General features: G+C 44.0%; 1 protein-coding gene across 2 annotated transcripts; it reads left to right on the plus strand.

Annotated features, from left to right (window-relative positions):
- Positions 1-9,230: 9,230 nt before the first annotated feature.
- On the plus strand, positions 9,231-101,792 carry LOC121570009 (neuropilin-1a). 2 transcript variants are annotated; one of them, XM_041881450.1, is made up of 19 exons: positions 9,231-9,813; positions 11,093-11,549; positions 13,841-14,015; positions 41,575-41,756; positions 51,099-51,329; positions 53,701-53,856; positions 56,840-57,006; positions 79,091-79,246; positions 81,459-81,603; positions 91,347-91,522; positions 91,840-91,995; positions 93,410-93,554; positions 96,378-96,485; positions 97,430-97,477; positions 98,956-99,099; positions 99,294-99,571; positions 99,853-99,949; positions 100,258-100,311; positions 100,652-101,792. In XM_041881450.1, the coding sequence occupies exons 2-19, from the start codon at positions 11,483-11,485 to the stop codon at positions 100,951-100,953; spliced, it is 2,787 nt and encodes a 928-aa protein (XP_041737384.1). In that variant the 5' UTR covers positions 9,231-9,813; positions 11,093-11,482; the 3' UTR covers positions 100,954-101,792. The 2 variants fall into 2 exon arrangements, with proteins under 2 accessions (XP_041737384.1, XP_041737386.1); XM_041881452.1 differs by having other exon boundaries at positions 96,378-96,464.
- Positions 101,793-131,705: the final 29,913 nt, after the last annotated feature.

Below are 131,705 nucleotides of genomic sequence, written 5' to 3' on the forward strand. Positions count from 1 at the left end.
TTCTTTATAGGGCTATGGCATATCAAAACAATACACAAAGAGAACATCTCTATTTAATATTTGCAATTTATTTGAAGAAGAGTTGTATCTATAAACTTCAATATTTTTTATATGTATTGTTTTTAAAATCATTTTTAGGCCTATACAGTCCTCATATAGGCTATAGGCCTATTATTCTGTATTCTTCAGCAGGCTGATGTGAACAACAGCGATCCAAGTTCTAATGTCTTGTTTTATGTAATGAATTGATAATATGCAGTATAAAAATAAAACCCTTTTTAATTTTGATAACCTTCACTGTATCAGAGCAATTTTTTCTGCATTGTGAGTTGATTGAATGAAGACCCAAGAGTCTATTCATAATTATAAACTGGGTGGTTCCAGCCCTGAATGCTGATTGGCTGAAAGCCATGGTACCAAGGGTACATTTATTTGTACTGTTCTAATTACATTGGTAACCGGTTTATAATAGCAAGAAGGCACCTTAGGGGTTTGTAGTATATGGCCAATATACCATGGTTAAGGGCTGTATCGAGGCACTCTGCATTGTGTCGTACACAGTAGCTGTGCGTGGGTAAGATCACTGGGGAAGCCAAGCCCCCCACCCCCACCCCAAAAAAATGTGTGTTGTGATAATTGCGTTGTTTGCTCTATAACCTGTTCATTCATATGCCTTGCGACCGTGATATATAGGCCTAAAGGCCGAGACAATAAGAAGACACAGTGACAGAATAAATTCAACCACACCTTTGTTTTATCACAAAACCAGATAGCAACCTCTGTCCAGTGAAGTCCACAAAGCAAATTGCATGTACAGTAAGAGACAGTTACATGACCTACAGCATGGTCAAGGAAGTTAATGTTGCCAACATTTTCGGACCACTAAACAACTATTGATTTAGAATCACAGAGAGTTACCGCAAGTGCACTCTAAAAATTAGGGGTTCAACAAGGGTTCTTCTAAGAACCTCAAAGTTCTTCGAAAAACCTTAGGGTTCTTGGCACTGAAAATGGCCCCCAAAAGGTTCTTCCAAGAACCCCATAGGAGGTGAGGTTCATCAAGGAACCTCCTTATTTGGTTAGGTTCTTGCAGGAACCTAACTGCCCAACTGAAACATTTGGATTTGAATTTGAAAGGACAGCAGGTGCAGGCACTTAACTGAAAAATGTAAAGTTCTCCTCAATTTAAGGTAAGGTTTGTCCCTTGTATGATCTAAATTGATATTGTTTTATGATGATACCATCTATTTTTTCAAATTTGTGCAGATCTTTCTAAAACAGAAAATGGACACAATTCAATGGATAACAATCAACAAAGAGGTAGGAATATGTAGGCTATAAGAATATGTTGAAGGCTAGCTGTATTGAGTGCAGATGACTGAACTGCTCACTTTTGTGTCTGTGTCTGCAGGTATACAGACGAGGAGGCATACAAAGGTATGTCAATTTGTGTTGGTATGTTATGCTGATCACATTTACCATCCTCCTCCCTTACCTCTTCAATGAATATCCCATAGGCCTCTACATTATGGACAAGGTACAGTGAGGTAAAAAAATATTTGATCCCCTGCTGATTTTGAACGTTTGCCCACTGACAAAGAAATGATCAGTATATAATTTTAATGGTAGGTTTATTTGAACAGTGAGAGACAGAATAACAACAAAAACATCCAGAAAAACGCATGTCAAAAATGTTATAAATTGATTTGCATTTTAATGTGGTAAATAAGTATTTGACCCCCTCTCAATCAGAAGGATTTCTGGCTCCCAGGTGTCTTTTATACAGGTAACGAGCTGAGATTAGGAGCACACTCTTAAAGGGAGTGCTCCTAATCTTAGCTTGTTACCTGTATAAAAGACACCTGTCCACAGAAGCAATCAATCAATCAGATTCCAAACTCTCCACCATGGCCAAGACCAAAGAGCTCTCCAAGGATGTCAGGGACAAGATTGTAGACCTACACAAGGCTGGAATGGGCTACAAGACCATCGCCTGGGGCTCCATGCAAGATCTCACCTCGTGGAGTTGCAATGATCATGAGAACAGTGAGGAATCAGCCCAGAACTACACGGGAGGATCTTGTCAATGATCTCAAGGCAGCTGGGACCATAGTCACCAAGAAAACAATTGGTAACACAATACGCCGTGAAGGACTGAAATCCTGCAGCACCAGCAAGGTCCCCCTGCTCAAGAAAGCACATATACATGCCCATCTGAAGTTTGCCAATGAACATCTGAATGATTCAGAGGAGAACTGGGTGAAAGTGTTGTGGTCAGATGAGACCAAAATGGAGCTCTTTGGCATCAACTCAACTCGCCGTGTTTGGAGGAGGAGGAATGCTGCCTATTACCCCAAGAACACCATCCCCACCGTCAAACATGGAGGTGGAAACATTATGCTTTGGGGGTGTTTTTTTCTGCTAAGGGGACAGGACAACTTCACCGCATCAAAGGGACGATAGACGGGCCATGTACCGTCAAATCTTGGGTGAGAACCTCCTTCCCTCAGCCAGGGCATTGAAAATGGGTCATGGATGGGTATTCCAGCATGACAATGACCCAAAACACACGGCCAAGGCAACAAAGGAGTGGCTCAAGAAGAAGCACATTAAGGTCCTGGAGTGGCCTAGCCAGTCTCCAGACCTTAATCCCATAGAAAATCTGTGGAGGGAGCTGAAGGTTCGAGTTGCCAAACGTCAGCCTCGAAACCTTAATGACTTGGAGAAGATCTGCAAAGAGGAGTGGGACAAAATCCCTCCTGAGATGTGTGCAAACCTGGTGGCCAACTACAAGAAACGTCTGACCTCTGTGATTGCCAACAAGGGTTTTGCCACCAAGTACTAAGTCATGTTTTGCAGAGGGGTCAAATACTTATTTCCCTCATTAAAATACAAATCAATTCGTAACATTTTTTACATGCGTTTTTCTGGATTTTTGTTGTTGTTATTCTGTCTCTCTCTGTTCAAATGAACCTACCATTAAAATTATAGACTTTGTCAGTGGGCAAACGTACAAAATCAGCAGGGGATCAAAAAACATTTTCCCTCACTTAATGTGTATGGAAACCATTATCAAAATAGTTTTTTTCATTCACTTTTACCACAAAAACCAAGGTATGAATTCTGTCGTGTGCATGTTTTGTTAATCATCTGTATAATTACAATTTTGGGGGATTCACAGACTTCACCCTCTCTACACCTCTGATGAATATAACAGAAAACCTGTTCGATCACCATGCAATGCAAAATCAATCTGGCTATGGATGGGGAGAACATCGACATATTAACATCAACACGCCAGATGATATACAGTGGGGGAAAAAAGTATTTAGTCAGCCACCAATTGTGCAAGTTCTCCCACTTAAAAAGATGAGAGAGGCCTGTAATTTTCATCATAGGTACACGTCAACTATGACAGACAAAATGAGAAGAAAAAATCCTGAAAACCACATTGTAGGATTTTTAATGAATTTATTTGCAAATTATGGTGGAAAATAAGTATTTGGTCAATAACAAAAGTTTCTCAATACTTTGTTATATACCCTTTGTTGGCAATGACACAGGTCAAACGTTTTCTGTAAGTCTTCACAAGGTTTTCACACACTGTTGCTGGTATTTTGGCCCATTCCTCCATGCAGATCTCCTCTAGAGCAGTGATGTTTTGGGGGCTGTCGCTGGGCAACACGGACTTTCAACTCCCTCCAAAGATTTTCTATGGGGTTGAGATCTGGAGACTGGCTAGGCCACTCCAGGACCTTGAAATGCTTCTTACGAAGCCACTCCTTCGTTGCCCGGGCGGTGTGTTTGGGATCATTGTCATGCTGAAAGACCCAGCCACGTTTCATCTTCAATGCCCTTGCTGATGGAAGGAGGTTTTCACTCAAAATCTCACGATACATGGCCTCATTCATTCTTTCCTTTACACGGATCAGTCGTCCTGGTCCCTTTGCAGAAAAACAGCCCCAAAGCATGATGTTTCCACCCCCATGCTTCACAGTAGGTATGGTGTTCTTTGGATGCAACTCAGCATTCTTTGTCCTCCAAACACAACAAGTTGAGTTTTTACCAAAAAGTTATATTTTGGTTTCATCTGACCATATGACATTCTCCCAATCCTCTTCTGGATCATCCAAATGCACTCTAGCAAACTTCAGACGGGCCTGGACATGTACTGGCTTAAGCAGGGGGACACGTCTGGCACTGCAGATTTTGAGTCCCTGGCGGCGTAGTGTGTTACTGATGATAGGCTTTGTTACTTTGGTCCCAGCTCTCTGCAGGTCATTCACTAGGTCCCCCCGTGTGGTTCTGGGATTTTTGCTCACCGTTCTTGTGATCATTTTGACCCCACGGGGTGAGATCTTGCGTGGAGCCCCAGATCGAGGGAGATTATCAGTGGTCTTGTATGTCTTCCATTTCCTAATAATTGCTCCCACAGTTGATTTCTTCAAACCAAGCTGCTTACCTATTGCAGATTCAGTCTTCCCAGCCTGGTGCAGGTCTACAATTTTGTTTCTGGTGTCCTTTGACAGCTCTTTGGTCTTGGCCATAGTGGAGTTTGGAGTGTGACTGTTTGAGGTTGTGGACAGGTGTCTTTTATACTGATAACAAGTTCAAACAGGTGCCATTAATACAGGTAACGAGTGGAGGACAGAGGAGCCTCTTAAAGAAGAAGTTACAGGTCTGTCAGAGCCAGAAATCTTGCTTGTTTGTAGGTGACCAAATACTTATTTTCCACCATAATTTGCAAATAAATTCATAAAAAATCCTACAATGTGATTTTCTGGAAATAAAATTCTCAATTTGTCTGTCATAGTTGACGTGTACCTGTGATGAAAATTACAGGCCTCTCTCATCTTTTTAAGTGGGAGAACTTGCACAATTGGTGGCTGACTAAATACTTTTTTTCCTCACTGTATATTGGACTTGGGGCTCTGCTGGGAGTTTACCTCATTTAGATTTTTTTTTCTGCTTTGCCACTAAAATCATAATAAACACTGAGAACTAAAATATTGTGTTATTGTTGTTATTGTTATTCATATTTGTATCATTATTATTAATAATAATAATAATAATAATAATAATAATAATAATAATAATAATAAGGGGAGGGGGGTAGTTCACAAATTAACACCAAAAGGTTCTTCAAACGGTTCTTCAAGTATCCATTAAAAGGGGTTCTTTGAAGAACCCTTTTAAATGGTTATTCAAATAACTTATAGGGGTTCCCCCACAGTTTCAACTTGAAGAACCCCTAAAGGATACTCCAGGAACCTTTTCTTTTTAGAGTGTGGCAAAGAAAACAGGAGCTGCCTCCACTATTCCAGCACCATTTCAACTTCAACATTTCAACATCATCAAATCACCTGCTTAGTCTAATACAGTAAGATTAACTAAAAGATACCAAAAACAATTTAGTCCAATCAGCGTAAGCTAAATATGATGTGGCTGTCCATGGTTCGGATTTCTGTGTGTGTGTGTGTGTGTGTGTGTGTGTGTGTGTGTGTGTGTGTGTGTGTGTGTGTGTGTGTGTGTGTGTGTGTGTGTGTGTGTGTGTGTGTGTGTGTGTGTGTGTGTGTGTGTGTGTGTGTGTGTGTGTGTGTGTGTGTGTGCTTGTGTGTGTGTGTGCTTGTGTGCGTGCGTGCGTGCGTGCGTGCGCATTCGTGCAAGTAGAAAAACATGTTGACTCACCCTACTTGTAGGGAAACGCCAATGCCTTCCTCCCCTTTTTACTGTTGACGACACGGTCTATCACTCTGTCATACAGTACACGCTTTTATTTTTTGTTGTTCTAGGCTACTTGGCTAAAATGCTTGCTCATTAGCCTAACTTCCATTAATGGGCAACGTTAGCTAGTTAACATTAACCTTCTACATCTAGCTACATATTGAACTTCCATCCTCTCAGGCCAGGGGTTCAACAATGTATGAATTAATGGTTGGGTTAGAATCGCCGTTATAATCATTGGCCAGTACGGAGAATTAGGTAAAACCACAAGTCCAAATCCCTATCTCCATCCATGGAAAGGGTCAATTTTAGCTAGCTGGCTAGCTAACCACCGGAGGACAATAACACAACGAGATGCAACAATTCAAGTTTTTCTGTCAATGACGTATGCTCTCAATGGGATTTGACAGGAGTGATACCAAATCCAAGATGGCTTCCCTTGACACTTTTATTTGGTGTGCCAGGACCATTTACAGTTGAGCTCGCTAAGTTTAGCTCAATGCTGATTGACTAATTTTTTATACTTTTTTTATCAAGGGAGGCCAAATGCTTGCTGGCTTCCCTTGCATTCAATGCTACTGGCGGCAACAATGGCATACTCGTTTGGACCAGACAGCATCAGATAGATGGCCTACATGTAGAGAGACAGAGGGGCGCTGTTTTGCTCGCTTGGATGCTTTCTCCTGTGAGATACATTCAGCCTCTTGCTAATTGAAGGAAAATTATGAAACACAGAAATTATTTGATTTTTTAAATTATTATTTTTGGACACATTTTTGGGGAAGCCTGGCTTCCCTTGGCATACATGAATACACGCCACTGGTCGTACATAAGAACAGCCCTTATCCGTGGTATATTCGCCATATCCCACACCCCCTCAGGCCTTATTGCTTAAGTCTACACTTGTTTGTAAATATAGAAGTCTTATAGGCATAAGGGAATTCCCCAAGATGCCTCCACACCACCTACAGGCCGGAGAGAGCGATATTAACTATCCCTTTACCGTGTGGTTTCCCTACTCTGGTTACTGCGGTCACACTATTGCGCACCAGACAATGCACTACTCTTGACTGTCACGCGTGAGCTTATTGGAAAAACGTGATAAGCCATCAATGCGTCTGCTTTAACCTTATCGTGTGAGCTCTCCATCGGAGGCTGTCTCCAAGACACCTTCTCTGTCTCACAGACCCTCCAACCTCGGTGCCACCCTGGTGTGTTGAGAATGCAGTCTGAGTCAATATTTTCAGCAACCCCCTAAATATCAGGACGGGATATCATTTTAATGCAATTAATTTAAATATGACAACAATGGGAGTTATATCTATATGTTAATGAACAACAATCTCCAAAGGACTTTGGAACCTTCTGTGTTCAGCTTGTTTAAATTGTCATGTAACTCACATTTGTTTTATTTTCACAAGACATTATTCAAATCATGGCACAGGGTTAGTTTAGCCTACTTCTAGGTCAAAAGCAAGTTCCTGACTCACAGGACTGAGTGTGCCCTATGCGTGCTCCCCGGCCCATGTCTCAACCCTACTAGACCCTTCAAGATGCAGGTCAATATTAAATGTGAATTTCAACACATTCAATGTGAGAGCTTCAGAAGACTAATAGCCTTGAACGTACCGAATGAGTAAAATGAATGGCAGTTGTACTGTCAGTGCTAATGTTGTGGGTGTGTTCAGATGTGTCCTAATCTAATCCCCTTTGTGACACAGATCTACAGTTGAAGTCGGATGTTTACATACACTTAGGTTGGAGTCATTAAAACTAATTTTTCAACCACTCCACACATTTCTTGTTAACAAACTATAGTTTGGGCAAGTCGGTTAGGACATCTACTTTGTGAATGACACAAGTAATTTTTCCAACAATTGTTTACAGACAGATTATTTCACTTATAATTCACTGTATCACAATTCCAGTGGGTCAGAAGTTTACATACACTAAGTTGACTGTGCCTTTAAACAACTTGGAAAATTCCAGAAAATGATGTCATGGCTTTAGAAGCTTCTGATAGGCTAATTAACATCATTTGAGTCAATTGGAGGTGTACCTGTGATGTATTTCAAGGCCTACCTTCAAACTCAGTGCCTATTTGCTTGACATCATGGGAAAATCAAAAGAAATCAGCCAAGACCTCTGAAATATTCTTTTTGACCTCCACAAGTCTGGTTCATCCTTGGGAGCAATTTCCAAATGCCTGAAGGTACCCCGTTCATCTGTACAAACAATAGTATGCAAGTATAAACACCATGGGACCACGCAGCTGTCATACCGCTCAGGAAGGAGACGCGTTCTGTCTCCTAGAGATGAACGTACCTTGGTGCGAAAAGTGCAAATAAATCCCAGAACAACAGCAAAGGACCTTGTGAAGATGCTGGAGGAAACAGGTACAAAAGTATCTATATCCACAGTAAAACGAGTCCTATATTGACATAACTTGAAAGGCTGCTCAGCAAGGAAGAAGCCACTGCTCCAAAACCGCCATAAAAAAGCCAGACTACGGTTTGCAACTGCACATGGGGACAAAGATCGTACTTTTTGGAGAAATGTCCTCTGGTCTGTTAAAACAAAAATAGAACTGTTTGGCCATAATGACCATCGTTATGTTTGGAGGAAAAAGGGGGTAGCTTACAAGCCGAAGAACACCATCCCAACCGTGAAGCACGGGGGTGGCAGCATCATGCTGTGGGGTTGCTTTGCTGCAGGAGGGACTGGTGCACTTCACAAAATAGATGGCATCATGAGGAAGGAAAATTATGTGGATATATTGAAGCAACATCTCAAGACATCAGTCAGGAAGTTAAAGCTTGGTCGCAAATGGGTCTTCCAAATGGACAATGACCGCAAGCATACTTCCAAAGTTGTGGCAAAATGACTTAAGGACAACAAAGTCAAGGTATTGGAGTGGCCATCACAAAGCCCCGACCTCAATCCTATAGAAAATGTGTGGGCAGAACTGAAAAAGCGTGTGCGAGCAAGGAGGCCTACAAACCTGACTCAGTTAAACCAGCTCTGTCAGGAGGAATTGGCCAAAATTCACCCAACTTATTGTGGGAAGCTTGTGGAAGGCTACCCGAAACGTTTGACCCAAGTTAAACAATTTAAAGGCAATGCTACCAAATACTAATTGTGTTTATGTAAACTTCTGACCCACTGGGAATGTGATGAAAGAAATAAAAGCTTAAATAAATAATTCTCTCTACTATTATTCTGACATTTCACATTCTTAAAATAAAGTGGTGTTCCTATCTGACCTAAGACAGGGAATTTTTACTAGGATTGATTGTCAAGAATTGTGAAAAACTGAGTTTAAATGTATTTGGTTAAGGTGTATGTAAAATTCTGACTTTAACTGTATGTACAGAGTCTAGACTGTACCGGCAGTTTAATCTGCATCTCGATTGCTGAGGCAACCCCTGGTAAAGGGGCGTGTTATTGGCTGGCTTGGTCTCGAGAAGCCGGAGACTCCAAACCAATCCTGTGTTCTCAGCAGCGTTACAGTAGCCGAACACAGCAGTCAGAAACAAGAGGGGTGCCTGACGCGTAGTACAGATAAAGCAATAAGGAATCGGCCTACATTCAATTCAAGCATTCAATACATATAATCAATCAAGGATCTATACTGAAGACATCTTCTCCAATGTTGTGATATTTTGGACTGGCTGTCCTTTACCCGCGCAGGGCTGCTCATTGTCAGCGCAAATCCCGTTTTCCTTACTTGTGACGGCGGAAAGGTGGCTGTCTATGCGCTGAGTTGTGTCTCCGGGATATCCGCAGCGGCTGCGTGCCTTTGCTCCGAGCGGTGAAGGAGTTGCACTACAGGGCTGCCCCGGACCGTTCCCGGCGTAAGCGTACTCAAGCTATTGATTGACTGGGAAACCACTTGGAAATTGACTTCCTCTCTCATCAGCGGTGGAGACCTGTCCTTTCCTGTGGTGATTTTGATGTTTATGGATTTGGGAAAGACGTCTGGAGCATTTGATACAGAGAAAGAGAGAGGGGTTACTGTCAGCCTGCCGATAGCTGCTTCGCTTCGATATTGGATACATATGGGGTTGTGAGTGAGTCTACGAGACACAGGTGATTACCAGAGAAGGCAGAACAATTTTGCTATATGGAGAGCACTGAGTGAAGAATGCTCTTAGCTTTCATTCACATGATTTTGAAAATACACTTCATTTAAGTATTATCTCTCTGAACAGCATATAACGCAGGGAATGGGCAAGTTGTGTGGTGTCTATAGGCATATTGCTTTAAATGTTGAATTACTCTGTAATTCAGATTTCCACATGTAAGGAATGTTAGACGCCCTTGGATTCGTGTCAGAGAAGTTGCACACCATTTTATCCTAGATGTGACTTGGTGTGCATAGCAGCTTGTCGAAAGCATTTCATATTGAATACAATTCCTTATTTTGTGCAGTGCCATAAGGACAGACAGTTTGAAAAGCCAAATTACTTGATGCTTTGCACTTCTATTGATTTTCCCAACATTTCAATGTGACGTTTTAATGAATGCTCTATCATGATTCATGCTTTAACTGCTTTTACGATTAGGACATCTATATAGCCCATTGATGCGTAAAAATAGATACATTGTAAAAATCTAGGAATATTGCAAATCAATATCGCTTCTTTAGAATGATAATTCCATATTATCATTCCAAATAGCATTGGAATGAGGCTATTCTCTCCTAGGGAGCTCAATTTAATTCAGAATTAGCATTGCAGCTTTGAGAGAGGTCGTTTGTCACACAACAATTCAAGTTTCGGAGGCAGACAGTGGTATATGTTATTGTTCTCCAGTTGAGATGTTTGTTAGCGTAGTTGATTAGGGAGTTTAGTGGCATTCAGTAGCCAGTTACACAGTGTGACAGTCCATCTCCTAGGGGAGGGATAGTGAAAGAGAGACAGCGCCCGCGCCTGTGCGCTGTGACTTTCAGGTCTGGCTGGTGATCTGCGAGTGAGAGCGAGTCGAGTGAGTCTCCGAGCAGGAGCGGAGACCTCCTCCGCTAATAAAGAGAGCCGGGCCTCCAAAGGTTGGGCTTTGCATATTTGTAATCAAACCAATCAGAGACCTCTCTGAGATTTCGGCTAGAGCATCCAGGCGAGGTAGGCAGCACACCCTTTCAAAGGAAGAAAAGCGTTCTCAAGTTAGGGGGTGTATCACTCGCTTTAAGCCCCTATTATGGCAATGCCTTTCGCCAGATGTTAGTATTACTAGTTCTTGCCCTGTCAGATTTGAGAATGAGTAGAGCGCGAAGGGGCACAACACGAGCTTGATTTGCTAATCTTCCCACGTTTGAAACGAATATCACCACCACTGCTGCTACTTACTCTCAATATTTCTTTCCATTTAGCACCGACGGATTACCTCTTGCCTTGTCATCTTTCCAAGGAGTTGAAACGGGAGTTGTTGGTGCTGGTGCCCTGTATTTTTACTTCTTCCTTTACTGGCTCTGATTACTTGTGTGGAGGAAATGGCAACGCCAGCGTTCGAGAGAGGAACCCAACTGGAAGAGGAGAGAGGAAACCGGAGCTGAATGACAGGATGCAGCGGACAACCTGAGACATATCCAGACACATTTCAACTGCTTCAGTCAAGACACTTCTGCTTTATTTGTTTTCCTTCGGACCCAAACTTGAAAATAAGGAAGACTAACACGGCCTGAAAAACCTTGGGATGAGTTTTATTTAGGTTCGTTTTTTGTTTTTGTTTTTCCTATTATTATTTTTCTAACAAAACAAGGATGCATTGTGGATTAGTGCTGTTCCTCTTAATGGGAATCTTCTTTGTTGCTAAGGCTTTCAAAAATGGTAAGTGACAGCTATTATATGCTGGGATACTTATCCTGATGTTTTAAAGGCCCAGTGCAGCCACAAACATGATTTAGCTTGTATATACATGTCCACACAATAAGGTTGGAATAATACTCTGAAATTGTGAAAATGATGATAATACCCCTTTAGTGTAGCCTAAGAGCTTTTTGAAAAGACAGCCTGTTTTGGTGGGATGGAGTTTTGGCAGGTCTGGTGACATCACCAGGCGGTAAATTAGTTATAAGACCAATAAAAAAGAGTTCCAAACCTCTCTGCCAATAATATCCAGTTTTCAGTTTTCCCCTCCTCATTCGGACCACTCCCAGACAGTCCTAGCAAAATTTGGCTTGAGAAATTGCTCTTTGCTAAGAAGCTCTTTTTCTTTCTTTTTGACAATTTTAATTGAAAACAATCACAGTAAGATACTTAATTGTTATCCAGAAATGATTTGGTATTTAGATTAAAACTGCTGCATTGGACCATTAAGGATAAATTAGTCTTTAAACCTCCATGCATTCACCTGTCATTCTTCCCAGCCGGTTTGTGCTGTCATTGCCACCGGCATATTATTTTAGTGTGCAGGTTCTTATATTTTTGTAGGCTGTTATGAAAAGAGTCTGTCAAAGTTTGGGTACAGTAGTAGGCTGTTTCTTGCTGTAGCATATAGGCGACACTTAGCGTATTGTTTCGTTTCCATGAGCAAACTTATTTACGAGAAAAACGATAGAAAGACGAAGAAAGAACTGCTAGCTATATTTCCCATTCTCTTGAACATTGCATTGTAGCCTAACCTATTCAAAACTAATTTCAAGTAGCCTACTTTACATGGCAGATGGTAGTTATAATCCAAACGCATGACTGCGCACCCATACATTAAAATAAACTGAGAGGCTAATTTGGGCTACTTGAAGTGGCTTGCCTCTAGACACAAGAAAGGCGCATTATTCTATGAAGCTTGGAGAAGTGGTCTGTATGAAAAGAAAAACACGTTTTATAAGGCGAGAATCATTCGTTAATAAAGTTTACTCAGCAAACGAAAATAGATGGCATATATATTTGGTTATAGGCCTATGTATTCATACCCCCAAACCACAAATAAATGTAGCCTACATATGCTCCCCACAGATAATCTGGGAAATACTCGGGTCTATAATACTTTCGAATTGTTTGGCTTATTATCTACAAGTCGCATGGCATCATATTGGCCATTCCTATCGAAGCTCAGCCAAACCCCGGCACAGCCACAGTGTAGTAGCTGTTCCCCGTCCACTCTCCGTCCGCTACATTAATCAATTGCTCCCTGCAGGTCTAATGGTCCTTAGTCATTACGAGTTGTTCTAGCTAATTACTGTTGGTGACATTTCACAGAATTTAAGATTTTTAAAGCGTAAAAGTAAGAACATCTATAATTTTCACTTGGGCTATAAGTGACTAACATATTAATCCTAACCGTTATGCCCCAACATAAAACACCAATAGTGATCGATAATAACACTAAATAAGAATAATACAACTAATTACACTTTTGGTAATGTTTGTGAACAATTGTATAGCTTTTCATCAAGCCTGTAAAATGTGAATTATCTCATCTGAGCAAATTAATACATTTAAAATAGATAACACATTTCGAGAGCTTGGGACTATAAGGTTCTATCAGAAAATAAGATGATTCTGAGATAATTGGCTTTAATTGAATGAACAATTGTTATATTGCATTATTTTTAAGTTAACAACATGAATAGGGGTACTTAGAGTACTATATAGGTAGAGAACATTGAACAGAACAAGGCTATGTCAATAACTAAATTTTGACAAAAATGTAGATAGAACCATATAGTCCCAAACTCTCGATTTCTCAGATTTGGGGGAAATAGGCTACCTAATTGTTAGCATTTTGATGGTCAGAAAGGATTTACCTTACCCGTGCGTCTTTACGCATGTAGCCTATCTAAAGTAGCAAAAAGCATATTCGATTGGTTTTGATTGGTCTAGTTAAGACATCTTTAGACAATGTAGGACAATACTTGTATGGCGTGGGTGGGCCTATAAATGATGAGCTTGAATTGACTTTCATAATGATTGTTTTAACATTCAAATCAACTCAATTCCAGTTTGATTTTGAACAGATCACATTCATCTCCATCTCGACAATAATAAAACACCTAGGCTATAATTGCTTATAACACATACTCTAGCGGACATTATCGACTCATTGAATCTCTGTAGGCTATCTGTGTTGCTTTGGGCTATTGTGCTGACTGTCTTTTTCTCCACGTTCTTTCTTACAGACAAGTGTGGGGACAACATCAGAATAACGAATGCGAATTACCTCACTTCACCTGGCTATCCAGCATCATATTTGCCATCTCAGAAATGCGTTTGGGTGATTACAGCGCCTGGACCTCACCAGAGAATTCTAATCAACTTTAACCCGCATTTTGATCTCGAGGATAGAGAGTGCAAGTAAGTTGGCTGCCCTCTACTCCACTCGTGCATATTGTACATGAAAGCCCGCCATCTAGCGGTCGTGGAATTCAAGACTGCGCAGTACTGGGCAAAATTAGTGTTAAAAAAAAAAAATTGGTTTGGAGTTTCTTTGCTGGTCATTGTTTGAGAATTATTTTATTCATATGTTGTAATATTTTCCTGTTATCATGAGTTCACTTCATTAAGGAAGTAAGCCCATTTAGTGGATGTCTGAACTTCCATACATTATAGATGTCTCTTCCCCTTCTCAGTCGACTTTTTGTCATCATTACCCTTCTTGCTGGTTTTGTTACAAATCCCTGTTTAACTTTTCAGCTGTAAGGTGTTAAGCCAGGCTAGGGCTAAACGGTTAACCTGGCAGCTACCTATGAAACCGGAGCTCCACAGTAATGTGATGAGCCTGCTGCCTCCCTGTGTAAGTGGTGCCCTGAGGTAAAGCAAGACATGCAATGCCTTAGTCTGGGCTGACTGGCTCTGCCTCTATCTTTGACTGTGCCCCTACCCTCCAGCCTGCTCCCTGTGTGTGTTTGTGTGTAAGTGCGTGTGTGTTCCCTCTGAGCCTTTGTTTATGCTGGAGGGGCATCTAGAGAACACGCAGAGTGAATAGGGCTGGATACTGTTACTGTATCCCCACTACACACTACGCCCAAGCTCTTCCTCTTACTGCTACGCCCTTTGTGTTTTCGCTGAATACTATGTAGGCCCATAGATTGGGCTGTTTTAACATGATCTCTATCCACTGGGCACAGATGTCAGTTCAACAACTATAGTTTTCATTTACATTTGATTGAGTTGTCAACTAATGTGAATTCAAAGTGAAATCAACAATAATTTCAACCATGTCATTAGATTTAGGTAAAAAGTTGGGTGAAAAAAGACACTGTAGGTATATACCACTTTATTGCTTCTTTAAAGGGGCAGTCTGCAATTTACTGCCTGGTGGACCGCTCCTGTCTTCCAGAGGGGGATCCTGATGGTCCTGACTTCTCCTGGCTCAGGTCTCCACACCCAGCAATTGTTAAAGTGTCCCCAGACCCAAGGTTGCGCAGAGGGATGGCTGTGTGTGCACGTGGATGTGCGTGCGTGCAAGTGCTTGTGCGTGTGTGTGTGTGTATACAGACAGAAAGAGGAAACAATACTTTTGTTAATTAAATTAACCAGGAATGAGTTTCCGGTGTTTAAAAGCACACTCTAAAAGTCAAGGAATATAACCTCGAAGCACAAATCAAATGGCTTCCCTTTTTCAGTTAAAATAAATATACTCTGTGATCTTCAAGTTTGATCCATTTCCGTATCGTTTACAAATTACTTCTGCCGTTAATTTCATTTCAAAGTCAATTGAAGTTTTCTGTTTTCCAAGTTGGGACTGAACTGCCATGCCATCAATTGCTTGTCTGTCTGCACATGTGTTAGATGTGGATAAAGAGCATGTTATTTTCCTTGTCCCTACCTTTGCTTGTTATGTTTGGAGCAGAGCCAGGGTGTACTGTGCATATTACTGTGTAATGCTGCCCATAGAGTGGTCACGGGTTATAAACCTCAGTGCTAGAGAGAAACACACTAACAACTAACCTGCAGAGATGTCTGTAAAACTTAATCAAGTCACTAGTGACTCGTTGTTCATACAGTTATATATGTATCTGTATCTTAAATGGCACCCTATTCCCTACATAATGCACTACTTTTGACCAGAGCGCATAGGGTTTTCCATAGGTTGAAAAGTAGTGTACTACATAGGGTATAGGGAGACTTTTTGGATACAGTGGAGAAACAGGGTCAGATTGATCTCAAGGCTCTTCTATTTTAACCGCCTCTCCTCTGCTCTATTTGGTCTGCTACTGTCTCATATTTAATGTTTTAATGGAGCGGTTTTCATGGGACTTTAGTTCCACAAGTTCCACTTCACTATTTCACCTTGTTATGTGTTCACTTTAGACTGGATGAGGAAGATGGTCAGTGACATTGTCTGGGTGCCAAATGGCACCCTATTCCCTACATTACTTTTCCCCAGAGCCCATAGGGTGCCTTTTAAGATGCAGTCATTAAATTACTCTCATTCAAAAAGTTTCAACTCAAGTAGCCTAATGGTGCTTTGTAAAGTGAATGCCGCTATTGTGTTAATAGCTAGAGGGACATGTCATAGCTAAATCAATTAAGGCTTGAGAGGGAGAGACATGTGCTTCATGGCCATGGTGTCTTTGTTGGTAGATAGCAGTTCAGTTGGTTGGTGTGATTTGTACAGCAGCAGTAAGCAGACTACCATGGGCCATCTAGTCGCAGCTCGACTCACACAAACACCCCTTACATAATAGAAACTGATAATGGCCAGCCCCAGAATGGCGACCTTGCCTTCCTTATCTGATGGACCAGCGGGTAGGGGGGAAGCAGGCAGCTACAATGCAGGCCTCAGTGCACTCCCCTGCAATCTAATTAATGGTCCAAATGGAACACACATGCTACACATGTGCTCCTACATGACCGTTATCAACAAACCAAAGAAGAAGCAAGCTGAAAGTGCTTGTAAAAACCGTCAGTGGCTGAGCCTACCTCTGGCGCTCCCTCCCTGACGGGTTTGTTTGGAAGGTTAGGGCTATGTCCCAAATAGCGCCCTATTCCCAACGTATAGTGCACAACTTTTGACCAATGCCTATAGGGAATGAGGTGCCATTTGGGACTCAGACTAGGTCTACAGCTTGTATCCTGGCTGAGCAGAGAGTTGGAGGAAAATACTTCATCAGTACACTCTTAGAAAAAAAGGTGCTATCAGCTGTCCCCATAGGAGAACCCTTTAAATAACCCCTTTTGGTTCCAGGTAGAATCTTTTTAGTTCCAGATAGAACCCTTTTGGGTTCCAGGTAGAACCCTTTCCACAGAGGGTTCTACATTGAACCCAAAATAGTTAAAACTGGAACCAAAAAGGGTTCTCCTATGGGGACAGCCATAGGACCCTTTTGGAACCCTTTTTTCTAAGAGTGTAGATAAGGACTAAGTGGGCATTGATATGTAAATGTTGGTCATGTTTACCTTTCCACACACCGTTGTACAGACTCTCATGGCGTGTTTTTGGGTCGCGCTAACGTGTATGCTCACAGAAACCTAATGAAGTTTGAGGTAAAAGCCGGGCCCGTAAAGACAAATATTTTAAGTAAATTCGCTCTGATCTTCAGTGGAATGAACAGCTTTCTTGGCGACAAGGCAAAATTGAGTAAATGTATATTTTGTGAGCTTGCCCTCTGGGTACTCAGGTTCACTACAATCTGATAACGCTGTCAGACAGACATGTAGTTGTGGCAGTTATGCCGTCTCATGGAGAAATGGTTGTTTGGCTGGATATGAAGTCATAAACAAGTGACTGACATGAACTACATTACCAAAAGTATGTGGACAGCTGCTCGTCGAACATTTCATTCCAAAATTATGGGCATTAATATGGAGTTGGTCCCCCCTTTGCTGCTATAACAGCCTCCACTCTTCTGGGAAGGCTTTCCACTAGATAATGGAACATTGCTGCAGGGACTTGCTTCCATTCAGCTACAAGAGCATTAGTGAGGTCGGGCACTGATGTTGGGCGATTAAGCCTGGCTCACAGTCGGCCTTCCCCAAACTGTTGCCACAAAGTTGGAAACACAGAATCATCTAGAATGTCATTGTATGTATGCTTTAGCATTAATATTTCCCTTCACTGGAGCTAAGGGGCCTAGCCCAAACCATGAAAAACAGCCCCAGATCATTATTCTTCCTCCACCAAACTTTACAGTTGGCACTATGCATTGGGGCAGGTAGCGTTCTCCATGCACCCGCCAATCCCAGATTCGTCCGTCGTACTGCCAGATGGTGAAGCGTGATTCATCACTCCAGAGAACGTGTTTCCACTGCTCCAGAGACCAATGGCGGCGAGCTTTACACTGCTCCAGCCGAGTCTTGGCATTGCGCATGGTGATCTTAGGCTTGTGTGTGGCTGCTCGGCCATGGAAACCCATTTCATGAAACTCCCGATGAACAGTTCTTGTGCTGACGTTGCTTCCAGAGGCAGTTTGGAACTCGGTAGTGAGTGTTGCAATCAAGGACAGACGATTTTTACGTGCTACGAGCTTCAGCACTAGGCGGTCCCATTCTGTGAGCTAGTGTGGCCTACCACTTCATGGCTGAGCCATTGTTGCTCTTAAACATTTCCACTTCACAATAACAGCACTTACAGTTGACCGGGGAAGCTCTAGCGGAGCAGAAATTCAAGGAACTGACTTGTTGGAAAGGTGGCGTCCAATGACTGTGCCACGTTGAAAGTCACTGAGCTCTTCAGTAAGGCCATTCTACTGCCAATGTTTGTTTATGGAGATTGTATGGCTGTGTGCTCAACTTTATACACCTGTCAGCAACGGGTGTGGCTGAAATAGCCAAATCCACTAATTTGAAGGGGTGTCCACATATTTTTGTGTATATACAGTGCCTTGCAAAAATATTCATCCCCCTTGGCATTTTTCCTATTTTGTTGCATTACAACCTGTAATTTAAATTGATTTTTATTTGGATTTCATGTAATGGACATTTAACTTGGGGAAGTTAAATGAAAAAAATAACTTGTTTCAAAAAATTCGAACAAATAAATAACGGAAAGGTGGTGCGTGCGTATGTATTCAACCCCTTTGCTATGAAGCCCATAAATAAGATCTGGTGCAACCAATTACCTTCAGAAGTCACATAATTAGTTAAATAAAGTCCACCTGTGTGCAATCTAAGTGTCACATGATCTGTCACATGATCTCAGCATATATACACCTGTTCTGAAAGGCCCCAGAGTCTGCAACACCACTAAGTAAGGGGCACCACCAAGCAAGCGGCACCATGAAGATCGAGGAGCTCTCCAAACAGGCCAGGGACAAAGTTGTGGAGAAGTACAGATCAGGGTTGGGTTATCAAAAAATATCAGAAACTTTGAACATCCCATTGAGCACCATTAAATCCATTATTAAAAATGGAAAGAATATGGCCCCCCACCAAAATTCACGGACCAGGCAAGGAGGTCATTAATAAGAGAGGCAACGAAGACACCAAAGATAACACTGAAGGAGCTGCAAAGCTCCACAGCGGAGATTGGAGTATCTGTCCATTAGACCACTTTAAGGCGTACATTCCACAGAGCTGGGCTTTACGGAAGAGTGGCCATAAAAAAGCCATTGCTTAAAGAAAAAAATAAGCAAACACGTTTGGTGTTCGCCAAAAGGCATGTGGGAGACTCCCCAAACATATGGAAGAAGGTACTCTGGTCAGATGAGACTAAAATTGAGCTTTTTGGCCATCAAGGAAAATGCTATGTCTGGCGCAAACCCAACACCTCTCATCACCCCGAGAACACCATCCCCACAGTGAAGCATGGTGGTGGCAGCATCATGCTGTGGGGATGTTTTTCATCGGCAGGGACTGGGAAACTAGTCAGAATTGAAGGAATGATGGATGGCCCTAAATACAGGGAAATTCTTGAGGGAAACCTGTTTCAGTCTTCCAGAGATTTGAGACTGGGACAGAGGTTCACCTTCCAGCAGGACAATGACCCTAAGCATACTGCTAAAGCAACACCCGAGTGCTTTAAGGGGAAACATTTAAATGTCTTGGAATGGCCTAGTCAAAGCCCAGACATCAATCCAATTGAGAATCTGTGGTATGACTTAAAGATTGCTGTACACCAGCGGAACCCATCCAACTTGAAGGAGCTGGAGCAGTTTTGCCTTGAAGAATGGGCAAAAATCCCAGTGGCTAGATGTGCGAAACTTATAGAGACATACCCCAAGAGACTTGCAGCTGTAATTTCTTCAAAAAGTGGCTCTACAAATTATTGACTTTGGGGGGTTGAATAGTTATGCACACTGAAGTATTCTGTTTTTTTGTCTTATTTCTTGTTTGTTTCACAAGAAAAAATATTTTGCATCTTCAAAGTGTTGTAAATCAAATGATACAACCCCCCCAAAACTCAATTTTCATTCCAGGTTCTAAGGCAACAAAATAGTAAAAATGCCAAGGGGGGTGAATACTTTAGCGAGCAATTATGTGACTTCTGAAGGTAATTGGTTGCACCAGATCTTATTTAGGGGCTTCATAGCAAAGGGGGTGAATACATATGCAAGCACCACTTTTCCGTAATTTATTTTGTTGAATTTTTTTTAACAAGTTATTTTTTTCATTTCACTTCACCAATTTGGACAAAATAGGAAAAACGGCAAGGGGGATGAATACTTTTGCAAGGCACTGTAACGTTCTGAGAACCATATGTTTCTTAGAGGGGAATGGTGCAGGAACATTCTTAACACATTTAAGGAATTTGACAAAAAAAACTTTATTATCTTGATATTTCATTACTTGAACAGAATATTTCCTAAAATGTCAAACAATTTCATTTACATTTTGGTAATGTTCTAGGAATGTTCTCCAACTGGTTTGACATTGGGAATATTCTCAAATAGTTAATGGAACGTTAAGAAACAACTTTATTCTGTGGGAATTTTAGCATTACAGCATAACATTTCCTACAGATTTTCTCATTGTTCTATTTAAAGTCATGTTCTCACATTGTTCCGAGAACGTTAAGAAACAATGTTCTTCTTTGGGAATTTCAGTATGTTCCGAGAACGTTCAGAAAACTTTCCATAAAAACCACAAGAAAACTTTAGTAATGTTCAGAGAGTGTTCTAAGAATGTTATTTAAAAACATATACATTCCGTTCTAAGCATCAACTAAACTCTCTCTATCCTCTATCTTGTTAAATGTGTTCAGGTGTGTTGGCCACGCGCACTAATTGGCCACACTTGATAATAATGAGTGCTTGTTTCCTTTGAATTGGGGTCTGTTTGAATAGACTAAAATTAACAGCTTTGTATGAGTAAATAAAACAACATGGCATGCTAGGTCCATCCTGGTGGCGCAGTGGATTAATTCCATGGATAGAAGATCATAGGTTTGAATCTCACTGACGCTGTCCCACAATAAAAATAAATATGTTTGCATGATTAATGAGCAAATTAAAGCAAATTAATTTCCATGTGTCCTATCTGTGCTTGGAGGTCAATACAGTTAGTGTTATTATACTAGCAGTGTTATTACAATTCTTATTGAAACATGTTCTCAGAATGTTAATTACTTACCTTCAAATAAGCTATTATTTTTATTCTCAGAACGATAATAAAACCTCCCAGGAAAACTTTCAGGGAACCGTAGTAAAACGTTCTCAGAACATCCCTGCAACCTAAAAAAAATGTACATTCCCAGAACAGGCAAAATGTTCACTTCTGTTCTCAGAAAGTAAAAAAAAAGTTATGTTTTATCAGTCAGGAAACTTATGGCTTCGTTCCCAGAACCAATGAGAAACCAGAAACGTACGTTCCCACAACTTCCAAAGAACCAAATGTGCTAGCTGGGGAGGGTGGGGGAAAATATTTGGGGAATGCCTTCTGAAGAAGGTCTGCCCTTTGTGGTGAGAGAGGAGTGGAGAGAGGAAGAGTGAGAAAGTCAGTCAGTGAGGGAGGGAAAGCTTCAGCTCACCTCACACACAATAGCTCAGAAGAGCTGAGCTCCCCACTCGTTCTCCTCTCTTCCCTGCTCCTGACTGTGACTGCCCATAATTCTAGGCTTGAAAAAAATGACCACCTCCCCTCTCCTGTCGAGTAGCCCCCTCGGAGAGCCACATACCCTGCTGGGAAGACAAACACTCTTCTCTGTGGCCTGAGACAATGCACATCCTGCCTGCCTGCCCCTCTGCCCTCTACCCTCCGCCCGCCCTGCCAGGCATTCCTCTTGGTCAGGCCTGCTGGACTACAGGCTTGCGTCCAAATGGGACCCTATTCCCTATATAGTGCACTACTTTTGACCAGGCGCAATAGGGCTCTGGTTAAAAGTAGTGCACTATGTAAGGAGTAGGGTGCTATTTGGGATGCAGACCTACATTGCAGATATGAGTTACAGCAGGGAAAGCAGGGGAAAGGAGAAAGTAGTACTCAGCCCCCTATTGGTTCTGGAGAGTTCTCTTTTCCTACAGGTTCTTTTGTTAAGCAGGAATCCTGAGACCCTGACTGACTCATAGCTTCATAACACAACACTCATGTTTAACAATGAAGTCCACCTGTTCCACTGAGTTATTCAGTAGAGGAGGGGTACTGTGGGGAAGAAGAGGGTTTGTGAATGGGACTCACTGCTGTGACTGTTTCCCATGGTACTGCCACACAACGTCTATACAGCCTGGCTGGATCTGAAGCTACCTGATGGGGTTTGGGATCAGTGGGAGTCCTTTCTCCTCTCTGGAGAGGCTCCATGTCATTGTGGAAGTGCCCCATAAGTCTCCCCCAAAAAACCCTGAATAAAGTGCGCTGACTCCCCCACTCACTTCCGTTATCACACCCTGGATGTGTCCCAAATGGCACCCTATTCCCTATATAGTGCATTACTTTTGAATAGACCCCTATGGGCCATTTGGGATGCAGAGCCTCTCACGCTCCACCACCGCACAAGCAAATAATGAAAAATGGTGAGTGGTCTGCGTGATCGTCCATCAGCCGTTGTCATGGAGGAAAATAAATAAGGCAGGAATGTAACAAGGCTTTTCTATCCTCCGTCTGCAAGGTCAGGCCTTTTAAAACGGGCTGGCAGGCTGCGACCTCTCAGGGCCAGGGGAAGAGGCTTGGGCTGACATTAATTGTTTGAGACACTTATAGCCTGGATAACATACATGATTTCTAGTTGTTTATGGGTCTCTTTTATGTAAGAATTTACCAGTGAGGCATTTATGCTTTTCAAGATCAAAGCAGAGTTGAAATAACAGAGGCATATTCGCACAACGAGACAAAATACAGAGTGCAGCAGCACTGTTTCTTTTAGGACAATGGCGGCTGAAATTATGCACCTGTTGTACAGTAGGACGTACATTGTATCTCAAATTACATTATGACAGCACCACTGATTCAAGTGAAGTTGTTAGCACTTGCTATGAATTATCCCAAATCATAACTTGCCATGATAGAAAACAGGTTGTCAGAAATCCCTGTTCTTCTGCTACATTCACAGAATATTGAAGTACCTCTGGCCCATCCGGTGATCCATTATAACTAGTGTAATTAGCATTTCCGAGCAGATGAAAGCACTGTCTAAACTATCTCTCTTTAGTTATGTTTAAAAGAGAGGTTCACCTCTGGCATGAGTTAACGGACAAAAGGCTGAAAAAGAGTGTGGGGTAGGAATCTCTCTCTCTCTCTCTCTCTCTCTCTCTCTCTCTCTCTCTCTCTCTCTCTCTATGTCTCTCTCTCATCTATCTTCTATGTTACTCAAAGCGTTAATGGTGGTAAAGTCCTAGTGTGTATGTGTGTGTCTATGTGTGTGTGTGTGTGTGTGCATCCGTACGTGTACGTGTGTGTGTCTATCCCAGGCTGGGGCTAAAGTAGAGGAGAAGGGTTTACCGTTGTGCCGGTGGTGAAGTTTTCACCTTGGTCAGTGTTGGAAGGACAGCTTGATTGAAAAGCTTTCTCACCGTGACATCTGCCGTCCTCCCTGCTGCTCTGTCACCACTTTGATTCATGCGTGCCCAGCTCACGCACACCGCGATTGGGAGGCGAGCCACTCCTCTACCCCACAGGAGGGGACTCCAATTCAGAGGAGGAGGAGAAGAAAGAGGAGGAGAAGAAGGGGGAGATGAAACAGTGGGATGAAGTTGAATGGAAGGATAAGAGGAGTAAGGGGCCACAGTCGTAAAAAAAAAAAAACTGAATTGGAGACCTATAACTCTGCTACACAACGATATGAAGATATCATGTTTTAGGTTTTTATTTAGTTTTTAATGTGGGGAGTTATCCTCCCATGTTCACTGAGGATGGAGGGTTGAGTATCTTGAGGTTTTTTTGGCAGCCGGCTTTTTCTTTTTTTCCCTCCAGAGCCATACAAGCATCCCTATATGGACGTTTTTGGTGGATGAAGTCGCAGCCCACACAGCTGAGGGATTTCTTGTAGTATGCTTTTGCTTTTATCCGAAACCGACTCCCAGGAAAAGAGCTTTATGGACAAGTCCATGGGTGCGTCCCAAATGGCACCCTATTCCCTAGTGCACTATGGGCACTGGTGAAAAGATAGGGCCCTGGTCGAAAGTAGTGCACTATATAGGGAGTAGGGTGCCATTTGGGATGCAGTCCATGATTAGAGGACAGCATGGTAACATGGACACAGATCTATGGACTCTAAGAAATTCATAAAAATGTTCCTTCCAGCGAAAGATGAAAAAGCATTAAACTCTCAGGCCGTAATTCAATTACGTGTTCTGTTTCCAAAGACATTGGCAATACGAGCACTCAGTCTCAACTCAAGCTCTTTTTGGATATACATAATATTCTCTCTCTCTTTCTCTCTGTTTCCAAAACAACAAAGGGGGAAATAAACTAGTGGTGATTATGGGATGTTGGTGGGAGTAGGGGGGATTAGTAGAAAACAGCATCTCACAATGTCTTTCTCCTCCCTCCTCCCTCCATCCACCCTCCCTCCATCCACCCTCCCAGTCCCTAGAAGAATGAGTGGAGTCTATGGAATCCTGTTTTAATTGATGAGGCCAGTTGGAGGTTGTGGAGGCCTGTTGATGAGGCCAGATGGAGCTGTAGAGTCTGTGAAGTCTGTAATACACCATGTCCAGGCATGTCAGCCGTGTTTAGTTTAGTGGCGTAGCCCTGAATGGCCCTCAGGGTTTGATTGATGTGCCCCTGGTTTTCAGCTCCTCACAGACCTGGTTGCCCTAAAGCCTCAGTGTTTTGTGAGCTGCAGGGCGGCGAGGAATGGAAGACTCAAGGTATAATTACAAACAGCCGAGTTTGGCTGGGGGCTGTTCTTCCAGCTTCCAGCATCAACCAGGAGAGGCTCTGAAGCCAAGTGGGTTTGTTTTGCAGTAGGTAGGAAAGTCCTCCTATTTCAGGCCGGCACATTCCAACCGTCCGTGGTCCATCGTTCTCCATCCGTCTGTGTGTTTGTGCACACCGTGGGGCGGTTTGCCAGCCCGTCCATCGATAGCTGGTGTGGTGTTCCCCGGCCCTAACTCCACAGCTCTCCGCAGGTTGACAAGGGTATGTGTGCGTGTGTGTGTGTGTATGTGTGTGGGTCTGGGTTGGCTGCATGTGGAAGCAGCAGCAGCAAAGCAGACTTTGATGGATGCCTCTGGACCCCGCTGCTCTCTGATTGAGTTAGAGCCACCCCACAAACACTCGCTTTGTTGGCTTTCCAACTTGATCTCTTCTCTGTAAACCAGAAAAGCTACCGCCTTTTTCTCACGGCATAATTCTATTACCTAAATAGACTCAATAGGCATATAGAGGGTACATTTAGCCCCTCTACACCTCAATATACTACCCTTTTAAGAGGCCAGAGGGGGACAACTGCTTCCATAATGGCACCCTTTACCCTATATAGTGCACTACTTTTAACCAGGGCCACTGGTCAAAAGTAGTGCACTATTTAGGGAATAGGGTGCAGTTAAGCATGCAACCATGGTCAGAATGCAGAGGCAGCTAATTACTAAGCGGATGGGCTCCATGTTGGCTGACAGACCAGGGTGTGCGTGGAAGGGCCAATAAATGGAGAGGTCAGTTAATTCGCCCTCCAAAAACTTGGCACGATTTGCTAGGCTGGCCCATCAGAAAAGCACTTTGATCAGCCTGGGCAGTGGGTAAAGACTGGGTAATGCCAACCCCTCCATACCCCCTACCGTCAGCTCTGCCCGGCCTACAGCCCACGGCCCACACACGTTGTTGTTGTTGTGGAAGAGATGCACTGCCTGGCACCTCACCCTCACAGCCTTCGCAGCATGGCCTATTTGGCTTCCAAACAACCTTGTCATAAAAAAAATTAAGTATCCTATAGCTAGTGTGAACAAAGGGGACATTTTATTGGAAATGAGGATGGACTAAGGGAGCTATGAGAGGTGAATGATCACTAGGGATGATCAGCGTATCAGATAGAGGATGTGAGTGTCCTTGGCTATCTGGCAATCAGTCAAATAACTGGTCACGCCAAAATACATTTGGCACACACATTCTAAATCACTCCTGTTTGTTATCGTCATCCTCTTCCGCTTCCTGTCAAGAGTAGAAATAGCTGCCTGCCGGTCTTAAATGTGTGTGTGTGTGTGTGTGTGTGTGTCTCTGTATGTGTGTATGTTAGAGTAGAAAGGGCTCCCTGCCCAAAATCCTTTGACCTCCTGTCCTCCCTGCTCCTCTCTCCAGCCAACCACTGTCCTATCCCAGGCTCTATAGCCTCTCCCAGCTTGCTGTATATCTCTCTGACCTGGTTGAGAGGCAGCAGGGCTTGGCCTCCCCTAAACCTCTGCTGTTTCTCTGCTGCAGTCTTCTGGGAGGAGAGGAGAGGGTGGATGGGGAGGAAGAGAGAGACGGATGGACCTTTTAATTGAATAAGTCCCAGTGCAGTTATTGCTATTGCCCCCCAGCTCTCTAGTCAGGGCGGAGCCAGATAAAATAATCAGGGGACAGCTGAGTGAGAGAGGAGAGAGGCCTAGCTTGGTCTATTCTGCCTGCTCTGCCCGGCAGGAATCCTTCACATGACACTGCTCCCCCAGACCGCCAGAATTGTTCATGTTGTCACCCATTAGCCTACTACTACTACCTCTCTCTCTTGCTCTCTCTGTCTCTTGTGCTGCCTCTCCTCTGTCTCTCTCTCTCCGTAATCTCTCTCCCACTCCCTCTCTCTTTTCCTATCCTCTCCTTTCTCTCTCCTCATTGTGGAGAGGAAAGAGTCTTGAAACGGCACCCAGCCTTGAAACCGCCTTGAAAGGCTTTACCTCTGTTTGACCCTGTTCCTCCCCCTTTCCTCCCCCCACCCTTAGAATCCACTGTGCAGAATACACACAGCTCATTACCCACGAGGGAGGGAGAATGCATCTCTCAGTAGTCAACAAATGGGACATATAGTTTGAAAATTATCTTGTTTTTGAGTGTGCGTGTTTTTGTTTAGTTTTTTACATATGTCACGTAAATCAGAAATCATACCATATCTTCTCTGGTCTAATTCTAGTCCCACACAAAGTTCAGTGGGTCACGAGCCCATTGTTTACAGCTAACCACTTTTATATCCTCTTCCTCCTCACCTCGTATTTTTTCTCCTTGTTTTGTATGAGCTCCATCATAGTATTCATCATATCAGCTTCATCTTAATCATATGGATGAGTGGGATTATGCAGAGACTCCTCTCCTCTCCTCTCCTCTCTCTGTAATCACAGGGCTCACAGATGTCATGGTGCGACAAATGGGAGCTGTTCTCTCAGTAATGGCTCCCTGACACTGACAATATGAGGACCTGCTACTGTGCTACTGTCTGTGTCTACCTCAATGTCTTCAGGGCTTTTTTAGCCACTCTTCTGTCTTTTTTTTCTTCTTCCAATTTGCGCGTTTCTCTCTCTTTTTCTTTATAAGGTTGCTAGTTACTCTGTTGTGTTAAATTGTGAAATTGAACCAAGGTGCGGTTTGCATAGTAAAGGCCATGTTGCAAGACATGAGGCTAGACTTCAGTATGTGGGGATTGTTGAGTAAATTAGTCAGTTACTAATAATTTAGGTTATTCAATGTCACACGACCCTGAGGTAATGTTATCATGCATTTCCTAGAAAACCAGCTGCTGGGGTATTCAGCGACAGCTCCGTGAATACCTGAATATTCATAACAACGTTCTTCTACAAATATGCACAGAAACACTGCCATATTGTAGCCTAGCTAAGTGATTTAATTTTAGGCGCTGACTTGAAAAGGAACAAGTGCTAAATGCATATTTCCATTCTGCCCTGGGCGATTCTCTAATGAATTGTGGTTATTCATTCCTGCCTTATTCATGATAACAAGATGTATTATGGAAAATGAAGGGATTATAATTAGGGCAAAATACAAGCACTTCACCGGTTTCTCATGAAACTCTACTGCAATCACTGCTTCCATTAAATGTTTAACCCCATGAATAGAATAGACATTAAAATGTGATGATTTAAGGGTGGGAAGGAATAAAGGTGTTTGTTTGCAGTTTGAGCCTGTGCTTTACACAAAGCATGTGCTTTATACATTTAGTGATTAGATCAAGTTTAAGGGTGTTCATCCAAAGTGGATTGATTTATGACTTATGGAACAACTGGTCTCTCTCATACTCTCTCTCCCTCTCTATCTCTCCCCCTCCCTCTCTATCTCTCCCCCTCCCTCTCTTTCCCTCCCCCTCTCTCTCTCTCTCTCTCTCTCTCTCTCTCTTTCTCTCTATATCTCTCTCAATCTCTTTCTTTTGCTCTCTCTCTCCTTTACTCTACCCTTCCACTGCAGCGTGAACCAACTTAAAGTAATCAGGACTCCCCTTCAGGCTTACTAACTTCTCTCCAATCTGTCTGCTGTCTCTCTCATATTTCCTAATAAAGGATTATTGTGTTGTGTGAGATGCAATAATTAGGTCTAAATACCCCAATTCATTAATCTGATTGTTGGGTAGAGTGCATATGCAGGATCTTTCAACAGCGTCATTAGAGGGAACCTAATGGATGGAGGCACACTAGATCCATCAATGTTAATGATAATTACCCGTTTATAAAAGCATACGCTGCCAAGGCAGCCGCAGAAATCTAAACCAACCAGTTGCATCTAAAAATATGAGAGTGACTGGGTTTTGCAATGAGCTGAGCTGGGCTGAGCTGGTTTCCATTTCAGTTCAGTGAACTGCGGGTCTTTCCTACTCTACCCGTTCCATGCCTCTCGGCAGTCAGAAGTCACAAGAGTCGGACGTTTAAATGTAGAGTCTGTTGCTGCCCACCCCGTTCCCTCCTTGTCTGTCAGACTCAGCAACTGACAGTTCATTACAGTCCTGGGTGGCACTGAGGAGGGGGGAGTGAGGAGGGTGAGACTTTTATTACAGTTTTGGTTAATGAATGTCATATGCTGGAGGAAAGCGGTAAGTGCAGTCCATCTGACTCGGTGAGGTATGTCCCCGCCAGGCTCAAAAAAAGAAACGTCTCAGCTGGCGACCTCATTGTAGAAACGTTAATGATGTTATGCTCCAGTCCTAAGTGACAGTTTGTTAGCCCTGATGTCTAGCTAGTACTTGAGTAGGATTTCAGATCTCTGAGATGGATTTCTTGACAGCCGACAACAGGCTTTTCCTGTAAACCCCATTTAGGCCTCGCTGGGGCTGCGGCTAAAATAGCACCCTATTTACTATGTAGTGCACTACTTTTGACCAGGGCCCACAGGGCTCTGGTCAAAAGTAGTGCACTCTATATAGGGAATAGGGTGCCATTTGGGACGCAGCCTAGACCTCACTGAGCTGAGATGTCCCAGATCTCTTTTGTTGTTTGGCCTTTACCAGTTTATTTAGTTTAACCCTGAGAGTTGTTTTGAAATGTTTGGAGGTGACATGTTTATGGTGTGATCGTTAGCCCTAGCGACAGGTCTAGAAAGAGAAACACTAGAGAACAGACATGGTCTCTGTCCCAAATGGCAGGGCACATGTAGTGTACTATATAGGGAATAGGCTGCCATTTGGAATGCTCTCTTTGACCGTTTGTTTTACATGTACATTTTTTGTCATTTTAGCAGACGCTCTTATCCAGAGCGACTTACAGTTAGTGAGTGCATACATTTTCATACTGGCCCCCCGTGGGAAACGAACCCACAACCCTGGCGTTGCAAGCGCCATGCTCTACCAACTTGACACAGTTCTACCAAAGGAGGGAATATAAAAAAAAACATTGGTTTTATAGCTTTCCACTAGGTCATGGGCTTATGTTTATAAATTTACCTGATTAAGAAACTGTAACCTCTTGTATCAAGCACTTCATAACATTATTCCTTTACCTGGATCATATTCCATATATCATAACAAATCATTCTATGTTTTTATATAGAACTATAGAGAGACAATACTTTCTAAAAGGAAATGCTCAAGGCATTTAAAACCCTGTTATATTGTTAGACTGTGGTTCATTGCATCCTCTTGGGCTTTGTGAGGTGGGCTAATGTTCCCATTTCACACTGCAGGATTGCTTTAACTCTCTCTCACCGCAGTACGAAGGCAGGGTAATACATTTGGAGGCGCTGAAGCGAAAGTCAGGGAGAATTAGATTCATCCCTTTTTGTTTTTAATTTGCCCTCTGGATTGGCAGATAATTTTCACCATTAGCGTTGCGGGAGGGTGTGTGTGTGTATGTGTGTGTGTGTGTGTGTGTGTGTGTGTGTGTGTGTGTGAGAGTGTGTGAGTGTGTGTGTGAGTGTGTGTGTGTGTGTGTGTGTGTGTGTGTGTGTGTGTGTGTGTGTGTGTGTGTGTGTGTGTGTGTGTGAGTGTGTGAGTGTGTGAGTGTGTGAGGTGTGTGTGTGTGTGTGTGTGTGTGTGTGTGTGTGTGTGTGTGTGTGTGTGTGTGTGTGTGTGCTCCATTGGCACGGCGCTGGCCTACCCAGACTGGAGTGGAGCAGACAGATTAATGACTGTTATAGTCGGGGCATGACTCAGCTGGATCCTATTGTCTATGAGGGGGGGAAACAACAACAACAACAACAACAACAACAACACATAACAATGTATGATACTTTCTCTGTGGGGGGATCCAAATGTAACTTGGTGGAGCCTGAGGAGAGAAATTATGAGTGGGGGGCAGCAGGAGGATTGTCCAGGTTTAAAAAATAGGCCACCACCACTGTGTTTTGATGATAATGGTATCCACCTCTATACTCTCCAACGGTGTCTGTCCTGGGCCTTTGGGTCAATTAGAGTTGTTGTTAACAGTCCTCCCTCATCTCATAGGGCTCCCAAACAAACACACACACAGACACACAAACACACACACACACATGGGTCAACATACAGTAAGTACGCCGCAGGTGCTTACAGACACGGATTAGTCCATAGTGCATTTAATACAGCTGGAAAGCGAAAGTTGTTCTGAGGTGTTGTGTTGGACATTCTTGCAAATGATCCCATAATGTCTTCCAGATGACAACAGCCTGGTCTGGGCCACTGTACCGCTGTACTCCGATCAGATCATAACAGGACTAGACATTAGAGAAAAGGCCTAGGGCACACACACACACATACATGAACATACACACACACACACACACACAAACAGTGAGCCACTCATCCGTATCTGTACACACACACACACACACACAAATCCATAGAGTCCTGCAGCTTTCCTCCCTCCTTCGACGTTGATGCATTTCCACATCAATTTTTTAAACGCCTGGCAAGTCTCAGGTTAGGGCAGTGAGGGAGGAGGAGATAGGTGGGTTGCAGAGACCAAGGCAGAGGCACTGAGGTGAATTATATATAAGTTGGGAGAACAGAACAGTGCTGCAAAAGATTGATGCCCTCTCTGTGCTGTGAGCTGTGGAACAGACAGGGCCAATGCAGCCTGCAGAGAGCCCAATATTACCTCACAGGAGCTCAGTTACAGTAGGGGATATTGAGAAAAACTGTAGAGCAATACACCACAGAAACATATGACTTACAGTAGATATGATCTATTTCTGATATTATCTTCTGTTCTGACACATGATAAGCTGCATATAATGCTTATTGGAAGCTACATTATGCCAATTTAAGCTGTGTTATGCAACACGATGTTTACTCTATGACTATGTCTAAATGCTAGTTATATAATGGCCCATAGGGCTCTGTTCAAAAGTAATGCTGTTAAAAAGTAATGTACTATGTAGGGAATATGGTGCTATTTGGGACACACACAGTGACATAAGAAAGGCAAGAAACCCGATCTGTCTTAAACTGGATAATGGGAGCCTTCATGGTCATTGTGTTGTAAAACACAGAAAAAACACTGTAAACCGCCAGATTCCTGCGCAAATGTACCATGATAAACTCCCCAGCATGGGCACACAGTCCCTTGTTTTTTACATGTCTCAAGCACACTGATAAAGTAGACTTTATCAGTCTTATTTGTCCAAGCCAACCAGTACAGGGGCTGTTGCCACAGCTGGTCCTAAAAGCTGAAAGGAAGGGCTGGCTCTTAAAAAACAACCAGGGGGAAAAGAAGCCAAACAGGCTCATGCAAACACAGAGAGTACTCATTACGACTGAAACATCGTAGCCAGACCACACCATTATTTACATTTACATTTTAGTCATTTAGCAGACGCTCTTATCCAGAGCGACTTATAGGAGCAATTAGGGTTAAGTGCCTTGCTCAAGGGCACATTTACGTCATTTAGCAGACGCTCTTATCCAGAGCGACTTACAAATTGGTGCATTCACCCTATAGCCAGTGGGATAACCACTTTACAATGTATTTATTTTTTTATTTTTTTTTGGGGGGGGGGGTAGAAGGATAACTTTATCCTATCCCAGGTATTCCTTAAAGAGGTGGGGTTTCAAATGTCTCCGGAAGGTGGTGAGTGACTCCGCTGTCCTGGCGTCGTGAGGGAGCTTGTTCCACCATTGGGGTGCCAGAGCAGCGAACAGTTTTGACTGGGCTGAGCGGGAACTATGCTTCCGCAGAGGAAGGGAGCCAGCAGGCCAGAGGTGGATGAACGCAATGCCCTCGTTTGGGTGTAGGGACTGATCAGAGCCTGAAGGTACGGAGGTGCCGTTCCCCTCACTGCTCCATAGGCAAGCACCATGGTCTTGTAACGGATGCGAGCTTCAACTGGAAGCCAGTGGAGTGTGCGGAGGAGGGGGGTGACGTGAGAGAACTTGGGAAGGTTGAACACCAGACGGGCTGCGGCATTCTGGATGAGTTGTAGGGGTTTAATGGCACAGGCAGGGAGCCCAGCCAACAGCGAGTTGCAGTAATCCAGACGGGAGATGACAAGTGCCTGGATTAGGACCTGTGCCGCTTCCTGTGTAAGGCAGGGTCGTACTCTCCGAATGTTGTAGAGCATGAACCTGCAGGATCGGGTCACCGCCTTGATGTTAGCGGAGAACGACAGGGTGTTGTCCAGGGTCACGCCAAGGCTCTTCGCACTCTGGGAGGAGGACACAACGGAGTTGTCAACCGTGATGGCGAGATCATGGAACGGGCAGTCCTTCCCCGGGAGGAAGAGCAGCTCCGTCTTGCCAGGGTTCAGCTTGAGGTGGTGATCCGTCATCCATACTGATATGTCTGCCAGACATGCAGACATGATTATCACAGCCAGACGAACGTATTGTAGCCATACCACACCAAGGCCCTAAAGTAAAGACCTAGTGGTCAGACAGGGGTCACTACAGATGTAGGATCTTAATTTGAGCCTGTTTGCTACAACAGGAAAATTATCCTGCATCAACAGGAAATGTGAATTATTATTATTATTGTAGGTGAAAATCAAGTCTGAAATTTCAAAGTGGAAATTACAAACTTCAGAAGCCTTTTTAAACTTCAAATACACTACAAGTTCAACATTTCCTGCATTGCAGGAAAGTTACAGTGAGGGAAAAGAGTATTTGATCCCCTGCTGATTTTGTACGTTTGCCCACTGACAAAGACATGATCAGTCTATAATTTTAATGGTAGGTTTATTTGAACAGTGAGTGACAGAATAACAACAAAAAAATCCAGAAAAACGCATGTCAAAAATGTTATAAATTGATTTGCATTTTAATGAGGGAAATAAGTATTTGACCCCTCTGCAAAACATGACTTAGTACTTGGTGGCAAAACCCTTGTTGGCAATCACAGAGGTCAGACGTTTCTTGTAGTTGGCCACCAGGTTTGCACACATCTCAGGAGGGATTTTGTTCCACTACTCTTTGCAGATCTTCTCCAAGTCATTAAGGTTTCGAGGCTGACGTTTGGCAACTCGAACCTTCAGCTTCCTCCACAGATTTTCTATGGGATTAAGGTCTGGAGACTGGCTAGGCCACTCCAGGACCTTAATGTGCTTCTTCTTGAGCCACTCCTCTGTTGCCTTGTCCGTGTGTTTTGGGTCATTGTCATGCTGGAATACCCATCCACGACCCATTTTCAATGCCCTGGCTGAGGGAAGGAGGTTCTCACCCAAGATTTGACGGTACATGGCCCCGTCGATTGCGGTGAAGTTGTCCTGTCCCCTTAGCAGAAACCCCCCCCCCCCAATGCATAATGTTTCCACCTCCATGTTTGACGGTGGGGATGGTGTTCTTGGGGTCATAGGCAGCATTCCTCCTCCTCCAAACATGGCGAGTTGAGTTGATGCCAAAGAGCTCCATTTTGGTCTCATCTGACCACAACACTTTCACCCAGTTCTCCTCTGAATCATTCAGATGTTCATTGGCAAACTTCAGACGGGCCTGTATATGTGCTTTCTTGAGCAGGGGAACCTTGTGGGCTCTGCAGGATTTCAGTCCTTCACAGCGTAGTGTGTTACCAATTGTTTTCTTGGTGACTATGGTCCCAGCTGCCTTGAGATCATTGACAAGATCCTCCCGTGTAGTTCTGAGCTGATTCCTCACCATTCTCATGATCATTGCAACTCCACGAGGTGAGATCTTGCATGGAGCCCCAGGCCGAGGGAGATTGACAGTTATTTTGTGTTTCTTCCATTTGCCAATAATCGCACCAACTGTTGTCACCTTCTCACCAAGCTGCTTGGCGATGGTCTTGTAGCCCATTCCAGCCTTGTGTAGGTCTACAATATTGTCCCTGACATCCTTGGAGAGCTCTTTGGTCTCGGCCATGGTGGAGAGTTTGGAATCTGATTGATTGATTGCTTCTGTGGACAGGTGTCTTTTATACAGGTAACAAGCTGAGATTAGGATCACTCCCTTTAAGAGTGTGCTCCTAATCTCAGCTCATTACCTGTATAAAAGACACCTGGGAGCCAGAAATCTTTCTGATTGAGAGGGGGTCTAATACTTATTTCCCTCATTAAAATGCAAATCAATTTCTAACATTTTTGACATGCGTTTTTCTGGATTTTTTTGTTGTTATTCTGTCTCTCGCTGTTCAAATAAACCTACCATTAAAATTATAGACTGATCATGTCTTTGTCAGTGGGCAAACGTACAAAATCAGCAGGGGATCAAATACTCTTTTCCCTCACTGTATCCTGCAACAGGGTGATCCAATTAAGATCCTACATCTTTAGGGGCCACCGACTGCACTACACCACACCACAGTCATAAAGTGGTCCTGAAGACCAGACAGGGATGCTCCTCCTCCCCCTCCTCCTCCTCGTTCTCCTCTTCCTCGTTCTCCTCCTAGAAACCTTTTGAGGTTGGTGAAGGGTGGAGCATGTGGATACTTGTCTCCTTCCAACCGAGGCGTAGCCCACTACCCTAACCCATCACTCACAGTGTAGCCTAAATTGTCTGTTGTGCAAATACCGTGTGCATTAACTGAATTAATCTACCTTCACTGAGGGAAGTTAAAGGGTTTTGACTGTAATTTGGGGATCGGGATGTAACCTAACTAAGACAGCAGGCCCCTTCTATAGTATGCCTCGGAGACACATTATTTTGGCATAGTTTGTGTGTGTGTGTGTGTGTGTGATGAGGTGGTGTTGAAGGAGTCAGGCGCAGGAGGGTAAATCACAGAATAACAGGCTTTAATCCGCAAAATACAGGTTTACGCAGAAATGCGTCAAACACACTCCAGGGCAGGTGTGTGTGATAATGAGACAAGACAATTGTGATGATGATTGGGGCGGCAGTGGTTAGTACTCCGGTGATGACGAACACCGAAGCCTGCCCGAACAAGGAGGGGAGGCATCCTCGGCCGAAGTTGTGCCAGTACCCCCCCTCGGGGACGGCCAGGAGGATGTGGAGCAGGGCGAGCCGGATGGCGACGGTGGAAATCCTGCAACAGTGAGGGATCGAGGATTTCCCTCACCGGGACCCAGCACCGTTCCTCCAGACAGTACCCCTCCCACTCCACAAGGTACTGAAGACCCCCCACCCGACGCCTCGAATCCAGGATGGCACGGACAGAGTACGCCGGGGCCCCCTCGAAGTCCAGAGGAGGTGAAGGAACCTTCCGCACCTCAGACTCCTGGAGCGGCCCAACCACCACCAGCCTGAGGAGAGACACATGAAACGAGGGGTTAATACGGTAATCAGGGGGGAGTAACAACCTATACGTAACCTCGTTGATTCTCCTCAGGACGTTGAACGGCCCCACAAACCACGGGCTCAGCTACCGGCAGGGCAGGCGGAGGGGCAGATTCCGGGTCGAGAGCCAGACCCGATCCCCCGGTACGAAGACCGGGGCCTCACTGCGGTGACGGTCAGCGTTGGCCTTCTGATGACGCACGGTGCACTGGAGGTGAACGTGGGCAGCGTCTCACGTCTCCTCCGCGCGCCGAAACCAGTCATCCACCGCAGGAGCCTCGGTCTGGCTCTGGTGCCACGGAGCCAGAACCGGTTGGTAACCTAAAACACATTGGAATGTTGTTAGGTTAGTAGAGGAGTGGCAGAGAGAGTTCTGGGCATATTCTGCCCATGGCATGAACACCGACCACTCCCCCGGCCGGTCCTGGCAGTAGGACCACAGGAACCTACCCACATCCTGATTTACTCGTTCCACCTGCCCATTTGCCTCGGGGTGGAACCCAGAGGTCAGGCTGACCGAGACCCCCAGACGTTCCATGAACACCTTCCAAACCTTGGATGTGAACTGGGGACCTCAGATCAACACTATATCCTCTGGCACCCCGTAGTGCCGGAAGACGTAAGTAAACAGGGCTTCTGCAGTCTGCAGGGCCATGGAGAGACCGGGCAGAGGAAGGAAGCGGCAGGACTTGGAGAAGCGGTCCACAATGACCAGGATGGTGGTGTTACCTTGGGAGAGGGGAAGATCAGTTAGAAAATCAATACTAAGGTGAGACCATGGTCGTTGTGGAACTGGTAATGGTTGTAGCTTACCCACTGGGAGATGCCTAGGTGCCTTACTCTGGGCGCACACCGAGTAGGAGGAGACGTACACCCTCACGTCCTTAGCCAAGGTAGGCCACCAGTACTTTCCGCTCAAGCAGCGCACTGTACGGCCGATACCTGGGTGACCAGAGGAGGGTGACGTGTGTGCCCAGAAGATCAGATGATCACGGATAAGAGCAGGCACATACCGCAGCCCAGCTGGACACTGCGGTGGAGATGGATCTGTGCGTAATGCCTGCTCTATATCCGCGTCCATCGCCCATACTACCGGCGCCACAATGCAGGAGGCCGGGAGTATGGGGGTGTTGTCTCTGGGCCTCTCCTCTGTGTCATACAGCCGGGACAGTGCGTCTGCCTTCACGTTCTTCGTACCCGAAATGTATGATAATGTCAAATCAAACCGGGTGAAGAATAGGGCCCACCTGGCCTGGCGAGGATTCAGCCTCCTCGCTGCCCTTATGTACTCCAGGTTACGGTGGTCCGTCTAGACGAGGAAAGGGTGTTTCGCCCGTTCGAGCCAATGCCTCCACACGGTCAAGGCTCGGACAACAGCCAACAGCTCCCAATAACCAACGTCGTAGTTCTGCTCCGCCGGGCTGAACTTCTTAGAGAAGAAGGCACAGGGGCGGAGCTTGGGTGGCGTGCCCGAGCGTTGGGACAGGACAGCACCTATCCCTACCTCGGACGCATCCACCTCCACTATGAACGGTAGTGATGGATCTGGGTGGGCCAGTATCGGAGCTGAGGTGAACAGACCCCGCAGTCTCCTGAAGGCCAGGTCAGCCTCAGCAGACCAGCAGAGCCGGGACGGCCCACCCTTCAACAGGGATGTAATGGGAGCTGCCACCTTGCCAAAGCCTTGGATAAACCTCCGATAGTAGTTGGCAAAGCCAAGGAAGCGCTGCACCTCCTTCACTGTGGTTGGAGTCGGCCAATTACGCACGGCTGAAATGCGATCTCCCTCCATCTCCACACCTGAGGTGGTAATGCGGTATCCGAGGAAGGAGACGCTGGAAAAAACATACACTTCTCTGCCTTGGCATAAAGGTCATTTTCCAATAGTCGGGCCAGCACTTTGCGAACCAGGGAGAGATGCTTGGCGCAAGTAGCGGAATACACCAGGATGTCATCGATGTAGACCACCACACCGCGACCAAGCATGTCCCGAAACACCTCGTTCACAAAGGACTGGAAGACGGATGGAGCATTCATTAAACCGTAGGGCATCACCAGGTATTCATAATGCCCCGTGGTTGTGCTGAATGCTGTCTTCCACTCATCCCCCTCCCGAACACGCACCAGGTTGTATGCACTCCTGAGATCTAGCTTTGTGAAGAAGCGTGCCCCATGCATTGACTCAATCACTGAAGGAATGAGGAAAAGGATAACTAAATCTAATCGTCTCCTTGTTCAGTGACCGATAATAAATGCACAGGCGCAGAACGCCGTCATTCTTCTTCACAAAGAAGAAACTCGAGGAGGCGGGTGAAGTGGAGGGACTTATATACCCCTGGCCCAGGGACTCGGAGACGTATGTTTCCATAGCCTCCATTTCAGCCTGCGACAGGGGGTACACATGACTCCTGGGAGGTACAGCGCCTACCCGAAGGTCTATCGCGCAATCCCCCGCCCGATGAGGTGGTAATTTAGTTGCACGCGTCTTGGAAAACATGTGCGCCAAATCGAGGTATTCGGGGGGAATGCGCACGGTGGAGGTACCGTCTGGACTTTCCACCATGGTTGCACCAATGGAAACATCTAGACACCTACCCTGACACTCTCGCGACCACCCCGTGAGAGCCCTCTGCGGCCATGAGAAGGTGGGGTTGTAGAGTGCTAGCCAAGGGATACCTAATACCACAGGAGATTCAATAATTGAAAAAATTACCTGCTCACAATGAGTCTCCTGGGTGATCATGGTGACTGGTATCGTTACTTCCGTAACAAACCGCGACCCTATTGGTCGACTATCGAGTGCTCTGATGGGGAGTGGAATGGATAGGGGAACCAATATTATGCCTTGACGGTATTGGCACTGCCTTGGCACTGTCGCCACTCTGGTGGCACCCGAAAGAGGCTAGCGAACTCCCTGTAGTCCTCCAACGTGGCTCCTCCTTCGTTCCACACCGCGTTGGCCCACTCCAGGGCTTTCCCACAGAGGCAGGAAACGAGGACGGACGCCTTCTCCCGCTCTGATGGTTCCGGCCTGATGCTGGCGAGGTAAAGCTCCAATTGGAGAAGGAATCCCTGGCACAGCAATGTCGTCCCATCAAACGCCCGTGGTCGGGATATCTGGATCCCTCCGGGTGCTGGGGTGTAGGTGGCTGGATCCGGTTGGCCAGCTGGTCTTAACAGATCCATCGCTTCCCCCAAGCTGGCCAGCATCGTGGAATGCTCCTGGACCTGTGCCACGACTCCAGGCATGCGCTCTTCTCCCGCTGACTCCATATTCGGGTGGGTGATTCTGTGATGAGGTGATGATGATTGGGGCGGCAGTGGTTAGTACTCCGGTGACGACGAACGCCGAAGCCTGCCCGAACAAGGAGGGGAGTCGTGACAGTGTGTGTGTGTGTGTGTGTGTGCGTGTGTGCGTGTGTGCGTGTGTGCGTGAGAAGGAGAATTGGAGGGAGAAGACAGCAGGTCGTGAGGCTGGAGCAGGAATACGTTAGATAGTGCCCCACTGAGCTGAATTAATTGGGAATGGGCGTTATGAGGGATTAAATACCATGGAAACCTAAAACCACACTACTCCCCTTATAGTACTCTGCCTGTCAATCACAATGATAATTAAAGCTGCAGGCAGTGTTGCCGGGGTTCAAGCTGTGGGCCCACTGTGCCATCATCAGGACAAATTGGACACATCGCCCTAGGATGAGCTACTTCTGTACTCCTTACCACTCTTACCAAATATCAGAACTGAAAATCAACCAGATCATACTATATGCTGTTGATGAATTTTGGATTTTAAAAAAATGATATTTACTACTTTAAACTTCTTCTTCTCTAGAACCGCTGGAACGATCGGCATCAAATTTGGCACTTTTTTCCAAGAATCTAGCTGAAACAATATGGCCGCTATTTGCCAATGAACTTGCATTAATTGTTTTCCAACAGCACCATAATGTGGCCAAAGTCAACAACAGGTTAGCTAGACTCATATCCTTGAGCATGTGTGCCAAATTTCATCACTCTGAGTCAAACAAATCAAAAGATATAAAAAAATTGCCCATTATAGCTTCACTGAGTGGTCAATATGAATGTGCTTGCACATGTTGAACCTTCATACTTTTTTTCCATGTGAAGAGAGGGACCTATGGACAACATTTTATGACTATAGGTCACATGGAGTGCAGGGGCTGACCTTTCAAAGTTTGCCTTTTCAATCGCTTGCTATAGCGCCACCATGTGGCCAATTGGCATGGTATTACATGAGAGAGTGTGGCCCTTGGGCCTTTAACATGTTGCTAAGTTGCACAGTCCTGGGCCTTTTCATCTCACGGCAGAAAAGGAACATAATAATAATAACAATAATGAACTGGAACAAGTACAATAGGGTTTCGCCAGCTTCGCTACTTGAACCCCTAATAATGAACTGGAACAAATACAATATGGTTTCATCCCGCTTCGCTACTTGAACCCTTAACAAAGCATGGCTGATTCATCTCTCCTGCACTACAGACACACACACATACATAGGCATAGTCATACACCGCATACTCACATACAGATACACAGGTGCACATAAACGCACACACACGCAAACACACACACAGAAACACATTGCTTTTCAGCCCAGATCACCGTGGGCTGTGTTCGTTCAGGCCACCCTGGTTGGCCAATGGCTCAGATTCAGATTGCCCTCTTCGCTCCATCTTATGTTACACACACGATGTGTGAGTGCCCTGGCTCCTGTTATTAACCGTGCCTATTCTGAAGGTGCTTTCCTCCCCTGGTCTTAAAGCTTTTGCTGACTCAATTAGCCAGTTCCTCATGTCAATGGCCCTGGGTCTGAAATTCCATTTGAGTAGGATGTGGAGCGCGTGTGTGTGAGTGTGTGTGTGCGTGCGTGCGTGTGCATGAGCTGCAATCCCATAGCTGCCGCCTGATTGTGTTAACACTTGCGTCTGGTGGTATCCTTGTACCTGCCTCCAAGGAGTATAATATGATCACTGACATTATACTCAAATACACACAGACACACACACACACACACACAACCACACACACATACACCACAAAAACACATATAAACCCCACACACACTTCTCTCTTTAGGCATCAGGCTCTTTTATAGGGAGAAGACCGCTATTCAGCTGCACTGATTCAACACACACTCACAGCTCCACCAGAACAGTTTTATGTAAACCTAGACTCGGTACAGCTGGGAGTCATTGTTATAGAATCTCTGCAGTGTCTGCATTGTCTAGCTAACAACTTGGAGCCGTGCCACATGGAGGAAGTATGAGTAGGCTAACCAACCTGCCCACCTGGTCTTGGATTTATCCTGTAGACCTCATTACCACTAGAGCATGTTTTTTCTGCATTAGGGAGGATCACCTATCAAAACATGAACTTGGTTGTTGTTCCATCAATTCCAACTTTGTGTGTGTGTGTGTGCGTGTGTGCGTGCGTGCATAGAATACCCAATACAACAACAGGTCACTGACAGGTACTCGCTCCCCCTCTCCCCCTCTCTGTCTCTCTGTCCAGGTATGACTATGTGGAGGTACGTGACGGCGTGGACGAGAGTGGGCAGCTGGTGGGGAAGTACTGTGGGAAGATCGCCCCATCACCCGTGGTGTCTTCTGGGTACCAGCTCTACATCAAGTTTGTGTCCGACTACGAGACCCATGGAGCAGGCTTCTCCATCCGCTACGAGATCTTCAAAACAGGTGAGAGGAGAAAGAGTGAATCACAAAAACACAATCACAAAATATCTTCACACGCACACACACACACACACACAAATACACACACAGCTTGGGAAGTTACACCAGTGAAGCGGGATGATATATGTTAGACCGAGACATCTAATCGTGAGTCTAATTAGTGTTAAGAACAGGATGTTTCTGCTTATTTCATGGTTTGTTTGTCATGTATTCATGCTGCTTAATGCATCAAGGTATTACATAGCTTTTCAATAAGGTTACACACAAACAGATCAATCCTTTTCCCCATATGTTCCGTAAACCATCTGTAACAACTGAATGTATTTATGGTACTTCTAAGACTGACTGTAGTTATAGACATATGATAATATCTGTTCATCCAGACAGAGAAATGTCCCCTTTCTCTGTTTATGTGATGCTACATTATCATGGTTAAGTGGAGAAAGTGAGTCACCAACGGTTTAAAGAACATGAATGAAGGAAGTGCTTTCTCCTCTTCCTGCTTCTGATAAGCTAAATTCATACTCATATATTCCATTGCGGTAGATAAGTGCTGCTCATGCAGACGATCAGATTAACTGATAACGTTGTCCAACCCTGAGAAGTTCCTTCCTCAACAATAAAATCTCACAAAGAAAGACCACAGACGTGTCCCTGCTGAAACGAGAACTCGCCAAGCAGCCCTATTTTCACAAATACACTCAGGGGATGTCCTTCTTCCTTATCTGAAGACAATACAATAAGAGGGAGAGCTTCCTGTTGTTGGCTTGACTTCCTGACTGTGTTTTGTGTTTATGGCTGCCATGGGACAGGGGTAGATTTCCATTGAGTGATTGGGAGAGGGGGAGGGAGGAGGACATAGACAGGTGCAACAGAGAGCAGACTCCACTCTGATTAATTAACCCTCAGCTAGTCTATGGGACGACCCAGTGACCCACAGAGAAGACGGATGCCCTCTTTTTAATCCCAGAAGTGTGTGTGTGTGTGTGTGTGTGTGTGTGTGTGTCTGAGGGGATGTCCCTTTGATCTGATGTAAATGTGTGTGCGCCCACACTCTGCCAGCTGCTTGACACACACATCTCCCCACACTTCAGTGAAGTGCAGCATTCCCTCTTGATGATGCAGTTAAAATGTGCACACCACATTCATCTCCTGATGAGGTATTTCCCAGTCTCATCCATTAAAAGGACTGATTATAAATTAGTTGTGTTACGGCCCCTGGGCTATGAGGGATTGGGGAAGAAGTACTGAATGCAGAGTGTTGAGATATGAAGAAATATGGATCTCCAGATGTGTTGTTAGTAAGAGGGGATGCACCAGGTGGGATGTTTTTTGCTCCAGGACCATCCCCTGTAGAGCTGGCACCATGGGTGTGTCGTGGGGCCGGGCCGGTTCTTCTGAAGCAGGCAGCAGAAGCTTGTTTAGCTTTGAAACCAGTGCTGTGTTTTGACTACAGCAGAGCTGGCTGCCGCCAAGGCGGTGGCTCTGAGATCAATTAAGGTTGTGTCCCAAATGACACCCTATTGCCTGTTTAGTGCAGTACTTTTGACTGGGGCCCATAGTGCTCTGGTCAAAAGTAGTGCACTATATAGGGAATAGGGTGCCATTTGGAACATAACCTAAGCCTCCCTCCTTTGGTGTAGAGAGCAGCTAGCTTGTTGATTAAGTAAGCTTATCAACACCAGGATGGGTATTAGGTGGATAGAATCAGCAGATTTGTTTTGGCTAATACATGTAAACTTAATGATGGTAAACACAGATGTTGAGATAGCGCTGGGGAAGTAATGCAAGGAATGCAGTGCATCTTAATGAGTCTGGATGGAAGAATGCTGTGTGTACAGTACGAGACTCGGGTTAGAGGGCAGCTTCAGGGAATGGAGCTGGGTTCTTTCAGAGGTAAATGAGGGTTCAAGGTCAGATGGGAAACAGGGTACACACACTATCTCTCTCTGTAATGAACCTGGAGAGCAGCCCTGGTTCTCATCAGCAGTGCAGCAGAGGAATGTCTAATTGGGAGAAAACAGGTTGTTTGTGGTCGTCCATCGGCTTTCACAACTCAAACACACATACACACACAGACACACATTGCTTTTTCAATCCAGGGATCTTAATTAGACTGGGCTATTTATTTTATGGGCAGCAAAATTGCCAGCCTCACTCCACTGACCGAACAGTAGGAGGGAGGGAGGGAGAGAGAGAGTGAATGATGAAAACAGAGACAGAGAGGGGTGAGGAGAGGAATAAAAGAGAGCTGAGAAAGGGGATAAGGCCAGCTTATGTTTATGGATGCACTGAACTCAGCGGTAGATAGTCAGCTACGGGAAGAGAATACACTGTACCTGTGGTACTGCTGGTGTTGTCTAGTGCTGGAGTCCACTAAGGTCACTAATACAAATTGACCACTACCACCCATTTAGCCCAAATGGTCCCTAATGTCCGCCTCTCCGGATTTCAGAATACAAACAGGCAATCCTCTCTGACTAGAAGCCTCTATATTTATCCTCTAATCTTGTCTCACTTAAAGTCTTTCTCAACTGCGTCTCTTTCTCTCTGAAAAAAGTAATATGCTTCTGGTTAACAACTCTGCAATTTGTTACTCTTAGAGCCACATCAAGTCTGGTGCTGGAGGCAGAGAGAGAGAGAGGGAGGAGAGAGATTCAGGGATCATGCCACTGCATGATGGAGGGGAGAGAGGAGGTGAGGAGGGGGGGTCCTCTGCCCTACCCTGCCCTACCTTTAAGTGAAAAGCCCCATCATCGGCATTTCACCCACCAGAGCCGTTCATCATGTCGCGGCTATGCGGGCGCTTGTTACGAGGACACCTGTGTCAACACCCAGGAGGGGGGAGCGTGGTGGAGAAGGGGGGATGGGGGTGGAGGGGAGGGAAGGGGGAGACTGAGGCAGGGCACGTGAGCCGTTGGGCTTTCATCTGATGAGCGCTCTGATGGGCACAGGTCACATCTGGCACAGGCACTCACTGTCTGACGCGAGCGCACGCAAGCACACACACACACACACACACACACACAAACAGACACACAGCCAGCCCCCATGGAAACTTAAGACCCAAACTCTCTAAAGGCCACAGGGGGGCACGGGCCCCTCATTCATCCCCTCTCTCATACCTCACTGACAATACAGGGGGGAAATGATGTCATCAGCATGTTGAGTGTCAGTGTGTCAGAGCGACTGTGTGTGTGTGTGTGTGTGTGTGTGTGTGTGTGTGTGTGTGTGTGTGTGTGTGTGTGTGTGTGTGTGTGTGTGTGTGTGTGTGTGTGTGTGTGTGTGTGTGTGTGTGTGTGTGTGCGTGTGTTCGTGTTTTTGTATAAATGAATGACACATACCCCCAGCTGTGGCTTCAGGTTAATATTACATTATGTGTCCTGAGAGTTACCGGTAATTCTCCACTGCTCATTAACCCTTCTATCAGCCTAGCTACAGGGGAGGAAACGTCCATCCAGGATTAGCTAGTTACTAGACGGACTGGGCTAATTATCAACCAGACCGATACATGGAATATAAACTATAGGTATTTTCTCAGCAGTCTTAGAACAACACTTCAGGCCATTAAGGCCCCAGTCCCTAATAACGCTGACCACGGAGGGGGAAGGGAGGTGGGAAAGGAGGGGGAGGGATGGTGGGAAAGAGAGTCACCCAAGGATTAACAACACAGTCTTAAAGCAGCAGTCTGCTTTCACCATCTAAAAGAAACATTTGGAAATGTTAAATAGAAAAACCTAGCTTAACCCTGGTGCTTTGCTAAAAAAAAAAAATGTTGGTGCATACTGTGTTTTTAAAAACTGTGTTTTTAAGGCTGCAGCTTGTCTCAACATCCCGTCATAAATTCTATAGTTTGTTTAAAGCTGCAATATGTAACCTTTTGGGCGACCCAACCAAAAGTCTAAGATGCGGTAGATCTGTTATATGTGCACTATTCCTATGCTTCCCGTTCTTAAGTTTTGTTTTTGCGTCTTTTACTTTCGGTTTTGTACACCAGCTTCAAACAGCTGAAAATACAACATATTTGGTTATGGAAAATATATTTCACAGCAGTTTAGATGATGCAATGATTCTCTACACAATGGCTGCTTGTTTTGTCACATAAACTGAAATGTGTGTGTGTGTGTGTGCGCGTGTGTGTGATGGCGGTGGACCGTGGTGGTAGAGGAGTGGGTGGTGATGGGATGCGCTCTACTGAGCTTCGCTCTGAGAAGTTTATTTGTTTCTCGGAGAAAAGCTCTGGCGTGTTTACAGGTCCTGTGCAACTTGTTTGCCATTTCAATTCTCTCCCTCTTCTCTGGTGAAATTGCCTCTACTGCTCGGCTCTTGGGGGTGATGCGATTCACCAACGTAACAAAAACAACAGCAGTAGTAAAACTAGAAAGAGACAGACAGGGGGTTGTGAGTTAGCGTGTGGTTAGCAAATGTCACATTATTTGCCTCCTGAAGCTGGTCACACACACAGTAAATAGTCAGATTGTAGCACATAAATACCATGCACACAACACAAAGCATTGTGGGTAGAGAGGTAGCTAGCGACGAGGGCCGGCGGGACTTCTGTGGCCCGAAGCCCTGTGGAGACGAAGATAATAAGAGATAAAAATACATCTATTGGCTGAATATCTCTTCAGGGGACAGACTGGACCTTTCCTTTATTCCATTTTATTCTGTTCTGATCTCTTTTCTCTGTGCCCGTTATCTTTTTACAGACACCCACACAAAGGCACACAATGGCCGCCAGTTTGCCCTTGCCTGTCCCTTTTTTCTCTGTGGCTGAATGAAACTAGAAAAGGGAGGGAGCCGGGATGGAGGTAGGTGGTGATAACATGTAATTATGGTACACAGAGAGAACATAGCGGAGACAGACATGCTCTCTTGTTACCCACGAGGCTAGCACTTTATCTTTTCTACTCACTTTGACTAGACGTTGATCCTGCTCTGAGATAGCCCTGCAGTCCTAGCGAGCGGCTAGCGCTGTCCTCTCCTTGCCTAGGCATTGGGAGCAAAGCCACACAGTCTGAAAGGATTTTATTTTTTATCTGAACGGATTTTCTTTCAATTCTGCACTTGTCAAACACCATGTGCGATAACAGCGTCAGACAGTGGCGACCAAATGGAAAGCTCCTCTTAGACAGCTACAGTCGGAAAGCCGTATCAAGCTGTTCTTTCTTTGACTTGTACACCCACTATGAACTCTGCAGTAGACTGTAGTCCAGTGCACTGAAGGGCACTTATTTAGGCCTCTCTACTTTAAAGCAAAGGAATTAATAAAATATAAATATATCGACGAGCAATGTCAGAGCGCCATAGACTAAGATACAGTAGAATAGCATAGAATACAGTATATACATATGAGATGAATAATGCAGCTATGTAAACATTATTAAAGTGACTAGTGTTCCATTTATTAAAGTGGCCAGTGATTTCTAATCTATGTATATAGGCAGCAGCCTCTAATGTGCTAGTGAAGGCTATTTAACAGTCTGATGGCCTTGAGATAGAAGCTGTTTTTCAGTCTCTCGGTCCTAGCTTGTACCTGTACTGACCTCGCCTTCTGGATGATAGCGGGGTGAACAGGCAGTGGCTTGGGTGATTGTTGTCCTTGATGATCTTTTTGGCCTTCCTGTGACATCGGGTGCTTTAGGTGTCCTGGAGGGCTGGTAGTTTGCCCCCGGGGATGCGTTGGGCATACCGCACCACCCTCTGGACAGCCCTGCGGTTGCGGGCGGTGCAGTTGCTGTACCAGGCGGTGATACAGCCCGACAGGATGCTCTCAATTGAGCATCTGTAAAAGTTTGTGAGTGTTTTAGGTGCCAAGCCACATTTCTTCAGCCTCTTGAGGTTGAAGAGGCTCTGTTGCGCCTTCTTCACCACACTGTCTGTGTGGGTGGACCATTTCAGTTTGTCAGTGATGTGTACGCCGAGGAACTTGAAGCTTTCCACCTTCTCCACTGCGGTCCCGTCGATGTGGATAGGGGGGTGCTCCTTCTGCTGTTTCCTGAAATCCATGATCATCTCCTTTGTTTTGTCTCAGGCTGTAGTCCCCACCTGCTTCAAGTAGACCACCATCATCCCAGTGCCCAAGAAAAACAAGGTGACATGGCCAAATGACTATTGCCCCCTCGCACTGTCAACGGTCATCATGAGGTGTTTTGACGAGTCAGCCTATAGGGTGGAGGTAAGTTAATTGGCATTGTGGTGCCAGGACAACAACCTCTCCCTCAACGTCAGAAAAACAAAGGAGTTGATTGTTGACTTCAGGAAAAACGGGAGGGAACCCTGCCCTGATCCACATCAACTGGACTGCAGTAGAGAGAGTCAGTCGTTTTAAGTTCCTCTGCGTCCACATCACTGAGGACTTGTCATGGACCAACAACGCCACCACTCTTGTCAAGAGGGCGCAAAAGTGTCTCTACTTCCTAAGGCGGCTGAAGAAATTTGGCATGCCACCCCGAGTCCTCTCCAAATACTACTGCTGCACCATTGAGAGCGTCCTGGCCGGTTGCATCACGGCCTGGTGCAGAAGTTGCTCCATCCACGACCGCAAGGCCCTCCAGCGGGTGGTGAAGACGGCCCAGTACATCACTGGGACCGTGTTCCCACCCATCCAGACAATCTAGTCAAAACGGTGCCTGAGGAAGGCCCGCAGCAGCATCAAGTACCCCACACACCCCAGCCACGAGCTGTTCACTCCCTTATCGTCGGGCAGACGTATCGGAGCATGAGGTCTGATACCAACAGTCTCAGAGACTATTTATATCTACAAGCCATCAGACTGCTGAACACTTGAACTGGACTGACCACCTGCACTGACTCTCCGCACCTTAGCACACATGCATTCACTCACACACGCACGCACACACCTATACAGACATACACTCATCCACACACACACACTCACACACAGAGCCAGTTAGAGACAGTTTGCACTGTTCTGTGAAGGGAGTAGTACACAGCGTTGTACGAGATCTTCAGTTTCTTGACAATTTCTCGCATGGAATAGCCATTTCTCAGAACAAGAATAGACTGACGAGTTTCAGAAGAAAGTTCTTTGTTTCTGGTCATTTTGATCCTGTAATCGAACCCACAATTGCTGATGCTCCAGATACTCAACTAGTCTCAAGAAGGCCAGTTTTATTGCTTCTTTAATCAGCTCAACAGTTTTCAGCTGTGCTAACATAATTGCAAAAGGGTTTTCTAATGATCAATTAGCCTTTTCAAATGATAAACTTGGATTAGAAAACACAACATGCCATTGGAACACAGGACTGATGGTTGCTGATAAAGGGCCTCTGTACGGCTATGTAGATATTCCATTAAAAATCTGCCGTTTCCAGCTACAATAGCCATTTACAACATTAACAATGTCTACACTGTATTTCTTATCAATTTGATGTTAATTTAATGGACAAAAAAATGGCTTTTCTTTCGAAAACAAGGAAAATTCTAAGTGACCCTAAACTTTTGAACGGTAGTGTATATATTCATGCTACACCACATCACAACTGCTGCTACCAGACTCTTATTATTATTGCTAAATACTACACAATTTAAACACTTGCCCTCCAGTCCCCCCTTCCACAAAACGTGTAAATAGTGGACTATAAATTTAGCCTTTCTATATTATACTTATTCTAAAATGTTTATTCTATTGTACTGAGCCATTTACTTTATGTTTGTATTCTTATCTTTTATTATTTATTTTATTATTTATTATTGAAACTTGAACTTGAAACACACACACACACACCTCTGTGCCCCTGAACCTCCCTCTGATCCCAAACTCAGTCATCCCTGGGATCAGTCTGTGGAGGTCCACAGAGTTCTGGACAATCACATCCCTGGCCCTGATATTTTAGAAAAGTATTTCTGGTCTCTACGGTTTTTCAAACAGGAAAAAGGAGGAAAACTGCAGAATTAATGGCCAGACCCGCTGTTTTGGAATCTTTAGCTTTCAGAGCAGCACTAAATGTAAACTCGCCTTACAGTCAAACTGAACTGGTGTTCCTGTCTTGCCTTACAGCCCCCCCAAAAAAAGAAAGAAAATAAGTAAGCCACTCTCATTTCCAACGTGTGCTGTGTAAAGTGACGAATGTGTGAAATCTGCTCACTTCCCTAATCAGCTGAAGGCCTCTTCTCCAGGGAGCCATGAGTAAATGTTTTGACTTGCTGTTATAAAACATAAAACTGGCAAGTGTGTGTGTGTGTGGTGTTTGTGTCTGTGTGTGCATGAGTGATTGTGTGTGTGTGAGTGTGTGCATGCTTGTGTGTATGTGTGTGTAAGCACTTCTCATATGTTGCACAGACGCGTAATGACGTGGCTGTGGGGGGGGGGGGTTGTGTGTGTGTCGGGGGACATGTTTATTCAGTCCCGTGCTGGTGATTGAGGCCTTTCACTGATGTTTACAATCACTCTGGCCAGATGTTACAGCATCAACAACAGATTCAACACACACACACACAGAGGAATACAGAACTGCGAAGTCAACGACTGACAAAGAATAAGAAGCTGACAGTCAGAGAGAGAGAGAGAGCAAAGGATGGTGTGAATTGTGTATCAGCAGCCCATTGAATGAATGCAACAGATTCAAGGTGGTCTCCCTCTCAGGGCTATAAAGCACTGTCTTAAAGTGCCAGCTGGCTCACAGAGCTTCTCCATCACAAACCATCACAAAGCACAAAGGAACAGGCAAACAAACAAACCGTAAAACAAGACACTCAAAAGTATCACCTACTTTCATCTCTTTCGCTCTCTCCTCTTTCCTCTCTTCTTTCTTTCTTTCTTTCTTTCTTTCTTTCTTTCTTTCTTTCTTTCTTTCTTTCTTTCTTTTTTTCTTTCTTTCTTTCTTTCTTTCTTTCTTTCTTTCTTTCCTTCTTTCTTTCTTTCCTTCTTTCTTTCTTTCTTTCTTTCTTTCTTTCTTTCTTTCTTTCTTTCTTTCTTTCTTTCCTTCTTTCTTTCTTTCCTTCTTTCTTTCTTTCTTTCTTTCTTTCTTTCTTTCTTTCTTTCTTTCTTTCTTTCTTTCTTTCCTTCTTTCTTTCTTTCTTTCTTTCTTTCTTTCTTTCTTTCTTTCTTTCTTTCTCTTCTTCTCTCTATCTTCCTCTTTATTTCTCTCGACTATATCTTTCTCTCCCATCTGGGCACAGACGTCAATTCAACGTCCATTCCACATTGGTTCAACATAATTTCATTGAAATGACGTGGAAACAACATTCATTCAATCAGTGTGTGCCCAGTGGGTCTTCTCCTGTCTCACTTGCAGAAGAGATGTCAATCTCAATGCGACTTCCCTGGTTTAATAAAGGATAAATAAACTAGAAATCTCTCTTTTCCTCTCCTCCTCTCAGGTCCGGAATGTTCCAGGAACTTCACGTCTAAAAACAATGGGGTAATAAAGTCACCTGGTTTTCCAGAGAAGTATCCCAACAACCTAGACTGCACCTTCATGATCTTTGCCCCCAAGATGTCCGAGATCATCCTGGAGTTCGAGAGCTTCGAGCTGGAGCCTGACACCACTCCTCCCACCGGGGTCTTCTGTCGATACGATAGGCTGGAGATCTGGGACGGCTTCCCTGGAGGTGAGTGACAGTCATATATCTAGTCAGATATAGCTAGTATTTTTGTTAGCGTTCTCAGTATTATACAGTTTTGTAATATTAACACACTCAATAAATATGAATAGGGCGATGACTGTGGACAGGACACGTAGCCTAGTTGTCATAACTCAATGCTAAAAATGTCCTAATTATGATAGTCTACAATACTCCCTTCCTCCCCTTACAGACATGTATTGTGTTTGTGGAGTTGTTTATGTTTGTCAGTTGGGAGGAGGCCATGGTATGTAGACAGGGGTGGTACTCCACCATACTGTTGATCGATCGGTCAGGAGAGGACTTTTCTGTCCAGAAACAACCTAACCCTTTTGTCTGGGTTTGGGTTTTAGCTGTTGTTTCTTCTAGAAGTTAAACTGGCTTGTAACAGTGCCAGACTTGACTCAGGTATTTAATATAAAAGTGTTGCAGGGTTTTCCAGAACCTGTTTATATATTTTCTTCAAAGGTGGGAGGTTTATAATTTCTCTAAAACGAACAGTGTTGATTAAACAAGCTGTGAAGACGTTGAGGGCTCAGTCTTTCACGTTATTATCACCTTTATTTTCGCCACTCAGTGAAATGCATTTAGAAAACTGACATCTGTGATCGACAATGGAGACTTTTACCATGAGACTAACTGTCTTAGGAACACACGTTTATTCTGAGTATGAAATTCTGAAACTTTTACTTTACAACACTCTTAGACTAAGGGTTCATCTTCTTATCTAAGAACATATCATGTTTCAAATAGCCACCAACAGCAGAGTGTCTCCTCTTTTGTCTTTGTGGGGTCTAGAAATGGGGAAAATAACAAAATAACACTCTTCTCACATCCAGAGTAATTGAGTGTGTGAGACAGTGGGGCCTGGAACATGGGAGGTGAGTTAGAGGTGGAAGGCCATGGGGGAGACAGGGGAGACATAGAGGGGAGGCTGGGGGCCATGTTGTGTGTCGGGCCATGTCTGATGAGGGCTGGGCACAGTACCTGTGGTCCCTTTTGGATCAATAGTGCATTAGCACGAAAGGCTGGAGGTGTGCTCGCCACGGGTGGCGATGAGGGGGTAAGACGGGGGGCGGTGAGGGTGAGGACTCCCATGTAGCGCCTGTGGAGTCGCGCCTCCCTCCCTCCCTCTCTCCTTCTCCCTCCTTCGCTCCCTCCTCCCTTTCTCCCACGTCTCAGGCAGACTGAGACGGGTAGAGAGAGTGTGGTTGTGGCACCCTCCCCATCCTCTCTCCTTCTACCCTCCTCTTGCCTCCCCCAGGACCATAGAGACCTCCTGCAGAGACACAGAGTTCACAACAGAGCCTTTTACATTTGCATAGCGCCATTGAGTCATGCAGATAATCTAGGAGATGGCTAATCCTAACCCTCCTGTGTTATGATGATGAATCTGAGCCATCAGGTCCCCACCCAGGCTAACCCCTCTCTCCCTTTCATCTGTGTGTCTAGTTGTAATGCCAAGCTGTAAGTGACATGTCAGAGTGAGGGGATGTGAGAGGTTTAGAGGGGAGCAGGGCAGCAGCCTGGCTGTCACTTGCCACTGATCACAGGCTTACTAATCATTGATAAGCACCAGGCCTCCAGACCTGCTTAACATCTAGACAGAGGAACACACACACAGGCAGGCAGGCACACACACACACACACACACAGACAGCCATGTAAGAAAGCAAGCAAGCAGGCACACACACATACACACACACACACACTCATAGATACAATATGGTATCAGCTCCTGGGTTCACTTTTATTGCCCTCTTTTCTTTTGACATTCCCTTGTTTTTCCCCTTATCTCTGTTTGTTTAGTCTTAGTGGCCAGATCATACCCACCTCAGCACTATACCATCACATTAAAAAAGGCCCAGGAATGTATGACTGGTATAAAACAGACAGAAACCTCGACTTTGCCTTGTCTTAAGCAGGAGTCCCTGTTGTTCTTCATCTTCTCTCTCTCTCTCTCTCTCTCTCTCTCTCTCTCTCTCTCTCTCTCGCTCTCGCTCTCGCTCTCGCTCTCGCTCTCTCTCTCTCTCTATATGTGTGTCTGTTTTGTGGGCATATGGGGGGGGGTTTACCTCCATGGGGGTGGGGGGTTGTGTTTACTGTGTATAAACACCCATGTGACAGACCTACGGCAAGCAAATACTGACTTAACTCTTAACTCTACACACACTCCCATCTTCAGTTGTAACCTTGGTAACTGATGATCTCTCTCGCTCTCCCCCTCTCTCTCCACCCCCTCACTCTCTCTCTATTTCTATCTCTCACTCTCCTTCCCTCTCTTTCTTCCCATCGCCCTCTCTCTTCCTCTCCTCCCCTCTCTCTATCTACCGCTCCGTCTGTTCCCCCCCCTCTGCAGTTGGTCCGTACATTGGACGGTACTGTGGTCAGAACACCCCGGGTCGTATCATCTCCTACACGGGCATCTTGGCACTGACAATCAACACCGATAGCGCCATCGCCAAGGAGGGCTTCTCTGCCAACTTCACTGTGTTGGAGCGGACTGTGCCAGAGGGTGAGTGTTGTTCATCATTGATTGGCAAACTGGACCAGAGAAACAATCTAGAGGGAATTCATGCTACTGAGCCGAATCTGCAGTGTTGGATCTTATTTTGACGAGTATTGTCGCAGCTGAATAATCTTGCAGCAAAAGGATTTGAACGTTTAGTCCATAGTGTTGCTTGATCAATGTTTGGGCTATTAGCTGGCCAAAATTAGGCTACATGAAAAATGCAATACTGTTAATATAGCCATGTGTTAGTGCGGGTTTTCAGTAAATTTATGTAAATCATGAAGCTCATCTGCATTTCCTGCTGTGCGGGGAAATTCTCAGCAACAAAAGAGTGATCAAATTAAGATCTTACATCTGTAGCCAAACCAAGCTGGATTTAGCTGGCCTGATTACGCATCCACCACATTTGCTGGAACCATACTGAAAGAGACAATGTGAAAATAAAATATCAGAATAAGGAAAGTTTGGTTTGGGTCAATACAATAGCGTCATACATGCCTTCATACATACAAGGGGTGGTCCCTGTCCCACTGCTATACACATTTACTTTAATGTGGCACTAAAGGGAGTTATTAAATCAACAGCTCCCGGTCTTTTCATTAAGTGGATGTGTTACAAGGCACGTGCCATCTCCCCCAGTTTATGAGGCCTAACTTTAACACAGCAGTGGTAGAGACACTGTGGGGCGGACAGACAGCCTCTCCAGACAGACAGTGTCCCAGCTCCCAGCCTCTAACACAGCATGATCATCGTCCTAGGGCCTGGCCCCCATGACCACAATTTGAGAAATGCTCCGACTAAACATTTCACTTGCGAAACACAACCACCTTGAAGCCAGTAAATCTTTCCACAGACTCACCCAGTCAACCCCCCCCACCCACCCCCCACCCCCGTCGGGTTATTATGGCGAGGGCTGGTGTTAAATAAAACACTATTCATCCCAGATGGTTCTATGTCCCCCGTGGGGAGTAGTGATATGCATGTATGCATAGGCCCCTAGATAGACTCACACAGAGCCTGAGCACAGTCACATACAGTGATGACTGCCCGTGTCACTAGTCTCTATAGTCCCAACAGCTCAGTACCACGGCAACATAAACATAACATAATCTCTCACTGAACACTAAGCCCCAATATTACATGTATTTGATAGGGACACATACAATCAAAAGACTAAACTCATCAAGTCACTGCATTATTTGACGTCTGTCCTACTATTTATGCATTCGGCTGCTAACAACCTGGCTGAATGAATCCTCAGAGAGTAGACAGATCCAGTCCATCACAGTTTATATCCACTGTGGTTTAGACTTGTACTCTTAGTTATTTATTAATAAGCCCTTAGATGTATAATCCATGGCTTTTCCTTTTTACCCCTACATAATGTAATACTTGTACACTTTAGCTGAGAGGGGGTGATGTAGGGGTGATAAGGTGTTGCTTTGATGGTGATAAAGCAGGCTTGCCTTCTCTCTTCTCTCCCTGACAGCCCTGCTAGGGTGTCCCACTTGGCACCCTATTCTCTTTATAGTGCACTCCTTTTGAGAAGGGCCCATAGGGCACTGGTCAAAAGTAATGCACTATAAAGGAATAGGGTGCCATTTAGAACGCATCCATACTATCTTCCTGATCACCCTCCACCACACTTCACAGAGTGTGCTGCTTAAAACGCAGGCTAATAGCTGATAGCAACACACATGAGTACATCTACACGTCAGGCTGCAAACTAGAGGCTCTTTGTTTACAATCAGAGGGAATATACATAAAATAATCTGGGTCTGGTTGATGTTTATGGAGAGATTCAGATTCCTCCTTCCAGAGTTTGAGAAGAAGAAGAAGAAGAAGAAGAAGAAGAAGAAGAAGAAGAAGAAGAAGAAGAAGAAGAAGAAGAAGAAGAAGAAGAAGAAGAAGAAGAAGAAGAAGAAGAAGAAGAAGAAGAAGAAGAAGAAGAAGAAGAAGAAGAAGAAAAGAGGGGGTATTTAAGAAAGAAGAAGATGAGAGTTGAGGGAGTGTGAAACGGTTTTCTCTTTTTTACCTTTCTTTCTTTTGCTTTCTCTCTCTGCTGTAGTGTGTATAGTATAGGGTGTGCAGCAGTCAAGGACTGTCTATGAGCTAATACAGATGGTCTCTCCATCTGCTTGAAGCTGCACAGCGCTGGTATACGCAATGTGCCTGCCTGAATGTGAGTGTGTGCTTGTGCACCTGCCTTCATGTCTGTGTGTGTGTGTGTGTGTGTGTGTGTGTGTGTTACATATAGGGCTCTGGAGAATGATGTAGTATGGAGAGAGGAAGAGATCACCTCTTGACCTGGCCGGTAGTTGTATACTTAAACACATTCACTCAGACACCCACACACACACAAACAAACACACACACACACTCACTCAGGCTGACCCTGGCCGACTGCACCATATCAACACAAACAAGGAGATGCCCTCTATCCTGTGTGGTACAGGCATTCTGGGAGAATTTACAGCCCAGAACACTGACACTAAATATGCCTTAAAATCCCGTGGGACAACAATATTAGGAAATGTGCACCATGTGTGAAACACAAACTGCCTACAGCGAGCTTTGAAGGAGGGATGAACCAGCACCAACTCCAATGAAAACCTACTGGCTCTACTTTCATGCATAATAGTTTCCCTTTTTTCAAACAAGTGTACAGTGAACTTAGCCCTACACTGAATGTTTTATGAATAAAGCTTTATGTCTTGTTGTAGCACCATAGTTCCACTGTGCTTGCCTTCCATTAATGCCTTTGTGTGTGGTGGGGGAGAGAGAGGGAGTGGAAGCGGGGATCCACTGAGGCAGCGCTGATGTGGCTCTTTATTCCGGCCACCAGAGTGCCAGCCCGGACCCTGCCACTGAGTGTCCCTATCCCCAGGGAGTTGATGTGTACTCTGGCCTGGGACACCTGGATGGTGCTTTCAGCAAAAAAAATTGACTAAAGTGTCTCAACAATCTCTCTCTCTCTCTCTCTCAGATTTTGACTGTACAGACCCGTTAGGTATGGAATCGGGGGAGATAGCATCAGAGCAGATTGTAGCTTCTTCTCAGTACAACCCAGGCTGGTCCCCGGAGCGAGCCAGACTCAACTACTATGAGAACGCATGGACACCAGGAGAGGACAACAACAAAGAGTGGATACAGGTATGGTCTGCACCATAACCTCAAAGCAATATATAATATATGCTATTTCGCAGATGCTTTTATCCCAAGAGACTTACTATCAGTACATCAGTGAGTGCATACATATTTGTATGGATGGCCCCAGCAGGATTCAAACCCACAATCTTAAAGTTTCTAGCGCCATGCTCTACCAATTGAGCCACATGGGACTACCATAAAATGTCACAGACTGTCACAGAGATGGCTAATGTCTTATCATAAATACATTTGAAGAATGGGTGTGTTTATGGCTGAAAAAAGGCCATATACCCTATAAGCAATACTGTAACTTCTTGAAAACTTCTCCAAAGTCATTGACCCAAAGCTGTTTGGAGACAAAACAACAACAGGCTTTTTGACTGTGTTATTGAAGCTGAATGACCTACTTTTGAACATTTCCCGCATAAACCTCTGGTCAAAAGTAGTGCATAACATAGGGAATGGGTTAATAAGTAGTGCCATGGGCCCTGGTCAAAGTTAGTGTACTACATAGAGAATAGGGTCAAAAGTAGTGCACTACAGAGGGAATAGGGTGCCATTTCAGACTCAGACTTGTGACTACAGTAGAGGTGACTCCTTCCTACTTTGTAGTTCCTGGTCCAATTCCAGGAGTCTGTCTGTTCACTGTGTCCTCTGTGGACACCCCTGTGCCATGCTGGGTAAATCCTTTAAGGTGATCCAGAAATCTGATGATTACTTTCTGCTTCCTGTCTGATGGAACTCCAGGCTAGCTGTGGATTCCAGACACTCCACAAAGCTCTCTGTCTCTCTCTTTCTCTCTCTCTCTGTGGTTCTCTTCCTCTCCTACCTGATAATCGCTGGCATCCTGTTATCCGCTGTGGTGACTGCCCCAGGGGACATATCCACCCCATCCACACACACACACACACATAACTTTGTTATCATAGGGTATTGCTATACTGTAAACTAGAGTATGCGTTTTAGGACATCTGGCATTATCATTCACAGAAAGGGAACTTTATATGAAAAGACTGGAGCTCTGAGTTTCTGATCCCAAAGGCATGACTATGTCACATACACTGGAACCTGTTACTGTGTTGACATGACAACCTTTCTTGACCCAACCATACACTAATACCTATACATAGTTCTGAGCATGTTTGATTTAGTAACCCAAAAGCCTCCAGGCCTTGTAAATGCTCAGACGTATTTTTCCATATTTGTTTTTTTTATTAGGCCTACAATCCATCCCCACGTCGCTTAAAAGTTTAAAGTTTGGCCCGACCATACGTATATAATCCTCAGGGGGCTTATAATAGATCTGACCTGCAGCCAAATATTCACATGGGGAGGTCCATAATCAAGGTTTTCCTTATTGTTATGAAAATATTGTCCTGAGGGCCCCTGTTGCTCCTTGCAGACTAATTGAATCAGAGGCGGGGGAGTGTGTATTTGTGTGTGTGTGTTTTGCATGCATGTGTGTGTGTGTGTGTGTGTGTGTATGTGTGTGTGGAGGGGGCTCTTGGCTCTGTGCTCTGTGGGTGAGTGAGAGGAGGGCCCAGGGCCTGGCTGGGCCTGGCGGGGGCCCATTGTACTGGAGAGGAACCCATGTGTGTGTGTCCCAAATAGCAGCCTATTCCCTATAAAGTGCACTACTTTCAACCAGGGCCCATAGGGCTCTGGTCTAAAGTAGTGCATTATATAGGGAATAGGTTGCCATTTGGGACACAGACACACACTGCCCTCCCATCCCGTCCCAGACTACTTCCTGAAGCAGTTCCTCTATAGGAGAGGGGACGGACGGTTAAAGTTGTGTAACACTGATAGTCTCTCAGAGGGGAAATTCCACACTTAAGCCCTAAGATGCATTAGTAGGTCAGTGGGACAGAGACGAGGTTACTGATCGACAGAACACACATTCATACTGTAGACAGGCACATATCCATTGTCATAGGTCCTATCATGTCTGGAATAACCTGTGAGTTTGACCAGAGAGTTAAGGTGTCCACTTGCTTCCCATCCGAAACAGTTCGGAACAGTGTGCATCTATTATGACGACATTTTGTGATGTTTTGTTTGTTTTGCTCTTTGGCAAGGTTTCTTTCGGCTGTTCGTGCACAACAACAAAAAAATATTGAGGCAAGCTGAAGTTCGGGACCCGAAGTCTACGTACCTTCATCGGTCATTGATCAACAGTAGGGAAGTGTTTGTTGTCATTCAACGATAGATTACTTGTTTTCATGCAAAACAATGTACTTGCAAGATACTGCACCAAACATCTTAGTTAGATGTAAAGTTGCGCGACTAAGATCCCTTGGCAAAAACTTCAAAATTAATGACTGATATCTTGAGTTATCTGACCATTTTGAGGAAGTGTATACTGTCTACGACGTCTCAAGATGGACAAACAGTGCTAATGCTGCTTTTTCTCATTTTTCAAGCAACGTTCTATTAAGGGAGTATGCGAACACACTCATTTGGTTCGCCTAGCCGAGTTCTGAAGCATGCAGAAGCCTTTATGAACATAGAGATCATATGGCTTAGTTTCATCAACAATCAACAATCAAGAAGCAATAATAACTTGTAAGTGGAAGGATAGGCAGTTTATAAGACATACTGTAGATACTATGGTCTTTTTCTTTTCCAGTGATGCTAGATGCAGTATTATCTGTCCTGAGAGACTTTAATTCTGTGAAAATCTGTTTAGAATGACTATTTTTGCTAATGAGGAGTTATTTAAAACCAGCCCTTTAAAACCAAGTGGGCCGTTCTGTTCTGCTCTGTTCTGTTCTGCACTGCTTAACAGTTGCCACTTCATATACTACTCCCAATAATTAAGTAGACTTCATAGACTTTCTCTCCTAACTCTGCTAGTCATTTCAGATTGTAATTAAACTCTAAATGGTCTCTCTCCCGCTGTGCTGATGCCAGAGCAGTAGAACAACGATTCTGGAACAGTTCAGAATGCTCAATATAGTATTGATTAGTCTGAGGTTTTCTTATTTATTTATTTCATTTTATTTAGCAGTAAAATACAAACTGGATAAAAAGGGGATATGCTCTGTTGGGTGCTCCAATTCCCTCCTCAGCCAATCAAATGACAAAGAAGTCGAAGCCTGGCACATCTGTTTCTAGGGTAACAAAGAGTGAATTCCGTGGTTGGTATGGTGTGTAATTTATAATTTCATGAAATCTTTGCTGCTGCACTTATGCCCTCCCTGCGCTCATGAAGAGAGAGGTTTAATTATAGCAAGTGTTATTAAAAGAGTGGAATTCTTCATTTCATTAAGCCTGTCGGAGGGAGGGAGCAGCAGCAGCAACAACAATCTCTACCCATCATTAATGGCAGGTGCCCTCAAAGCACCAGGGCACAAATTTTACAAAAAGTGACATTAGCTGTTGAAGATTATCTCATAGAACAAAATGTATAAGGTCTCTTAAGCCTGTGTTTACCAGTGTTTGGTAACTTGGTCATTTTGTCTTTGATTGACATGCTTCAGCTATATTTCAGGATGAAAATGTTTAAGTATTTTCGGCATTTATCCAAAAACCATCAAAAAAAAACATTTGTTTCCCCATAGGCTTTGGCCAACGGCCATGGCCGAGTTAGTGCCTACAAAAAGACGGCATTACTATTGCTCTCTATAAGGCTAGTGTGTGTGTGTGTGTTTGTGTGTGTGTGCATGCGGATGGATGGACTGACAGGCATCCTTTGAGCTTTCTTACATTAACGAGGAAAAAATAGAATAATCCAGATTCCCTATTCCCTTGACATGTCAGACACATCAAGGGCTCCCTGCAACGACTCAAGTGCTGTTGTCAACAGGGGGAGTGGGTAGTGGTTCTTAACCGTGATGTCTTTCAGTGCCCGGTAATCAATGCACGGCCGCTGCCCACCGTCCTTTTTCCCCACGAAAAAGAAGCCCGCGCCGTCGGGTGAGGTAGAGGGACAGATGTGACCCTCGACGAGTGCCTCGTCGATGTACTCCCTCATGGCCAACGTCTCCGGCCAGGACAAGGAAAACAATCGCCCTCGTGTGGGCATGGCGCCCGGCAGGAGATCGATCGCGCCGTCATATGGCCTGTGAGGAGGTAGGCCCTTGGCACGCCTCTTACTAAACACCTCCCCCTGATCCCAATACTCCTGGGGAACGCCTGCCAGGTCTGGGCCGGTGACGGAGTCTGTAGCCGCCGTCCTCCCGGTGGCAACCGCCGCTTGGGCGGTAGGCGGTTCAGAGTGCGGGACCTGGGGAAAAGGTGAGGACTGGTAGGTGGTCTGGGATGGTGGTTTGGGCTGATGAGTGGTCGGTGGAGACCGGAACGGGACGATGGCGGAGCCTCCCTCCAGGATGAGCCGCCCCGTGGACCAGTCTATCCGGGGTTTGTGGACGACCAGGCAGGGTTGCCCGAGGATGAGGGGACACTCCGGAGAGTCCACAATGAAAAACTGGATATCCTCCCATAGCCACCACCCACCCACCGTCCCCCCTCCATGGCCGAGTTAGTGCCTACAAAAAGACGGTATTACTATTGCTCTCTATAAGGCTAGTGTGTGTGTTAGTGTTTGTGTGTGTGTGTGCATGCGGATGGATGGACTGACAGGCATCCTTTGAGCTTTCTTACATTAACGAGGAAAAAATGGAATAATCCAGATTCCCTATTCCCTTGACATGTCAGACACATCAAGGGCTCCCTGCAACAACTCAAGTGCTGTTGTCAACAGGGGGAGTGGGTAGTGGTTCTTAACCGTGATGTCTTTCAGTGCCCGGTAATCAATGCACGGCCGCTGCCCACCGTCCTTTTTCCCCATGAAAAAGAAGCCCGCGCCGTCGAGTGAGGTAGAGGGACAGATGTGACCCTCGACGAGTGCCTCGTCGATGTACTCCCTCATGGCCAGCGTCTCCGGCCAGGACAAGGAAAACAATCGCCCTCGTGTGGGCCTGGCGCCCGGCAGGAGATCGATCGAGCCGTCATATGGCCTGTGAGGAGGTAGGCCCTTGGCACGCCTCTTACTAAACACCTCCCCCAGATCCCAATACTCCTGGGGAACGCCTGCCAGGCCTGGGCAGACACAGGTGACACCAACATGTAGACACAGGTGACACCAATAGTATCATGATTAGTCCACACTGTGAGTGAGGAGGTGCCTAAGGTTGTCGGAAGATGACACCTAGTGGGTCACTCCGGAACTGCGACCCCCTCCTGTAACAAGGGCCTGTCCTGTTGAATAATTAGAATGTAGATTGTAAGTAACATCAGCTTCTCTCTGTTGATTAAGTCTGGCTAGAAAGGTTGGAGGGAGGGAGCCTGGGATTTGGCTGCCCTGTGAGATCTACTGTACAGTTCAGTATCTAGGCCTAGACTATACGGCTGATACAGGATCGATCAATTTTGCCTGATACAGGATCAATTTTCCCATAATGAAGAGGATTGGACCTGATCCTAGATCAGCATGTTTTTTGACTACAGGACCTGATTTTACATCCTCCTGACTGATACACACTGTACTGTATCATAAAGTGGTCATAGGTTGCTCCATATCCTATACAAGTGTTGTCATTGACATAACTGAATGACTAGACATGTCATGAAGTCATGACGTCATTCTCAGTTCCTTCCTGAGGTCCTGTTGCTTTGTTTTCTCAACGCCAATGAGCATTATTCAGTCATCTGTGGTAACAGTGTAACATTACGTTTACATTTTAGTAGTAATCTTATCCAGAGCGACTTACATGAGTGCATACATTATTTTATTATACTGCCCCCCCGTGGGAATCGAACCCATAACCCTGGCGTTGCAAACACCATGCTCTACCAACTGAGCTACATCCCTGTCGGCCATTCCCTCCCCTACCCTGGACAACGCTGGGCCAATTGTGTGCCATGGGTCTCCCAGACAGAGCTAGCTGCTATGCAGTGCCTTAGACCACTGCGCCACTCGGCAGTCATCATGGTTGCTTCCCAAATTCTCTTTTTAGTGCACTACTTTTCAATCAAATCAAATTATATTTGTCGCATGCTCCGAATACAACAGGTGTAGACCTTACAGTGAAATGCTTACTTACAAGCCCTTAACCAACAATGCAGTTTTAAGAAAAATAAGTGTTAAGTAAAAAATAGATACATTTAAAATTTAAATTTAAAATTAAAGAGCAGCAGTAAAATAACAGTACCGACGCTATATACAGGGGGTACCGGTACAGAGTCAATGTGAGGGGGCACAGGTTAGTTGAGGTAATTGAGGTAATATGTACATGTAGGTAGAGTTAAAGTGACTATGCATAGATAATAAACAGAGAGTGGAGCAGCGTAAAAGAGGGGGTGGGTGGGGGACAATGCAAATGGTCCGGGTAGCCATTTGATTAGCTGTTCAAGAGTCTTATGGCTTGGGGGTAGAAGCTGTTAAGAAGCCTTTTGGACCTAGACTTGGTGCTCCGGTACCGCTTGCCTTGCGGTAGCAGAGAGAACAGTCTATGACTAGGGTGGCTGGAGTCTTTGACACTTTTTAGGGCCTTCCTCTGACACCGCCTGGTATAGAGGTCCTGGATGGCAGGAAGCTTGGCCCCAGTGATGTACTGGGCTGTACGCACTACCCTCTGTAGTGCCTTGCGGTCGGAGGCCAAGCAGTTGCCATACCAGGCAGTGATGCAACCAGTCAGGATGCAACCAGTCAGGATGATCTCGATGGTGCAGCTGTAGAGTTATTTGAGGATCTGAGGACCCATGCCAAATCTTTTCAGTCTCCTGAGGGGGAATAGGCTTTGTCGTGCCCTCTTCACGACTGTCTTGGTGTGTTTGGACCATGATAGTTTGTTGGTGATGTGCTCCACTACAGCTCCGACGATGAGAATGGGGGCGTGCTCGGTCCTCCTTTTCCTGTAGTTCACAATCATCTCCTTTGTCTTGATCACATTGAGGGAGAGGTTGTTATCCTGGCACCACACGGCCAGGTCTCTGATCTCCTCCCTGTAGGCTGTCTCATCGTTGTCAGTGATCAGGCCTACCACTGTTGTGTCATTGGCAAACTTAATTATGGTGTTGGAGTCATGCCTGGCCATGCAGTCATGGAGTACAGGAGGGGACTGAGCGGGGAGAACAGGGAGTACAGGAGGGGACTGAGCACGCACCCCTGAGGGGTCCCTGTGTTGAGGATCAGCGTGGCAGATGTGTTGTTACCTACCCTTACCATCTGGGGGTAACCATGGTTGACCATGGTTGCATCCTATTCAATATTTAGTGCACTACTAGACCAGGGCCCACAAGGCCCGTAGTCGTGCACTATATAGGGAATAAGGTGCCATTTAGGATGCATTCCAAGAGTTTACTACCTGTTGAATCACCCAAAACCAGGGTTTCCCAAACTCAGTCCTGGGGCCCACCCTGGGTGCACGTTTTGGTTTTTGCCCTGATTCAAATAACCAACTCATCATCAAGCTTTGATTCAACAGGTAGTAAACCCTTAAACAAACACCTGAAACGACCTGTCCTGAAACAAGGCTACTGTCTCAGACTGAAATCTGTAATCATGCCACATCCATCACACTGTCTGACACACACACGCACACACGCACATACACACACATACTCATACCTGTGACACCCGTTAGACCCACCCACCTCACACATCATCCCTCTTTGTCAGGATAAAATAGATGATCAACTGCTATGGAAAGATGTGCATAATTTAACAGCAGAAAGGGCAAAAAATATGCACGTAATTCTGTCAGGTAAACCCTGTGATGAATGGAAGGTCTTCGAAGGAGCTCATAGGTTTCACAGCATTACAGCGTTGTCGTGGTTATACAATTTGCATGAAAGAGGAATTCATTATACTTTAGGCTAATGGCATTTTTTCAAAGCCCAAACCAATATAATTATATAACACCATCTAGCCAGGTGCTCTACATGGAATTAGAGGAAGCCAATACTGATGAATCACTATCTATCACACTGTTCAGAAGTACTTTAGTCTGGCCCCAGATCTTTGTGCTGTCTTACCAACTCTATGGTCACACCAAACAGTGACCATAGGAGTTGGAAAGACAGCACAAACAGGTCTGGGACCAGGCTAGTTTAGAAATACTGTACCTGAACAAGTTATCCGTTTGTTTGTTTTGGATTGCCAAAGAGGATCACACAACCTCCCCATGCAGCCAGAGATCTACTGTAGCTGGGAGTCTGTGTTTCTGTCTGTCTGGTCTACGACTACCAGCTGGTGTTTGACTTTGAAACACAGTAAGATAATTCCCCCTCTCTGTGTGGTGATCAGCTTTTTCTGTGGTTGTTGTTGTTTTTAGAGAGAGAGAGAGAGAGAGAGAGAGAGAGAGAGAGAGAGAGAGAGAGAGAGAGAGAGAGAGAGAGAGAGAGAGAGAGAGAGAGAGAGAGAGAGAGAGAGAGAGAGAAAGAAGAAGAAGGGAAAATGTATTCTTGTGTTCCCAAAGTTTCTTGATTATTCATACAGCCCACACACCAACAGATGGGGAGTCTATTTTTCCAATGCACAGTCAGGGAGGCAAAAGAGAGCCCAAACTCAGTAAAAAACAGAAGTATCTATAAACTATCCTTGAGAACTGATTGTACTAACTCCCACCAGCTCAATTATGAGGTAGTCAAACTTTGGAAGTCGTTGTTCTCTGAAATGAACTCTGTATTCCCCTCCGCTTCTATCAACCACACCCCACCCCTCGGCTCTGCTCTGCTAGGCAGTTGGCAGACATAGCAATGAGTTAACTGTTCCAGGGTCTGAGTCCCAAATGGCACCCTATTCACTATATAGAGCAATGGATGAGGATTATGTCCATGTCCAACCCTGTCTGTGGTGATGATAATAAGAGATGATTCATAGAAGTAATCTCATCGAACTTGAGGAACACATACTGTAGGGCTGTTGCGGTGACCGTATTACCGCCCCACCGGCAGTCATGAGTCATGACTAATGTTCCCTCAACTTTTCTGCTGAGCACAAACTTGAACATTGAAAATTCTGTGCAACTTCCGGCATGCATTTACTGTGAACACTGAGGCTGTACCCGCTTTAAGTTACAGTTTTAGCAGTGGCCAATCAGGCTGCTGTGACTATTTGATCATAATGTAGGCCTACGAGAGTGGTCTACCATAAAAAACAATGGAGAAAAATGCATCCCATAAAATTTTAACATGGAAATAGCTGTTCTGTCAGTAGCAGCAAATGTGTGGTGTTCAATATAGACCTACATTGACATTCACCTGTTTATCCACTTGTCCTTCAGACAAGGAGGTGACTGAAAATGTTGTGTTGTTTGATGCAAGAAACCACTTTACAAAATAAAATTCATTATTATTCCCATACCATTATTAGAGAAATTATAGCAGACAAATTATGCTACCCTCTGCCTATTGGCTAGTGGTCCTCTGTAGCTCAGCTGGTAGAGCACGGCGCTTGTAACGCCAGGGTAGTGGGTTCGATTCCCGGGACCACCCATACACAAAAAATGTATGCACACATGACTGTAAGTCGCTTTGGATAAAAGCGTCTGCTAAATGGCATGTTATTATTATTACTTCAAGACCGTTTCAAAATACAACACTGCCCCTTTAAGACATAAAAAAAAAGCTCTTTAGCTGACTCGCTAGAAATGCACACATTTTGCTGCTCTTGTAGGAAGCAACCACTCCCCTATTGTTGACTAGAAATTAGCTAAAAACTGGGCTAATAACTCACTAACTAGCAAATAATATGAACAAATGTGCACAGGTGGCTACATGCAGCTCTCGCTTTGATATCAAAGCAAGCGCATCTACTCGCAACCGCTCATGCTATAAACACAGTCCATCTACGAGGGCTTGACAATCTGGACCCTTTCTTTCTAAAATTAGCCGCCAAAATTGTTGCAACCCCTATTACTAGCCTGTTCAACCTCTCTTTTGTATTGTCTCAGATCCCCAGAGATTGGAAAGCTGCCGCGGTCATCCCCCTCTTCAAAGGGGGTGACACTCTAGATCCAAACTGTTACAGACCTATATCCATCCTGCCCTACCTTTCGAAAGTATTTGAAAGCCAAGTGAACAAACAGATCACCAACCATTTTGAATCCCACCGTACCTTCTCCGCTATGCAATCTGGTTTCCGAGCTGTCGTGGGTGCACCTCAGCCACGCTCAAGGTCCTAAACGATATTATAACCGCGATCGATAAAAGACAGTACTGTGCAGCCGTCTTCATCGACCTGGCCAAGGCTTTCGACTCTGTCAATCACCGCATTCTTATTGGCAGACTAAATAGCCTTGGTTTCTCAAATGACTGCCTCGCCTGGTTCACCAACTACTTCTCAGATAGAGTTCAATGTGTCAAATCGGAGGGCCTGTTGTCTGGACCTCTGGCAGTCTCTATGGGGGTGCCACAGAGTTCAATTCTCGGGCCGACTCTATTCTCTGTGTATATCAATGATGTTGCTCTTGCTGCTGGTGACTCTCAGATCCACCTCTATGCAGACGACACCATTTTGTATACATCTGGCCCTTCATTGGACACTGTGCTAACAAACCTCCAAACGAGCTTCAATGCCATACAACACTCCTTCCGTATCATCCAACTTCTCTTAAACGCTAGTAAAACTAAATGCATGCTCTTCAATCGAACGCTGCTTGCACCCGCCCACCCGACTAGAATCACTACTCTTGGCGGGTCTGACTTAGAATATGTGGACAACTACAAATACCTACAGTGAGGGAAAAAAGTATTTGATCCCCTGCTGATTTTGTACGTTTGCCCACTGACAAAGAAATGATCAGTCTATAATTTTAATGGTAGGTTTATTTGAACAGTGAGAGACAGAATAACAACAACAAAATCCAGAAAAATGCATGTCAAAAATGTTATGAATTTATTTGCATTTTAATGAGGGAAATAAGTATTTGACCCCCTCTCAATCAGCACACTCTTAAAGGGAGTGCTCCTAATCTCAGCTTGTTACCTGTATAAAAGACACCTGTCCACAGAAGCAATCAATCAATCAGATTCCAAACTCTCCACCATGGCCAAGACCAAAGAGCTCTCCAAGGATGTCAGGGACAAGATTGTAGACCTACACAAGGCTGGAATGGGCTACAAGACCATCGCCAAGCAGCTTGGTCAGTCTCTCTCTGCCTGGGGCTCCATGCAAGATCTCACCTCGTGGAGTTGCAATGATCATGAGAACGGTGAGGAATCAGCCCAGAACTACACGGGAGGATCTTGTCAATGATCTCAAGGCAGCTGGGACCATAGTCACCAAGAAAACAATTGGTAACACACTACGCCGTGAAGGACTGAAATCCTGCAGCGCCCGCAAGGTCCCCCTGCTCAAGAAAGCACATATACATGCCGGTCTGAGGTTTGCCAATGAACATCTGAATGATTCAGAGGAGAACTGGGTGAAAGTGTTGTGGTCAGATGAGACCAAAATGGAGCTCTTTGGCATCAACTCAACTCACCGTGTTTGGAGGAGGAGGAATGCTGCCTATGACCCCAAGAACACCATCCCCACCGTCAAACATGGAGGTGGAAACATTATGCTTTGGGGGTGTTTTTCTGCTAAGGGGACAGGACAACTTCACAGCATCAAAGGGCACTGGGTAGCTGCAGGAACAGGGTTGGAGAGCCCATGGCATACAGAGTTTGAGTGGAATATCACCTGTCGTACAGCGAGAGGCTGCATGTTCCTCAAACAGTGGTTGATGCATGGACTGAAATGTGTTCTAAGCCCAGACATTTCTACATGCAATCCCATGTGAAAGCAAAGTTTTTATGGTTTCCACTAAAAACAGGAGGATCCCAGCCTTCTACTGCTAGTATATTTATTTCTCAGTTGCTAATATTAAGCATTGCTCAACTATAAAACTGGGAAAGCAGCCTCCATTCGCATACAGGGACATGTATTTTTTCCCCTGCCCCTGTTCCTGCCCGTTTGATAATGGGCCAATCTAAATCTAAACAAATTTGATATGTTAGTAAAGACAATATTAAATTGAGAATTGTTTGATGGGTGAAAATATGATTGCTTGATGAGAGAACAGCGTGTGCAGCCTGAGGCAAGGAACAGAGCGCAAGCTTTTTTTGTGACTCTTTAAAATCATCAATAGCCTATAGTCACATCATGCAGCCCATATACAGTATGTTTTGATTTCTATGACATTCTAAAGTTTGTAACATTCACAACTGAAGTTGCCAAATAACTGTAAATCTAGCGTATAGGACTTGTTTCAAATGATCACTTTTACGCTCAACATAGCCACTTCATATGCGCTCGCTTCGGAATAGGAAAAATGTCCTTTCTATTGTATTCAGCTAAGTTCAACTATATTCTTCTTACTATAAAATCATATAATATAAAATAATGGCACGGGACTTATAAGCATAAATTAACTAGCCTACAGCCTATGGCATGGCACATAGCCAGATAACATACAGTAGGCTGACTCATATTCTATTCTTCTGAAATAAATTATCTTCATATCATAATGTTTCTTTAGACCTGCCTAAAATAAATAATATACTTATTGTGAGGATGTATATTAAATGGATTTATTATACTTTTTTAAATGTAGATGTTCCAAAGGTCAGCATGTGGTCCTCTGTAGCTCAGCTGGTAGAGCACGGCGCTTGTAACGCCAAGGTAGTGGGTTAGATCCCCGGGACCACCCATACACAAAACAAATGTATGCACGCATGACTGTAAGTCGCTTTGGATAAAAGCGTCTGCTAAATGGCATATTATTATTATTATCAGCGGCTTGTATGCGTGGAGGCGGCCTTGAGATGCTAAAAGTGTTTATGTTAATGGTAAATTACTTTGAGACCGGCAGACATTTGCATGACAATTACCGGCTGACAAAATGAGATGACCGCCACAGCCTAGGAACACACACACACACACACACACAGCGTCTGATGTGGTGAAAACCTCAACGTTAATCTAATTGGACCAACAGGCTTAACTGTGGGCCTACAAGTCTGTGCAACGACACTAATTCTCCTTTTCTGCTTCCATTAGTCAGCGTAATGACTGGAGCCTGCTCTTTCTCTTTACATGTTGTTAAACATGACTTAGAGGCAGCCCTCTCACACACATACACACACACACACAGACCAGTGGGCCAGGTGAAAGAACCATTCCTTTAGTAGGAACAGGGAAAAACCCTGAGAGAAAGAGTGGGATAGATAGAGAAAACAGAGGAAAAAGAGAGAAAGATACATTATTTGGTCTCTCCCATTCAGCAGGAGACGGATGATTTGCTGTAGTTGTCTGATTTTATTAACACGGCATTTCATGGGAAATGTAAATATGTGACCCACCACCTGGATTTGGTCCTATGTAGCAACATTTGAAATGTTTTTTACATTGGATTAAAGTAGAGACTCAGAGCTAGAAAATGGTATATCAAACACTGCAGTTGAGGAACAATGAGAAAGTAATTCTGCTTTGAAAGTTTATAAATGGTCCTTGAATGATTTTGTACACCTACTGGAGAGCTCTTCTTTGTCTACACCTATTCAGCATCGTTCACACCCCCTTAAGCGTTAGCCCCACCCATCTCTTTAAGGATTCACATGTGAGGCCATGTGCTAAACAGAGTAGTGTAGTAAACAACCAAAGATTTCAAGACAGTAAAGATTAAAAGTGGTAAAAGTACACTCTAAAAAGTAAAGGTTCCTGGAGGATCCTTTAGGGGTTCTTCAAATTGAAACTGTGGGGGAACCCCTATAAGTTCTTTGAAGAACTCTTTAAAAGGGTTATTCAAATTACCCCTTTTAATGGATCCTCAAAGAACCTTTTGAAGAACCTTTTGGGGTTAATTTTTGAACTACCCCCCCCCCCTATTATTATTATTATTATTAATAATAATACGCTTAACAATAACAACAATAACACAATATTTTAGTTGTCAGTGTTTACTATGATTTTAGTGGCAAAGCAGAATTAAACAATCTAAATATGAGGTAAACTCCCAGCAGAGCCCCAAGTCCAATGGCTATATCCTCTGGCATGTTGATGTTAATGTGTTGATGTTCTCCATATCCATAGCCAGAATGATTTTGCAGTGCATGGTGATCGAGCAGGTTTCCTGTTATATTCATCAGAAGTGAAGGGAGGGTGAAGTCTGTGAATCCCAAAAATAGTAGTTACATTTTAGTAGACGCTCTTATCCAGAGCGACTTACAGTTAGTGAATACAATTATTATTTTTATCCAGGATCTCTAGTGGCACAGCTAGCACTGCGATGCAGTGCCTTAGACCACTGCGCCACTCGGGAGACACTGTGTACTTTTGTGGTAAATGTGAATGTTCATACACATACCTTGTCCATAATGTAGAGACCTATGGGATATTCATTGAAAAGGTAAGGGAGGAGGATGGTAAATGTGATCTGCATAACATACCAATACCAATTGATATACCTTTGTATGCCTCCTCGTCTGTATACCTACAGACACAAAAGTGAGCAGTTCAGTCATCTGCACCCAATACAGCTTGCCTTCAACATATTCTTATAGCCTACAGTACATATTCTTACCTCTTTGTTGATTGATATCCATTGAATTGTGTCCATTATCTGTTTTAGAAAGATTTGCACAAATATGAAAAGATGGATAGTGTCATCAGAAAACAATATCAATTTAGATCATACAAGGGACAAACCTTACCTTCAATTGAGGAGATCTTTACATTTTTCAGTTAAGGGCCTGCACCTGCTGTCCTTTCAAATTCAAATCCAAATGTTTTAGTTGGGCAGTTAGGTTCCCACCAACTAAGGAGATTCCTCGATTAACCCCACCTCCTATGGGGTTCTTGGAAAAACCTTTTGGGTGCAATTTTCAGTGCCAAGAACCCTAAGGTTATTCGAAGGACTTTGAAGGTCTTAGAAGAACCCTTGTTGAACCCCTAATTTTTAGAGTGTAGTAGCCTACAATAAGGAATAAAAGTAACTTTATCTAGTCCATGGCCTATATCCTAATCTGACTTTGTTGCAGGCCATGTTGTTCTTCACATTACCATCTTTGGTAAACACACACTAAATCCGTGATGCTGACCTTCTGGGCAGAGTTGCAAAGAAAAAGCCATATCTCAGACTGCACATCTTAATCTTTTCTTTTTATTGCCAGTCTGAGATATGGCTTTTTCTTTGCAACTGCCTAGGTCAGCATCCCGGAATCGCCTCTTCACTGTTGACGTTGAGACTGGTGTTTTGCGGGTACTATTTAATGAAGCTGCCAGTTGAGGACCTGTGAGGCGTCTGTTTCTCAAACTAGACACTCTAATGAATTTGTCCTCTTGCTCAGTTGTGCACCGGGCCTCCCACTCCTCTTTCTATTCTGGTTAGAGCCAGTTTGCGCTGTTCTGTGAAGGGAGTAGTACACCGCATTATACGAGATCTTCAGTTTCTTGGCAATTTCTCGCATGGAATCGAACACTCAATTGCTGATGCTCCAGATACTCAACTAGTTTAAAGAAGTCTAGTCTCAGCTGTGCTAACATAATTGCAAAAGGGTTTTCTAATGATCAATTAGCCTTTTAAAATGATAAACTTGGATTAGCAAACAAAACGTGCCTTTGGAACACAGGACTGATGGTTGCTGATAATGGGCTTCTGTACGCCTATGTAGATGTTCCATAAAAAATCAGCAGTTTCCAGCTACAATAGTCATTTACAACATTAACAATGTCTACACTGTATTTCTGATCAATTTGATGTTATTTTAATGGACAAAAAAATAGCTTTTCTTTCGAAAACAAGGCCATTTCTAAGTGACCCCAAACTTTTGAACGGTAGTGTATATAGCACTATTTCATAAAAATAATCAAAAAGTACACCCAAGTACTCCTCTGCAACTGACACCTACACTCATTAAAAACCCACTATCCCATTCCACTACTTTGACCCTATCTGCTCCTGCACCATACCAACTGCCTGGGAGGACAGGACACCACCCCTCAACACACCCTGTAACGCTTCTAATGTCAAATCTCGCATACCCAAATACTTCTCTGCAGCTGCCACCACAACATCTATTTTCTGTGATTTATGTTCCATTTCTGCGGTATAGTTGATAACCATTGCTATGAACGCTAAGAAGCCAACGTTACTGAAGCATAAATCACTCGTGGCCCTATCCCTCTATGCTGGCACAAATCTACTACAAATCCTCTCAGGATCAATCACCCTTGACCCATCCTCCTCTACTTTCTTCACTGCCTCAGCATACGACACCTTCTGCACTACTCTGACTCTGGCCACTTCAACCTGCCTCACTCGCACTGGACACTTCTGAGCCCCAGCAACATGAGCACCCCTACAGTAGGCACACACAACTTTATCCACCGAAACGACACAATCCTCTGTCCCATGCCATCCTGCACACTTCCCACATCTTGGAATCTCCGTCCTACACACTGCTGCAACATGACCATAAACATTGCACCTGAAACAGTGCAGTGGAGTCTTCACAAAGCTCTAACAGGATAACTGATACATCCTAACATGACTTTGTCTGGTAGAGACTCTGACTCAAAACTGAAAAGGACTGACAGTGACTCTGTTTCACCACGCTCCCCACCGGGTCACCTGTAGCTCAGTTGGTAGAGCATGGTGCTTGCAATGCCAGGGTTATGGGTTCGTTTCCCATCGGGGGCCAGTATGAAAATGTATGCACTCACTAACTGTAAGTCGCTCTGGATAAGAGCGTCTGCTAAATGACTAAAATGTAAATGTCTGCGTCGCACCAAACAGCGGGCATCACAAACACCAGGAATTTTCAACTTCAATTGCTCCACCTCCACACTTAACGCTACCCCAGAAATAACTCCTTTCAATGGTGCCCTGTTCCTAAGAGCAAAGCAAAAACAGATCTTGACTCGGAGCACCTGCTCCCTCTGGTCAGAAGAAACACAAACCAATATCACAAGTCCACTACAGGTTACCTTCACTGATTCAACTGCACCCAACTCCTTTCTCACACACCCTGAAACCACAAATGGATCCGCCATTCTTCCTCACAGTTCTGGAGCGACCCACTAGGTGTCATCCTTAGGCACCTCCTTACGCACAGTCTGGACTAATCATCATCCTATTGGTGTCACATGTGTCTACCTGTTCACCTGTGTATTTATGCCCTCACTTCCCTGTGTTCCCTTGCTCAGTTTTCTCTGCTAGTTTCTCTATGCTCAGCAGTACTAATCAGTGTCTGATCGTAGAAGTATGTACAGGTACTCGAGAAGTGTTCTCCCTGTTTCTTTATTATTTCAGTCATAGTTACTATTTCGTATTTTGGCTGTCAGCCTGTTTTTGGAGACTTATTTGCTCCACCTTTCTTTTATCGTGTTAAGTCTGTTGTTTTGTATCCTGGCTTCGGGACCACCAGTAAAGATCCTTGTTTCACCATCTCTGCCTACTGCCTACTGTCTATCCTGCACCGCACCTGGGTCACACCTCACACCAACCCTTACAGAAAACTGAGCCAATATGGACCCAGCGGAGGCAGTACAGTATCGGAGTGCATTGGCAACGCAGGGAGCTATGCTGAACACGACCGCAGCCTGCAGCAGATCACAGAGAATCTCCGCCAGCTGACAATCGCCGTGCAGAGCAGGGTGGACACCCGACCAGCCTCGGCAACCGGCAGAGCAGAAGCCGCGGCAGCGGCGTGTCCAATCTCGCCTGCGACATCGCGGGAACCCCGCCTACCACCTCCGGAGAGGTATGACAGACGTCCAGAGGGCTGCAGGGAATTCCTCACCCAGTGTTCCCTGGTATTCAGCCTACAACCCTCCTCCTTCCCGACGGAGCAGGGCCGGGTGGCCTACATCATCACTCTGTTGATAGGTCGGGCCCTTTCCTGGGCTACCACAGAGTGGGAGAGCCAAACTCCGGCGTGCTCCGACTCCTACCAATTCACCTGGGAGATACGCAAGGTGTTCGACACCTCTCGGGTGGTGTCGGGGCACGAGGCCGGGAGGCGGCTCATGGCCTGTCGGCAGGGTGACCGTTCGGTGGCGGACTACTCGAGAGGCAGGATGGGAGGAGGCCGCCCTGGTCGTCCTTTACGCGCAGGGGATATCGGAGGGGATGAAGGACGAACTCTCCTTCAGGGAGCTGCCTGAGCGACTGGACGGCCTCGTCGACCTCTCGGTGCGGGTAGACAATAGGCGTCGTGAGAGGGCGCACGAGAGAGGGATGACGAGGCCGTATTCTGTTCTCTCCTCTCCTCTCCCTCTCTCCTTCTCCTCACCTCTCCTCATGGCCCTCACTCTACCGACCCTCAGAGTACTGCTCTCTCTAGCCATGCATTTTTGAATATGCTCAGACTGGGCCTGAGGGATGAATCACAACTCTGTGTGTCTGAGTCCATGGTCTGGAGGTACAGGGCAGAACATGGTGATCAGGTGACTGCTCACTGACTCATAACTAAGCAGAGTGGAGGAGACACAGGCAGAGGGAACCATTTAGCCAGCCAATGACACAGCCAAACTGACTAACTATGAGTGTTCATGAGTGTTCTCAATTAGGGCTGGTCACTGACTGAGTGAGCTCCGAACTCTCGTAACGTTCTAATTCCATTATTCCATTACGGCTAATGAGGGTCCAATCAGAAGGACGATCCAAGGCCAAGTCATCCCATTCGACCATGTCTTCTCAGTAAGCCGCTCTGTCATTGGTCCAGGTCAGCCGCGAAGCAGCACAGGAGGCAGCTCTCATGTCATGTCATCCCCCATGAAAGGAGATGATGATGAGGAGGAGCAGGATGAGGAGGAAGATGAGGAAGAGGAGGAAGAGGACTTACTTGCCTCGCCTCACTCCTCTCCTCTCTCATTTTCCCCCCATCCAGACCGCTCTCCATCTGTACTGGCACATTCTTCCTTTCTTCCCCTCTCCCTCCCAGCCATGCGATGGGGATTGTGACTTGTCTGTTATTAAAAAGGAATGCTCTGAAACAGGGGATTTGTTTCTGTCTCTGTTTATGGGGCTAAAAAAATCTGGGTCTTATTCCGTAAGCCCAGTTAAGCTCTCTCTTTTCTTTTTTTCTTCATCTATCCCTCTGCTCCCCCAAAAAAGAAAGTCATATATAGACCTTTATTCACTGTCTCCCCATCTGGTTTTATCCTTCGTTTTTGGATCAGAATGCATTTAAAGTAGACGAATTACAATGTATTCACGAATGACAATGTATACACTATATTCACTGTGATATGCAGATGTGAGTCTGAGTCTTAACTATGATATGTTAAGCATGTGCAGTGGGGCAAGAGAGAGAGAGGAGCACTGTTCACTGTTTAAGACTGTATGGATGTCTTTAACATGCACTGCCTGGGCTGCCTGTGCTGGCTGGCTGGCTGGCTGGTGCTCTAGTCGACTGGTTTAAGCTGGTATTGAAAGGCTGATCTCCTCGGCTCTCTGTGGTTGCATACCAAATGGCTCCCTATTTAGTGCACTACTTTTGACCAGAGCTGTATGGGCCCTGGTCAGATTAGTGCACTATAGGGAATAGGGTACCATTTGGGATGCATCCTTTGCTGTCACACACATCACATTCTGCAGCCCCGGCACACCATTGCATTACTCCTCATTAGCATCAGTGTGGCCTGTCAAGTGAGAGAGAGGGAGAGCAAGACTAGGGCCCATTAAATACTACCAACGCAGCATAACCTCACTCTCCGGTACTGGAGGCCTCTCCCACGGGCCCTCCTCTCCTCCGTCAGTCGTCCACCAGTCTTTCCTCTCCTTCTCTTCTGTTCTGGATAGAGGGATGAGATGCAGGATTTAAGTGGCCTCCGTACGGGCAGACCAGCAGATGGAAGACAAGCCAAGAGGACAAGTGTTGTTTTTCTTTCACTGCGTGAGGGACCAGCGAGCCGAAACAGGCCACATCTTCTCTCTCAGAGTGGGGACTACTGTAACTAACAGGCCACATCTTCTCTCTCAGAGTGGGGGCTACTGTAACTAACAGGCCACATCTTCTCTCTCAGAGTGGGGGCTACTGTAACTAACAGGCCACATCTTCTCTCTCAGAGTGGGGGCTACTGTAACTAACAGGCCACATCTTCTCTCTCAGAGTGGGGGCTACTGTAACTAACAGGCCACATCTTCTCTCTCAGAGTGGGGGCTACTGTAACTAACAGGCCACATCTTCTCTCTCAGAGTGGGGGCTACTGTAACTAACAGGCCACATCTTCTCTCTCAGAGTGGGGGCTACTGTAACTAACAGGCCACATCTTCTCTCTCAGAGTGGGGGCTACTGTAACTAACAGGCCACATCTTCTCTCTCAGAGTGGGGGCTACTGTAACTAACAGGCCACATCTTCTCTCTCAGAGTGGGGGCTACTGTAACTAACAGGCCACATCTGAACTGTTGAATCAATCCAGGCTCAAGCCCCTACTATAACTAGCCCTGTTAGACAAGCTGGATGGGACATGGACCTGTCCATTTAAGGGGATCCATGGGGAGATGGGGTGGTTGTGGTCGAGATGTCCTGGTTGTTCAGAGGAGTAGGAGTCAACACATGGAGAGGCAGTGCCAGGAGTATGGGTTTGCTTCTTCCTGACAGAAACCGACAGAGACAGACCCAGAAAACCTGAGCCTACGCCTTCACTATGGTGAATCACTAAAACAATACAGAAATACACTACGGAAAAAGAAGGAACAGCACGTCAGAAATCAGCTCAATGTAATTGAAGAATCCATAGAATCAAACCACTTCTGGGAAAATTGGAAAACAACAACACAAAGAGTTATCTATCCAAAACGGAGATGTATGGATAAACCTCTTCTCCAATCTTTTTGGCCCTATTACAAACAGCAAAAACTTACACATGATCAAATAAAAATCTTAGAATCAACTATTAAAGACTACCAGAACCAACTGGATTCTCCAATTACATTGAATGAACTCCAGGACAAAATACAAACCCTCAAACCCAAAAAGGCCTGTGGGGTTGATGGTATCCTAAATAATAAAATATACAGACCACAAATTCCAATTGGCTATACTTAAACTCTTTAACATCATCCTCAGCTCTGGCATATTCACCAATATTTGGAACCAAGGACTGATCACCCCAATCCACAAAAGTGGAGACAAATTTGACCCCAATAACTACTGTGGGATATGCATCAACAGCAATCTTTGGAAAATCCTCTGCATTATTATTAGAAAACAAATCCAATTTTGATAAACTCCCATATCTATTGGGTGAAATACTACAGTGTGCAATCACAGCAGCAAAATTGGTGACCTGTTGCCACAAGAAAAGCACAACAAGTGAAGAACAAATACCATTGTAAATACAGCCTATATTTATGTTTATTTATTTTCCCTTTTGTACTTTAACTATTTGCACATCATTACAACACTATAGACATAATATGACACTTGAAATGTCTTTATTCATTTGGAACTTTCAAATTGAAATTGAATTGACAAACAAACACAGACACACACACACACACACACACACTGTCCACAGTTCTGATAGAAAACAGTGTAACCGTTCAGAAACCCTGATGCTTGGAAACCTCCTTCGCTTTAGTCTGTTCAGCATCACAGTCCTTTCAAACTTACTGACTCTGTTCTGACTCTCTTCTCTCCAATAGCCTCTTGGCCCTGTTCTCTCAGTCTGGCAGTCGGCTCGTATAAATATAATAACGATCAGTAATGTTACAGCAGTTCATGATTACTTTATGAAGCTCTAATTTTTTTATGCAGCTGTGTACTATTTTAAATTCAATCTAATATCATCTTTTTTTCTGTTTTGAATATGAGGAGACTCCATTCCATTCAATATTCACTTTTATCGAATAAGCACTCCCAATCGCAGAAAATTAAGTTGTCATCCAGTGTCCTTTTTTATCAGTAGAATATCATTCCGTACATCTGCTGTTTATTAAATGTCAGTCATAGTTTGATGAGGTGCGGGCTAAAGGTGCTTTCCAATAACTATTTTATATCGTCAGTATTTGTTACTTGCAGTACAGTTTATTTTTATACTAAAAGTACATTATTTCTGTATGCGCTGTACTATTCCACACAAGAAGTTCCCTAATGAAAAAGATAAAGTTTGAATTGAACGTTACTGACCGTTCCCTCTCTTCTCAGGTGGACTTGGGTTTCCTCCGGTTTGTTTCGGCCATCGGAACACAGGGGGCCGTTTCCCAGGAGACCAAGAAAACCTACTGGATCAAGTCCTACAAGGTGGACGTCAGCTCTAACGGAGAAGACTGGATCACACTGAAGGAGGGGTCAAAACAGAAGGTAAGAGAGATTACTCCTCACCCACTCTGTACCCCACTGCCCACCTCTAAGATTGCAAGGTGTCATAAGCACATCAACTTTTCCTATACTTCAGCACTGTATGTATTACTGGAGAAGTAGCAGTAGTAATAGAATAGTATAGTAAAAGCAGAAGACATGACCAACCAGACCCAGTACTTTAAATAGCCAGTCATGTTTAAACTAATAGTCAGCCAGAGTTGAATTATGGTCTCCTCCTTAATATTGGCTTGGAACTCTGCCTCAGCCACACCATAGCTCAACAAAAGGGGAATGCCCCTGGTCTGGTCTGTGTTCTGTTCTGTCTGTGTAGAACAAACATTTTCCCACAATAATATTATGTGCTTAGCATGGTATGCTATTACACACAACGTTGTGTGAGAGAGACTGTATTTACAGTGCAGTGCTACTGCCTGTCTTATAAAGAGACTACAGTAAGTCGGCAGGAGGCAGTAGTCATTTAGTGAGGGCTGGATGAAGTCATTGTTTACTGTGTGTCAGGCTCTGGTATTTGTCTGAAGAAGGAGAGGGGTTAACAAAGGCTTTAATAAACCAGGAGTGAGATGGATGAATGGAATGGGGAGGAGAGAGAGAGAGAAAGAGATGAATTGATGGAAAGAGGAGAGGTTCCATGTTTGAGCAGCTGGTAGAGGTGGCTAATAGTGAAATAGAGAGAGAGACAAAAAGAGAGAGCGAGATGGAGATAGAGACTCGACCAGAGCGTGACTAACCTAACGATCGATCACTGATCAGCCTGTCAAACAGACCAGCAGGCTCTCCATCTGTAAACAAACCTCTCTTTGTGGGTGTTCACACTCTACAGGGCCATCGAGATGTTAGTTTGACCAGCCTAAGGATCTGTGTAACCTGTTAACAGTCACCATTGTGTACCTCTCCAAAGTATACAGTTCTCTTTTTAAAGCACTGGGTGCTTAAAGGTGATGTGGAAAACCATGTTTCTCTGTTTCCGGCCTCTAAAGTGCTTTTGTGAGGAGTGTGTCCCATTTACTAGTTGCTGAGCCTGCAGTTTGTAGCTTTAGCGTGATGGTGATGGCACTAGCTAGCTGGAAAAAGCCAGCTAATACGACAGAGAGAGAGGAACTCCGACCGGCATGACATTTAAGAGTGGATAACTATATATTTTTGTCATTCCTTCATTCCGTTACTCAGTTGATGACTATTATCTATAGGGAACCAGGAGTGGGGAGTAGGGACAGGGAAGTGAGGATAGGGACAGGGAAGTGAGGATAGGGACAGGGAAAGGAAGGCTCTTGGATGGACTAAAGGTTCCATTGGTCCTGCCTGCTGATGTTTCATAGCTGCCACCGTCACGTACACTTCAGCCCAGATTAGGTTTACACTGCTACTGATTGGCTAGCACTCTCCTCCCATGGGGTTTACACCACCGTACCACCGGACGCCTACAGAGTACAGAGTCACTCAGTCAGACAGGTCAAACAGGTCACACCATCACTGTGAGACTAAAGGTGTGTGTGTGTATATGTGTGTGTGTGTGTGTGTGTGTGTGTGTGTGTGTGTGTGTGTGTGTGTGTGTGTGTGTGTGTGTGTGTGTGTGTGTGTGTCTGTGTGTCTGTGTGTGTGTGTGTGTGTACACATTTTGTTATACTTGTGAGTACCAGAAGAATAGTAAACCAACTAAAATGAGGACATTATGCCAGTCCTGTGTATGTGTGTGTGTGTATGTGTGTGTGTGTGTGAGTGTGTGTGTGTGTGTGTGTAAGACACATATGAACTGACCCTGGGTCTGTGGATAGTGACATCATCACTGACCTTTATCCAAGACCTGTAATAAAAGTTGTTCAGATTACTGATGGAGTAGAAGAATGGGCACTATCCTGTACTGTACACTCATCTGTCTGTGTCTGTCCTTTCTTGAAGTCATTTATTACATTTATGTATTAATTTAGTTGACATTTCATCAACACTCAGTTTGGTGGTACCTCATTTTGGTGGTAAAATTGTAGGTTAGAAGATTGAATTCCCGTGTTGCTTTTTGCAGCGGTGTTACAAGTCAAATATTTAATGTGGCCATTAAAATAAATTACATGCTGTCTGGGGCACTGTGTGAGGCGAGTCCAGGCCTCAGTTGGCCCAGTAGGCCTCTCTCCTGGTGAATCTACATCACGTACTAAACAAACTGTGAATAACTAACAACTTATTGTCTCCATCCCAGATTTTCCAAGGGAACACCAACCCTACTGACGTGACCAGGACGATGCTTCCCAAACCCACTCTCACCCGCTTCGTCCGGGTCCGGCCCGTTGCCTGGGAAACGGGCATTGCTCTGCGCTTCGAGGTGTACGGCTGTAAGATATCAGGTCAGTACCATAGAGATCCCAGCGTTTCACACTGTCTGGCACTGGCAGGCCAGACGCTACTTAGCGATGTTAGTTTGCCATCCAAATGACAAAACAACATTCAAATGCATGCAAGTCACTGTTGATGATATTTTTTTTTACCCTATTTTACCTTTTTGGTAAAATGAGTAAGTGCTATTTTTGCACAGGGCTCCTTTGGGATTTGTTTAGGCCTTTCGTCTCATGTAACCTACCTGGTTGATATTTTCCTCCTCTTCTTAGCTGAAATGGTTTACTAACTCACAGTAGTGAGAGCCCAGTGAGAGAGGGTTTACTCTGAGGCAAGTGCTGACTTCTACATTATGAAGGAGAGGCACATGAAGATGATTACGTATTTATGTTACCTGATGTTTGAATGTACCTCATTCAATATGGATGACTTCAACAGCAGGCAGGCAGAGCTCTTGGAGCAGGGGGTAGGCAAGCGCCTTCCCCTAGCTGAGTGCTGCTGCTTCTACTGTGTAGACACACACACACACACCACCTCCATGGCTCTGGTCCACCCGCCTGTCCCTCCTCCCCAACCTCCCTAGCCTGAGTCCCCCGCTGCAGTGATCCTCGTCAGTGTGATGTTGGAACCTTTCTACCCACTGCAAGGCTTTGATTGTGGCTGGGTTCATATTGTCACTGCCCATTTTGTCAACATGCATTTATTTTATGGGCATGTGAAAGGCTTTATGTGTGTGGGGGGTTCTTTTTCATGTGTGTGCATTTGTTTGTCTGCAATTCTGTCTGTGTTCTCTTGCTTTTGAATGTTTATTAGTATTTGTGCTTGTTAGTGTGTCTGAGAGCCTGTGCCTTTTATGTGTGTGCGTCTCTGTGCATTTGAGTGTTTGTGCGTGTGTGTCTATGTGTGTGAATCTACATATATGTGCATCTGTGGCAGAGAGGAGGGCAGTGCAGTGCTGGCACACAGCTGGGGAGCGGCAGTGTTTGGGGCGTGCGACCAGACCGCACTGCAGACACACACACACACACACACACACACACACACACACAAAGACCACACTGCAGACACATCATAGGAGCAGGGAGCTCCACAGGGCCCCTCTGTGCTGTCATCAGCCTGTGGCGGGCATAGCACCACTCTGATCATGCTGCCAGCTGGGATGTTCTGCAGGCACTCAGAGAGCGGGAGAGAGGTCTTGTAATGCTCAAGTCAGGTTTGAGAGGGTTCCAAATATATATTCTTATGCACGTGATTTCAGAATTTGCTCGGTAGCTAGATTTCCATCCAATTGGCAACAGATTTTCATACAAATACTCTAGAATCCGGATAAAGAAAATATGCACATTTTCCCACCAGTGGTATGTTTTCACCAATTGCACTTTTTGCTGATAAAAATCAATGCGTGGTGATGTAGTGCACACAAAATTTACTTTTTCGCTTAAGTTTTCATGTACTGAATAAAAATGTAAAGTTCAATATATTTCCATCCTATTTTCAACTCTACTGATATTTTTGTCACAATAAACAGTTGCGTTAAATAGCAAATGTGCCTACTCTGTTCTTGGCACCTGCACTCTAGCCAACAGCTGGCAGATACAGTGCGGGTAGGCTGTTCGGGGTCTCTAGTCTACATGGCTAGAGTGCATAGTGCCCTCTAAGCTCATCACTAAGCTAAGGATCCTGGGACTAAACACCTCCCTCTGCAACTGGATCCTGGACTTCCTGACGGGCCGCCCCCAGGTGGTAAGGGTAGGTAACAACACATCTGCCACACTGATCCTCAACACGGGGGCCCCTCAGGGGTGCGTGCTCAGTCCCCTCCTGTACTCTCTGTTCACCCATGACTGCATGGCCAGGCACGACTCCAACACCATCATTAAGTTTGCCGACGACACAACAGTGGTAGGCCTGATCACCGACAACGATGAGACAGCCTATAGGGAGGAGGTCAGAGATCTGGCCGTGTGGTGCCAGGACAACAACCTCTCCCTCAACGTGACCAAGACAAAGGAGATGATTGTGGACTACAGGGAAAAAAAGAGGACTGAGCACGCCCCATTCTCATCGACGGGGCTGTAGTGGAACAGGTTGAGAGCTTCAAGTTCCTTGGTGTCCACATCACCAACGAACTATCATGGTCCAAACACACCAAGACAGTCGTGAAGAGGGCACGACAAAGCCTATTCCCCCTCAGGAGACTAAAAAGATTTGGCATGGGTCCTCAGATCCTCAAAAATTCTACAGCTGCACCATCGAGAGCATCCTGACTGGTTGCATCACCGCCTGGTATGGCAACTGCTTGGCCTCTGACCGCAAGGCACTACAGAGGGTAGTGCGTACGGCCCAGTACATCACTGGGGCAAAGCTTCCTGCCATCCAGGACCTCTATACCAGGCGGTGTCAGAGGAAGGCCCTCAAAATTGTCAAAGACTCCAGCCACCCTAGTCATAGACTGTTCTCTCTGCTACCGCACGGCAAGCTGTACCGGAGTGCCAAGTCTAGGTCCAAAAGACTTCTCAACAGCTTCTACCCCCAAGCCATAAGACTCCTGAACAGCTAATCATGGCTACCCGGACTATTTGCACTGCCCCCCCACCCCATCCTTTTTACGCTGCTGCTACTCTGTTAAGTATTTATGCATAGTCACTTTAACTCTACCCACATGTACATATTACCTCAACTACCTCAACTAGCCGGTGCCCCCGCACATTGACTCTGCAACGGTACCCCCCTGTATATATAGCCTCCCTACTGTCACTTTATTTTACTTCTGCTCTTTTTTTCTCAACACTTTTTTTGTTGTTGTTTTATTCTTACTTTTTTTGTTTAAAATAAATGCACTGTTGGTTAAGGGCTGTAAGTAAGCATTTCACTGTAATGTCTGCACCTGTTGTATTCGGCGCATGTGACCAATAACATTTGATTTGATTTGATTTGATGAGGTTATTATGGATAAGAGCGAGAATATTTGTATTTGTCAAACGGTAGTCCAGCATCGATCATCATGTCACCAGAATGACACCCTTGATATTTATTGGAAAGTGCACTTTCACCACCCTGTGAAGTTCATCATAACTTATTTAATCTGTAGCCTTTCCCGAGTCATAGTGGGGGGACCACACATCATATCATTGCTTGACTCCAAGTTTACTTCGATATGATGGTTATTATATAAATATTTGCGCATAAAGGCATTTCCACCGCCATTTCTCACATTATTAATTAATTTTAGAGACACAAAAAGATCCCACAATGTGGGACAAACAAATTATCTGTCGGCATTTATAAAATTGTACCGAAACGTCCTGTTTCCATCACAGCTGTCGTGACTTTTTTTATACGGTATGACTTTACTCGCAAAAAAACTGTGGATGGAAACATGGTTAGTGTTCCAAAATGGGATTCTTACGCAACAGGACAGTTAACGCGCACTGCCCGTAAAAACCAAGGCACACTGCCTGCTAATAATCTATAGGCTATCTTTCAACTTGTACATTTTACAACAGTTTGAAATTAGGTGCGTTCCTCCTCCTCATTAATTCACATAGAAGTAGCCCATTTCACTGTGGCGGACAACTTACATTTGAGGCATGCTATGCTGATGTAAGACAAGGATTAGCTAGATGAGGCGGACAAACTTCTCTCTTCAATGAGAGCTCAATGGCCCAAGCATTCCACCAGTGTTTCCTCAGGTCAAGTATGCAGACATTTGCACATCTCCAGTCAGAACAGAACAGAACCTGCCCGAACTTTTTCACCCTGGCTTTATTGCCTTTATTGTTGTTTTCCTTACTAGTAATTACTCTGTGCGTTCGTATCAAAGTAAGTGCCTTATTACTTTATCATAATACAGTTTCTGTATATTGTGTTATGTCAATTCTACTGTAGCTCACCATATTTATGTATGGAGCATAATGTATTCTGTGTGTATTCCTTTATAACCACGGACAAGCAAGGTACTGATTTCATAACCTTCATGGTTATACTGAATTGTGCTTATGTAGTTACATTTTTCTATTAGTTCTGTAAAACAATGCTAATGCTAATGGCATCGAATAAGTATTAGCAAAGATTTTTATAACTAACCCAAGATAGACCAGAGCCTGTCGTTTCCAATGGGAGCAAATTAATCATAGTGGGCAGAACAAGCAAGGAGGTGGGCAGAACAAGTAAGGAGGTGGGCAGAGCCAAGCATGAGCTAGTAATATCCTATTGGTGCGTTCTAGCATTTATTTGAATATTTCCGTTAGGGAATGCCTACCCTGTGAAGTGTGTGCTGTGCAAAAACTTGTGTTGTATCCTGAAGCTACCCAGGCTGGCCTTATCATGACCATTGCATTGGCCTGTATTTGGCCTGCATAGCTATGCCCTGCCCCCTTGTGGAGCTCTAAAGTTATTATGTTACTTGTCATAGTGTTTTATTGCTATATCCTGATATTGTATTCTAATTACTAATAATTCCTCTTTATTCTGTATTTCAGAAACCACACACACACAAAGTATTGAACATAACTTGCCAACATCATAACTGGAATTGAACATATTTTGTGCTGAAGATTGTGCTGAGCTTTTGTATGCTAGCAACATACTGTTTGGAGTAGGAGTAGGGAGGATGAGGGAGTGGAGAGGATGATGAGGGAGTGGGGAGGTGGGTGAGATATTGTCAATATAATTGCATAATGGAACTATATTTGATTTGTATGTGAACTGTATGTCCAATTACAAAAAAAAGGGTCTTTGCACTCAAGACTGGGACTCATCAAAACCAAGAGCAGGGCCAGGAGGGGTGAAATGTCTGGAGTCCTTCCAGCTACCGCAGACCTACTGTACTTCACCCACTGTTGGTCTGCCTACATCACCAAAAACATAATCATTGTCAAAATCTACAAAGATCTACAGAATTTCCGCATTTGTGAGTTGTCTCCTTTTGAAAGACATTGCTAATGCTACAGCTTAGCCCACTAGCTACATAGGCTACATAAACAACAACAATTAATGGATCCGAGTGTCAGTTGACAGGATTGGCTGCCGGTGTGGTGATACTGATGATTTGTCTCCACAGATTGTTTGTTTACATAGCAGGTTAGGATAATTAACGTGGCAGGTTAGGAGAACTAATGCATCAGGTTAGGTGAATTAACATAGGAGGTTAAGATAATGAGGTTAAGGTTGGGAAAAGGGTTAGGCTTAGCTACAATGCTACAGTTGTCAACAGCTGTTGTCCCCGACGCGACCACGAGATAGAGCTGTTGTAGGCCTAGCTACTCCATCTAGCCACAATGGTGGAAACATAAACAATCCATCTGTGGCAACAAATCATCAGTATCATAACAATGGCACTTGTATCAATAAATCACTATTAGAAAATGGTTTGTGTGATAATCATTTCTTTATTTACTGTTTTATTCACGTTTTCAAGTACTGGTGACAAATCATTCATTCCAATTATTGCATAGATTGTAATGGACACGTGTATTAAATACTTTTTTGAGGGTTGTACTGATTATGATAAGCTAAGCTATTTGCCAGCTATATGTGGATCCATGTTTGTTGACATCATTCAAAGCATTCTGGGTGTCACGTAAACGTCTGTCAGACCAAAGATGTTATAGCAAAACGAGGTGAAGGGATGGTTCACTCATCTTTCGAGTAAACTTCCGGAAATGAATGATGGGATGTGAATGATGGTAGACGAGACACCCCCTTCGCCTTCAACATGCATACTGCAAACAAACCCAACTCATCTTGTCACCTCTTCTTATCTTTGGTTGACAAAGAAAAACGAACATGGCGGCATGCACAAACTAACCACCGTCGGTTTACTTTCGAATTTTAGAAAGTGTTTTACTCAATTATTTCGACCACTGGTGAGCTCACCTGTGATGTGATGAACTGTAAATAGTAATTAAGCAATAAGGTACAAGAGGCAGTGCTGTATCATGAATACAGTTACAGGTAAATGGAGTTGTTCGTCAACCCATTTACCAGTGACTGTATTCATGATACAGCACTGCCTCGCGTGCATTATTGCTTTTATAAAACTGTTACCAACATATCAAAATAAAGTTTTAATGAAAATGTGTAATAATTGTTATTTAATAAGTCAATTTATACAATTTCATTCTTCTACCAGAAGACATAAAAATCTGGTTATTAGTTCTTAAAAAATGGTTGCTATGCAGCTTAGATAAGGTTCTTATCACATGCTAGCTAGCTAGCCAACTGCAGTTAACATTGAACCTGGAATAACAGTACACAAGCTGCATTTACTTTGTTTGAGCTTTTTTCTATTGGCATTTACTTGGATATGTCCATGATAATGACGTTGATGCGTGATTTCGAATGGCTCAGAAAATGTTGTCTCTTCTCGTCTGGGCACAGTTCACTCTGATACTACAGAGATCGAAATTAAAAGGTGAAACAGGCTTATAACCCCCGCTGTACCAAACTAAATGCTCGGCTGGAAGCAAGGGGAAAATAATGTGCAAGTTGAGATAAATAAAAGAGATGATTCGGACAGCAACATGAACATGATATTCTTATGGAGGCGCAGTGATAATTTTCAGATTAGCAGGCATACAGTAGGTGTGTCTGTAAGGGCCAATACAGCACGGCATGGAACGCTGCTCATCCAATCAGCATCCAGGATCCAAACAACCAGTCTTATAATTAAGTGATAATGCCAGAGAAGCCGATGTTTGGAGGATATATTGGCACGGGTGTTGTTAGGTGATCCGAGGGCATTATCACTTTATACAAAGGGTTACCAACATATTGAAATCATAATTGACATATTTTCATTAAAAACTTTATTTTGAATTATTTATTCATACTATTATTTCATCCTTCCACAAGATATAGTCCTGACACAAATCTAGGTTTGCTACCCAAGCCGGCTGGTCCTTCGTTCTATCGGTTCGGTTGCTAGAGACGCGACCTAGTCGTTCAGTCTTTTTGTTCTGTATCTAAGTGTTCCATACTGGCTGGCAACGCTCTTATCCTTTGCTTGCTAGCTAGCCAACTACGGCTAATTTACAGTTAAGGTGTTTTCTAGAGACATTTATATGGACACATCCATAACAATGAGCTAATGAGGCGCGATTTCGCCTGGCATAGAAAATGTGCTCACTCGTCAGGAAACTGATGAGGAGCTAGCCAACAACACTTCAAACTGAAGCTGGAAAGAAGGCAAACTAGCTGCACTTCGTTTCGTTTTACCTTTTTTCAATTGACATTTTCTTTGTATATATCCATAAAAATGATGCCAGCTGATTCATGATTTAGACTGGTTGAGAAACGTTGCCTGCCTGTATGACTCGTCCCGACTCCCGACACGTTTATTAATAAGGGACAGCTGGAGATTGAATTTGAATATTGAAACAATGTTGCAAATGTTGGAGAGACTAAATGTTAGTCTAAAAGAAATGTGAGATAATGTCTAGATGCTTTTTATAGTGGAGATCAAGTTTATAAATTGCTTGACAGAGCTGATGAGACAGTGGATTGCTCAGTCAGATGGAACAGAGTAAATAGGCATTTTAACGTCATAGATTTAGCCAGTGGTAACATGTGGAATAGACACCGGCCGGAATGCGGTTTTAACCAATCAGCATTCAGGATTAGACCCACCCGTTGTATAATTACTATTAGCTGAGAGTTGGCTAAATATAACCGCTTGTGTTAGCTCACCCTTTACTCAGTTAGCGCTAGGACTAATGTAGCCTACATTTTCCGGTTTGGATGACGATAGTTATGCTGTTGCTACTTCTGTGACTGTCTGAACATTGCAGCCAGAAATAAACTATTCACATTGAGGACATAACCTTGTAAAGACTGTGTTTGTGCAAAATGTTTCTGTGAAAAAACTGTGGCCAGCTCAAACGCTGACTGTTGCGTCAATCGTAACTAGATGTTCTAATGAAGTGTTCTAAATACACCGGTTTGAGCATATGCTGCAGGGACCACTGTAGAATGATCACACCCACGTGTTCATAAGGGTCAAAGGGGTTTTAAGGCTGTTTTCAGCTTTCAGTCCTACTGCTCCACTTGGCAATCCTATAACCAAATACATTCAGAGAGAATCATCATTTAATGAGATTACTGACAGTATACAAATGCTTTTCATGAGATACCAAAGTGGTCCATTCTAAGCCCACAGAAAAACAGGGCCTTCAGGCTGTGTCTAATCACATCTGGTCTTTGCACATGTGAGAGTTGTTTGAGAGAGATGTGCCCTGCGGTCAGAGATACACAGCTACTTATTAATACCTTAACCTCATCCCTGCTGACTGCTGACTCTCTGCTGTTCTGTTGGTAAATCCGCCCATGTGTGTGTATAGGCACAGAATTCTCCACCCAAACCCTGGGTTACCCTGCCCAGACATGTCCCTTGCAGTGGCGTTCCACCACACACACACATATACACGGTCGGTGTGTCCGCCATGCGTGCCGTCCCAAACAATCTCCAACAAGACAGCTGAGGTGCATTAACAGCTCATGAGAACAGTTTGGGTGGCTCTGATCACCCAAACTTCCCAACCCCCTGGAACCCCCCTCTAACTCTGTCTTATCCATCCACTTCAAAAAGCAAGAGTGCGAGCCACCACAGTGGAGTGCCTTAGCCTCCCTCTGACATGGCACTATCAGAGATCACACTCACAGGGCTCTTGGCAGGTGACGAAAGGGAACCCTCAAACGGATGACAAATCTCCCAATGAGCGTTTGGACCTGTCTTGAGGAACCATGGAGTTCTCTCTGATTTGATTTGGACTAGTTTATTCTCTGATTCGAACAGGAGCTGCATTAGATAACTATAACGACAGAGACAGGACTGAAATTAAGCCTTTTTCTGATGAGTTGGCAGAGTTACACTGAGTTTGATACAGATGCAGACTTTCCAATAATGTAACTGCTTTTATCCCTCTCCCTGGGAGCAGATTGTAAAGATGATATTGGTTACTGCAGGTCACTGCAGACTCAGACGCTTTTGATCAAGTGGAAGGAAATAGAAGAGACGGCCAGCCAGGAGACAGACAAGACAGCCAGCATGTGCGTGTGTGGGTTCATTGAGGGAACATTTCTGCAAGCAAACGAAACGGCGCAGCTCAAAGTGAAATCGGTACTGGCAGCATGCAGTTAGGGCATAAGAAACATAGAATTAAAGGTAGAATGCACAAGGTTCTCAAGGGGGTGAAAATGAACTAGCGCAGATTCAGGATGAAAGCAATGAGAACACAGGGCTAAATGAGAGCGGAGGTATAGAAAGACAAAAGGAAAGGGGAGATAACGGGGATAGAGGGAGGGAGGGGGTTAGAGATGAAAGAAAATCTCTCCCAGAATGCATAGGTGTAGAAACTAACGCCGAAGGAGAGGATTGTTTTAATTGGCTGCCGGGAGACAATCACTGCAGGCGGAGAGATTAGTATGCAAGACGTCAGGAGAGAGGTAGAGTGTGTGTGAGAGAGAGAGAGAGAGAGAGAGAGAGGGGGGGAGAGGGAGAGAGAGAGAGAAGTGGCTAAAGAGGTGGAGGCATCACAGAAACTGTTTCTCACACCATCCCTACTCATCAGTATAACTCACTGTCTCAATCATTCCCCTCATCCCTATCTTTCCCTCCATAAACACATAAACCATGAAGAACAACCTTCTCTGGCTGCTGATACAAATTATTTATTGGTTCTCTCTCAAATCACCTCTTGCTCAATTAAAGACTTCTGCTAACTCCTCTCTCTCCCTCTCACTCTCACACTCTCAGAGTACCCATGTTCGGGCATTCTTGGCATGGTGTCAGGTCTGATCACAGATGCCCAGATCACAGCTTCGTCCCACACTGACCGGAGCTGGGTACCTGAGAACGCCCGCCTGCTGACCAGCCGCTCCGGGTGGACCCTGCTGCCCCAGCCCCAGCCCTTCACCTCAGAGTGGCTACAGGTTAGATCACCTACAATAATATACTTTTCTTATGTTTTTAATCTCTTTGTAATTGGAGAATGGTTTGATGGTTATGATATATTGGTTCATATACAGTAACATATCACAAGAAATGTCAGTTTTCTGAGAATATATTCTGCATCCACGTACAAAGAATTTGGCCAGAATTATGATGACATTACAAATAAACAGTTTGGTAATGCTTTACTTAAGGCATACAGGTATAATGCATTATTATTCTGTCATAATGCGTTATAAGACTTGTCATGCATATCTATGAACTGCTTATAAGGCATTTCATCTCCATTCATCTGCAGGTGGATCTGGGGGAGGAGAAGCTGGTGAGAGGACTCATTATCCAGGGAGGGAAACACAGAGAGAACAAGGTGTTCATGAAGAAGTTCAGACTGGGATACAGTAACAATGGATCTGATTGGAAGATGGTCCAGGACGCTAATGGCAACAAGCCAAAGGTGAGAGGAAGGACGGTTTTGATTGGTTGTTTGTTTGTTTGTTGTGTTTACCATGTTGAGGAGTTGACAAAAAATAGGGGTTGGTTGACTAACTAATGGAAAATGATCTTCATATTTTCAACTGAAAACCATCCACAGAGATACAGTGACATTGATACAGGTAATAATCCATTAATTAAGTTTTCACACAATCCCTGTCCTGTGGCCGTTGAATCATTTACGGAGTCCATTTGGGTAGTACTCTATAGCACATTAGTATAACCATCTGTAATGCTTCTCCTAGTGCTACTGCTGCCTAGCGTCCTTCCTCTTAATATTCTACTGGTGTTGCTCAAGCCTTTCAGTGGAGTTCTGCTCTTCTCAAGAGAGGAGAGGTGAGAAGAGGCAGCAGAGCTGATAGAGAGCATCTGACACGCAGAAACGACCCCAGATGTATCTGCCGGCGTCGATATGTTTTGACCGTGTCACACACACACATACCTTTCCAGGAAGTACCACTACAGCCCGTCCTCAATTACAACCTCCTTCGACAGGATATAAATGTGTTCCAGATGGCCTGATGGTTGATTTATGAAGGAGTGAGAGGCTCGATATCCACCAGTCCTACATATCCCTCCTTTCTCTTCCTCTCTCTTTCCGTCTCTCCCTTTTTCCCTAAGAACCTCTGAGCATCAAAGACAGACAAGACTTGTTTCTGTGTTAACGGCCATTAATCCACTGCATTCCATCACTCTCCTCTCCTATACTGTCCTCTCCTCTATGTCTACCTCTGTTATTCCCAAAGAGAATCCCCCTTTCTTTCAGAAGACAACTTCAGAGGCTGAGCAGAGAGAGACAGCATCAACCCTCTCCTTTCCTCTATTGTACCTCTTCTCTACGTTATTACCAAAGAAAGGGCCCCAAGCCTCTCACTTTCTCTTTCCTCTAAGTAGAGAACTTCAGAGGCTGAGCAGAGAGCTAAGTCTGTCTTTGACTGCTGTGTCCTGCTGGGCGTCTGGTGCTAGTTGTAGCCACCGGGCTCTTGTTTGCAGTCCCACTGACAGCACTTTAGATGTCAGCCAGAAAAATCTGGTCAATGTTCCATTGTTTTCTCCCCCCTCTCAGCCTTGCTCAAGCCCTGCTCCTTTTCAAAAGGAAGAAATAAGCATGCTTTTGTGCCTCTGTGATAGGAGAGAGATATCAGACAGAGCAATGACATTATCAGACAGTAATATTCCGCTCTCTCTCTCTGTATCTCTCTTTTTTTATCTCTCTGTATCTCTCTCTGAATGTATCTGTCTCGCTCTATATCTCTCTTGCTTTGTATGTACAATAGCTAAATGGTGCCAATAAAGGGTTATAAAAATAACAATACATCTCTCTACCTCTCTCTACCTCTGTTTCTCTCTCTCTCTGTCTCCCTCTCTCTCCACAGATTTTCGAGGGGAATCAGAACTACGATACACCAGAGCTGAGGACTGTGGAGCCCTTGCTGACCCGCTATGTCAGGGTCTACCCAGAGAGGTCCACCGCTGCTGGGATGGGCCTGCGACTCGAGCTCCTGGGCTGTGAGATCGAAGGTAAGCCTCAAATGGAATCCTACACACACACACACATTTTAATTGTAGGCACACACACACACAGTACATCTTCTATCATCCGAGTGATGACAGTTTTAGAGCTGAATGCATGGTGTTTGTCGAGGTGGGGGTATTTAAAGAAGCTTCTGATTATTCCCCCTGTGGAGTCAACAGCTGTCCTAGGCCCACTAGGCACCACTATCTCCCTGAGAGGACAGTTGTCTTGTCTCCATGCATGCTGCATCAAAGCTTTTCCTGAAGCAAGACCACTCATGCACATTACACATGGGATCAAATGAAACCCCACCTGGCCTGAGGATTACTGCAAGCCCCTTCTAGTCCCTGTTCCATCCTTTCTCTGGGGCCTCTCTCACACCCTTCGCTCTCTCCCTCTCCCCCTTTCTCTCCCTCTCTCTCGCTTTCTACCTCTTCTTTCTCTCCCCTTCTCCCCCTCTCTCTCTTTCCCTCTCCAACTCTCCTCTCATCTCCTTTTCTCTATCCCTCTCCTCTCTCCCCCCTCTCTCTGAAAGCTCATTTAGACTAGAACCAGCTCAGCTATGAGAACATGCTCTGCCAGGCCTAAGTGGATTTACATATTGGATTTCAGGGAGGCTGTAGCGAGCGCAGCCCTGTGTAAGACATGGAGTCCCACCGGGGGCCTTAGAAAGGATGATAATGCTTGTTTTCACTGTTAATGCCACCACACACTCAAACACAAACACATATGTTCTCCCTCTCACACACACACTAGTGATGCGCGGGTTGACTTATAACCCTCAGTCCCCGCTGTTATATCCGCGGGGCGGACAGGTTTAGGGTCATTAAATATTGTGTGGCTGAAGGGTGGGTGGGTGGGTGACGGGCATGTTGAAGAAAGAGAAAACAATACCTTAAAAAATCCATGTGCAATTTATATAGGCTACATTTAGGTTTTTCTTTCATTATTTTAGGCTGCGAAAGGAGAGTTAAAAAAATAAAGAGATGGGAAGGCCAGAAAAGTAATGTTTGGAAAAGATTTGGTGAAGGGGTAAAAGAGGATGATAGCAGTGCCAGCTATGTTATGTGTGATGATTGTGAGGTGCTTTACCAGTTGGACAGTCACAAGACAGGACTTCAAATAGGCCTATGGCATGTCAAGGGAACTGTAGCCTACTGTTTAGATGGGTTAAATGGAAACTGAAATCTGGACACTGACTGTAGGTCTATAACCTCTCACATAGCCATCATATTAACTCCTGCAGAATTAAGCATTTCTTGCAGTAAAATGATAGGCAACATTTGGATTTTAGAACAGAAATATGATTGATTTATTTCTGCATCTTGAGAGAATGCAATGCTCAGTTAGATACCATCTGTAGAGGTGCTGTCTTCATCATAAAAGCATAATAAAAGCTGGTAGTATTTCAACCACATAAAAATGCATCGAAGCCGAACTGAAATCTTATCAGAAACATTTTGGGTCATTTTCACCGCCTTTTCCCCTTACAACCGGTCAAACTGATGTCATTTGGACATTTTGAACAGAAAATCGTTTTATTCCGTTATTGGGTTGTCTTCCCAGTCCTAAATGTTTTTGCTCCACGAAAGATGACAGAGAGAACTTTACCGATGTCAACTAGACTGAAGCATTCAATTCTATAGATCTATGACATCATTCTGGTGAGTAAGGGTTTATTTAGTCTTCTAGGGCAACATATAATTACAGAATAGAAGCTTCATGTATCTAATTATTGACAAGTTGACTAACAAATAGCCTACCAAAATGTCGTAAATTATAAGCAGAAACATATCTAAATCAGGCCAAAAAAATTCCCGCACCCCCTGTCAGAAAATCGTTCTGCCGACTTTGACTGTAGCCTATAGAGCATTTTCTATATTTGCGAGTTAGGGTTGGGTGCGGGCCTCAGTTTTTCACTTTATCACACATAGTCGGGCGGTTGCGGATGGGTTATTAGCAATTGCGGGCGGGTGAACAAACAGCTGACCTGCGCACCACTAACCCCAGGGAGTAAAGCTAAATCCATATTTTTCTCTGGAAGTGTCCAACTAGAACACTGAACCTGTCAATGACCTCTTCACCCTGAGTCTGACAGAGGTTGATGTTACTCATAATTCATCTAGCAGAGGGCGAGGGGAATTCTAGATTACACATGCACTGTTTCCTCTCCCTCTCTCTCTCCTTCGGCCTCTCTGCCTCTCGCTCGCTCTCTCTCACTCTCGCTCCCTCCTTCCCTCCCTCCCTCCCTCTGTCCAGGGGAAGCCCGCTCATTACTCTGTCAGGGTAAACACATCCAGGCTGTGTGTTAGCGGAACGTGGAACAGAGTTGGGGCCGTGCCCACATCCAACAAGGCCAGCGGGCCCTAATGATAGGCCAGGGTGGGGCCCAGCCTTCAGCCCAATCCCAGGCCCTATGCATCTCATATCCAGCCTAAACCCAAACTGTGTCCCAAATGGCACTCTATTCCCTACAAAGTTCACTACTTTTGATGAGAGCCCTATTGGCCCTGGTCAAAAGTATTGCACGACAGAGGGAATAAGGTACCATTTGGGACACACACCTAAACCTAAAGCCTCAGCATCCACCATGCACCATCCAACATATCTATTTATACCTCCCTCTGCATCCTTATAAAAGGAGGGCTGTTAATAACCCAGTGATTGAAACCCAGTATGTGTTTGTATATGTGTGTGTATGTGCGTGTGAGTGTGGTACCGCAAACCATACAAAGGAGCAGCTGAATGCAAGTTTAACATGTGTCCTCTCTCTCACTCTCTTGCCCTCTCTCTCTCTCTCTTTCTCTCTCTCTCTCTCTCCTCCGCAGCTCCCACTCCCCTCCCCACCATGCTGGCATCCACCACTCTGTCAGACGAGTGTGATGATGACCAGGCCAGCTGCCACAGTGGAACAGGTGATGACTACGATGTGACAGGTGCTAACATCACTCTCATGAGACTGCTATCGCCCCTACCTCTCTGCCCCTACTCTCGCTATATACTGTACTAACCCAGCATACACACATATTCACACACACAGGCAGACAGACAGACAGCCGTGTTCTCTTTCTAGCCTGACCTCTTTCCCCACTAACCTAATTATAACCTGCCTTACTGCCCCTGCCTTCAACCTTGCTATACCTTGCTGTTCCTTATGGATACGTCCTAAATTCCACCCTATTCCCTTCATAGTGCACTTCATTTGGCCAGGGCCCCTAGGGCTGTGGTTAAAAGTAGGTCAATATATAGGGAATAGGGTGCCATTTGGGACTTAGCCGTAGAGTTATCTTTATGGCTATTCATCCCTCCTAACCCTATTTTAAAGCAGCAGTCTCCAGCGATCAGTGATGTGCATGGCACTCTGCGTCACTCTGGTTCTCTCCCTCCTGGCCCTATAATGTATGTAGTGAAAGAGGGAGTGTGGAAGTGTTTGGTATGAGTTAAGAGAGATAGAATGAGAGGGGGCATCCGTTTGAACCAGAATAAAGGAGGAGGATGCTAATGTGTAGGATGCTTCTCTTTCTGTCAGCAAGGCTCCTTTTTAAGTATAGCCTTAACACAGACGAGTGTCCGCCAGAGGGAAGCTATCTAGGCTAACTGAGCTACATTGTGTTCTTAGCTAGAGGAAGCTAGGCTAACTGTGCTACACTGTTATGTGTTATTAGCATCCTCCTCCTAACTCAGTTTGTAGAGCATGGCGCTTGTAACAAAAGGGTAGTGGGTTTGATTCCCGGGACCATCCATACGTAAAATGTATGCATGACTGTAAGTCGCTTTGGATAAAAGCGTCTGCTAAATGGCATATATATACAGTATATTTAACGCTGTTATGTGTTATGGCGAGGCTAACTGTGCTGCCACTGTATTGTTGTTCTGACAGGTGGAACCACAGTGCCAGAGGGCAAGACAGAGGTGGACACCATCCCAGGTTAGGATCCATTGTATTATCAATGTACTGTATAGACTCTTGTGACTGTTTGTGTTTGAGTGGCTTTGAATGCATGTGTGCGCCTGTGAGGTGAATTTGTGTGTGGGTGGATACCATTTAAGAAAAATGTGTTCTCTAGTATTCCTCAGATGTGAACTGTGGGGCTGCTCATTTTACGGGGAGCTTGTCAGTATCCCTGCTTCAGTCCTCCCTAGAATGGAAAAAACTAAAAGCCCTCTTAACTGGGAATGGAATTTCTTCACAAAATGTTTCTGTGTGCCTGAAATGTGGTTCCACATGAGAATTCCATCCTTTGTGTTTAATGGGTAAATATATTCTGGTGCCTGCAGAAACTAGTTAAAACCCAGATATTATTAGGGAATATTGGCTCACATTTTTTATCCTTTGGTGAGCTGGGGCCTTAGTGCTCAACGCACACAGACACACAGGGTTTCTGAGGCATAGCTGACATCCTAAACATATCTCTGTTGTGCTGCTTCTTTGGAAGTCTCTTTCTTTATCCAATTTGATAAGAAAGCAAGGCTCCCCATCGCCCCGCTCTCACACGTGTGTGTGTGTGTGTGTGTGTGTGTGTGTGTGTGTGTGTGTGTGTGTCCATAGAGGGATTGTGTGTCAGGAATGCGAGTCCTTTCTATTAGCCATATCTGCCTTTAGAGTCCAACAGGGCTCTGCTCTGCTCATTATAAAGACCTCACACTGGGCACACACTGGTTGAATCAATGTTGTTTCCACATCATTTCAATGGAATTACGTTGAACCAAAGTAGAACAGACATTGAATTGACGTCTGTGCCCAATGGGCTCTGTCTCAGTAGGCTGCTGTGAAGGAAAACACACACACAATCTCTCTCTCTCTCTCTCTCTCCGTCTCTCTCCTCTCGCCTGCTATGTAGCCCTTTACTGTCATTGTACACTTTATTTTATGAACCCATATCACGTTCACAGGCCCTTTTATTAAAATAGATCATTAACTGGATTTATTCAACATCTCACTCCTTGCAAAGTCTGCATTGAGTCTCTTCACTATCCCCCTCCTACCACCACCACCCTATTCTGTCAAGAATTTACCATCCTCTAATTCTCTCTCCCTTTCTCTGTCATTGTTTTTCGTATCTACCCTTTCCTCTGAGATTTGAGTTTCACAGTTCTCTGCTGCCCTCTAGTGGTTTACCTAAATAATCCACCTCCACAAGACTCACTGAATCTAGTCTACTGGACCCTCAGCTCATCACAAATACTCTCGGAGTATATCTCCCAGTACCATGTTGAAACAATGGTCTATTTCAACCAGTCTGTGTTCTTACCCTGACCCCTGTCACACCACAGAATTAAATAGAATCTCCATTTAAAAAAATGTTTTTGTCCAGGACAAGGCTTTATCTGTGTCCAGGAAACCGCCCCTATTTATATGTATCTTTATGAGACACACTGACCTGTGATCTGTCCCCCTGTCTGCAGCGTTCCTGTGGTTTGCGTGTGACTTTGGCTGGGCCAACGACCCCTCGTTCTGCGACTGGACCTCAGAGGACAGCGTCTTCAGATGGCAGATACAGTCCAGCGGCACGCCCACGCTCAACACCGGACCCAACATGGACCACACAGGTACAGACACAACAGCAACAACAACAGAAGCTAATGATAACAGTATACGTCATTTATGTCCAGTGTACAAACTGTCAAAACCAAGGGTTGTCACTAGATGATTTGTTTCCCCACCACTATTTTAGCTGAAGAGTGATGTCATCACCTACCCCTTTTCTCATTGGCTATTCCAACTTTATAATTTCCCTCTTCAGGCGGATCCGGTAACTTCATCTACACCCTAGCGACGGGCGCCCAGGAAACTGAGGTTGCTAGGCTGGTCAGTCCGGTGGTGACAGCCGGTCAGTCTGACTTGTGCGTGTCGTTCTGGTACCACATGTTCGGCTCGCACATTGGCACGCTGCACATCAAACAAAGGAAGGAGACGGTCGACGGCATGGCTGACATACTGCTGTGGACCGTCAGCGGTCACCAGGGCAACCGCTGGAGAGAGGGACGCGTGCTGGTGCCGCACTCCAGTAAACCCTATCAGGTATGGTATGGAGAGAGAGTCTCCATACACTGAACTATAAGCTTGGACAGATCAATGTAGTATCATATACATTACAACTATGTTTGACGTGTATAAATACAACATGTTTGAATTGCAGGGCCAGTTTTGTTTGATTCGTTTTGTTTGATTAGTGCTACTTAGTGATTGGCGAGGTGATAAAGTTAGAATTGTGAAATGAGTTGCTGAGAGGTTGTTCTAGGCTTGTTAAAAGGTTGTTAAATACAGGTAAAAAATCATAATAACTGTTCTCTCTCTCCCAGGTGGTGATTGAAGGGTTGGTGGAGAGAAAGAGCTGGGGTGACATTGCTGTGGATGATATCAAGATCCTGGACAATCTGAACATGGCTGACTGCAAGGGTAAGTGTCACTTTGCTACATTGATCTTTCGAGCTGGATTTGAACCAGTGACCTAAGGACACCAGTGTGTACAGGCCTGACATTTAGGGATGGTTTCCCAGACACAGATTAAGCGACGTCCTGGACAAAAAATCTAACTCAATGGAGATTCGCCATTGAAAGTGTTTCTTTGTCCAGGATTAGGCTTAATCTGTGTCCGGATAATTGTCCCTCTATGTCATGTTCAATGTAAAGAGTGAGCTGATTTTTCTACTATTGTGCTGTAGGGAAGGACTTTTGTAACTGACTCGTCCTGTCATTTTCAATAGATCCTGATGTTCCCACAGAGACCATGCTGCCTGAAGACCGATTTAATGAAATCAGTATGTCACCATATTACATATTAATACAAAACGTCTATGGGGTTGAGTGTTGTAAAACAGAGTAACATACTTATGATGAAATGTATTACCAATACAGTAGATTTCACTAATACGTCCATCTGCACACCCTCTACCTCTCTCTCTCTCTCTACTCTGTAACACAAAGGTTAGGGATTCAGTGTTGGAAAAATAATAACAAGCATTGTCCAAACATATGCAACAGCTATCTACAAAGCTGTAGATTTCCCTGAATAGTGCGATGGTTGAAAATCAGATTAATGTTGTCCATATAGCTCACATAACGCATGTCTACTCACCCTCTTCTTCTTCTCTCCTGTAGTTGTGGACATCACAGACCTCCCTGACATCATGGAGAACAATGAGATCCTCAATGGTGTCAGTGGTGGGGCAGGCAACATGCTGCAGACACTGGACCCCATCCTCATCACCATTATCGCTATGAGTGCCCTGGGGGTCTTCCTGGGGGCCATCTGTGGGGTAGTCCTCTACTGTGCCTGCTCACATGGCCACATGTCCAACAGGAACTTATCCGCTCTGGAGAACTATAACTTTGAGCTTGTGGACGGAGTCAAGCTAAAGAAGGACAAACTCAACTCACAGAACTCATACACAGAGGCGTGAATGGGAAGGGGGAAGTGAGATGTGTGTGTGGGGAGTGCAGCACGCCATGAGCGTGCACAAGACTGTAGGCATAGCCAAGACTCAATGAGTGGCTGGGGTTAAAGGGACTGCGGGAGGCCTCTCATTGGAGGAGGCCCAGGTTCAGGAACCAATAGGAGGTTGTGACTGATCCATTGCTTTTCTCAGGAGCTGCAGTAATGGGAACCTACCAGTAGGGGACACTGTGTACAAAATAAAAAACAGGAGGAAAAAATATGTACAGATGTTTAGATTATTATTTAAATTGTTCTATTTGATTTTCATTCATTTTTACAATATGATGCTGGTGTTGAGACCAATTGAATTATCATAATATTTAAAGAATTTATCATTTTCTGTGAGGAAGAAACCTTTTTGTTATTATAATTATTTTAAATCAAAGAAATGTTTGTGTTGAAGGAGAAGTATCAAAACCCAAAATTAACCATAACTGACAATGTTGTTGGTCATACTGCACCATGGTGGAGTAGCGGCAGGGTGTGCCCCCTGCCCCCCTGCCCCCCTGACCTCTGCCCCTGTCTACAGGTGTGGGTCAGAGGTTAAAGGTAAAGATTGTGCCCCTTGACAGTAGATGGTTCTGACAGTGCCTTTAATACATATTTGTTGGCCTCTTCTGTTGATTTTTTGAGTTTTTACATTTCTTACGTTCTGACAACGTTGTGACATCTGAAGCAGGGGCTTTAAATGAGCTAATAATCAAGTCTGCAAAACAGGATCCAATTCATCCATGGCGCTTTTCTCTCTCTGTCCCAGACCCACATATAATTGTATATACGTTTTAATATATTTTAATTATTTTTAAGAAAAAAAAAGAAAAAAAGCTGCAGTATCCCTTTTTCCAATGGGTTGTGTGTTGTAAATCTAATCATCTGTCTGTTGTTGTGAAGAGTGAAGTGTTTTGGTTTTATTGTTTCATTTCGAGCAGGCTCTGTGTGCTGTGTGAAGATAGGCCGGTGCACATTCAAAAAAGATATGTTCTTGTTCTACATTTTCTAGATGCAATCCACTTCATGGCACCCCGGGGAGGACGAAGAAGAAGTTACCATAAACACAAAATGAAAAAAGAAAACAGTTGTATTCATGTTATTAACTTCTATACACTAATTAACACATGGCAGCCACACACCCCATATCATTCTGTGGTCACAGGGCCTGTCATCTCTCATATCAACGGCAGCAGTGGAGGAAGATATGTAGAATGTCTGTCTGCCAGCATACCAAAAAATAAATTTTGCTTTGCTTTAGCTACATGGAGTTGACCAGTGGCTAGTTATCTCCAGCTACATTCATCTGTGGATTGTCCTACAAAAAAGTGCTAACTTTTACGACCATGCACTTTGTCATCCAACATCTAAATCCTCACTAATGAGATATACTGAGGGTTGGAGGGTTACACATACTGAGTTATATCAACGGTGCTATCGCATTCATACTGCAGGCTAGATGCTCATGATCATAACTATAACACAGTTTGTATTGTATTGTCACATACTTTACACTACTACGGCCTAGTCGTGCCGTAAGGTTTATGTGTAACGTGTAGCAGCCATACGTTGTGATGTCAAGGCTGATTTCATTAGGAAGGGACGCTGGTACAGAGCTAAGGGGTTGAGTGATGTCATCAAGCATTGCGAATCAGGCCACTTGCCCTGTTGTCATTACCAAAGGAAGATTGGATACCTCTTCTACTAGGGGAGGGGTTTGTTATCAGCACAATACTACTACTACTGGACTGCAGCATTTCAACCACAACCACCCCTTTTTTAACAAATGTTCACAGTAAATGGACCTCTTTCATTGCACTGACTGGACTCCCGGCAAAGTCAAGAGGGGAAGGTGGGTTGACAGTAGAAACGATAATGTTCGATGGTTCATATTTTTTCAGCTGAAGTTGCGTCAATGTGAACTCTCTGAAATCTCTGAAATCTCAAGACTCTTGGATTTCAGACTCACTCTACCAATGGATCTAGCTATCAATCCTCCTAGAGAGTTTGGGATGGGGAAGTAATGGGATCTGTAGTAAGGACTTAGTAAGAGGCTCACAGTATCAGGTCTGAGGAGGACCATTGGAAATGCCCAGTGGATTTTCTACACCACAACCATCAGAGAGACATAATGATGTTGAACAGGACGACATCTGCTATATCTGTGTGCTATGTCATGTGCTGTGGTGAACACATTCTCAGCTTGGCTTTTGTTCATTTCAGGTTTGATGTCCCACTTTGCAATGCTTACTGTTTTGTGCATTCAGCTTCGAGGACAGCAGCCTCAGTCTGGTAACTAGAGAAAAAGGATACTGTAGCGTGGAAACTAAAAAGAAACTATGTTGCACTGATAAATATATTCAATAAGGTTGTTATTTGTAAAGAAAAGCAAAAACTGAGAAAAAACTTCATATTCTTTCTTATTTTTTAAAGTTTCAGATTATGTGATATAATTCTGAAATGTACAAATTATTGAGATGTTTTCATTATTGAAAAAGGTATACAAATTTCCTATAGTAATGTCCCCATTTACCTGGATTATTATTGCTTTGTTTTGTACTGTCATTAACATTTTGTGCAACTTCTTTTTACAAAAAAAAGTGTATTTTCAATACTGCTTCTACTATATACTTAATTCTGTAATTTGCTGTTGTAGGAAAAGATGAATAAACAGCAAGGCCTTTAAAAACTGAACAGAACGTTTGTGTTGTTAGAGTTGTGGTTGAAACAACTGTTATTTGAGTTGAACATGCTGGTGGTTTGGGTGTGGGCTACTGTGATGGTGTGTTGATAAGAACACAGGAGGAGATGAAGGTACAGTTCAAAGGGCTATCGCCCGGTTTATTTGGTAGGAATGGAAGGGGTGATATATTTTAGAAGGTTCTGGATGGTTGATCTACAAACAAGGGAAAGAACATACACGGTAGTCATAAACTAATAGAATACAAATAAACCCAAATGTATACTACAATATATACACTCCACTACGTATGCATTTGGATAGTGATGCAAAAAATAATAATTTGGTTCTATACTCTATACAGCATGTTTCATATGACAGCACATAATGTCACCTTTTATTTGAGTGTTTTTTCATGCATACAGTGCCTTCGGAAAGTATTCACACCCCTTGACTGTTACAGCATGAATTTAAAATAGATTAAATTGAGATTTTTTTTTGTCACTGGCCTACACACAATACCCATAATGTCAAAGTGGAATTTTAATTAATTAATTAAAAATGAAAAGCTTAAATGTTGTGAGTCAATAAGTTTTCAACCCCTTTGTTATGGCATGGTTTGTTATGTTGTTTAACAATTATTTTTGAATGACTACCTCATCTCTGTACCCCACACATACAATAGTAAGGTCCCTCAGTTGAGCAGTGAATTTCAAACACAGATTCAACCACAAAGACCAGGGAGGTTTTCCAATGCCTTGCAAAGAAGGGCACGTACTGGTAGGTAAAAAAAAAAAAAAAAAAACAGACATTGAATATCCCTTTGAGCATGGTGAAGTTATTACACTTTGGATGGTGTATCAATACACCCAGTCGCTACAAAGATACAGGTGTCCTTCCTAATTTAGTTGCCGTAGAGGAAGGAAACCACTCAGGGATTTCACCATTAGGCCAATGGTGACTTTAAAACAGTTACAGAGTTTAATGGCTGTGATGGGAGAAAACGGAGGATGGATCAACAACATTGTAGTTACTCCACAATACTAACCTAACTGACAGAGGGAAAAGAAGGAAGCCTGTACAGAATAAAAATATTCCTATTCGCAACAAGGCACTAAAGTAATAATGCAAACAATGTGTCAAAGCAATTAACTTTTTGTCCTGAATAAAAAGTGTTAGGTTTGGGGCAAATCTGATACAACACATTAATTAGTACCACTCTCCATTTTTTCAAGTATAGTGGTGGCTGCATCATGTTATGGGTATGCTTGTAATCTTTAAGGGCTGGGGAGTTTTTCAGGATAAAAAATTAACGGAATGGAGCTAAGCACAGGCAAACTCCTATAGGAAAACCTGGTTCAGTCTGCTTTCCACCAGAAACTGGGAGATGAATTCACCTTTCAGCAGGACAATAACCTAAAACACAAGACCCACTCTACACTGGTGTTGCTTACCAAGAACACAGTGAATGTTCCTGAGTGGCCGAGTTACAGTTTTGACTTAAATCTATTTGAAAATCTATGGCAAGACATGAAAATGGTTGTCTAGCAATGATCAACAACCAATTTGACAGAGCTTTAAGAATTTTGAAGAGAATAATGGGCAATTGTTGCACAACGCAGGTGTGGAAAGCTCTTAGAGACTTACCCAGAAAGACTCACAGCTGTAATTGCTGCTAAAGGTGCTTGGACAAAGTATTGACTCAGGGGTGTGAATACTTATGTAAATGAGATATTTCTGTATTTCATTTTCAATACATTGTAAAGATTTCTAAAAACAAGTATTCACTTTGTCATTATGGGGTATTGTGTGTAGATGGGTGAGAAAAAAAATCTATTTAATCCATTTTGAATTTAGGCCATAACCAATGATCCCTCTAAACTGCGCGCAACTGCCCTGGGACAGCTGCGCAGAATAAATAAATATCAGCCCACAGAGAGAAGCACGAGATGTAATTTCACTCAACTCTCTAGAGCAGTGGTCGGTCACCAACTGGTTGATCGCCAAGGCATTCCTAGTCGATCGGCAAACATTTCTGTAAAAAACCCAACGATAAAGCCTTCCGTTCCTATTTTTTTTTTAGTCTCAGGCTGTTGCCTGTAGGTGCACCTGATTCAGCTGCCGTGCGCACCGGGTAGGCGAACTGTTGCCATCTTGAACCATTTAATGTGTCTGAAGGTACAAACTTTGTTTTACCGGTGTGCCCGGAGAGCATATCAAGTGCACTATAGGCCTACCGCTGGCCAATCGGATGGCTCAGTAACGTAGCAGGAGTAAAAGAAAGCTACAGCAAAATTGATACTGAGATTTCAAAATGTTTAAAAACATGACTAGAGAGAGTACATTGTATTCAACACTTATAAGCCATAAATTGCGTGTTATTCCTATTTCCACTCAGCACTACAACAAGCACTGCAGCAGTAATGAATGAGTAGGAAAGTGTATCGATATGCTTGCGTTGTTGTTATTATTAGCGGCTTGGGTATTTTTTAATATCGAGGAATATTTCACGTTCTCTGTTCATCGGAGTAACAACATTTATTTGTGCATGAGGCAGAAATAATGCTGTGTGACTCGAGTTTCGCCATCAACTGGAAGACATGTCCCTTTTTGGTCAGTGGAGGAAAGGGAGAGCAGAGGGATGTTGAGAGGCGACCCTCAATCTGCTGCTCTCTTCCTCTGCTGAGACTGACCATCAGATGCAGGCACCATCGGCCCAGTAAAATCAAAATCAAAAGCAAATGATTTAAATGTATACTCACTCAGCTGTGCCTCACAAGTAATACAACATCGGCTCTGTTACCAGTATGGTTATATATCCTACCTCAAATTTCGAAATATAATTTTTAAAAATGGCAGGGCAATGTGCGGTGATAATGTACTGGGCCTATAGATTACTGCACAAACCTCATACAGTGGGGGAAAAGAGTATTTAGTCAGCCACCAATTGTGCAAGTTCTCCCACTTAAAAAGATGAGAGAGGCCTGTAATTTTCATCATAGGTACACGTCAACTATGTGTACCTATGATGAACTACAAATTGAGGGAAAAAAATCCAGAAAATCACATTGTAGGATTTTTTATGAATTTATTTGCAAATTATGGTAGAAAATAAGTATTTGGTCACCTACAAACAAGCAAGATATCTGGCTCTCACAGACCTGTAACTTCTTCTTTAAGAGGCTCCTCTGTCCTCCACTCGTTACCTGTATTAATGGCACCTGTTTGAACTTGTTATCAGTATAAAAGACACCTGTCCACACCCTCAAACAGTCACACTCCAAACTCCACTATGGCCAAGACCAAAGAGCTGTCAAAGGACACCAGAAACAAAATTGTAGACCTGCACCAGGCTGGGAAGACTGAATCTGCAATAGGTAAGCAGCTTGGTTTGAAGAAATCAACTGTGGGAGCAATTATTAGGAAATGGAAGACATTTCGGGGTAGCAGGTAGCTTAGTGGGTAAGAGCGTTGTGCCAGTAACCGAAAGGTCGCTGGTTCTAATCCCTGAGCTGACTAGGTGAAAATTCTGTCGATGTGCCCTTAAGCAAGGCACTTAACCCTAATTGCTCATGTAAGTCACTCTGGATAAGAGCGTCTGCTAAATAATGTAATTTAATTTATACAAGACCACTGATAATCTCCCTCGATCTGGGGCTCCACGCAAGATCTCACCCCGTGGGGTCAAAATGATCACAAGAACGGTGAGCAAAAATCCCAGAACCACACGGGGGGACCTAGTGAATGACCTGCAGAGAGCTGGGACCAAAGTAACAAAGCCTACCATCAGTAACACACTACGCAGCCAGGGACTCAAATCCTGCAGTGCCAGACGTGTCCCCCTGCTTAAGCCAGTACATGTCCAGGCCCGTCTGAAGTTTGCTAGAGTGCATTTGGATGATCCAGAAGAGGATTGGGAGAATGTCATATGGTCAGATGAAACCAAAATATAACTTTTTGGTAAAAACTCAACTCGTCATGTTTGGAGGACAAAGAACACCATACCTACTGTGAAGCATGGGGGTGGAAACATCATGCTTTGGGGCTGTTTTTCTGCAAAGGGACCAGGACGACTGATCCGTGTAAAGGAAAGAATGAATGGGGCCATGTATCGTGAGATTTTGAGTGAAAACCTCCTTCCATCAGCAAGGGCATTGAAGATGAAACATGGCTGGGTCTTTCAGCATGACAATGATCCCAAACACACCGCCCGGGCAACGAAGGAGTGGTTTCGTAAGAAGCATTTCAAGGTCCTGGAGTGGCCTAGCCAGTCTCCAGATCTCAACCCCATAGAAAATCTTTGGAGGGAGTTGAAAGTCTGTGTTGCCCAGCGACAGCCCCAAAACATCACTGCTCTAGAGGAGATCTGCATGGAGGAATGGGCCAAAATACCAGCAACAGTGTGTGAAAACCTTGTGAAGACTTACAGAAAACGTTTGACCTGTGTCATTGCCAACAAAGGGTATATAACAAAGTATTGAGAAACTTTTGTTATTGACCAAATACTTATTTTCCACCATAATTTGTAAACAAATTCATAAAAAATCCTACAATGTGATTGTCTGGAATTTTCTTTCTCATTTTGTCTGTCATAGTTGACGTGTACCTATGATGAAAATTACAGGCCTCTCTCATCTTTTTAAGTGGGAGAACTTGCACAATTGGTGGCTGACTAAATATTTTTTTCCCCCACTGTAGCTACAGTACTGTTTTTAATTGGTTAATGTTGCATAGGTTTAGGTTTTTTTAAGTAATGTTAAAAAAAAGAATCTGGTCTCGGCTTGGATTTTGACTCAGAAAGTAATCTTGACTCAAATGTCGGTGACCACTGTTCTAGAGTTTTCCCTGTTAAGACTATCAACGTTTCCCTTTACTGTGGCAATCGTGATCGAATCAACACAATATTAGCCACTTTCAATGCAACATACCGAAACAAAAATAACTATGCAAGAGATTTTGTTTTAGCCAGAACGCATAGGAGTTGGATTCTATTGCATTGACACGCATGACTCAGCCCGTACTCTACACAGACTAGTGCAGCATAACAAATCAGACCTGCATTAGGACTATATGCAAATAGACCATTGCCATATATGGATCTGTGCCATTTACTTTCAACTGGACTGTGTTACAGCATGAGTGGTAGTGAGAAGATGCACTTGTTTTGAGATCAAAACCAGAGCTTCATGTAACCACGTGTGCACATTTAGTTTATATCCATTGCTAGTTAGTGAGTTATTAGCCCAGTTATAGATCATTTGTAGGCAGCAATAGGGGAGTGATTGCTTCCTACAAGATTACAAAACATGTATATTTCTAGACATCTTTGAAAAGCAAATCAGGTAAAGGGGCAGTGTTGTATTTTGAGACAGGCTTGAAGAAACTAAGTAGCCAATGGTCAGAGGGTAGCATAATTTATCTGATTCTCTGTAATAATGGTATGGAAATAATAATGCATTTTATTTTTTAAAGTGGTTTCTTGCATCAAACAACACACCAACATTTTCAGTCACCTGCTTGTCTGAAGGACAAGTAGATAAACAGGTTTTGTTCAGGCTGAATTATAAAACAGTTATTTCTATGTAAAAATGTTATGGGATGCATCACCATTGTTTTTGGTAGGCCACTCTCGTAGTCCCACATTATGATCAAATAGCCACAGTAGCCTACTTGGCCACTGTTAAAACTGTTACTTAAAGCGGGTAGAGCCTCAGTGTTCACAGTAAATGCGCGCTGGAAGTTGCACAGGATTTTCACAATGTTCAAGTTTGCGCTCAGCAGACCTGAAATTTGCTCAGTGCTGAATAAATTAGAGGGAACATTGGCTGTAACACAACAAAATGTGGAATAAGTTAAGGGGTATGAATACTTTCTGAAGGCACTGAATCTGATTTACCGTTTAGAAATGAAATAACTTTATAGATCTATTCCCCCCATTTGAAGATGTCATAAGTATTTCAGCCTGCCCTCAAAGAGGCCTCCAGAGTGGCGCAGTGGTCTAAGGCAATGTTAGTTGTGCCACTAGAGATCCTGGTTCAAATCCAGGCTTTGTCGTAGCAGGCCGCGACCGGGAGACCCATGGGGCAGCGCACAATTGGCCCAGGGTAGGGGAGGGAATGGCCGGCAGGGATGTAGCTCAGTTGGTAGAGCATGGCGTTTGCAACGCCAGGGTTGTGGGTTCGATTCCCACGGGGGGCCAGTATGAAAAAAAATAATGTATACACTCACTAACTGTAAGTCTGCTAAATGAGAGAGCAAAAACTATAGGCAACATAGTAAATGTAAATCTGTGATACTGAAATGTGTATGATATGTTACGTTTGGTATGGTTACATAAGACAGAAGGTTACTTAAGCCAAAAATGAAAGGAGGGAGGTTGGTCGGGCTGGATGGGTGGGTGTATAACGTGAACGTCTAGCAATCCAAAGGTTGCGTTTCTGAATCATATCAAGGACAACTTTAGCTAATTAGCAACATTGCAGCTACTTACTACTTAGCATGTTACCTAACCTTAACCCTAACACCTAGCCACCTAGCTAACGTTAGCCACAACAAAGTGGAATTCATGCATATTGTAAATTCATAACATATTGTACAAATTGCAATTCGTAACACATCATATGAAATGGATGATGCATCCACAAATTTGAAATACATACCATACGAAACGTAACGTATCATACTAAATGGAGGGAGACAGATTTACATTTTCTATGTTACATCTATCCCTGAGTCCAGGTTGAGAAGTTGGACAAATTTCACTTATAGTGTACCAAAGTAGTCAAAACTCGAGTATTTGGTCCCATATTCCTAGCACGCAATGACTATATCAAGCTTGTGACTCTACAAAGTCGTTGGAGGCATTTGCCATTTTGTTTTGGTTGTGGTTTGCCCAATAGGAACTGAATGGTGAATGATGACTGGAGTAATTTTATTTCTAAGTGAGTAGATAAGATGTTTCTGAACACTTTTAAATCAATCCTTATAATGTCATGATTAAGAATAATCATGAATGAATCATTAATTATGATGAGTGAGAAAGTTACAGAGGCTACAACAAAGCATGCTAATCTCTCACCATTACCAATATTGGGGGAGCTTTTTTTTTTAAATCTTTGTCCCTCCGTAACTTTCTCACTCATCATCATTCACGATTTATTCATGATTATTCATAATCATGGTAGCAGCCATAATCATGTAGAAGTATTCACAAACATCTTCTATTCTTACTTACAATAAAAGTGACTCCAAAATGACACAATACATTGTTCACCATTCACTTCCTATTGGACAAAACATAATCCGAAACACAACCAAAACAAGCTGTAAATGCATCCAGCAAGTTTATAGAGTCACAAGCTTAATGTAGTCATTGTGTGCAAGGAATATGGGAACAAATACTACACTTTTGACTACTTTAATAGACTACTGTTTATAAGTAGAATTTGTCCAAATACTTATGACATCTTCAAATGGGGGGACTAGATAAATAAAGTGCTTTCATTTCTAAACGGTAAATCAGATATGTATGAAAATACCCTCAAATAAAAGGTTGACCTTACAGTATGTAATGTCACCTCATATGAAACATTTGATCTCAAATCCAAAATGCTGGAGTTTAGAGCCAAATTAAGGGAGTGTATGAAACAGCATGTAAAGGAATTCATATACACAACATACTGTACATACCAAGGTAAAATAGTTTCTTAGATAATAGAGCAGATGACAACAATCAATTAGGTAAACAATCATTATAAATGTGCTCAAATCAAACATTCAAGATTAAGGCATACAAACTTGCTTTGAATATAACTAATCCAAAAGGTAAAGGAAGTTTGAACGTACTCTGAACTTTGAACTTACTCTGCCAGTTGTCTGGATGGTTGGACCTTATGCAATGAGTTTGTAGTTTAGGGTGTAATTTGCTCCAGGCCTGACACTGCCTTTCAACTAATGTATTTGGTGTTCCAACCCTAAGAGACTATGGGGCCGATTCATGGTGCTTTTAAGATAACTGGGAACTCTGAAAAAACGAGGTCAAATCGTGACGTCGGTGATCTTTAGGTCAGAAAGTTGTAGCTCTAGGATGATGCCCGAGTTTCTGACTTGGAATTCCGAGTTGGATGACCGTTCAAAAATATTTTTCATATTCAGAGTTCATTTTCTTCTGGGTTCCCAGTTGTCTTGAATGCACTGAAGTCTAAGGTTGGAGATTTCCAAGTTCCCAGTTGTCTTGAAAGCTGCATCAAACTTAGGAAATGTATGCCTTTCCTAGGCACTGCTGAGTAGTCAGTATTGTTAGTGCCTTCAAGACAACTGGGAACTCAGAGCAAAACGAGGTCAAATAGTGATGTCAGTGATCTTCAGGTCGGAGAGGTTGGAGGTCTAGAAAGATGCCAGAGTTTCTGACTTGGAATTCCTAGTTGGATGACTCTTCAAAAAATATAAATATATCGGCGCTCGTTTTTTCAGAGTTCCCAGTTGTCTTCAACGCACTGAATTCGGATGTCGGAGATTTCTGTGTTCCGAGTTCCAAGTTCCCAGTTGTCCTGAACGCGGCATCAGACTTACCTTATGGAGGCCAGTAACAAGGTTTGCGGGCATGGTTCCCAGAGTAAATGTAATTAAACCCCAGAAAACACACCCACTGGTTGGCCTACCAATTTGATCAGGGAGTTTTTGTTCAGTTTGTTTTTCTATTAATTTATCTAAAGCAATCCCTTTAAATACTGTGTACCTTTAGTTTGAATTTGATCGGCACAAGACTTGAAAGACTATTGAGAATGCGTTCAGAGTAAGATAGTCATGAAACACAAGAGGTTGGTGGCACCTTAATTGAGGAGGAAGGGCTTGTGGTAATGGCTGTAGCGGAATAAGGTAATGGTATCAAATACATCAAACACATGGTTAGATACCATTCCATTCGCTCTGTTCCAGACATTATTATGAGCCGTCCTCACCTCAGCAGCCTTCACTGCATGAAAACATATGCATATTTGTCTCCGTTTCAGAACCCATGGGTAGATTTAAAAACACAGATTTTACACATTATTTATGTTCATGGAATAATCATAGCCTTTAGCACAAACAAAGAAAAGGTAAAGTAAATCAATTGTCATTTAGCTCATATTTATCCAAATGGAGTTTCTGACTTGGAATTCGAATTTGGATGACTGTTCAAAACGATTTTTCCCACTCGGAGCTCGTTTTTTTCTGAATTTCCAGTTGCCTTGAACGCACTGGAGTCGGATGTCAGAGATTTCCGAGTTCTGATCAGCTCTTATTAATTTATAAATTAGTGCATGGAGAATGCTGTTATTTCTATGTGAATAAATTAATTTGATGTTTTTCCACTTGGAACCAACCTTATTCATGTTTTCCTCGTGCGTAAAGGTGGTGGAATTATGCCGCATTCACATGGTAGTCGGAACTAGGAAACTCAGAAAATTACGACTTGTTAACTCGTTGTAGAAAAATGATACCGAAGTTTCCCACTTGTAAAGTATCAGAATCAACCAATAGGAAGCTCTATGCAAATAAGTTAAGTTCAATTTAACTCGGAGGTTCCGAGTTTCCAATAGCACGTGAACGCGGCATCAAGTCAAGGTCAGAATAAGCGTACCTGTAGACACACCTCTGACACACCTCCATTACGGTAAACGGTCCCGAGTAGTGTGTTTGAAGTGGAGGGAGTACAGGACTTAGCGAGGCTAAAAATAGATTTCAGCTTGGGAAAGTTGAATATTTTCAGAAGGAGTCGGGTAATTGGTTAAGGGAGGCGGATTGTAGGGAAAGAGAGAGGAGGTTGACTGAGGGAGGCAGAGGATGGGTTTGAATCTGTTGAAGCTAGCAATAACAAGGGAGAGGGTATGTTGAGGAAGATTGGTGTCAAGTTCAAACAGAGTGAGCCGGACGCCAGTTCGAATTTTGGAGGTGAAATGGAAAGGGTAGAAGGTGTTGTGAGGAGTTCAGAGCCCGAGCCTTGCATTGATGGACATGGTTATAATAAAGATAAGTTTGGTCCAGTGGGAGTGAGATGTTTGAAGAGGGTGGAACCAGGCCTTTTGGCTGATCCATGGGTGTTTTCAGGTTGGGTGGAAAAGATGGTGGGTGCTGTTGAGTAGGTGAAGGTAACCCAAAGTGGATTTGTGATGCTTGTTTGTGTTTTTTCAGGTCAGAGGGAGCAGGCGCTCAGTGCGACGCAACTGGGTCAAGATCTGTTTCTTGCTTTGCTCTTAGGAACAGGGCACCTTTTTTAATACTTTTTTTTTAGGGGGTAGATCAGCTTTAATATTGCTGATAGATTGTAGCTTCCATCAATGTAATTGTCTGCATCATTTCCAATCCCCCATTTATTTTTTGGTAATTACAGTACCAGTCAAAAGTTTGGACACACCTACTCATTCAAGGGTTTTTCTTTATTTTTACTATTTTCTACATTGTAGACTAATAGTGAAGACATCAAAACTATGAAATAACACATATGGAATCATGTGGTAAACAAAAACGTTTTAAACAAATCAAAATATATTTTACATTTGAGATTCTTCAAATAGCCACCCTTTGCCTTGATGACAGCTTTTTACCACTCTTGGCATTCTCTCCACCAGCTTCATGAGGTAGTCACCTGAAATGCATTTCAATTAACAGGTGTGCCTTCTTAAAAGTTAATTTGTGGAATTTCTTTCCTTCTTAATGCGTTTGAGCCAATCAGTTGTGTTGTGACAAGGTAGGGGGGTATACATAAGATAGCCCTATTTGGTAAAAGATCAAGTCCATATTATGGCAAGAACAGCTCAAATAAGCAAAGAGAAATGACATCATTACTTTAAGACATGAAGGTCAGTCAATACGGAACATTTCAAGAACTTTGAAAGACTCTTCAAGTGCAGTCGCAAAAACCATCAAGTGCTATTATGAAACTGGCTCTCATGAGGACCGCCACAGGAAAGGAAGACCCAGAGTTCCCTCTGCTACAGAGGATAAGTTCATTAGAGTTAACTGCACCTCAGATTGCAGCCCAAATAAATGCTTCACAGAGTTCAAGTAACAGACACATCTCACCATCAACTGTTCAGAGGAGACTGTGTGAATCAGGCCTTCATGGTCAAATTGCTGCAAAGAAAACACTACTAAAGACACCAATAAGAAGAAGAGACTTGCTTGGGCCAAGAAACACGAGCAATGGACATTAGACCAGTCGAAATTTGTACTTCGGTCAGGAGTCCAAATTGATTCTTGGATCGAACCGCCGTGTCTTTGTGAGACCCGGTGTGGGTGAACGGATGATCTCCGCATGTGTATTTCCCACTGTAAAGCATGTAGGAGGAGGTGTTATGGTGTGTGGGATGCTTTGCTGGTGACACTGTCTGTGATTTATTTAGAATTTAAGCCACACTTAACCAGCACGACTACCACAGCATTCTGCAGCGATACGCCATCCCATCTGGTTTGGGCTTAGTGGGACTATCATTTGTTTTTCAATAGGACAATGACCCAACCCACCTCCAGGCTCTGAAAGGGCTATTTTACCAAGAAAGAGAGTGATGGAGTGCTCCATCAGATGACCTGGTCTCCACAAACCCCCGACCTCAAACAAATTGAGATGGTTTGGGATGAGTTGGACCGCAAAGTGAAGGAAAAGCAGCCAATAAGTGCTCGGCATATGTGGGAACTCCTTCAAGACTGTTGGAAAAGCATTCCAGGTGAAGCTGGTTGAGAGAATGCCAAGAGTGTGCAAAGCTGTCATCAAGGCAAAGGGTGGCTATTTGAAGAATCTCAAATATAAAATATATTTTGATTTGTTTAACGATTACTACATGATTCCATATGTGTTATTCCATAGTTTGTGTTATCCCATAGTATTGATGTCTTCACTATTATTCTACAATGTAGAAAATAGTACAAATAAAGAAAAACCCTTGAATGAGTAGGTGTGTCCAAACTTTTGACTGGTACTGTACATACATACATACATACATACATACATACATACATACATACATACATACATACATACATACATACATACATACATACATACATACATACATACATACATACATACATACATACATACATACATATATACATACAGTGGGGAAAAAAAGTATTTAGTCAGCCACCAATTGTGCAAGTTCTCCCACTTAAAAATATGAGAGAGGCCTGTAATTTTCATCATAGGTACACGTCAACTATGACAGAGAAAATGAGGAAAAAAAATCCAGAAAATCACATTGTAGGATTTTCAATGAATTTATTTGCAAATTATGGTGGAAAATAAGTATTTGGTCAATAACAAAAGTTTCTTAATACTTTGTTATATACCCTTTGTTGGCAATGGCACAGGTCAAACGTTTTCTGTAAGTCTTCACAAGGTTTTCACACACTGTTGCTGGTATTTTGGCCCATTCCTCCATGCAGATCTCCTCTAGAGCAGTGATGTTTTGGGGCTGTCGCTGGGCAATACGGACTTTCAACTCCCCGCCAAAGATTTTCTATGGGGTTGAGATCTGGAGACTGGCTAGGCCACTCCAGGACCTTGAAATGCTTCTTACGAAGCCACTCCTTCGTTGCCCGGGCGGTGTGTTTGGGATCATTGTCATGCTGAAAGACCCAGCCACGTTTCATCTTCAATGCCCTTGCTGATGGAAGGAGGTTTTCACTCAAAATCTCATGATACATGGCCCCATTCATTCTTTCCTTTACACGGATCAGTCGTCCTGGTCCCTTTGCAGAAAAACAGCCCCAAAGCATGATGTTTCCACCCCCATGCTTCACAGTAGGTATGGTGTTCTTTGGATGCAATTCAGCATTCTTTGTCCTCCAAACACGACGAGTTGAGTTTTTACCAAAAAGTTATATTTTGGTTTCATCTGACATTCTCCCAATCCTCTTCTGGATCATCCAAATGCACTCTAGCAAACTTCAGACGGGCCTGGACATGTACTGGCTTAAGCAGGGGGACACGTCTGTACTGCAGGATTTGAGTCCCTGGCAGCGTAGTGTGTTACTGATGGTAGGCTTTGTTACTTTGGTCCCAGCTCTCTGCAGGTCATTCACTAGGTCCCCCCGTGTGGTTCTGGGATTTTTGCTCACCGTTCTTGTGATCATTTTGACCCCACAGGGTGAGATCTTCCGTGGAGCCCCAGATCGAGGGAGATTATCAGTGGTCTTGTATGTCTTCCATTTCCTAATAATTGCTCCCACAGTTGATTTCTTCAAACCAAGCTGCTTACCTATTGCAGATTCAGTCTTCCCAGCCTGGTGCAGGTCTACAATTTTGTTTCTGGTGTCCTTTGACAGCTCTTTGGTCTTGGCCATAGTGGAGTTTGGAGTGTGACTGTTTGAGGTTGTGGACAGGTGTCTTTTATACTGATAACAAGTTCAAACAGGTGCCATTAATACAGGTAACGAGTGGAGGACAGAGGAGCCTCTTAAAGAAGAAGTTACAGGTCTGTGAGAGCCAGAAATCTTGCTTGTTTGTAGGTGACCAAATACTTATTTTCCACCATAATTTGCAAATAAATTCATTAAAAATCCTACAATGTGATTTTCTGGATTTTTTTTCCTCATTTTGTCTGTCATAGTTGACGTGTACCTATGATGAAAATTACAGGCCTCTCTCATCTTTTTAAGTGGGAGAACTTGCACAATTGGTGGCTGACTAAATACTTTTTTTCCCCACTGTATATACATCTTTTTAAAATATATTTTCCTTTATTACTTTCCAACCCCACCACCCCTTTCCTAATTGGAGTAAACTAGTGAACAACAACGCTTAGGCCTCTACTTCCAGCTTATACATACTATATACATTTTATGGACACAGTCAATTCTACAATAGCTCCATTTTGTTTGCTCCTACTCCTGAACTTCCTCTACCCTCAACCTCTCCAATCATTTTCATGATGTCCATCCGGCTTGACTCTATATGCCATATCTTTCAAACAGTGCTCTTTCACAAAAGTTCTTAACATACAGTGGCGAGAACAAGTATTTGATACACTGCCGATTTTGCAGATTTTCCTACTTACGAAGCATGTAGAGGTCTGTAATTGTTATCGTAGGTACACTTCAACTGTGAGAGACGGAATCTAAAACAAAAATCCAGAAAATCACATTGTATGATTTTTAAGTAATTAATTTGCATTTTATTGCATGACATAAGTATTTGATACATCAGAAATCAGAACTTAATATTTGGTACAGAGACCTTTGTTTGCAATTACAGGGATTTTGGCCCACTCCTCCATACAGACCTTCTACAGATCCTTCAGGTTTTGGGGCTGTCACTGGGCAATACGGACTTTCAGCTCCCTCCAAATATTTTCTATTGGGTTCAGGTCTGGAGACTGGCTAGGCCACTCCAGGACCTTGAGATGCTTCTTACGGAGCCCCTCCTTAGTTGCCCTGGCTGTGTGTTTCGGGTCGTTGTCATGCTGGAAGACCCAGCCACGACCCATCTTCAATGCTCTTACTGAGGGAAGGAGGTTGTTGGCCAAGATCTCGCAATACATGGCCCCATCCATCCTCCCTCAATACGGTGCAGTCGTCCTGTCCCCTTTGCAGAAAAGCATCCCCAAAGAATGATGTTTCCACCTCCATGCTTCACAGTTGGGATGGTGTTCTTGGGGTTGTACTCATCCTTCTTCTTCCTCCAAACACGGCGAGTGGAGTTTAGACCAAAAAGCTCTAGTTTTGTCTCATCAAACCACATGACCTTCTCCCATTCCTCCTCTGGATCATCCAGATGGTCATTGGCAAACTTCAGATGGGCCTGGACATGCGCTGGCTTGAGCAGGGGGACCTTGAGTGCGCTGCAGTATTTTAATCCATGATGGCGTAGTGTGTTACAAATTTTTTTCTTGGTGACTATGGTCCCAGCTGCCTTGAGATCATTGACAAGATCCTCCCGTGTAGTTCTGGGCTGATTCCTCACCGTTCTCATGATCATTGATGCCCCACGAGGTGAGATCTTGCATGGAGCCCCAGACCGAGGGTGATTGACCGTCATCTTGAACTTCTTCCATTTTCTAATAATTGCGCCAACAGTTGTTGCCTTCTCACCAAGCTGCTTGCCTATTGTCCTGTAGCCCATCCCAGCCTTGTGCAGGTCTACAATTTTATCCCTGATGTCCTTACACAGCTCTCTGGTCTTGGCCATTGTGGAGATGTTGGAGTCTGTTTGATTGAGTGTGTGGACAGGTGTCTTTTATACAGGTAACAAGTTCAAACAGGTGCAGTTAATACAGGTAATGAGTGGAGAACAGGAGGGCTTCTTAAAGAAAAACTAACAGGTCTGTGAGAGCCGGAATTCTTACTGGTTGGTACTGTAGGTGATCAAATACTTATGTCATGCAATAAAATGCAAATTAATTACTTAAAAATCATACAATGTGATTTTCTGGATTTTTGTTTTAGATTCCGTCTCTCACAGTTGAAGTGTACCTATGATAAAAATTACAGACCTCTACATGCTTTGTAAGTAAGAAAACCTGCAAAATCGTCAGTGTATGAAATACTTGTTCTCCCCACTGTACTTATTATGGACACAGTATGTTTTACATTAGTTATCTTGTTGTTATTAGTCCCAACCTTCAGCTCCATTCAACCCCTCCCATCTATCTCTTAACACCATCCATATTGGATTTCTATTTGCCATATATTTTTCAACTGTACTGTGATGTTTCACAAAAGTTCTGAACCCTTCTATTCTCATTGTTTCTACAGATTGTAAATTGAAAATAAACATTTTTGCTAAAAGTATTATTATATGATTGATCGATTGACTATGACTTTTCAGATCACCCAGTAATGCTATCTGCAGGGTTAGCTCCGGGTAAATATTGCAATCCTTCAGCCATTCCTGGACCTGTGACCAAAAACAAGCTACAAATGGACAGTACCAAAATAAATGATCTAATGATTCTGTCTCTTCGCAGCAAAATCTGCTAGAATTTACTAGAAATGTGTTAATTTGCAGGTAAATGTGATCAACATCCACTGAAGTAGCAAGCAAATTTACTAGATAGCTACAGTAGTTGCCTTTGTAACCAAACAAACAGACTTGCTAGTTTAGCTAACCAAACCATCAGTCCTAGCTGGCTAAAATCAATATAGAATTAGACCTAACTCACCAAGAAGCGGTGATGCAACCAGTTCTTAGACCATGTTCTTGACCATGTTCTCCTTTTAAGAAGAAGCTGTGGCTATGTACTGTATACAGTACAACAGCACAATTATCTATTACTGTTTAATGTCTGCTGCATATACAGTGGGGAGAACAAGTATTTGATACACTGCCGATTTTTCTGGTTTTCCTACTTACAAAGCATGTAGAGGTCTGTAATTTTTATCATAGGTACACTTCAACTGTGAGAGACGGAATCTAAAACAAAAATCCAGAAAATCACTTTGTATGATTTTTAAGTAATTAATTTGCATTTTATTGCATGACATAAGTATTTGATCACCTACCAACCAGTAAGAATTCCGGCTCTCACAGACCTGTTAGTTTTCTTTAAGAAGCCCTCCTGTTCTCCACTCATTACCTGTATTAACTGCACCTGTTTGAACTCGTTACCTGTATAAAAGACACCTGTCCACACACTCAATCAAACAGACTCCAACCTCTCCACAATGGCCAAGACCAGAGAGCTGTGTAAGGACATCAGGGATAAAATTGTAGACCTGCACAAGGCTGGGATGGGCTACAGGACAATAGGCAAGCAGCTTGGTGAGAAGGCAACAACTGTTGGCGCAATTATTAGAAAATGGAAGAAGTTCAAGATGACGGTCAATCACCCTCGGTCTGGGGCTCCATGCAAGATCTCACCTCGTGGGGCATCAATGATCATGAGGAAGGTGATGGATCAGCCCAGAACTACACGGCAGGACCTGGTCAATGACCTGAAGAGAGCTGGGACCACAGTCTCAAAGAAAACCATTAGTAACACACTACGCCGTCATGGATTAAAATCCTGCAGCCAATGACCATCTGGATGATCCAGAGGAGGAATGGGAAAAGGTCATGTGGTCTGATGAGACAAAAATAGAGCTTTTTGGTCTAAACTCCACTCGCCGTGTTTGGAGGAAGAAGATGAGTACAACCCCAAGAACACCATCCCAACCGTGAAGCATGGAGGTGGAAACATAATTCTTTGGGGATGCTTTTCTGCAAAAGGGACAGGACGACTGCACCGTATTGAGGGGAGGATGGATGGGGCCATGTATCGCGAGATCTTGGCCAACAACCTCCTTCCCTTAGTAAGAGCATTGAAGATGGGTCGTGGCTGGGTCTTCCAGTATGACAACGACCCGAAACACACAGCCAGGGCAACTAAGGAGTGGCTCCGTAAGAAGCATCTCAAGGTCCTGGAGTGGCCTAGCCAGTCTCCAGACCTGAACCCAATAGAAAATATTTGGAGGGAGCTGAAAGTCCGTATTGCCCAGTGACAGCCCCAAAACCTGAAGGATCTGGAGAAGGTCTGTATGGAGGAGTGGGCCAAAATCCCTGCTGCAGTGTCTGCAAACCTGGTCAAGACCTACAGGAAACGTATGATCTCTGTAATTGCAAATAAAGGTTTCTGTACCAAATATTAAGTTCTGCTTTTCTGATGTATCAAATACTTATGTCATGCAATAAAATGCAAATTAATTACTTAAAAATCATACAATGTGATTTTCTGGGTTTTTGTTTTAGATTCCGTCTCTCACAGTTGAAGTGTACCTATGATAAAAAATGACAGACCTCTACATGCTTCGTAAGTAGGAAAACCTGCAAAATCGGCAGTGTATCAAATACTTGTTCTCCCCACTGTAAATAACATTATATTGGTAGCAAGAATTTTGTATAATAATTAAAATGTTGAATCCGGCGTTGTTTTGCGTATCAGTTCATAAAACATTTGCCATGGAATCGTTACGTAAAAAATCTCTTTCCAACTATTTTGCAATCTATATGGGACGGCTGTCAATCCTTTGGTCCTTAAATGAAACTGGTATACTTTTACATTTATCACAATGTTCTTTAACCAATTATGGTCCTTAATGCAGGGCCGACAGACAGACTTTTTCCCCCTTCCACTTTCGTCTTCTATTTTTGCGGTAATGCTGCAATTATTTGGTTGTAATTTTGGGTAGAGCAGACATTTCCATATGTTTTCGTTAGCTGCATGTGCGACATAACTCCACCAGTCCTACCTATGATATCATTTACGAAGATGATACCTTTTTTTTAAATAAAAAAACAATGGTTTTTTATCAATTAGTATATTAGTATATAACCACAATATTTGTTGCATTATTTGTTCTGTCGTTTCTGAAGGATTAAATTGAAATTGCAACCAACTTTCTATGGCTTGTTATAGAAATAGTGATATTTGGGAGATTATTTCCTTTTCAAATAATTGAAAGGGAGAGGTTGTAATCTGAATAAAGGGAAAAGGGCCATTCTTGAACATGGGGTGAGACAATCTTACTAATTTGCTAGAGAACCAGTTCGGATTTAAGTATAACTTTTGTATGACTGAAGCTTTTAGTGATAGGTCTAATGCTTTAATATTTAATCATTTCTGTCCTCCGAATTCATATTCATTATATAAATAGGCCCGTTTCATTTTGTCTAGCTTGCCGTTCCAAATACAATTTAATATTTTCTCTAATATAATTGAAAAAACTGTTCGCTAGGCATAGGCAAGACCAAAAGCAAATAGGTAAACTGGGATAATACTAAAGAGTTAATCAGGGTGATCTTTCCACAGATAGACAGGTATTTACCTTTCCATGGTAGCAAGATCTTATCTATTTTTGCTAACTTTCTATTAAAATATATTGGAGTGAGATCATTTATTTATTTTATTTCTTAAAATCCTGAGAGGTTAGAAAATGTGTCTAGGTCCTCTATGAGGCTGTGGAGGGATTCAAGTTGTGGATTTAAAAGAAAACATGAATCATCAGCATACAATGACACCGTTGTTTTTAAGCCCTGGATTTCTAATCCCTTGATATTATTGTTGGATCTGATTTTAATACAGTGAGGGGAAAAAAGTATTTGATCCCCTGCTGGTTTTGTACGTTTGCCCACTGACAAAGACATGATCAGTCTATAATTTTAATGGTAGGTTTATTTGAACAGTGAGAGACAGAATCACAACAGAAAAATCCAGAAAAACGCATGTCAAAAATGTTATAAATTGATTTGCATTTTAATGAGGGAAATAAGTATTTGACACCTCTGCAAAACATGATTTATAGTACTTGGTGGCAAAACCCTTGTTGGCAATCACAGAGGTCAGACGTTTCTTGTAGTTGGCCACCAGGTTTTCACACATCTCAGGAGGGATTTTGTCCCACTCCTCTTTGCAGATCTTCTCCAAGTCATTAAGGTTTCGAGGCTGACGTTTGGCAACTCAAAACTTCAGCTCCCTCCACAGATTTTCTATGGGATTAAGGTCTGGAGACTGGCTAGGCCACTCCAGGACCTTAATGTGCTTCTTCTTGAGCCACTCCTTTGTTGCCTTGGCCGTTTGTTTTGGGTCATTGTCATGCTGGAATACCCATCCACGACCCATTTTCAATGCCCTGGCTGAGGGAAGGTAGGTTCTCACCAAGATTTGACGGTACATGGCCCCGTCCATCGTCCCTTTGATGCGGTGAAGTTGTCCTGTCCCCTTAGCAGAAAAACACCCCCAAAGCATAATGTTTCCACCTCCATGGTTGACGGTGGGGATGGTGTTCTTGGGGTCATAAGCAGCATTCCTCCTCCTCCAAACACGGCGAGTTGAGTTGATGCCAAAGAGCTCGATTTTGGTCTCATCTGACCACAACACTTTGACCCAGTTCTCTTCTGAATCATTCAGATGTTCATTTGCAAACTTCAGACGGGCCTGTATATGTGCTTTATTGAGCAGGGGGACCTTGCGGGTGCTGCAGGATTTCAGTCCTTCACGGCGAAGTGTGTTACCAATTGTTTTGGTGAATATGGTCCCAGCTGCCTTGAGATCATTGACAAGATCCTCCCGTGTAGTTCTGGGCTGATTCCTCACCGTTCTCATGATCGTTGCAACTCCACGAGGTGAGATCTTGCATGGAGCCCCAGGCCGAGGGAGATGTCAGTTCTTTTGTGTTTCTTCCATTTGCGAATAATCGCACCAACTGTTGTCACCTTCTCACCAAGCTGCTTGGCGATGGTCTTGTAGCCCATTCCAGCCTTGTGTAGGTCTACAATCTTGTCCCTGTCATTCTTGGAGAGCTCTTTGGTCTTGGCCATGGTGGAGAGTTTGGAATCTGATTGATTGATTGCTTCTGTGGACAGGTGTCTTTTATACAGGTAACAAACTGAGATTTGGAGCACTCCCTTTAAGAGTGTGCTCCTAATCTCAGCTCGTTACCTGTATAAAAGACACCTGGGAGCCAGAAATCTTTCTGATTGAGAGGGGGTCAAATACTTATTTCCCTCATTAAAATGCAAATCAATTTATAACATTTTTGACATGTGTTTTTCTGGATTTTTTTGTTGTTATTCTGTCTCTTACTGTTCAAATAAACCTACCATTAAAATTATAGACTGATCATTTCTTTGTCAGTGGGCAAACGTACAGAATCAGCAGGGGATCAAATACTTTTTTCCCTCACTGTAGGCAACCTACAGCAGGGCCATAAAACTTTGGTGTATGGGTCGCTCAGGTGGGTGTCTAGGGTATAGGGTTGGGGACCGTTCCATCATAAGTCTCCTGAGTGGCGCAGTGGTCTAAGGCACTGCATCGCAGTGCTAACTGTGCCACTAGAGATCCTGGTTCAAATCCAGGCTCTGTTGCAGCCGGCCGTGACCGGGAGACTCATGGGCGGTGCACAAGTCGTCCAGGGTAGGGGAGGGAATGGCCGGCAGGGATGTAGCTCAGTTGATAGAGCATGGTGTTTGCAATGCCAGGGTTGTGGGTTCGATTCCCACGGGGGGCCAGTATAAAAAAAATATATATGTATTCACTAACTGTAAGTTGCTCTGGAAAAGAGTGTCTGGTAAATGTAAAAATCATGATAGGACAATAAAATGTTCATTAGATGTATACTTTATTTTAAAATATTTATCCCTCATCTGCACAAAATTGAAAGTTCCCTCTCACAACCCCTGCTCACAGACACCAATTGGTTCTGGGCTATGCAACCATTTCCTTTCTCACTCACTTAACGGCACACTTTTCCAAACACAAGAATGCACACCACACCTTCCATCACAATACATCCACACATACCCACATACTGTGCCTTCTATGTCTTCTGTTTGCTATGTTTTTATCTCCACTATGTTGATTGACTACTTTTGTGTTATATAGTTATATTTGAAGATGTATTATTTTGCTAGTTATCCTTTCTTCTAATGCCGTCTTATCCCTTTATAAAATACTATAAATACTATAAGTGTGTTTTATTATTACAATCCTTACCATGGCTAGTATTGGGTGTTCCATTATTCGACTCCTCTATTAGAACTTTCAGAATAGCCATGGAGTAGTCTTTGTGTCGCGGAACATTTGGTTATCAACATACAGTTTATCGACTACAAGAGCAACACGCTTCCCTTTAAATCTATTTTCCTTGAAGATTGGGTACAGAACTTTGCACCGTTCTGCAATCTCCCTCGGGAACTGATCATTCATGCCTATTTTCGTGCCAGCAAGTCTTTTACCTAGGCTATTAACCATTACTTTATCCTTAAAGAAAGCAAATTTGGCAATGATTGGACGCTCATATCTCTGTCCTCTTTGTCCGAAACGGTTTACACGCTCGAGTTGGATTTTATCGACAGCATTAAGTGGGATTTGAAGCGCTGTAAGAAATAAGTTCTTCACTATTTTTTCAGGAACTTCTCTGTTGTTTTTGGCCTGCCTCTCTTGCGCTTTCCAGTTGGTGTCCATTTGAGGGCAATATGGCAGTATCCTCAGCACATGACCAAGCCAACGTAACCTGCGTATTTTTATTTCCATGACAATGTTCTTACAGCCCGTCCTCCTATACAGGTTCTCGTTGGAGATCTTGTTTGGCCAGAAGATGTTGGAGATCTTACAGAGGCAACCATTCTGAAAGGCATCAACCTTGCTCATCTCACTCTTGACTACCCTCCAGCATTCAGAGCCATATAAAAGCAGCAACTTCACATTGCTATTCTAGAGCCTGATCTTAGTTTTGAGGCTGTATAATTTTTTGCTCCATATGGGACGGAGTCGACTGAAACTTCCTCTGGCTTTTTAAAATCTGGCCTTGATGTATTTGTTGGCTCTGTTGTCGCTGCTGATTAGGCTTTCAAGGTAGGTGAAGTTGTCGACATACTCAAGTGCCTCTCCATCGATGGTAATTGGAGGTGTTGGTGCTGTATTAATGCACATGGTTTAGGTCTTCTGTATGTTGATATGGAGACCAGTCTGTTTAGCATTCATGCTGAGACTGTTTGACTTCTCCTGGAGATGGATGTGTTTGGATGATATACAGGCCAGATCACCAGCAAAGTTGAGGTCCTCTAGATGGGAGAAGAGCATCCACTGGATTCCTCGGGCATGGTCAGATGTTGTTACCCAGTCAATGGTAACAATAAAAAGGATTGGAGAGAGGATGCAGCCTTGTCTGACACCAGACTTAACTTGAAATGACTCTGTAAGAGAACTATCAAGGATGATGCTACATTCAAAGTGTTCATAGTACTTCCCAATGAGGTTGACAATCTTGGGTGGTATTCCATAGGCTCCAAGGATCCTCCATAAGCTCTCATGGTGAACACTATTGAATGCCTTCTTGAAATCAATACATTTGATGTAGAGGGGTGCATTCCACTCGAGGCACTGCTCGATGATATTACACAGGGCAAAGATCTGGTCGATGCATCCTCTTCCTTTGTAAAACCCTGCTTGTTCATCATCGACAGCAGTGTCAATCCTTTTGATGAGTAACCTGCAGACGATTTTGCTGGGAATGGAGAAGAGTGTTATACCTCGCCAGTTGTCACATTCGCTGAGGTAAGGTTTCCTTTCTTTGGCAGTTTGACGATAAGGCCTATTCTCCAGTCTTGTGGTATGACATCGTGCTCCCAGATCTTGCGAAAGAGATCAGTCAGCACCTTGGTAGCTGTATTGACATCGGCTTTAAGTAGCTCAGCCTGCAGAGAGTCAATCCCTGGTGCTTTTACACACTTCATAGCGTTGATGGCTGCTTGGACCTCTGCTTCAACTGGTGGGCCGGTCTCAATACCATCAATCTCATCCGAGGGTGGTGGGTCTGCTGGATCATTAGACTTTGGCCAGTTGAGAACCTCTTCAAAGTGCTGGACCCATCTTGCAGTTTGTTCCTCTTTGGTTGTTAACATTTTACTTTGTTTGTCTTTGACTGGCATTGTGTGGTTGCTAACTTGGCCACAGAGCTGTCTTGAGATCTTATATATAGTGCTTAGTTCTTCTCTTGCTGCAGCTTGTTCTGCCCCACTGGCCAATTCCTGGACAAAGGCTCTCTAATCCCTTCAAGCATTCTTTTTTTACTTCTTTGTCCTTGGTCTTATATTTTTGCTGTGCTCGCTCAATCAGCCTGGGTGATTTTGCTCTCAGCAGTTTATCTTTAGCTAGCCTTCTATCATCTATTTTCTTCCATGTATCTTGTGTTAATCACTTCTTGCCCTTCTTCGTTATAAAGCCAAAAACGTTTTTTGTCGTTTCTGTGTACACATTCTTGATTCAAGACGGACAAACAGTATTATTGTCGCTTTTGTTGTTTTTCAACCGAAGGCCTTTAGGGAGTATGCGAGTACAGATGTTCGCTTCATCCTAGCTGACGTTCTGCTAGGAGCAAACCGAACCTATGTATGCAGACGCCTTTAGTCAGTGATGCTATTGTTATGAACCAGTGTCGCTAGTAGCAGCTAATGGAGGACTAGTTTTGGATTACTCTTAGGCTGAAACCTCCTCTCGACCTATCCGTCAGACGGCATAGCTCTTGAGATCTTTGGGACTCACAAGCTCCTCCAGCACGCCAAGGTGGCAACCTACGGAAGAGAAAAACACACAAACACAGTTCTGGATTGGGGTCTGAGAGAGAGAGAGAGAGAGAGAGAGAGAGAGAGAGAGAGAGAGAGAGAGAGAGAGAGAGAGAGAGAGAGAGAGAGAGAGAGAGAGAGAGAGAGAGAGAGAGAGAGAGAGAGAGAGAGAGAGAGAGAGAGAGAGAGAGAGAGAGAGAGAGAGAGAGAGAGAGAGAGAGAGAGAGAGAGAGAGAGAGAGAGAGAGAGAGAGAGAGAGAGAGAGAGAGAGAGAGAGAGAGAGAGAGAGAGAGAGAGAGAGAGAGAGAGAGAGAGAGAGAGAGAGAGAGAGAGAGAGAGAGAGAGAGAGAGAGAGAGAGAGAGAGAGAGAGAGAGAGAGAGAGAGAGAGAGAGAGAGAGAGAGAGAGAGAGAGGCTTACAACGCAACAAGCCAGAGTACAAAAGCAAAATGCACACACATTACACAGTATAAATATTCATACCTACTGTTCCAATAAACAATCATGGGATAATAACAACAATCATGAAAATAAATGAAGAAAATTATTTGAAACAGTACTTGTCATCTGGTTGAAGATTGAGGTAGGCTACTGTCCATTTATTAGAAGATTGAGGTAGGCTACTGTCCATTTATTAGAATATAGACATTAAAGATTGTTGCAAAGTGGAATATCCATTTAATGTGATTATTTTTGTAGTACTGATCAAACTGTAAGATATCGTTCACAAACAAAAGCAGTTTGGTCTTACTTAATACAGAACAAGCTGTAATCACATCTTGCAGTGATACAGGCCCTGGCCTATGTTATAGGATTTGCCAGGAGGTCGCTAAAGCACACAATACAGGTAGCGATAAACCCAAACCCATGCTGAAGAGCAGTAAAATAACAGGTAGCCTATTAAGTTGTTGAGTGTGAGAGTAAAATTTCAAAATATGAGAAAGAATGAATGCCCCTTTGATTCTTTACCGAATTAGGTTTTCTGTAAAGCCCAAACAGTGTCTTTGTGTCCCATTCAGACAGGCACAGCTTCAAGGGAGCCTGTGTACCTGGCGCCGACGAGGATGGCGGCCTTGCGACTAGCTCTTAGGAAACTTTGCGGTATTTAGTTTTTTTATGTATTCTTTTTTACATTATTAGCTCAGAAAGTGTTTTGTATCATTACATACAGCCGGGAAAAACTATTGAATATCAGAGCGGGGGTAACTCCCCAGCATTACGACCAGGAATTCAACTTTTCCGAAGCAGATCCTTTGTTTGCTCTCCCCAGTGCAATTGAGCTGATTCCAGCGGCTCACCCAAAACATCGCCGGCGGAGGAGAGGCACTCGGAGCGGCCTGCTGGTTCGACTTAGGAGAAGCGCACACCACCCAAGTGTCACGATCGTGACACCAAGTATACTACTCGCTAATGTTCAGTCTCTGGTTAACAAGCTCGACGAACTCCGGGCAAGGATTTCTTTCCAGAGCGACATCAAGGCCTGTAACATACTTTGTTTCACGGAAACATGGCTCTCTGGGGATATTCTGTCGAAATCAGTCCAGCCAGATGGGTTCTCAGTTCATCGTGCAGACAGGAATAAATATCTCTCCAGGAAGCAGAAGGGCGGAGGTGTGTGTTTCATGATTAACGACTCATGGTGTAATTGTAGTAACATACAGGAACTCAAGTCCTTCTGTTCACCCGACCTAGAATACCTCACAATCAAATTCCGACCGTATTATATCCCAAGAGAATTTTCTTCGGTTATAGTCACGGCTGTGTATATCCCCCCTCAAGCCGATACCACGACAGCCCTCAAAGAACTTCACTGGACTTTATGCAAACTGAAAACCACATATCCTGAGGCTGCATTTATTGTAGCCGGGGATTTTAACGAAGCAAATTTGAGGACTAGGCTGCCGAAGTTCTATCAACACATTGACTGTTGTACTTGCGCTGCTAAAATCCTCGACAATTGCTATTCGAACTTCCGGGATGGTTATAAGGCCCTCCCCCGCCCTTCTTTCGGCAAATTTGACCACGACTCCATCTTGCTCCTCCCTTTCCTATAGGCAGAAACTCAAACAGGAAGTACCCGTGCTAAGGACTATTCAACGCTGGTCTGACCTATCGGAATCCACACTTCAAGATTGTTTTGATCACGCGGACAGGGATATGTTCCGGGTAGCTTGCGAAAATAATTTAGATGAATAAACTGAAACGGTGACTGAGTTTATCAGGAAGTGTATAGGTGATGTTGTGCCAACTGTGACTATTAAAACCTACCCTAACCAGAAACCGTGGATAGATGGCACCATTCGCGCAAAACTGAAAGCGCGAACCACCGCATTTAACCATGGCAAGGTGACTGGGAATATGGCAGAATACAAACAGTGTAGCTACTCACTCTGCAAGGCAATTAAACTGGCAAAACATCAGTATAGAGACAAAGTGTAGTCGCAATTCAACGGCTCAGACACAAGATGTATGTGGCAGGGTCTACTGACAATCACGGACTATAAAAGGAAAACCGACGTCTCGCTTCCAGACAAGCTAAACACCTTCTTCGCCCGCTTTGAGGATAACACAGTGCCACCGACAAGGCCCACTACCAAGGACTGTGGCCTCTCCTTCTCTGTGGCTGACGTGAGTAAGACATTTAAGCATGTTAACCCCCGCAGGGCTGCCGGCCCAGACGGCATCCCTAGCCGCGTCCTCAGAGCATGCGCAGACCAGCTGGCTGGTGTGTTTACGGACATATTCAATCTCTCACTTTCCCAGTCTGCTGTTCCCACATGCTTCAAGATGGCCACCATTGTTCCTGTACCCAAGAAAGCAAAGGTAACTGAACTAAATGACTATCACCCCGTAGGATTCACCTCTGTCATCATGAAGTGCTTTGAGCGACTAGTCAAGGATCATATCACCTCTACCTTACCTGTCACCCTAGACCCACTTCAATTTGCTTACCGCCCCAATAGATCCACAGACGATGCAATTGGCATCACACTGCACACTGCCCTATCCCATCTGGACAAGAGGAATACCTATGTAAGAATGCTGTTCATTGACTATAGCTCAGCATTCAACACCATAGTACCCTCCAAGCTCATCATTAAGCTCGAGGCCCTGGGTCTGAACCCCGCCCTGTGCAACTGGGTCCTGGACTTCCTGACGGGTCGCCCCCAGGTGGTGAAGGTAGGAAACAACATCTCCACTTCACTGATCCGCAACACTGGGGCCCCACAAGGGTGCGTGCTCAGCCCCCTCCTGTACTCCCTGTTCACCCATGACTGTGTGGCCAAGCATGCCACCAACTCAATCATCAAGTTTGCAGATGACACAACAGTAGTAGGCTTGATTACCAACAATGACGAGAGGTGAGGGCTCTGGGAGTGTGGTGCCAGGAAAATAACCTCTCACTCAACGTCAACAAAACAAAGGAGATTATCTTGGACTTCAGGAAACAGCAGAGGGTGCACCCCCCTATCCACATCGACGGGACCGCAATGGAGAAGGTGGAAAGCTTCAAGTTCCTTGGCATACACATCACTGACAAACTGAAATGGTCCACCCAGGCAGACAGTGTGGTGAAGAAGGCGCAATCAACCACCTGAGCCACGGCCTGTTCACCCCGCTATCATCCAGAAGGCGAGGTCAGTACAGGTGCATCAAAGCTGGGACCGAAAGAATGAAAAACAGCTTCTATCTCAAGGCCATCAGACTGTTAAATAGCCATAACTAGCACATTAGAGGCTGCTGCTGCCTATTGAAATCACTGGCCACTTTAAGAAATGGAACACTAGTCACTTTAATAATGTTTACATATCTTGCACTACTCATCTCATATGTATATACTGTATTCTATTCTATAATATTCTACTGTATCTTAGTCCATGCCACTCTGTCATTGCTTGTCCATATTTGTATATAGTCTTAAATTCCATTCCTTACTAGATTTGTGTGTATAGGGTATATGTTGTGAAATTGTTAGATATTACTTGTTAGATATTACTGCACTGTCGGAGCTAGAAGTACAAGCATTTTGCTAC

Source organism: Coregonus clupeaformis, chromosome 7 (assembly GCF_020615455.1).
Source record: "Coregonus clupeaformis isolate EN_2021a chromosome 7, ASM2061545v1, whole genome shotgun sequence".
Taxonomy (NCBI): Eukaryota; Metazoa; Chordata; class Actinopteri; order Salmoniformes; family Salmonidae; genus Coregonus; species Coregonus clupeaformis.

Excerpts from the sequence above, each read along its gene's own strand:
- LOC121570009 (XM_041881450.1), top strand. The coding sequence starts at position 11,483 with ATGCATTGTGGATTAGTGCTGTTCCTCTTAATGGGAATCTTCTTTGTT. Across the intron at positions 14,016-41,574 it reads CTCGAGGATAGAGAGTGCAA|GTATGACTATGTGGAGGTAC; the intron begins GTAAGTTGGCTG and ends CTCTCTGTCCAG. Across the intron at positions 41,757-51,098 it reads CTACGAGATCTTCAAAACAG|GTCCGGAATGTTCCAGGAAC; the intron begins GTGAGAGGAGAA and ends TCCTCCTCTCAG.